The 144,179-nt window shown below is 39.5% G+C and overlaps 1 protein-coding gene across 1 annotated transcript; it reads left to right on the top strand.

Annotated features, from left to right (window-relative positions):
- The first annotated feature begins 1,052 nt into the window (after positions 1-1,052).
- LOC101117547 (glycerophosphodiester phosphodiesterase domain-containing protein 4-like) lies at positions 1,053-119,062 on the top strand. The gene is made up of 16 exons (XM_027960073.2): positions 1,053-1,238; positions 5,854-5,957; positions 13,040-13,133; positions 23,374-23,433; positions 28,110-28,208; positions 28,280-28,373; positions 29,645-29,722; positions 33,394-33,539; positions 33,920-34,002; positions 48,072-48,228; positions 66,783-67,004; positions 68,017-68,171; positions 97,310-97,457; positions 108,844-108,926; positions 109,681-109,733; positions 118,752-119,062. Exons 1-16 carry the CDS (start codon positions 1,053-1,055, stop codon positions 119,060-119,062), a joined length of 2,073 nt encoding a protein of 690 aa, XP_027815874.2.
- The last annotated feature ends 25,117 nt before the right edge of the window (positions 119,063-144,179 follow it).

Here is a 144,179-nt window from a genome sequence, read left to right on the forward strand (position 1 = left end):
GTCTATTCAAATAACTCGGCTTTTCGCATCAGGTGGCCAAAGTATTGGAGCTCCAGCTTCAGGATCAGTCCTTCCAGTGAATAGTTTAGGATTGGCTGGTTTGATCTCCTTTCAGTCAAGGGACTCTCAAGAGTCCTCTCCAGCACCACAGTTTGAAAGCATCAATTCTTCCTTGCTCAGCCTTCTTTATGATCCAGCTATCATAAAGTCATCTGTACATGACTACTGGAAAAACCATAGCGTTGGCTATCTGGACCTTTGTCAGCAAAGTGATGTCTCTGCTTTTTAATAGACTGTCTAGGTTGGTCATAGCTTTCTTTCCAAGGTGGAAGTGTGTTAATTTCATGGCTGCAGTCATTGTCCACGGTGATTTTGGAGCCCAAGAAAATAAAATCTGTCACCATTTCCACTTTTCACCCTTCTGTTTGCCATGAAGTGATGGGACTAGGTGCCATGATTTTAGTTTTCTGACTGTTGAGTTTTAAGCCAGCGTTTTCACTCTCCTCTTTCACCCTCATTTAGAGGCTCTTTAATTCCTCTTAACTTTCTGCCATTAGAATGGTATCATCTGCATATCTGAGGTTGTTGATATTTCTTCTGGCAATCTTGATTCCAGATTGCATTTCGTCCAGCCTGGCATTTCTCATGATGTACTCTGCACCTAAACTAAATAAACAGGGTGAAATATGCAGCCTTAATGTACTTTCAAGAGCATACTACTGTCTTAATAACACAGTCATATATATTATCTAGTTTGAACTTTTTCAGCACTATTAGTTAGCTAGGGTAGAGAACATGGTACCATTATAACAGTGAAAAAGCTAAACTTTGAATGGTGCAGTATCTGCAGTAAACACTCAACTAGTTAGTAGGAAAGATAGGATGAAGCTCTGCTCTTCTACATCAACTCCAGTTCATCTTCCTAGATTATGATCTTTTGAAAGATCTGTCCATTATTGATGGAATTTTCTGTAGAACAGTGGAGGTAGGAAACATGAAGAAGCTACTGGATTCTGACTATTTTATTTACCATTTCAGCAAAAGGGTGAACCATGGATGATGTTAACAGGACTGAGACTGGAAATGAAGAGACAGGAAGATGGAAAAACTTTAATTCTTGGATTAAATACTACTTCAACTATGAATGCTATATGACTTTCCTTAATGGCTGCTACAGTTGCGAATGGCAAGCCCAACAGAAGAAAAAAGCTAGACGTCCACTCTGCTGCTGCTCTTTGGTATATGAGTCGGGAGGGAGATGGACCACACTTTCTTAGATATGGGAAAGTGTGTATTCTCTCCTTGAGAGAAGTGCTATATAGTGTGCATGTCTCTGTGTGTGTATGTCTACAAACACAGTCATGCATCATGTTTAATGGATCAAAAATAAATTTATTTAGAAAGTGATCAGAATTAGATAGGGAAAGAATGGAGAATGGCAGAAGAAATGATATTGGAGGAGTCAAAGGGCTTAGTATATTTTAGGTGGAGTGGAGGATATGAATGTAGAAGTGATGGGAAGTGAATGTAGAGAGAGAATGGACAGATGTTGTGTGGTTTTAAGAATTTGACGTCTGCCATGTAGGAAATAGTCCCTAAATTAAGATCGGGGTAAAAAAGAATCCCTAAAGATTTTAAGCTTCTAATATTGCCCACGCTGTGTTTTGGAATGCTTTCATATGGAAGATGCAACAAAACGTACAAGAGTAATGCAGGGAGATGTCTTTGCCTTCAAGTAGAAAGCAACAGCAATATTCAAGGTAAAGCTGATGGTGTCCTGGATTAGCATCATAATGACAAAAGTGGAGAAGAACAAATTGATTGAACAGATATTTATTACTTAAGGATGATGTACTAAGTCATAAGAGAGCTATACAGAAGGACATAGAGTGAAAGAAGGGAGGCTTCCTGGGAAAGATGCCATTGGAAGAGGCAGTGTGGTATAATGGAAAAAATCCCTGAACCAGCACCTGAGACAATGTTTTAGTCCTTGTTCCATCTCTGCCCTTGAACTGCTTCTGTGCTATCTCTGAGCCCTTCTACAGATAGGGAATTAAACTACATAATTCTCAAAGTCCTTGGATAATTCTCAAAGCCCTATTTCTGCTCAGGAGAAGGAGTCTAGCATATAGCAAAAGAGCAAATTCCTTGTGTTATAGGGAAAGACTGCCTGGATTAAATTTATGGCTTCATCACCGACTATCTCCAAACTAGAGCTTAACAACAGTGGGACCTTGGGCCAGTTACCCAACATTCCAGGGATTGGTTCCTCACTTGAATAATAGAGATGGTAGCAACAGTAACCACCAATTGGGTTTGTTGTGAGGAGAGAAGCATTATGTGGAAACTTAAAACTGGGCTCAGCATACAATTAGCACTCAATAAATGTTAGCTATCATTTTGCTGTTCATAGAGTCACTGACTTGTGAAGTCATCTTCCACTTATAGGAATGATGGTGTAGGGGATTCTGGGTGGAGGAATTCAGGTGGTCAGAAGTCCAGAGATAGAGAAATATAGTGGTGTTTAGGGAAACATGAATTTCCGGTATTGAATTTATGAGCAGTTCAGTTCAGCCGCTCAGTCATGTCCGACTCTTTGCGACCCCATGAATCGCAGCACGCCAGGCCTCCCTGTCCATCACCAACTCCCAGAGTTCACTCAGACTCGCATCCATCGAGTCAGTGATGCCATCCAGTCATCTCATCCTTGGTCGTCCCCTTCTTCTCCTGCCCCCAATCCCTCCCAGCATCAGAGTCTTTTCCAATGAGTCAACTCTTCGCATGAGGTGGCCAAAGTACTGGAGTTTCAGCTTTAGCATCATTCCTTCCAAAGAAATCCCAGGGCTGATCTCCTTCAGAATGGACTGGTTGGATCTCCTTGCAGTCCAAGGGACTCTCAAGAGTCTTCTCCAACACCACAGTTCAAAAGCATCAATTGTTCAGCGCTCAGCCTTCTTCACAGTTTAACTCTCACATCCATACATGACTACTGGAAAAACCATAGCCTTGACTAGACAGATCTTAGTCGGCAAAGTAATGTCTCTGCTTTTGAATATACTATCTAGGTTGGTCATAAATTTTCCTTCCAAGGAGTAAGCGTCTTTTAATTTCATGGCTGCAGTCACCATCTGCAGTGATTTTGGAGCCCCCCAAAATAAAGTCTGACACTGTCTCCACTGTTTCTCCATCTTTTTCCCATGGAATGATGGGACCAGATGCCATGATCTTCATTTTCTGAATGTTGAGCTTTAAGCCAACTTTTTCACTCTCCTCTTTTACTTTCATCAAGAGGCTTTTAGCTCCTCTTCACTTTCTGCCATAAGGGTGGTGTCATCTGCATATCTGAGGTTATTGATATTTCTCCAGATAAGGTGATAAGTGGTAAGTGAGCAGGTCAGAAAGGAATGTTTTAATAAAATTTTGAGGCATCTTTATGTCAAGTTAAAATGTTTGAACTTTGTTCTGTAAACAGTGGGGAGCCTTTGAACATTTTTGAGCAAGTGTGGCAACAGTGAGAATCAAAATAAGGAAATCTGTTTATGCAACAAGAACAAGTTCATTGAATGTGCTCCACAGTGAGTAAGACAACTAAGGCTTCTGGCCTTCCTGTGGCTTGTATCGTAGTGGAATGAGTTAGGTAATAAACAGTAATGAAGAAAGATGGTTTCATATAGTGATAAGAGCTTTGAAGATAATACATAGGAAAATGGGAGCATGGTTAGAGAAAACTGCTTGGAAGCAATGTCATGTGAACAATCTCTTAAATGTAAAAATCAAATCAGCCTTGTATACACGTGGGGGCAGAAGTATTCCAGTCAGGGGAACCAGGAAGTGCAAAACTCTTAGGAATTAAAGAGCCTCCTGATGAAGGTGAAAGAGGAGAGTGAAAAAGCTGGCTTAAAACTCAACATTCAGAAAATAAAGATTATGGCATGTTGTCCTATCACTTCATGACAAATAGATGGGGGAAAAATGGAAACAGTAATGGATTTTATTTTCTTGGGCTCCAAAATTACTGCAGACAGTGACAGCAACCTTGAAATTAAAAGGCACCTGCTCCTTGGAAAAAAAGCTATTACAAACCTACACAGTGTATTAAAAAAGTGGAGACATCTCTTTGCCAACAAAGGTCTGTATAGTCAAAACTGTTTTTCCAGTAGTCATGTATGGATGTGAGAATTGGACCATAAAGATGGTTGGGCACCAAAGAATTGATACTTTTGATCTGTGGTACTGGAGAAGACTCTTGAGAGTCCCTTGGACAGCAGGGAAATCAAACCAGTCAATCCTAAAGGAAATCAACCCTGAATATTCATTAGAAGGACTTATGCTGATGCTCCAATACTTGGTCACCTGATGCAAAGACCCAAGTCAATGCAAAAGACCCTGGTGGAGGGAAAGATTGAGGGCAGGAGGAGAGGGAACAACAAAGGATGAGATGGTTGGATGGTATCATCAACTTGATGGACCTGAGTTTGCACAAACTCCAGGAGATAGTGAAGCTCAGGGAAGCCTGGTGTAGTGAAGGACAGGGAAGCCTGGTGTACTGCAGTCCAAGAAGTCACAAAGTAGGACATGACTGAGCAACTGAACAACAAAGGAACAGATCTGATCATGTTCTAGAAACATAAAGAAGACCAGTATGTCTGGAGTTCAATAATGGAGTTAGTATGTAGAATGGGATGAGGTCAGGGATGGGCAAGACTTGATCATGTAAGACCTCTGGGCCATGGCAGGCAGTTGGGATGATATTCTTGTACAGCAGGCTTTTCTGGGAGGGTTGTAAGCAGGGGAGTGACTGTGTGATACACATTTTTAAAAGTCCACACATGATTTGTGTAGAGGGTGAGTATAATCCGAGTCAAAACCTGTTCTCTTCATATTCCTACTCCAGAAGTGGTGGTTTAGTGCCTTGTTACCTACAATATCTCACCATTTTGAAGAACTCTGTTTTCCATTTTGTTTCCTTATTCTTAGTGCTCACAGTAACTGTATAATTTGTACAGGGTGGGGATTATTCTATACATTTTTAATAGTTTGGATGCAGTGTCCCAACAAGGCAAAATTTCTCATTCTTGTGATACAGTCATTGTCCTGGGACGAGTTTGACAGTGTATTGTTCTAGTTTGTGATACAATTTTCAGTGCAGGGGTTGTCTTCAAGGTTCAGTGTGTACATATTTGCAGAAAGATCATTTCCATATTGGTTTTGAGCTGACAGATCCAGGCTGTTTCCCTGCTTGGTTGTGTGACCTTGAGTCATTTAACCTAAACTCTCTGAGTTTTAACTCTTTATTCTACAAAATGAGATTAACAATACCTAACTCATATAACTCGTATATGAGAATTAAAATAAATGTAAGTAATTTGTGAAGTCCCTAGCATTATAGCTACTGGGGAAAAAAAAAAAAAGATTTATTCCCTAATCTAGCGCTCTTCTCCCCAAAATGTGGATAGATAAGTGACTATTCATTAGTGAACTGATGAATAATGAATGAATGAATTACTCAGTGAATGAACATACATTTGTTACATGGAGAGGTAGATGAATTCAACAGATGATTGTTGAGAGTCCATGATTGGCAATACATAGAAGTGTAGCGAAAGTTCCTTTTCCTCAAAGAAGAAACTGTGACATCAGATATAAACATATGCAACCAACTCTAGTTCAGGATAATGTTATAAATAAAGTTTTGTAAAATTCCATAGGGTTAAAAGAATACAGTGGTCTCTCCAGTCAGGGGAGGGTAATGCTACATTGTAACTATTGAGGCCTCTGAGGAGTATAAACAAATGTTGCGGAAGTACCATAAATAAATGGAGTTAAATGAGATTTCCTTCTGTCTCTTCCCAGAGAGAGCGATTATTTTACCCATGGCTGATTATGTCATTTTGCTTGTCTGTGCTTTTATTTTTCACATGGATAGAAACTTCAAATGAATTCAATGGCTTTGACTGGTGAGTTTTACTTTTTGTATTTTCATTTGTGTAAGGGCTCTTTGGTATAATTACCACATGGATCTTACTTCAGCCTGAAAAGATCTGGTTACATAAGAGGGAGGGTGGACAAAGTTGGATTTTCTGCATCTGGTGTATGGGAGGCCTGACTCTGGGGAAGCGTAAGCATGCTCAGCACCCTCAGCTACTATACTTCCCTTCCACCTGTGCTCACTGTCACTCTTAGACCAAATCTGGCTCAGGGGGAAGCTTTTTCTGTGCTTCCAGTGCCCCCAGTCCTTTTATTCAGATGACTCCCTGATACCTTTTTCCTCAACTTCTTGATCTGGGTTACTGATGCCTACACTAGTTGGTCTTCATGATCTCTGTGCATGAACCCTGATATCTGTCTCACCTCCAGCCTCTTACTCTTTCTCTGTCCTTACGGGGCTTCCTGAAACTCTAAAGACAGGTGTGATGTGTGATCTGAGCACCCTTCTGGCCAAACTCCAAGACAACTCTCAGTTCTTCCAGCTTCTCTAGCCTTGATTGTTATGTATCTTACCCATTATTTAGTGTTTGATGGAGAAATGGGTCTGTTTAAGTATGAGGCTTTTTAAAAATGTAATTTATTGTTTTTGTTCAGTTGCTAAGTCATGTCTGATTCTTTGTGACCCCGTGGACTGCAGCATGCCTGGATTCCCTGTCCTTCACTATATCTCAGAATTTGCTCAAACTCATGTCCACTGAGTCAGTGATACCATCCAACCATCTCATCCCCTGTCACCCAATTCTCCTCCTACCCTCAACCTTTCCCAGCATCAGAGTCTTTTCCAATGAGTTGGCTCTTCGCATCAGGTCGCCAAAGTATTGGAGCTTCAACATAAATCCTTCCAATGAATATTCAGGGTTGATTTCCTTTAGGATATCTGGTTTGAACTCCTTGTTTTCCAGGGGACTCTCAAGATTCTTCTCCAATACCACAGTTCAAAAGCATCGATTCTTCGGTGCTCAGCCTTCTTTATTGTCCAACTCTCATATCCATACATGACTACTGGTAAACCCCTAACTTTGACTATATGGACCTTTGTCAGTGAAGTGATGTCTTTTCTTTTTAATATACTGTCATGTAATTCTTCCAAGAAGCTAGCATCTTTTAATTTCATGGCTGCAGTCACCATCCGCATTGATTTTGGAACCCAAGAAAATGAAATCTGACACTAATTTCCACATTTTTCCCATCTATTTGCCAAGAAGTGATAAGACCAGATGCCATGATCTTCACTTTTTGAACGTTGAGTTTTAAGCCAGCTTTTTCACTTTCCTCTTTTGCCCTCATCAAGAGACTCTTTAGTTCCTCTTCACATTTTGCCATTAAAGTGGTGTCATCTGCATATCTGAGGTTGTTGATATTTTTCCCAGCAATCTTGATTCTTGGGTCTGATTAGGGCTGTTTTGTTGCTGTTGTTGTTTTGGGCATTTCTTTTGGTTAGTCTTGTTAAAGGTTTGTCATTTTGCTTATCTTTTTGAAGAACTAAATTTTAGTTTTGTTGATTCTGTCATTGTTTTCCAGTTCTTTATTTCACTTATTTACCAAGTAAATTGGCCCTTGAATGGAGCAAAGGCATTGACAAAAGATGAAAGTATGCTACCAATCTTACTCCTAGTTTTCTCCTACAAGAACTTTTAATAATTTACCAGATTTTTTGTCATTGGGGAAGAAGAAATACTTTTATGGGATTCCTGGACACTGACTGTGAACTTTCTGAAATGTAAAACTGGAGATGTAAAATGCTGCTATGATTCCTTAGTAAGAGTAGGAACTTTTGAGTATTAGGTAGTCAATAAAATTCTGGTTCAGACTCATATCTTCATTGGGCATAGTGGGTCCCTAGACCACCCTGTGGTTATTTCTCTAGTTCTGGAATGCATACTCCAATAAACATACTCAAAATCATTCATAATCCCCACATCAATACTCCATCATCAAATAGGAGATGTAAATATAAGAGAAGCTCCCCCTGATCCTAAAGCCACAGTAGGTTTCATAGGCAGTTCCATGGCTGCCATGGCAAATTACCACAAATTGAGTGACACCAAAGAATACCATTTCTTATCTCACAGTTTTGTTGGTCAGAAGTGAGGTATGACCTGGGTACTCAAGGTGCTTCGCTGGCCTGTGCTTTTAACTGGGGCTCTGAGTGAGACTCACTTCCAGGTTTATTTAAGTTGTTGGCAGAATCCAGTTTCTTCTGGTTGCTGAAATGAAGTGTTCATTCATTAGTGATTGTCAGATGGGAGTTGTTCCCAGCTTCTAGCTTGTGACCTTCTCTATCTTCAAATCTAACAGTGGTGTTTCAACTCCTTCTCATGCTTCAAATTTCTCTGATTTCTCATTTCTCATGTCTCTGAGTTCCTTTTCTGCCTTCTTTACTTATTTTAAGAGCTCATGTGACTACACTGGATTCAATCTGATAATCCAGAATAATCTTCCTACTTTAAAGGCAGCTGAATAGTAACCTTAATTGAAAATGTTCCTCTTATAGTCTAACATAACATCATCACTAGTGACACCAGAGGACAAAGATATATATTTCTCAGACCCTGATGCAGGGAAAGATTGAAGGCAGAAGAAGAGCGTGACAAGAGGATGAGATGGTTGGATGGCATCACCAACTCAATGGACATGAACCTGGGCAAACTCCAGAGGATAGTGAAGGATAGAGAGGCCTGGCATGTTGCAGTCCGTGGGGTCACAAGAATTGGATTTGACTTAAAGACTGAACAACAACATACATATATATGTGTGTGTATATACACACATATATATGTATTTAAATGATATATATATGAATAAAATATATGTTTATAATATATATGATATGTAAGGAAATATATATATATATATGAATTTTTGCTTTACCCATTTCTCTGTCATTGAAAATAAGATGTGTGACTAGTAGTTAATCGTATATCAGTTCAGTCACTCAGTCATGTCTGACTCTTTGCGACCCCATGAATCGCAGCATGCCAGGCCTCCCTGTCTATCACCAACTCCCAGAGTTCACTCAGACTCACGTCCATCGAGTCAGTGATGCCATCCAGCCATCTCATCCTCTGTCATCCCCTTCTCCTCCTGCCCTCAATCCCTCCCAGCATCAAAGTCTTTTCCAATGGGTCAACTCTTCACATGAGGTGGCCACAGTACTGGAGTTTCAGCTTTAGCATCATTACCTCCAAAGAAATCCCAGGGTTGATCTCCTTCAGAATGCACTGGTTGGATCTCCTTGCAGTCCAAGGGACTCTCAAGAGTCTTCTCCAACACCATAGTTCAAAAGCATCAATTCTTCAGCACTCAGCCTTCTTCACAGTCCAACTCTCACATCCATATGTGACTACTGGAAAAACCATAGCTTTGACTAGAAGGAACTTAGTCAGCAAAGTAATGTCTCTGCTTTTGAATATGGTATCTAGGTTGGTCATAACTTTCCTTCCAAGGAGTAAGTGTCTTTTAATTTCATGGCTGCAGTCACCATCTGCAGTGATTTTGGAGCCCCCCAAAATAAAGTCTGACACTGTTTCCACTGTTTCCCCATCTATTTCCCATGGAGTGATGGGACCGGATGCCATGATCTTCATTTTCTGAATGTTGAGCTTTAGGCCAACTTTTTCACTCTCCTCTTACACTTTCATCAAGAGGCTTTTTAGTTCATCTTCACTTTCTGCCATAAGGGTGGTGTCTTCTGCATATCTGAGGTTATTGATATTTCTCCCGGCAATCTTGATTCCAGCTTGTGTTTCTTCCAGTCCAGCATTTCTCATAATGTACTCTGCATATAAGTTAAATAAGCAGGATGACAATATACAGCCTTGATGTACTCCTTTTCCTATTTGGAACCAGTCTGTTGTTAAATGTCCAGTTCGAACTGTTGCTTCCTGGCCTGTATACAGATTTCTCAAGAGGCAGGTCAGGTGGTCTGGTATTCCCATCTCTTTCAGAATTTTCCACAGTTTATTGTGATCCACACAGTCAAAGGCTTTGGCATAGTCAATAAAGCAGAAAGAGATGTTTTCTGGAACTCTCTTGCTTTTTCCATGATCCAGTGGATGTTGGCAATTTGATCTGTGGTTCCTGTGCCTTTTCTAAAACCAGCTTGAACATCAGGAAGTTCACGGTTCATGTATTGCTGAAGCCTGGCTTGGAGAATTTTGAGCATTACTTTACTAGCGTGCTAGTACTTAAATTAGAGGCATAAACATCATCCAGTGATCAATTGTCAGAACAGATGTAACAACCTTCTCTAGCATTTTCTGTAATAGCATACGGTGTAATCCCAACAATGAATACTTCTCTGAATCATCCCAGACCAAGCCAATATTTTTAATCATTTTGAAAATTCTTAGGCTTCATCTTTCATTTTTCTTTTTAAACTAGTTTTAAAGTATCTGCTTATTTATTTTTGGCTTCACTGAGTCTTTGTTGATGCATGTGGGCTTTTTTCTAGTTGTGATGAGCAGGGGCTACTCTAGTTTCAGTGCACGGACTTCTCATTGTGGTGGCTTCTCTTACTGTGGAACATAGACTCTAGGATGTGTAGGCTTTAGTAGTTGCAGCATGTGGGCTCAGTATTGTGGCTCACGGGCTTAGCTGCCCCATAGCCTGTGGGATCTTCCCGGATAAAGGGTTGAACCCATGTCTTCTGCATTGACAGGTGGATCTTTACCACTGAGCCACCAGCAAAGCCTTCATCCCATTTTCTACTGCCTCTCCTTTTGAAACTTTAGTTTCATGTGTGTTAGGCATTTTCTCTTCCTCCCATAAGTGTCATATTCTTTCTTCTGTACTTTTCATGTTTTTTTGTGTCTCTGTTTCCTTCTTGATATTTGTCTCCTGACTTGGTTTTTTGCTAAACTAATTATTTTGGCTGTGTTTTGCCTGCTATTAAATTTGTCCACTGCATTCTTAATTTTTGTTGCTGTATTTTCCTTTGTAGAATTCTTAATTGGTTCTCTTTTTAATAGGTCTCTGTGCTTTGTCACTCAGTCCAACTCTTTGTAACCCTATGAACTCTAGCCCACCAGGCTCCCTCTGTCCATGGGATCCTCCAGGCAAGAATATTGGAGTGGGTTACCATGCCCTCCCCCAGGGGATCTTCTCAACCCAGGGATCGAACCCAAGTCTCCCACATTGCAGCTCTCCCACAATTTTTCCTTTGCCAGCAGTACCCAGCAGGTAGATGGGACCTTCACCTGTTTGGTGTGAGAATTTGGAAATGACCTAATATTAAATATTTAGTGGAAACAGTGTCAGACTTTATTTTGGGGGGCTCCAAAATCACTGTAGATGGTGATTGCAGCCATGAAATTAAAAGACGCTTACTCCTTGGAAGGAAAGTTATGACCAACCTAGACAGCATATTCAAAAGCAGAGACATTACTTTGCTGACTAAGTTCCTTCTAGTCAAGGCTATGGTTTTTCCTGTGGTCATGTATGGATGTGAGAGTTGGACTATGAAGAAGGCTGAGCACCGAAGAACTGATGCTTTTGAACTGTGGTGTTGGAGAAGACTCTTGAGAGTCACTTGGACTGCAAGGAGATCCAACCAGTGCATTCTGAAGGAGATCAGCCCTGGGATTTCTTTGGAAGGAATGATGCTAAAGCTGAAACTCCAGTACTTTGGCCACCTCATGCAAAGAGTTGACTCATTGGAAAAGACTCTGATGCTGGGAGGGATTGGGGGCAGGAGGAGAAGGGGACGACCGAGGATAAGATGGCTGGATGGCATCACTGACTCGATGGATATGAGTCTGAGTGAACTCCAGGCGATGGTGATGAACAGGGAGGCCTGGCGTGCTGCGATTCATGGGGTTGCAAAGAGTTGGACACGACTGAGTGACTGAACTAAACTGAACTGAAAATAGATAAGAAGGCCATTATGTTGATGAGGGCAGAAAATAATGTGGCTAGAGAAATTATTAGAAAAGAGAGAGGTACCATTGAAGGCAAAACCAAAATTTTCTTTCTCATTTGGAATATAAAGTCAATATTGCTGCTATAAAAGTCATGTAGCTAATTCTTTGGCTGTCTTTAGACTGCTTTATGTCTATCCTATATGTTCTTATCCCCTGCATTTCATTTTTTGATCATTACTCTGCTTGCATATGGATATGAGTCCTTTATCTCTCTGAAGATCTTGAATATATTTTTTATTGTTCTTTTCTGATTGTTATCTTATATTTTTGTGCAAGTTATTGTATTAGTTGGCATTATTAGGTTAATTTGTTAACATCACTTACACATTTTCTGATTCCTGGCTGTGAGATCATGTTTTACAGGATACTCTTCTCAGTGTCTTGATCTGGGTTTAGCCTTGCTAGGTTGACTGCTTGTCTAATTTTTTCTTTTGGCATGTCTTCTCACCCCTGACCTAAGAGAATTTTTTCTTATATTTAATGTGGTAATATGTTCAATAATCTGTATTTTATATTATTAAAACATAATTTCTCTAGGTATCATAAGGAGAGGAAATAATTTCTGTTATCTTGAAATGAAGAGTCTAAATTCTATGACATATAGTATTTAGAGTAATTGTAACATTGTTTAACTTAAATCAGTTTGTTAGCAGTTTTAAGTTATAACCTACTTTAGTAACAAGGAGGACTACAAATCTCTTACACAAGATATATACGTTAATATAGTGGCTTGCTATTGTGTAAGAGAACATATTTATAAGGACAAGGAATCTGCCAAATAGGCATGTATTAGCTATATGAAGGCAGTGAACTTATGGATGACTTTTTCTCTTTTGATATTCCATAATTCCTGTATTTTATTGTTTTTTTAAAGAGTGTATAGTTTTTGAGTCTTTATTCTAAATAACTTTAAAAAGCATACCAGTTGTACAGAATCCTATTAATGTACCTGATTGTAGAGCAAAATTAAAACTTCTCAACTAAATACCTGTAAAGGGTAACTGTTCCCAAATTGCTCCTCTTCTTATTCCCCTGTTTTCTTATGCCTCATCTAGTCCAATAATATCCCCTATCCTTGACAGAGATACTACTAACTTCTTTATTTTAGAAATTGAAACACATTTTTGCAGGGTTGTTTTCCTAGGTACAGGAGTCTGGTTCTTTTGGTCCATTGTCTTGCTGAGTTTCCTTGGGATCCTGGCTGCCTACACAACACTCCTACTGGTGAGTAATGTTTCCCATTTCTCCCACTCCCTTCCTGAGTAGTCTCATGAGGTGCTCTGTCTGTCATATGGTTCCCAATTGGTGCTGGGAGCCCTCAGATCACTCTTCACAGAGTCTGGGTCTTCATCAGCCACTTAAATATTAGGCAGGAGGGATAGAGGGGTAAAAAGGCTCATGCTGTTAGATGGTGTGTCTTTTCACTTTGATCCTTTGAAAGGGTGGCAGAACATCCTTTTTTTCTTTCTGTGTTTCATGGCTTATTTTCTGATTCATTTAGTGTTGTCATTTTAGATACCTGCATCTTCGCATGGCAATACACTTATTCATTGAACTGCTCATTTCATAGCCCATCTCTTGGGGATCAGTCTTTCTCGATCTTACAAATTATCTAGTGAGTTAAACCTGTTTTGCTCTGCAAATGCTAATCCCCTAATCCAGGTGCAAATTACATTTTAGCAAATGTATTTAGGTAATAGAGACCCTGCCTGTTTCCTGACATAGTAGTGTTTTGTAGTGTGGAAAATTCACACCAAACAGAGTAGTGTCATGTAGTGTGAGAAACGTAGGCCAGGCAGCAGAGGAGTCTTCAGAACTGGAAAGCTTATGGGAGACTTTTAGGTAACTAGCATTTTTCTGTGCCCACTTACACATAGGACATGTATATCTTTCTCTGGTTTCATAATTTCTTGTCTCCATAGATTTCCTCTCTGATACTAAAGAACACAACTCCCACAAGAGTTTACATTTGGATTAATTTTTCTTTCAGCAAAATATATTATATGAGTGATAAGTACTTAGGTTACAGAGATCAAAAGCATTTGATTTCTGTTTTCATACAGGGCACTTCAGAGGTAAGTATGAAAAATAAAGTTACAGTTGTCCTTAATAAAATGAGTGTAGAATCTAATAGGGAACTAGACCATAGACAAAAGTAAGGAACAAAGAGCATTATAATTGTCATTCACTTCAGTTCAGTTCAGTCACTCAGTTGTGTCCGACTCATTGCAAGCCCGTAAATCACAACATGCCAGGCCTCCCTGTCTGTCACCAACTCCCGGAGTTCACTCAAACTCATGCCCATCGAGTCAGTGATGTCATCCAGCCATCTCATTCTCTGTCGTCCCCTTTGCCTCCTGCCTCCAATCCCTCTCAGCATTAGGGTCTTTTCCAATGAGTCAACTCTTCTCATGAGGTGGCCAAAGTACTGGAGTTTGAGCTTCAGCATCAGTCCTTCCAATGAATACCCAGGACTGATCTCCTTTAGGATGCGCTGGTTGGATCTCCTTGCAGTCCAAGGGACTCTCAAGAGTCTTCTCCAACACCACAGTTCAAAAGCACCAATTCTTCGGTGCTCAGCTTTCTTCACAGTCCAACACTCAGATCCATACATGACCACTGGAAAAACCATAGCCTTGATTAGATGGAACTTTGTTGGCAAAGTAGTATCTAGCTTTTCAATATGCTATCTAGGTTGGTCATAACCTTCCTTCCAAGGAGTAAGTGTCTTTTAATTTCATGGCTGCACAAGGGAAAAACAACAAATAACACACAAGGGGATTCCCATAAGGATAACAGCTGATCTTTCAATAGAAACTCTTCAGGCCAGGAGGGAATGGCAAGACATACTTAAAGTGATGAAAGACAATAACCTACAGCCCAGATTACTGTACCCAGCAAGGATCTCATTCAAATACGAAGGAGAAATCAAAAGCTTTACAGACAAGCAAAAGCTGAGAGAATTCAGCACCACCAAACCAGCTCTCCAACAAATTCTAAAGGATATTCTCTAGACAGGAAACATGAAAAGGGTGTATAAACCCGAACCCAAAACAATAAAGTAAATGGTAACGGGATCATACTTATCAATAATTACCTTAAACGTAAATGGGTTGAACGCCCCGACCAAAAGGCAAAGAGTGGCCGAATGGATACAAAAACAAGACCCCTCTATATGCTGCTTACAAGAGACCCACCTCAAAACAAGGGACACATACAGACTGAAAGTGAAGGGCTGGAAAAAGATATACCATGCAAATAGAGACCAAAAGAAAGCAGGAGTGGCAATACTCATATCCAATAAAATAGACTTTAAAACAAAGGCTGTGAAAAGAGACAAAGAAGGCCACTACATAATGATCAAAGAATCAATCCAAGAAGAAGATATAACAATTATAAATATATATGCACCCAACATAGGAGCACCGCAGTATGTAAGACAAATGCTAACAAGTATGAAAGGGGAAATCAACAATAACACAATAATACTGGGAGACTTTAATACCCCACTCACACCTATGGACAGATCAACTAAACAGAAAATTAGCAAAGAAACGCAAACTTTAAATGATACATTAGATCAGTTAGACCTAATTGATATCTATAGGACATTTCACCCCAAAACAATGAATTTCACCTTTTTTCCAAGTGCTCATGGAACCTTCTCCAGGATAGATCACATCCTGGGCCATAAATCTAAACTTGATAAATTCAAAAAAATCGAAATCATTCCAAGCATCTTTTCTGACCATAATGCATTAAGATTAGATCTCAATTACAGGAGAAAAACTATTAAAAATTCCAACATATGGAGGTTGAACAACATACTTCTGAATAACCAACAAATCACAGAAGAAATCAAAAAAGAAATCAAAATATGCATAGAAACGAATGAAAATGAAAACACAACAACCCAACACCTGTGGGACACTATAAAAGCAGTGCTAAGAGGAAAGTTCATAGCAATACAGGCATACCTCAAGAAACAAGAAAAAAGTCAAATAAATAACCTAACTCTGCAACTAAAGCAACTAGAAAAGGAAGAGTTGGAGAACCCCAGAGTTAGTAGAAGGAAAGAAATCTTAAAAATCAGGGCAGAAATAAATGCAAAAGAAACAAAAGAGACCATAGCAAAAATCAACAAAGCCAAAAGCTGGTTCTTTGAAAGGATCAATAAAATTGACAAACCATTAGCCAGACTCATCAAGAAGCAAAGAGAGAAAAATCAAATCAATAAAATTAGAAATGAAAATGGAGAGATCACAACAGACAACACAGAAATACAAAGGATCATAAGAGACTACTATCAGCAGTTGTATGCCAATAAAATGGACAACGTGGAAGAAATGGACAAATTCTTAGAAAAGTACAATTTTCCAAAACTGAACCAGGAAGAAATAGAAAATCTTAACAGACCCATCACAAGCACGGAAATTGAAACGGTAATCAGAAATCTTCCAGCAAACAAAAGCCCAGGTCCAGATGGCTTCACAGCTGAATTCTCCCAAAAATTTCGAGAAGAGCTAACACCTATCCTCCTCAAACTCTTCCAGAAAATTGCAGAGGAAGGTCAACTTCCAAACTCATTCTATGAGGCCACCATCACCCTAATACCAAAACCTGACAAAGATGTCACAAAAAAAGAAAACTACAGGCCAATATCACTGATGAACATAGATGCAAAAATCCTCAACAAAATTCTAGCAATCAGAATCCAACAACACATTAAAAAGATCATACACCATGACCAAGTGGGCTTTATCCCAGGGATGCAAGGATTCTTCAATATCCGCAAATCAATCAATGTAATTCACCACATTAACAAACTGAAAAATAAAAACCATGTGATTATCTCATTAGATGCAGAGAAGGCCTTTGACAAAATTCAACATCCATTTATGATAAAAACTCTCCAGAAAGCAGGAATAGAAGGAACATACCTCAACATAATAAAAGCTATATATGATAAACCCACAGCAAACATTATCCTCAATGGTGAAAAATTGAAAGCATTTCCCCTAAAGTCAGGAACAAGACAAGGGTGTCCACTTTCACCGCTACTATTCAACATAGTTCTGGAAGTTTTGGCCACAGCAATCAGAGCAGAAAAAGAAATAAAAGGAATCCAAATTGGAAAAGAAGAAGTCAAACTCTCACTGTTTGCAGATGACATGATCCTCTACATGGAAAACCCTAAAGACTCCACCAGAAAATTACTAGAGCTCATCAATGAATATAGTAAAGTTGCAGGATAGAAAATCAACACACAGAAATCCCTTGCATTCCTATACACGAATAATGAGAAAGTATAAAAAGAAATTAAGGAAACAATTCCATTCACCATTGCAACGAAAAGAATAAAATACTTAGGAATATATCTACCTAAAGAAACTAAAGACCTATATATAGAAAACTATAAAACACTGATGAAAGAAATCAAAGAGGACACTAATAGATGGAGAAATATACCGTGTTCATGGATCGGAAGAATCAATATAGTGAAAATGAGTATACTACCCAAAGCAATTTACAAATTCAATGCAATCTCTGTCAAGCTACCAGCCACATTTTTCACAGAACTAGAACAAATAATTTCAAGATTTGTATGGAAATACAAAAAACCTCGAATAGCCAAAGCAATCTTGAGAAAGAAGAATGGAACTGGAGGAATCAACTTGCCTGACTTCAGGCTCTACTACAAAGCCACAGTCATCAAGACAGTATGGTACTGGCACAAAGACAGACACATAGATCAATGGAACAAAATAGAAAGCCCAGAGATAAATCCACACACATATGGACACCTTATCTTTGGCAAAGGAGGCAAGAATATACAATGGAGAAAAGACAATCTCTTTAACAAGTGGTGCTGGGAAAACTGGTCAACCACTTGTAAAAGAATGAAACTAGATCACTTTCTAACACCGTACACAAAAATAAACTCAAAATGGATTAAAGATCTAAATGTAAGATCAGAAACTATAAAACTCCTAGAGGAGAACATAGGCAAAACACTCTCAGACATAAATCACAGCAGGATCCTCTATGATCCACCTCCCAGAATTCTGGAAATCAAAGCAAAAATAAACAAATGGGATCTAATTAAAATTAAAAGCTTCTGCACAACAAAGGAAAATATAAGCAAGGTGAAAAGACAGCCTTCTGAATGGGAGAAAATAATAGCAAATGAAGCAACTGACAAACAACTAATCTCAAAAGTATACAAGCAACTTATGCAGCTCAATTCCAGAAAAATAAACGACCCAATCAAAAAATGGGCCATAGAACTAAATAGACATTTCTCCAAAGAAGACATATGGCTGGCTAACAAACACATGAAAAGATGCTCAACATCACTCATTATCAGAGAAATGCAAATCAAAACCACAATGAGGTACCACTTCACACCAGTCAGAATGGCTGAGATCCAAAAATCTGCAAGCAATAAATGCTGGAGAGGGTGTGGAGAAAAGGGAACCCTCCTACACTGTTGGTGGGAATGCAAACTAGTACAGCCACTATGGAGAACAGTGTGGAGATTCCTTAAAAAATTGCAAATAGAACTACCTTATGACCCAGCAATCCCACCGCTGGGCATACACACCGAGGAAACCAGAATTGAAAGAGACACATGTACCCCAATGTTCATTGCAGCACTGTTTATAATAGCCAGGACATGGAAACAACCTAGATGTCCATCAGCAGATGAATGGATAAGAAAGCTGTGGTACATATACACAATGGAGTATTACTCAGCTATTAAAAAGAATTCATTTGAATCAGTTCTGATGAGATGGATGAAACTGGAGCCGATTATACAGAGTGAAGTAAGCCAGAAAGAAAAACACCAATACAGTATACTAACACATATATATGGAATTTAGGAAGATGGCAATGACAACCCTGTATGCAAGACAGGAAAAAAGACACAGATGTGTATAACGGACTTTTGGACTCAGAGGGAGAGGGAGAGGGTGGGATGATTTGGGAGAATGGGAATTCTAACGTGTATACTATCATGTAAGAATTGAATTGCCAGTCTATGTCTGACGTAGGGTGCAGCATGCTTGGGGCTGGTTCATGGGGATTACCCAGAGAGATGTTGTGGGGAGGGAGGTGGGAGGGGAGGGGTCATGTTTGGGAACGCATGTAAGAATTAAAGATTTTAAAATTTAAAAAATAAAAAAAAATAAAAATAAAAAAATAATAATTTCATGGCTGCAGTCACCATCTACAGTGATTTTGGAGCCCCAAAAAATAAAGTCTGACACTGTTTCCACTGTTTCTCCATCTATCTGCCATGAAGTGATGGGACTGGATGCCATGATCTTCGTTTTCTGAATGTTGAGCTTTATGCCAACTTTTTCACTCTCCTCTTTCACTTTCATCAAGAGTCTTTTAGTTCCTCTTCACTTTCTGCCATAAGGGTGGTGTCATCTGCATATCTCAGGTTATTGATATTTCTCCCAGCAATCTTGATTCCAGCTTGTGCTTCTTCCAGCCCAGCGTTTCTCATGATATACCTGCATATAAGTTAAATAAGCAGGATGATAATATAGAGCCTTGAGGCACTCCTTTTCCTATTTGGAGCCAGTCTGTTGTTCCATGTCCAGTTCTAACTGTTGCTTCCTGACCTGCATACAGATTTCTCAAGAGGCAGGTCAGGTCAGGTGGTCTGGTATTCCCATCTCTTTCAGAATTTTCCACAGTTTATTGTGATCCACACAGTCAAAGGCTTTGGAATTAGAGGGTCCTAAATAAAGTTCTACCTGGGTACTGAGAAGGAAGCGTTAACTTCCAGCCAGGAAGATTAAGTGAGGCTTCCTGGAAGAGGTGGCACAGGAGGAGGATCTTGAAGGGATGTTAGATTTAGACATGTTTATGAGGATGGAGGAAAAAAAGTTCCAGAACATGGGGGTATCATGACAAAGTCAGGAAGACAGACATACATACAGTTTGACTTGATAAGATGGAAGAATCAGTGATGGTGGTGGTTTAGTCGCTAGGTTGTGTTTGACTCTTGTAACCCCATGGACTGTAGCCTGCCAGGCTCCTTTGTCCAAGGGATTCTCCAGGCAAGAATACTGGAGTAGGTTGCCATTTCCTTCTCCAGAAGAATCAGTACTGTTAACATATAAGGTATAATGAAGAATAATGTGAAATATGGATAAAATGATAGGATTTTCAAAGATTTTGGAAGGCCTAAAAATAGGCCAAGACATTTAGCATAAATCAGATTTCTAGTTAAGATAATCATTCTCGAAGTCATTGTATGGAAACTGTATGTAGACAGAGATTAGTAAGAAACTTTTTAATGAGGAAGATGTGGATGAATGATGTGCTTGGGTCCACCAAACTGTACTTCACTCATACACAGTAAACAAAATGGTATAGGATATGGCTATCTTCAGTTCAGTTCAGTTCAGTTCAGTCGCTCAGTCATGTCCGACTCTTTGTGACCCCATGAATCGCAGCACGCCAGGCCTCCCTGTCCATCACCAACTCCCGGAGTTCATTCAGACTCACGTCCATTGAGTCAGTGATACCATCCAGTCATCTCATCCTCTGTCATCCCCTTCTCCTCCTGCCCCCAATCCCTCCCAGCATCAGAGTCTTTTCCAATGAGTCAACTCTTCGCATGAGGTGGCCAAAGTACTGGAGTTTCAGCTTTAGCATCATTCCTTCCAAAGAAATCCCGGGGCTGATCTTCAGAATGGACTGGTTGGACCTCCTTTCAGTCCAAGGGACTCTCAAGAGTCTTCTCCAACATCACAGTTCAAAAGCATCAATTCTTCAGCTTTCAGCCTTCTTCACAGTCCAACTTTCACATCCATACATGACTACTGGAAAAACCATAGCCTTGACTAGACGGACCTTAGTCGGCAAAGTAATGTCTCTGCTTTCCATATGCTATCTAGGTTGGTCATAACTTTCCTTCCAAGGAGTAAGCGTCTTTTAATTTCATGGCTGCAATCACCATCTGCAGTGATTTTGGATCCCCCCAAAATAAAGTCTGACACTGTTTCCACTGTTTCCCCATCTATTTCCCATGGAGTGATGGGACAAGATGCCATGATCTTCGTTTTCTGAATGTTGAGCTTTAAGCTAACTTTTTCACTCTCCTCTTTTACTTTCATCAAGAGGCTTTTTAGTTCTTCTTCACTTTCTGCCATAAGGATGGTGTCATCTGCATATCTGAGGTTATTGATATTTCTCCAGGCAATCTTGATTCCAGCTTGTGTTTCTTCCAGTCCAGCATTTCTCATGATGTACTCTGCATATAAGTTAAATAAGCAGGGGACAATATACAGCCTTGATGTACTCCTTTTCCTATTTGGAACCAGTCTGTTGTTCCATGTCCAGTTCTAACTCTTGCTTCCTGACCTGCATACAGATTTCTCAAGAGGCAGGTCAGGTCAGGTGGTCTGGTATTCCCATCTCTTTCAGAATTTTCCACAGTTTATTGTGATCCACATAGTCAAAGGCTTTGGCATAGTCAATAAAGCAGAAAGAGATGTTTTTCTGGAACTCTCTTGCTTTTTCCATGATCCAGCGGATGTTGGCAATTTGATCTGTGGTTCCTGTGCGTTTTCTAAAACCAGCTTGCACATCAGGAAGTTCATGGTTCACATATTGCTGAAGCCTGGCTTGGAGAATTTTGAGCATTACTTTACTAGCATGTGCTGCTGCTGCTGCTAAGTCATTTCAGTCGTGTCCGACTCTGTGCGACCCCATAGGTGGCAGCTCACCAGGCCTCCCCCATCCCTGGGATTCTCCAGGCAAGAACACTGGAGTGGGTTGCCATTTCCTTCTCCAACGCATGAAAGTGAAAAGTGAAAATGACGTCGCTCAGTTGTGTCCAACTCCTAGCGGCCCCACGGACTGCAGCCCACCAGGCTCCTCTGCCCGTGGGATTTTCCAGGCAAGAGTACTGGAGTGGGTTGCCATTGCCTTCTCCGTACTAGCATGTGAGATGAGTGCAATTGTGCGGTAGTTTGCGCATTCTTTGGCATTGCCTTTCTTTGGAATTGGAACGAAAACTGACCTTTTCCAGTCCTGTGGCCACTGCTGAGTTTTCCAAATTTGCTGGCATATTGAGTGCAGCATTTTCACAGCATGGATATCTTAGTATATGGTATATTCTACGATGGACTTGTGGTGTCTAGTAAGCTATGTATTTTAACAAGCTTCTACTCTGTCTTACCTCTTTTTGGATATAGTGGCAGCAACAGAAGAGACCAGGTTTCTATTTCTTTATCTTTCAGTTATTTGTAACCTTAGCCAAGCCTCATAACTCTTCTAATTCTCAGTTTCTTTTCTTTCAACTGAGAGTGATAATGATATTTAATAAAGTGGTATTTTATAGGGCCTAAAAGTGAAAGTGTTAGTTGTTTAGTCACATCCAACTCTTTGCAACCCCATGGATTGTAGCCCTCCAGGCACCTCTGTCCATTGGGATTCTCCAGGCAAGAATACTGGAGTGTATTGCCTTGCCTTCCTCCAGGGCCTCTTCCCAATCTAGGGATTGAACCCAGGTCTCCCACATTGCAGGCAGGTTCTTTACTGTCTGAGCTGCTAGGGAAGCCCAAGGTCTTGTCTGGGACCTGAACTCAGGACCTCTTGTGCTGGAGGCAAGAACCATATTCGATAGACCAACCAGCTTGCCTGTATTGTACATTGGTAAAGTACAAAATAATACAAAATAATATGGATAAAATAATATCCATAACATTGCTTTGATAAAAAGGTGAGTGCCTTATGCACTCAAACTCTCTTTAATATCCTTAGCATCTAAAGACTCCAGTTTTCAGTCTCCATCTGCACACTGACTTCATGATTGCGTAGACTTAGATTCAAATCTAATTAAGATTTATTGACTAATACCAATGTTAACAATAGTGTTAACAATTGTAACAATGGCACTGGTTCCTCAAAGAAGAGCGCTTTTTTTTTTTTAAACATTTCAGTATTATTATTATTTTACTGTTGGCACATTTATAGGAGAAACTTGATTAGATGAGAAGAGGAGGCAAAATTTAAAGAAATTCAATGAGACTATCAAAGAGCTGGCCCCTCACTCTTATTACTAGTTCTGCATAATACTAGGAATAAGCTCCATCACACGGAAAAGAAGTTGGTAGGAACTCTGGAAGAATATCAGGGTGGTGATTGTTACAAATTTGCAGAGAAGATAATAAACTCTCTCTGGGTTGCTGGTGAAAGTTTCAAGTAGGAGGTCACATGGAGCACTATTTGAAGGGTTGGTGGCATGGAAAGAAGAGCTTTGTAGGCAGAGGAATAGTGTGACAAACCCTTGATGCTGAAAAGGGCAGGTGTAGCGAGAAGTGAATGTAATGCTGGACTGAAAGGAATGTTGAGTTGACAACAGTGTTTTGGGTAGCATCTTGGTGATTTCATTTCAAATTATTCTCCTCCTTTCTTTTTTTTTTTTTTTTGGTTTCAGGTACTTGGATTTTTGTTGTGTTGGGAAAAACAGCAACTGTACCTGCACTGGTACCATAAGGTAGGACATCCGAAACTTCAAATAGGAGACCCGAGACCAGGACTGAATGTGCCTCTTTGGCACTAAGTATTTAATACAGAGCTTCCCTTTCTTTGTCTCCCTTAGCAAAAAAGAAATCTGCTTATACTATTTCAACTGAAATGATTCAGTTCCTAACAGGTGGAACTGGCTTACTGACCATGATGAACCCAAACTTTATTTTTTCTCACTACTCTGTGTTAAACTTACTATGTGTGTTTGTTATTCCCATCCCCATAAAATCTTGAGCAAGCTCCACTAATTTCCCAGTCCTTCATAGTTACAAGGGCATTCCATTTCAATTACTAAATATTTCAGTTCATTGTAATGAATTCCAACTTTATGAGACATTTCCTTTACCCTATTTCACATGACCCAGGCCTGGAAACCAACAGTGGTGAAGAGAACATGACCTTTTACCTTTCTTACAGAGTAAGGGTCAGGGGAAGGAGAGATAGGGTAAAGAACACAGTCCCACAGGGAGGGTTTGGTTCCATTAGGACCAATAAATTGCAATTTTTGGCTCTTTACCGCATGGATTTTTCCATGTGTGTTTTCAGAGACCCTTCTGTTGAGATCTTGACTGCAACTCTTGGTGGATTCAATGCCTGTCTTCCTGTACCCTCTAAAATTTCTCTGCTGGTGTCCTTTTTATTCTCCCTGAGTTTGGAGCCCTTTAAAAATACACAAGAAAGTACAATGGATCTGTTTTTGTTCTGAGGAGACAGACATTACTGACCCAGCATCTGAAGACATGCAACTCTTTTCCATCATTGCCTCCCTTGTCTTGTTTTGCTATGGGCTTGAACATCTCCAGCATAGCCTCTTGGTATTTATACTTTTTCAGGCATGGTTTTCCTTGTATTTCCTCAAATCCAGAAACATGTCAAACTCCTTGAGTGGTTCCCTTAAATTTCCTTAAGAGGAAAATTTCCCTCAAAAGGGAAGTATGAATTGAAAGTATACATTTAAGAGTTAAAAGAATGGAAATTGAAGTAATAAGATCATGCAGGGAAAGAGGAAATTGAAGCATGAACATATAGGTGTTACTGAGATTCCCATAGGTTTTGGAGTTTGGATACCATGAGCAATTTGTCACTACAAAGGGTCCCTGCGGGTTAAACCATTCTGATTACTATTCCAGAAACCATGCTTACCTTGCCTCTGGCAGTGAGCGCTGCTACTTGGCCTCTGCCACAGCAGAATCTCATCATTGCCTTTGATCTCAGGAAGCCAGTTTCTGTGTCAGCATCTCTCACCTTTATCCAGGCATAAAGCATGGCCACTATGGTGCTTTTCAAGGATGCTGACACTCTCCTCACCAATGTGTTTCTCAGTGTCCTCTGAGACTGCCTATAGGGCACAATATGGAGTGGGTTAGCTGACCATAGGTGATAGCATTTCAACAACATTTTCTCTTTAAAATTATTCTCAGTTTGTTTTAATCCACACAGTCAAAGGCTGTGGCATAGTCAGTGAAGTGGAAGAGATGGGAATACTAGATCACCTTATCTGCCCCCTGAGAAACCTGAATGCAGAGCAAGAAGCAACAGTTATAACTGGAAGTGAAACAACAGACTGGTTCAAAATTGGGAAAGGAGTACATCAAGACTGTATATTGTCACCTTGCTTATTTAACTTATATGCAGAGTATATCATGCAAAATGCTGGGCTGGATGAATCAAGCTGAAATCAAGATTGCTGGGAGAAATATCAACAACCTCAGATATGCAGATGATACCACTTCAATGATAAAAAGTGAAGAACTAAAGAGCTTCTTGATGAAGGCGAAAGAGGAGAGTGAAAAACTTGGCTTAAAACTCAACATTCAAAAAATGAAGAACATGGCTTCTGGTCCCATCACTTCATGGCAAATAGATAGGGAAACAGGGGAAAGAGGCAGATTTTATTTTCCTGGGCTCCAAAATCACTGTAGATGGTAACTGCAGCCACAAATTGAAGTATGGCAAAACCAATACCATATTGTAAAGTAATTAACCTCCAATTAAAATAAATAAACTTATATTAAAAAAAAAAGCTAGCTCCTTAGAAGGAAGGCTGTGACAAACCTAGACAGCATGTTAAAAAGCAGAGGCATCACTTTGCCGACTAAGGTCCATATAGTCAAAGCTATGGTTTTTCCAGTAGTCATATATGGATGTGAGAGTTAGACCATAAACAAGGCTGATCTCTGAAGAATTGATGCCTTTGAATCGTGGTGTTGGAGAAGACTCTTAGGAGTCTCTTGGATAGCACGGAGATCAAACCAGTCAATCCCAAGAAATCAACCCTGATTTAAATATTTTTGTTATGAGGCATTTGGTCTGCTAACAGTTTTTTTTTTGTTTGTTTGTTTTTTTTTTCAGATTTTCACATCTATTTTTGTCTTTGTATAGAAGACATTGGACTATAGGTTTTGTTTCCTGTAATTGTCTTGTTCAGTTTGAGTATCAGTGTTTTTGTTATCTTCAAAAAACAAGTTAGAGAGAATTCCCTCTTTATTCTCAGGAAGAGTTGGTTAAAATTGAAATATTTCTTCCTTTGTTGTTGTTCAGTTGCAACCGCATGGACTGCCACACACCAGGCTTCCCTGTCTTTTACTATCTCCCAGAGTTTGCTCAAACTCATCTTGATTGAGCCTATTATGCCATCCGACAATCTCATCCTCTGTGGCCAAATTCTCCTTCTGTCTTCAGTCTTTCCCAGTATCAGAGTATTTTCCAATGAGTTGACTCTTTGCATCAGGTGACCAAAGTATCAGAGCTTCAGCTTCAGCATCAGTCCTTCCAAAGAATATTCAGGGTTGATTTCCTTGAGGATTGACTGGTTTGATTATCTTGCTGTTCAAAGGACTCCCAGGAGTTCTTTCCAGCACTACAGTTGAAAAGCATCAGTACTTGGTGCTCAGCCTTCTTTATGGTCCAACTCTCATATCCATATATGACTACTGGAAAAACCATAGCTTTAGCTAGATGGACCTTTGTCAACAAAGTGATGCCTCTGCTTTTTATAGGTTTGTCATAGCTTTCCTTACAAGGAGCAAGTGTCTTTTAATTTCGTGGCTGCAGTCACCATCTGCAGTAATTTTGGAGCCCAGGAAAATAAAGTCTGTCACTATTTCCTTCCTCCCCCACCCCATCAATTTGACATGAAGTGATGGGACCAGATGCCAAGAGGTTAGTTTTTTGAATGCTGAGTTTTAAGCCTACTTTTTCAATCTCCTCTTTCACTCTTGTCAAGAGGCTCTATAATTTGTCTTGTTTTATTTTTTTTCTATTAGAGTTGTGTCATCTGCATATCTGAGGTTGTTGATATTTCTCCCTGTAACCTTGACTCCAGCTTGAGCTTCATCAAGCCTGGCATTTTGCACGATGTACTCTGCATATAAGTTAAATAAACAGGGTGACAATATACAGTGTTGACGTACTCCTTTCCCAGTTTGGAACCAGTCTGTTCCATGTCCAGTTCTAACTGCTGCTTCTTGACCTGCATACAGGTTTCTCAGGAAACAGGTAAGGTGGTCTGGTATTCCCATCTCTTTAAAAATTTTCCACAGTTTTCTGTGATCCACACAGTCAAAAGCTTTAGCATAGTCAATGAAGCAGATGTTTTTCTGGAATTCCCTTGCTTTTTCTATGATCCAAGAGATGTTGGCAATTTGATCTCTGTTTCCTCTGCCTTTTCTAAATCCAGCTTATACATCTGGAAGTTCTTGGGTCACATATTGTTGAAGCCTAGCTAAAAGGATTTTGAGCTTTACCTTGCTAGCATGTGAAATGAGTGCAGTTGAGTGGTAGTTTGAATATTCGTTTGCATTGCCCTTTTTTGAGATTGGAATGAAAACTGACTTTTTCCAGTCCTGTGCCACTGCTGTGTTTTCCAAATTTGCTGGCATGTTAAGTGTAGCACTTTAACAGCATCATCTTTCAGGACTGGAAATAACTCAGCTGGAATTTTGAAAATTAACCATTTAAGGCAGCAAGACCTGAAATTATTTTGTGAGGTTTGATCATGGATTCAATTGCTTTCATAGGTACAGAAGTCTCTAGAGGGCACCACAGATGTAGGAAAACTACATTTGAAGGAGAACAAGTTAAAATTGTGTCTTCTTGGTTTCAGTGTAATAGTAGATTTTTAAAATCTGTCCAACAGATATTTGCTGAATGATTACTGTGTGTCAGGCAGTGAGACACTGCCTCTTAAAGGCAGTGAGAATATGATCTTACCCAAATATTGTCCTTGACCTCATAAGCTTATAGTCTATTTGGGAAAAAACATATGTTGAAAAGGCAATTACAAATACTGTTGACTTGTGATTATACTGAGTCACTTAAAGTGATATTGAATATTTAAAATGGCCATTGTTGAAATTTGGTGAGATATGCCAAACAGTATTGAAGACCCAGCTGAGGTGGAAATAATTAATTAGTAAAAACATCAGACCATATAGCTGTATAATTTTTTTCCAGCCATGCTACATAACTTAGACTTGGCAGCAATAAGATTAAATCCAATAGTACTGGGGGTCTGAGGGGTGGTTAGATTAGGAGATGAGGAATATGGTCACTGAAATTGTGAGAACAAATACACATTTCTCAAGCACAGTTATGATCAAAGCCTACTGCATGGAAGTCAGAACACTCTTTTTGTTTCCCCAGATCCTGGTTCTGATAATGATTCCATTTTTCTTATTTTTGTTATGGATTTTGTTAACTTTCTGGAAAGACAGGTGGCTCACCATCGGGCTGTCACTTCAGGTAAGCACCATACTTAGTTGTAGTCCTGTCTGTCCAGATGTGTTCAGGCTGACTTTTCAATTTCCTCACAGGTCTTTTCTCCCTACATACACCTGAGCAGCATATCTGTGATGGTTTTGCTTTCATGGCCTGTGGCCTTCTACTTGATCCATTTGGAAGGAGAAGGTATGTCCTGTGGGTGGAGCCTTCCCTGATTCTTCCAGCTCTGGCTTTAACTTCTGTACTTTACTCAGCAGAACAAGCAAAGCACCACTGTATCTTTTTGAAACTCATTTATCTTGTTACTCAAGCATGCTCCTTGTGATCAAACTCACAACCGTACATGGTCTGTCATAACATCCTGTCATAGCATTTCCCAGGCTAAGCAGTCCATCTTCTAAAGAGACATTCTCCTTTTAGAAAAATAAGTATTTTCTCTCATTAACTTTCAGGGAATAGATTGGAGTAGTTTTAGGGAGGGTAGATAGCATTTTATTTTTATTTGGCTAGTGATGTTACACGTCATAGTTCTTTAAGTTTGTATTCAGATATTACTATTTTCTTTGTGTGTGTGTGTGTTGCTATATTTTGTTTATTTTTTCTCTTCTGTATAACATTCTATTGATGGTATCAGCACTGAGACTTTTTTAAAAAATTTAATTTTATTTATTTTTAATTGGAGGCTAATTGTGCAAGACAGCAAAAGAGACACAGATGTATAGAACAGTCTTTTGGACTCTGTGGGAGATGAAGAGGGTGGATGATTTGGGAGAATGGCATTGAAACATGTATAATATCATATAAGAAATGAATCACCAGTCCAGGTTCAATGCAGGATACAGGATGCTTGGGGCTGGTGCACTGGGATGACCCAGAGGGATGGTATGGGGAGGGAGGTGGGAGGGGGGTTCAGGATTGGGAACATGTGTACACCCGTGGTGGATTCATGTTGATGTATGGCAAAACCAATACCATATTGTAAAGTAATTAGCCTCCAGATATTACTATTTTCAACTCAAAAAACAGCTGCAGATATTCCCTGGATACATCTTAGTCCTTCAAAGCAGTCCATGGTGAGTCTGTCACGTTTGAGGACTTCCACAGAAGCAGAAATCTGCCTCTGCCACTACTTTCCTCTTCATTCTTTGTCCTAATATCATGGAAGCAAATAAGAATCAGAGCTGTACGTGAAGCTGTTTTGAGAATGGAGTTAACTCTCAGCATCCTTACTGAGAAACCAGGAGAACCTGCTTCTGTCTATGTCTCTTTTTATTATTACTGGTTAAACAAGGAGTGCTTGCTTCCTGACGTGTCCAAGGACTCAGAAAGAGAAAAACAGGATTGCCATTATGTGTGTATGTGTATGTAAGCTGGTGAATTTTAGGAAATGTTTCTGGGGGCAGGAACTTAAATGGGACGATAATGAACTCTTTTCTTTTTTATTTCCTGACTTTTAGCTAGAATGAGACGTTACCAGATTACAAGTAATGAAAGAAGAAGAAATACATGCTGTAGTATGCTCACGAAATTGAGAGGTTAGAGCTGGAGAGCTAGATTTGAAAGTGACATGGATGGTAATTTTAAAATGTACAAATAGGTTAAATCCTCAAACGTATAAAATAGCAAATGTTGAGGTATTGCCAGTGATAGCAGGTATTGTGATTAGTCTGTGTGTTTGTGTATGTGTGTGTGCGTTTAAGAGAGGAGTGGGAGAGAGAGAGAAATACAACGATTTCAGTTCAGTTCAGTTCCGTCGCTTAGTTGTGTCCGACTCTTTGCGACCCCAAGAATCGCAGCATACCAGGCCTCCCTGTCCATCACTAACTCCTGGAGTTCACTCAAACTCACGTCCATCGAGTTGGTGATGCCATCCAGCCATCTCATCCTCTGTCATTCCCTTTTCCTCCTGCCCCCAATCCCTCCCAGCATCAGAGTCTTTTCCAGTGAGTCAAATCTTCACATGAGGTGGCCAAAGTATTGGAGTTTCAGCTTTAGCTTCATTCCTTCCAAAGAACATCCAGGGCTGATCTCCTTCAGAATGGACTGGTTGGATCTCCTTGCAGTCCAAGGGACTCTCAAGAGTCTTCTCCAACACCACAGTCCAAAAGCATCAATTTTTTGGCACTCAGCTTTCTTCACAGTCCAACTCTTACATCCACACATGACCACTGGAAAAACCATAGCCTTAACTAGATGGACCTTTGCTGGCAAAGTAATGTCTCTGCTTTTGAATATGCTATCCAGGTTGGTCATAACTTTTCTTCCAAGGAGTAAGTGTCTTTTAATTTCATGGCTGCAGTCACCATCTGCAGTGATTTTGGAGCCCCCCAAAATAAAGTCTGACACTGTTTCCACTGTTTCCCCATCTATTTCCCATGAAGTGATTGGACCGGATACCATGATCTTTGTTTTCTGAATGTTGAGCTTTAAGCCAACTTTTTCACTCTCCTCTTTCACTTTCATCATGTTCTGCCATAAGGGTGATGTCATCTGCATATCTGAGTTTGTTGATATTTCTCCTGGCAATCTTGATTCCAGCTTGTGCTTCTTCCAGCCCAGCATTTCTCATGATGTACTCTGCATAGAAGTTAAATAAGCAGGGTGACAATATACAGCTTTGACGTACTCCTTATCTTATTTGGAACCAGTCTGTTGTTCTATGTCCAGTTCTAACTGTTGCTTCCTGGCCTGCATACAAGTTTCTCAAGAGGCAGTTCAGGTGGTCTGGTATTGCCATCTCTTGGAGAATTTTCCACAGTTTACTGTGATCCACACAGTCAAAGGCTTTGCCATAGTCAATAAAAAAGAAATAGATGTTTTTCTGGAACTCTCTTGCTTTTCCCATGATCTAGGGATGTTGGCAATTTGATCTGTGGTTCCTGTGCCTTTTCTAAAACCAGCTTGAACATCTGGAAGTTCATGGTTCACGTATTGCTGAAGCCTGGCTTGGAGAATTTTGAGCATTATTTTACTAGCATGTGAGATGAGTGCAATTGTGAGGTAGTTTGAGCACTCTTTGGCATTGCCTTTCTTTGGGATTGGAAAGAAAACTGACTTTTCCAGTCCTGTGGCCACTGCTGAGTTTTCCAAATTTGCTGGCATATTGAGTGCAGCACTTTCACAGCATCATCTTTGGTCTATGATGAGTCAATAGTGTCATATCAATTGCATGAGGTAATATTAGTAGCAGAATAGCTCCATTTTTTGAAATGAAGAAAATGAATACCCAGAGAGGTTAAACAATAAGTCTGAGTCACACAATTAGAAAGTAGTAAAGTCTGCTTTGTATTTGGATTTCTTTCAACTAATATTCCTTCCACTATTTCTGTCTGCCCTCAATACCTGGGCATTTTAGGCTGATCTTTAAGGGCTTGAGAGCTTTTTCAGAACCAATCAAACTCCTCCTCCTTCTGAGAAGCTACTCCTTAACATTCCCTCTCCTTCCTGCCTCCTGTACAATTTATTCCATTGTTAATTTGTATTTGTAATTTTTTGTAGTTGTTCAGTTGCTAAGTCATGTCCGACTTTTTGTGACCTCATGGACTGTAGCATGCCAGGCCTCACTGTCCGTCACCATCTCCTGGAGTTCACCCAAGTTCATGTCCATTGAATTGGTAATGCCATCCAACTGTCTCATCCTTGGTCACCCCCATCTCCTCCTGTTCTCATTCTTTCCCAGTAATAAGATCTTTTCCAGTGAGTCAGCTCTTTGCATCAGGTGGCCAAAGTATTGGTGCTTCAGCATAAGTCCTTCCAATCAATATTCAGGGTTGATTTCCTTTAGGATTGATTGTTTTGATCTCCTTACTGTCCAAGGGACTCTCAGGAGTCTTCTTGAGCACCACAATTTGAAAACAAATTTTTCAGTGTTCAGCCTTCTTTATTGTCCAACTCTCACATCTTTACTTGACTACTGGAAAGACCATATTTTTGACTATACAGACTTTTGTCAGCAAAGTGATGTCTTTGCTTTTTAATATGCTGTCTAGGTTTGTTATAGCCTTCCTTCCAAGAAGCAAGTGTCTTCTAATTTCATGGCTGCAGTCAACATCCCCAGTGATTTTGGAGCCCAAGAAGAGAAAATCTGTCACAAGTTTCACTTTTTCCCATGAAGTGATGTGACTGGATGCCATGATCTTAGTTTTTTTAATCTTGAGTTTTAAGCTAGCTTTTTCACTCTTCTCTTTCACCCTCATCGAGAAACTGTTTAGTTTGTCTTCACTTTTTCCTATTAGAGTGGTATCATCTAAATATTTGAGATTGTTAATATTATTCCCAACAGTCTTGATTCCAGTTTGTAGCTCATCCAGCCTGGCATTTTGCATGATATACTCTGCATATAAGTTAAATAAACAAGGTGACAGTATATAGCTTTGTTGTACTCCTTTCCCAATTTGGAACCAGTCCATTGTTCAATGTATGTAACTGTTGCTGACAGGTTTCTTGGGAGATAGGTAAGATGGTCTGGTATTCCCATCTCTTTAAGAATTTTCAAGAGTTTGTTCTGATCCACACAGTCAAAGGCTTTCTTGTAGTCAATGAGGCAGCGGTGGTTGTTTTTCTGGAATTCCCTTGGTTTCTCTATGATCCAACGGATGTTGGCAATTTAATCTCTGGTTCCACTGCTTTTTCGAAACCCTGCTTGTTCATCTGGAAGTTCTTGATTCAAGAACTACTGAAACCTAGCTTGAAGGATTTTGAGCATAACCTTACTAGCATGGAAAGTGAGCATAATTGTCCAGTAGTTTGAATATCCTTTAGCACGATCCTTCTTTGGAATTTGGATGAAAACTTACATTTTCTAGTCCTGTGGCCATTGCTGGATTTTCTAAATTTGCTGGCATATTGAGTGCAACACTTAAACACCATCTATCTTTTAGTATTTTAATTAGCACAGATGGAATTCCATCACTTCCACTAGCTTTATTGGTAGTAATGGCTCCTGAGGCCCACGTGACTTCACACTCCAAGATGCATTTGCAATAATTTTAACTTAATAATCATGCTTGTATTTGGGTAGCCTTTTGCTTTCAAATAATTGAAATGTGGGGGACCTGAGAAAAATAGTAAATCTGTGAGCTCACAGAGTCAGTGAACCCATGGATTAGATATTTACTATAACTATTTTTTGGGGATACTTATTTGCTTGGGATGGTTCTCCATTCCTTTTTTCTTTTTCATCACTTTTTCATTCCAACTTTTTCAGCTCTACAAGTGGCCATTGGAGTGCCCTTTTTTCTTATCCTTTTATGTCTCTATGTGGTGCCATTTGGGACTTACTCTCCCTGCCTTCAGGAGAAGGAGAAATTGGCACCCAAGCCAACCTTCTTTGGACATAGAGGTGCACCCATGGTAAGTCAGAGCTTGATGGATGTGGGTGTGGATGGGTGTGGATGAGACAAGGGCACATCAGATTCTCAGAAACCCCTGGAGAAATAAAGAAGTTGGCTTGAGATGACAAGATGAGTAATTAATTATAGAGGTTGGACTTAATTCTTCTAATTCTCAGTCCATTTCTCTTTATTATGTCCAGTGGCATTGTCTCAGATGAGAAGAATTCCTAAACCAGATTTGTGAGAGGAGAATGTAGGCAGGTTCTTAGAACAAAGAGCCAAGAGAACCAAACTCTACTTCCTAAAGTCCTTTCATTACTGTTCCCCTTTCCTATGCTAAAATGGATATTGGCAGAAAAGACTATGAGATTAAAGGCCTGATGTCCTTTTCTTCCACAGCTGGGGCCTGAGAATACCATCATGTCCTTTGAGAAGGCTGTTGAATATGGGGCCCATGGACTGGAGAGTGATGTACGAATAAGGTAGGAAAAAAGGGACCAGGGTGGGAGGAGAAAAGACCAGTGGATGACTCCAGCCTGGCCCAAGCTGTAGAGAGGGCAAGCCCTGGGAGTTTCTCCCTTATTCACCCGGCACATCTGCACGTAACACTATATATGAATCACTTCTCCTTTACAAACCACATGTCTGCATCTCTACATTGTCAGTCACAGGCTTATGAATCACACACTCTATATAGTCTCCACACATAGCTCAAATTTGTCCTCCCTGCAAACATGCTTGGAGCTTACCTCTATGCCCTACCTTAGCAATCTATTTAGCTAACATTTCCTAGGCATCATCTGTATTCCTACTATATCCTTCTTCTGAGTGAGAGGCAGATGAGTGAGACAGAGTCGTGCCTAAGAGCTGTTTGCAGCCAGTGAAGGAGACATGGCATGTTTACAAATAAACACAGTATAGGACCATTTGTGGTGAGTGAGTGCCTTGCAGAGAAGAGTAAGGCAAATGCAATGGAACCTCAGTGGAGGAGGAAGAGGCCACCTCTTTTGTGAAAAATGATCTATGTGCTCAGAGCAGTGTTTGGGTTGAGCCTTGAAGGAAAAATACTATTTTTCCAAGCAGATATGGAGAGCGAGAATATTCTAGGCAGAGGTAGCAGCTTAGTTAAAGGCATCCAAAGGAGGAATAGCAAGTTTGTAGATCCGTGAGCTGGTCTGTATGGATGCCAAGAGTAGTCCACTTTGGGGACGTGAGGGGCCTATGTGAGGGGGAAGGTATGGCTACAAGGCTTACTGAGACTGGATCACAGAGATCCCTAAATGTGTACTGGGCAGCCATGGTAGGTTTTAGAGAGTAGATTAGCTTATTGTTTTAGAAGGACTTGTCTGAGAATGTGTGAGGGAGAATCATTCTGGATTTGGGCAGTAGGTTCTAGCAATGTCCAAGGGACAACAAAGGAAGAGTTGGATCATAGCAGGAATGAGGACAAAAAACACATGCTTTTCTGTAGAATGTATGTCCTTGGGCAACCGAAAATAGAGACGAACCGTCGGATGGTTATATTAGAGAATGTGGCATGTACTACTCCCTTTCCAGCCTTCTGTGAGGCAAACAGGAAAGAAATGAACATCCTATTTCACAGTGAAGAACTGTGGTTTGAACCTGAATTCAAAGAAGAGAAATGTATTCCTGAGGACATAAGGCTAGAATGTACATGATAAAGCCAGAATTTGAACTGGATTTCCTGACCCCAGACTAGGGTTCGTATCAATGGTGACAACTATTCCACGCAGAATATTTGAATCAGGATTGAAACTGAATGCTCTTTCAGAGCTTCCATTTCATTGTGCAAGTTCCTCATGGTCATGGCCTAATGTGGTCATGGTGCTGAGACAAGTGAGCTCCTGGCACATTGTCCTTTTCTCTTCTGTGACTTTAACTTCATTGTAGATGATCTTCCCAACTGCTCAGTTTCTCTGTTGACATCTTCATTTCCCATGACCACCATCCACATATCTCCACCACTCACATTGATGGCTACAGTCTATACTCATCATTAATAAATATTGCCTACCAGTCATAGTCTAGGCAGGACATGAATACCACAAAAGTATCTAGAACAGGTAAAATCATATTATATTTACTAAATAGTAAAAATGGCAAACTACTGAAAGTGGGACATAGGACTCTGGAGAGTGCGCAAATTACAACTACTACTGTGTATTCCACCATATTCTCTCCATTAATTACCAAAAAACATTAAAAATATAAGACACTGGACAAAATTCACAAAGCAGCTAACAGAAGACTCTGAATGGTGAAGAATAGAATGTGGACTGGCTTGGTTCATAAGACCAAAGCAGCTTCATAATAGGGAGCGAGTTTCCACATGCTAATTTCTGTTTCTCCTCATGTATCCTGACATGAGCTCTGAAGAGAGCTGACCTGGAAACACCTATAGCTGCAGACAGAAAAAAGCTCCACAGAAATCTGTTATATCTAGCCGAATAACTGGTAGAAGGGTCATCCAATATGATATAAATGTTTTGATCATACCAGTCCTACTCAGGGGAACACCACACAGAAACCACTCCCCACCCTGTCACAGCTTGCCACTGAGGCTCTGGAGACTGTGAGCAGATCCCTGTAACTACTTCTGTACTGATGTAAGTGGTGGTACCCATTTCCTTTCTTCTTCAGCTAGAGAGTGAGCAGAGAATTATTGAGAAAAGTTTTCCAGAAAAAATTATTTTTTAATTGTAAAATATTCTTAACATAAAATTTACCATTTAAACCATTTTTAGGGTACAGTTTAATGGCATTAAGTACCTCCACCTTCTTTTAAGCATCACCACATAGATCTCTAGCACTTTTCATCTTCTCAGACTAAAACTATTTGTTAGATGTTAATACTAACTCCACCCAAGCCTTTGCAACCATCATTCTTTTTTCTCTGTCTATGTGTTTGATTGTTCTGTGAAATCATGCAGTATTTATTATTTTGTGTTAAGCTCATTTCACATCAGCATGATGTCAGTATAGCTCATTTCACTTTAGCATGTCAAGACTCATCTATATTGTAGCATCTGTCAGAATTTCCTTCGTTTTAAAAGTTCTCTTAAAAAGCACATAACACAGTTTGCCATCATAACTCTTTTAAGTGTACAATTTAGTAGTATCAAATATATTCACATTGTTTGGAAACAAATCTATAGAACTTGTTCATCTTGCAAATCTGAAACTTCATACCTGTTAAATAACAATTCCACCTTTCCTTCTGCCCTCAGCCCATGCTTACCACAATTCTACTTTTTGCTCCTATGAATCTGACTACGTAAATAACATCCATAAGTGGAATCATACAGTATTTGTCTTTTCGTGACTATCTTGTTTGATTTAGCATAATGTCCTCAGATTTCATCTATGTTGTGGCATGTGACAGGATTTCCTTCCCTTTTTAGATTGAATAGATATCACATTTTGCTTCTTCATTTATCCTCTGATAGACATTTGGCTTGCTTCTGCCTCTTGGCTGTTTTGAAAAATGCTGCTATGAACATTAAGAGTACAAGTATATTTTCAAGAACTTGTTTTCAGTGCTTTTAAGTGTGTAGCCCAAAGTGGAATTACTGTATCACGTGGTAAATCTATGTTTAGTTTTCTGAGGAATTGCCATGCTAGAGAAAGGGAATTTAAAAACCTGTTCATAAAATCCTGGGCAGACCTTTGTATAACCTATGCATGAAACCACACAGGCGCAACACAGCAGAAGGTTTGAGAATCGATTGGAACACTATCTGTGTTGTAGACTGATTTCTGCAGAGCCTTTGAAAACTAAGTTGGCGTTAAAACTGTATCTTACAAATGTGGTCCAGGACATGTTTTCTGAACCTAGACATATTGAATCTCTGTTAAAATAGATTTTAATGAGATTTCTAATCTCCGAATACTCAAAATGCTCAGGATACAACCCAGAGTTTTCCATACCAAGATCTAGAAAAAACTCAGCTTCATTGAGAAAAGGTAATAAATATATGTGAACAGCAGGAGAAACAGATGTTGGAATTATTTCTAAGTATGTTAAAGCAGCTATCATAAAATGTCTCCAACAAACAATTATGAACACTTGTTAATTGAAAAAGTAGAAGGTGTTAGCAGAGAAAGAGAAGTAAAGAAGAATCAAGTGGAAATGAAAAATTCTTTAGACAAAAGATAATGATGTTGCAATGACAACCCACTCCAGTGTTCTTGGCTGGAGAATCCCAGGGACGGGGGAGCCTGATGGGCTGCCATCTATGGGGTTGCACAGAGTCAGACATGACTGAAGCGACTTAGCAGCGCATATCAAATCATGCTGTACACCTAAAAATAATACAATGCTATATGTCACTTATAGCTCAATAAAACAAGGGTAAGGAAAACAACTTGGAACATGAGGAATAAAAAAAAGCAAAGGAAAGGGTAAAAAATACATAGGTGGGAACTGCTCTGGTGGTCCAGTGGTTAAGGAGACACTTGCCACTGCAGGGGACACAGTTCGATCCCTGGTCTGGGAAGATCACAGAAACTGTGGATAACTAAGTCTGTGCATCACAACTGTTGAGCCTGCATGCTACAACTAATGAACTATACATGCCTAGAGCTTGTGCTCTGGAACAACAGAATCCACCACAATGAGAAGCATGCCCACCACAAAGAAAAGTAAGCCCACTCCTGAAACTAGAGAAAGCCGTGTGCAGCAACCGAGGCCCAGCCCAGCCAGAAATAATAAATGTATTTTAAAAAGATAAATATTAATAGGTGATTCTTCTATTCCAGAGTTTAAAAATTGTGTTCAGTGGTTAAAGACAAAAGTGATAATATTGTTTGATATATGGGTCTCAATCTATTTTTAGATATTTAAGACATGTATATCATAATGGAAGGAGATTGGGTAAAGGGACCTAAAAAGTATTCAGTTTTCTACACAATACTTGAAGTGGTAGATGGTTGACACTAATAGAATGTGATCTATGGGATATATTTGGAATCTTTGGGGCAACCACAAAATTATACAGAGATACACAGTTGACCCTTGAACAACAGGAGATTGAAGTGCCCTTCAGTTCATTTCATTCACTCAGTCATGTCCAACTCTTTGGAACCCATGGACTGCAGCACGCCAGGCTTCCCTGTTCATTACCAACTCCAGGAGCTTGCTCAAACTCATGTCAATCAAATCCATTTTATCCTCTGTTGTCCCCTTCTCCTCCTGCCTCCGGTCTTTCTCAGCATCAGGGTCTTTTCCAGTGAGTCAGTTCTTCCCATCAGGTGACCAAAGTATTGGAGTTTCAGCTTCAGCATCAGTCTTTCCAATGAATATTCAGGACTGAGTTCCTTTACGATTGACAGGTTTGATCTCCTTGCAGTCCAAGGAACTCTCAAGAGGCTTCCACAACACCACAGTTCAAAAGCATAGGTTCCTTGGTGGTCAACTTTCTTTATGGTCCAACTCTCACATTCATAGATGGCTAATGTAAAAACCATAGCTTTGACTAGATGGACCTTTTTCAGCAAAGTGATGTCTCTGCTTTTTAATATGCTGTCTAGGTTTGTCACAGCTTTTATTCCAAGGAGCAAGCATCTTTTAATTTCCTGGCTTCAGTCACATTCCACAGTGATTTTGAGCCCAAGAAAATAGTCTCTCACTGTTTCCATTGTTTCCCCATCAATTTGCCATGGAGTGATGGGACCAGATGCCAAGATCTTTGTTTTTTGAATGTTGAGTTTTAAGCCAACTCTTTCACTCTCCTCTTCCACTTTCATCAAGAGGCTCTTTAGTTCTTTGCTTTCTGCCATAGGGGTGGTGTCATATGCATATCTGAGATTATTGATATTTCTCCTGGCAATCTTGATTCCAGCTTGTGTTTCATCCAGCTTGGCATTTCACATGATATACTCTGCATATAAGTTAAATAATCAGGGTGATAATATATAGCCTTCACATAATCCTTCCTCAATTTGTAACCAGTTTGCTCTTCCATGTCTGGTTCTAACTTGCTTCTTGACTTGCTTACAGATTTCTCAGCAGGCAGGTACAAAATGAAGCAGGTCAAAAGCTAACAGAGCTTTGCCAAGAGAATGCACTGGTCATAGCAAACACCCTCTTCCAACAACACAAGAGACGACTCCCTACATGGACATCACCAGATTGTCAATATTGAAGTCAGATTGATTATATTCTTTGCAGCCAAAGATGGAGAAGCTCTATACAGTCAGCAAAAGCAAGACTTGGAGCTGACTGTAGCTCAGACCATGAATTCCTTATTGCAAAATTCAGACTTAAATTGAAGAAAGTAGGGAAAACCAGTAGACCATTCAGGGATGACCTGAATCAAACCACTCATGATTGTACAGTGGAATTGACAAATAGATTCAAGGGACTAGATCTGACAGAGTGCCTGAAGAACTATGGATGGAGGTTCATGACATTGCACAGGAGGAACTGATCAAGATCATCCCCAAGAAAAAGAAATGGAGAAAGGGAAAATGGTAGTCTGAGGAAGCCTTACAAATAGCTGTGAAAAGAAGAGAAGCTAAAGGCAAAGAAGAAAAGGAAAGATATACCCATTTAAATGCAGAGTTCCAAAGAATAGCAAGGAAAGATAAGAAAGCCTTCCTCAGTGATCGATGCAAAGAAATAGAGGAAACAACAGAATGGGAAAGATGAGAGACCTCTTCAAGAAAATTAGAGATACCAAGGGAAAATTTTATGCAAAGATGGGAACAATAAAGGACAGAAATGGTATGGACTTACCAGAAGCAAAAGTTATTAAGAAAAGGTGGCAAGAATATACAGAAGAACTATACAAAAAACATCTTCATGACCCGGATAACCATGATGGTATGGTCACTCGCCTAGAGCCAGACATCCTGGAATGCGAAGTCAAGTGGGCCTTAGGAAACATCACTATGAACAAAGCTAGTGAAGGTGATGGAATTCCAGTTGAGCTATTTCAACCTAAAAGATGATGCTGTTGAAGTGCTGCACTCAACATGCCGGCAAATTGGGAAAACTCAGCAGTGGCCATGGGAATGGTAAGGGTCAGTTTTCATTACAATCCCAAAGAAAGGCAATGACAAAGAATGTTCAAACTACTGCACAGTTGCACTCATCTCACATGCTAGCAAAGTAATGCTCAAAATTCTCCAAGCAAGGCTTCAACAGTACCTGAACCGAGAACTACCAGATTAACAAGCTGGATTTAGAAAAGTCAGAGGAACCAGAGATAAATTGCCAACATCCGTTGGTTCATTGAAAAAGCAAGGGAGTTCCAGAAAAACTACTTCTGCTTTATTGACTATGCTGAAGCCTTTGACTATGTGGATCATAACAAGCTGTAAAAAATACTTAAAGAGATGGAATACCAGGCCACCTTACCTGCCTCCTGAGAAATCTGTATGCAAGTCAAGAAGCAGCAGTTAGAACTGGACATGGAACAACTGACTGGTTCCAAATAGGTAAAGGAGTAAATCAAGGCTGTATATTGTCACCCCGCTCATTTAACTTATATGCAGAGTACATCATGCAAAATGCCAAGCTGGATGAGGCACAAGCTGGAATCAAGATTGCCAGGAAAGATAACAATAACCTCAGATACACAGATGACACCACCCTTATGGCAGAAAGCAAAGAAGAACTAAAGAGCTTCTTGATGAAAGTGAAAGAAGACAGTGAAAAAGTTGGCTTTAAACTCAACATTCGTATTTTGATTTTTTTTGGTTTCTTCTGTGATTTGTTTGTTATTCAGCAGCGTGTTGTTCAGCCTCCATATGTTGGAATTTTTAATAGTTTTTCTCCTGTAGTTTAGATCTAATATTACTGCGTTGTGGTCAGAAAAGATGCTTGGAATGATTTCAATTTTTTGAATTTAGCAAGGCTAGATTTATGGCCCAGGGTGTGATCTATCCTGGAGAAGGTTCCGTGTGTTCTTGAGAAAAAGGTGAAATTCATTGTTTTGGGGTGAAATGTCCTATAGATTTCAGAAACGAATGAAAATGAAAACACAATAATCCAAAACCTGTCAGTTCAGTTCAGTCCAGTTAGGTCGCTCAGTCGTGTCCAACTCTTTGCGACCCCATGAATCGCAGCACGCCAGGCCTCCCTGTCCACCATCAACTCCCAGAGTTCACTCAGACTCACGTCCATCGAGTCAGTGATGCCATCCAGCCACCTCATCATCTGTCGTTCCCTCTTCCTCCTGCCCCCAATCCCTCCCAGCATTAGAGTGTTTTCCAATGAGTCAACTCTCCACATCAGGTGGCCAAAGTACTGGAGTTTCAGCTTTAGCATCATTCCTTCCAAAGAAATCCCAGGGCTGATCTCCGTCAGAATGCACTGGTTGGATCTCCTTGCAGTCCAAGGGACTCTCAAGAGTCTTCTCCAACACCACAGTTCAAAAGCACCAATTCTTCGGCGCTCAGCCTTCTTCACAGTCCAACTCTCACATCCATACATGACCACAGGAAAAACCATAGCCTTGACTAGACGGACCTTAGTCGGCAAAGTAATGTCTCTGCTTTTGAATATGCTATCTAGGTTGGTCATAACTTTTCTTCCAAGGAGTAAGCGTCTTTTAATTTCATGGCTGCAAGCACCATCTGCAGTGATTTTGGAGGCCCCAAAAATCAAGTCTGACACTGTTTCCCCTGTTTCCCCATCTATTTCCCATGGAGTGATGGGACTTGGTGCCATGATCTTCGTTTTCTGAATGTTGAGCTTTAAGCCAGCTTTTTCACTCTCCTCTTTTACTTTCTACAAGAGGCTTTTTAGTTCTTCTTCACTTTCTGCCATAAGGGTGGTGTTATCTGCATATCTGAGGTTATTTATATTTCTGCCGGAAATCTGGATTCCAGCTTGTGTTTCTTCCAGTCCAGCGTTTCTCATGATGTACTCTGCATATAAGTTAAATAAGCAGGGTGACAATATACAGCCTTGACGTACTCCTTTTCCTATTTGGAACAGTGGGACACTATAAAAACAGTGCTAAGGGGAAGGATCCTAGCAATACAGGCATACCTCAAGAATCATGAAAAAATTCAAATAAATAACCTACCTCTACACCTAAAGCAACTAGAAAAGGAAGAAATCAAGTACCCGAGGGTTAGTAGAAGGAAAGAAACCTTAAAAATTAGGGCAGAAATAAATGCAAAAGAAACAAAAGAGACTATAGCAAAAATCAACAAAGCCAAAACTGGTTCTTTGAAAGGATAAATAAAATTGACAAACCATTAGCCAGACTCACTTAGAAACAAAGGGAGAAAAATCAAATCAATAAAATTATAAATGAAAATGGGAGATCATAACAGACAACACAGAAATACAAAGGATCATAAGAGACTACTATCAGCAATTATATGCCAATAAAATGGACAACATGGAAGAAATGGACAAATTTTTAGAAAAGTACAGCTTTCCAAAACTGAACCAGGAAGAAATAGAAAATCTTAACAAATCCATCACAAGCATGGAAATTAAAACCATAATCAGAAATCTTCCAGCAAACAAAAGCCCAGGTCCAGATGGCTTCACACCTGAATTCTACCAAAATTTAGAGAAGAGCTAACACCTATCCTCCTCAAACTCTTCGAGAAAATTGCAGAGGAAGGTAAACTTCCAAACTCATTCTATGAAGCCACCATCACCCTAATACCAAAGCCTGACAAAGATGCCACAAAAAAAAGAAAACTACAGGCTAATATCACTGATGAACATAGATGCAAAAATCCTTAACAAAATTCTAGCAATCAGAATCCAACAACACATTAAAAAGATCATACATCATGACCAAATGGGCTTTATCCCAGGGATGCGAGGATTCTTCAATATCTGCAAATCAATCAGTGCAATACACCACATTAACAAATTGAAAAATAAAAGCCATATGATTATCACAATAGATGCAGAGAAAGCCTTTGACAAAATTCAACATCCATTTATGATAAAAATTCTCCAGAATGCAGGAATAGAAGGAACATACCTCAACATAACAAAAGCTATATAAAATTCTCCAGACAGGCTTCAGCACTATGTGAACTGTGAACATCCTGATATTCAAGCTGGTTTTAGAAAAGGCACAGGAACCACAGATCAAATTGCCAACATCTGCTGGATCATGGAAAAAGCAAGAGAGTTCCAGAAAAACATCTATTTCTGATTTATTGACTATGCCAAAGCCTTTGACTGTGTGGATCACAATAAACTGGAAAATTCTGAGAGAGATGGGAATACCAGACCACCTGACCTGCCTCTTGAGAAACCTGTATGCAGGTCAGGAAGCAACAGTTCGAACTGGACATGGAACAACAGACTGGTTCCAAATAGGAAAAGGAGTACGTCAAGGCTGTATATTGTCACCCTGCTTATTTAACTTATATGCAGAGTACATCATGAGAAACGCTGGACTGGAAAAAACACAAGTTGAAATCAAGATTGCTGGAAGAAATATCAATAACCTCAGATATGCAGATGACACCACCGTTATGGCAGAAAGTGTAGAAGAACTAAAAAGCCTCTTGATGAAAGTAAAAGAGGAGAGTGAAAAAGCTGGCTTAAAGCTCAACATTCAGAAAACGAAGATCATGGCATCTGGTCCCATCACTCCATGGGAAATAGATGGGAAACAGTGGAAACAGTGTCAGACTTTATTTTTTTGGGCTCCAAAATCACTGCAGATGGTGCTTGCAGCCATGAAATTAAAAGACTCCTACTCCTTGGAAGAAAAGTTATGACCAATCTAGACAGCATATTGAAAAGCAGATATTACTTTGCTGACTAAGGTCTGTCTAGTCAAGGCTATGGTTTTTCCAGTGGTCATGTATGGATGTGAGAGTTGGACTATGAAGAAGGCTGAGCACCAAAGAACTGATGCTATTGAAATGTGGTGTTGGAGAAGACTCTTGAGAGTCCCTTGGACTGCAAGGAGATCCAATCAGTGCATTCTGAAGGAGATCAGCCCTGGGATTTCTTTGGAAGGAATGATGCTAAAGCTGAAACTCCAGTACTTTGGCCACCTGATGTGGAGAGTTGACTCATTGGAAAAGACTTTGATGCTGGGAGGGATTGGGGGCAGGAGGAGAAGGGGACGACAGAGGATGAGATGGCTGGATGGCATCACTGACTTGATGGACGCAAGTCTGAGTGAACTCTGGGAGTTGGTGATGGACAGGGAGGCCTGGCGTGCTGCGACCATGGGGTCACAAAGAGTCAGACACGACTGAGCGACTGAACTGAACTGAATGACAAACCCACAGCAAACATTATCCTCAATGGTGAAAAATTGAAAGCATTTCCCCTAAAGTCAGGAACAAGACAAGACTGCCCATTCTCACAACTACTATTCAACATAGTTTTGGAAGTTTTTGCCACAGCAATCAGAGCAGAAAAATAAATAAAAGGAATCCAAATTGGAAAAGAAGAAATAAAACTCTGTTTGCAGATGACATGATCCTCTACATAGAAAACCCTGAAGACTCCACCAGAACATTACTAGAACTAATTAATGAATATAGTAAAGTTGCAGGATATAAAATCAACACACAGAAATCTCTTGCACTCCTGTGCACTAATAGTGAGAAAACAGAAAGAGAAATTAAGGAAACAATTCCATTCATCATTGCAACAAAAGAATAAAATACTTAGGAATATATCTACCTAAAGAAACAAAAGACCTATATATAGAAAATTATAAAACACTGGTGAAAGTAATCAAAGAAGACACAAATAGATGGCGAAATATACTGTGTTCATGGATCGGAAGGATCAATATAGTGAAAATGAGTATACTACCCAAAGCAATCTATAGAATCAATGTAATCCCTATCAAGCTACCAGCGGTATTTTTCACAGCGCTAGAACAAATAATTTTACAATTTGTATGGAAATAGAAAAAAAAAAAAACTCGGATAGCCAAACCAATCTCGAGAAAGAAGAATGGAACTGGAGGAATCCACCTGCCTGACTTCAGGCTCTACTACAAAGCCACAGTCATCAAGACAGTATGGTACTGGCACAAAGACAGAAATATAGATCAATGGAACAAAATAGAAAGCCCAGAGATAAATCCACACATCTATGGACACCTTATCTTTGACAAAGGAGGCAAGAATATACAATGGAGAAAAGACAATCTCTTTAACAAGTGGTGCTGGGAAAATTAGTCAACCACCCATAAAAGAATGAAACTAGAACACTTTCTAACACCGCACACAAAAATAAACTCAAAATGGATTAAAGATCTAAACGTAAGACCAGAAACTACTAAACTCCTAGAGAAAGACATAGGCAAAACACTCTCTGACATAAACTACAGCAGGATCCTCTATGACCCACCTCCCAGAATATCGGAAATAAAAGGAAAAATAAACAAATGGGACCTAATTAAAATTAAAAGCTTCTGCACAACAAAGGAAACTATAAGCAAGGTGAAAAGACAGCCTTCAGAATGGGAGAAAATAATAGCAAATGAAGAAATGGACAAAGAATTAATCTCAAAAATATACAAGCAACTCCTGCAGCTCAATTCCAGAAAAATAAATGACCCAATCAAAAAGTGGGGAGAAGAACTAAACAGACATTTCTCCAAAGAAGACATACAGATGGCTAACAAACGTATGAAAAGATGCTCAACATCACTCATTCTCAGAGAAACGCAAATCAAAACCACAATGAGGTACCATTTCACACCAGTCAGAATGGCTGTGATCCAAAAGTCTACAAGCAATAAATGCTGGAGAGGGTGTGGAGAAAAGGGAACCCTCTTACACTGTTGGTGGGAATGCAAATTAGTACAGCCTCTATGGAGAACAGTGTGGAAATTCCTTAAACAACTGAAATAGACCTGCCATATGACCCAGCAATCCCACTGCTGGGCATACACACCGAGGAAACCAGAATTGAAAGAGACACATGTACCCCAATGTTCATCTAGCACTGTTTATAATAGCCAGGATGTGGAAGCAACCTAGATGTCCATCAGCAGACGAATGGATAAAAAGCTGTGGTATATATACACAATGGAGTGTTACTCAGCCATTAAAAAGAATACATTTGAATCAGTTCTAATGAAGTGGATGAAACTGGAGCCGATTATACAGAGTGAACTAAGCCAGAAAGAAAAACGCCAATACAGTATACTAACACATATATATGGAATTTAGAAAGATGGTAACGATAACCCTGTATGCAAGACAGCAAAAGAGAGATGTATAGAACAGTCTTTTGGACTCTGTGGGAGACGGCAAGGGTGGGATGGTTTGGGAGAATGGCATTGAAACATGTATATTATCATATGTGAAACAAATCGCCAGTCCAGGTTCGATGCATGATACAGGGTGCTCTGGGCTGGTGCACTGGGATGACCCAGAGGGATGGGATGGGGAGGGAGGTGGGAGGGGGTTTAGGATTGGTAACACACATACACCTGTGGCAGGTTCATGTCATGTACGGCAAAACCAATATAATATTGTAAAGTAATTAGCCATCAATTATAATAAATAAATTTGTATTAAAAAAGAAAAAAAAAACCCTCAGCATTCAGAAGACTAAGGTTATGGCATCCAGTTCCATCACTTCATGGCAAATAGATAGGGAAATAATGGAAACTGTGACTAACTTTAGTTTTGGAGGTTCCAAAATCACTGCAGATGGTGACTGCAGCCTTGAAATTAAAAAGATGCTTGCTCCTTGGAAGAAAAGCTATGACCATCTTAGAGAGCATATTAAAAAGCAGAGACATTAATTTGCCTACAAAGGTCTGTCTAGTCAAAGCTATGGTTTTTCCAGTAGTCATGTATGGATGTGAGAGTTGTACTATAAAGAAAGCTGAGTGCCAAAGTATTGATGTTTTTGAACTGTGGTGTTGGAGAAGACTCTTGAGAGTCCCTTGGACTGCAAGGAGATCCAACCAGTGTATCCTAAAGGAAATTGGTCCTAAATATTCATTGGAAGGACTGATGCTGAAGCTTAAACTCTAATACTTTGGTCACCTGAGGTGAAGAACTGACTCACTGGAAAAGACCCTGATCCTGGGAAAGATTGAAGGCAGGAGGAGAAGGGGCAACAGAGGATGAGATGGTTGGATGGCATCACCAACTGGATGGACATGCCTTTTAAGTTCATTCCAGGAGTTTGTGATATGCAGGGAGTCCTGTCATGCTGCAGTCCATGGGTTTGCAAAGAGTCGGATAGGACTGAGTGACTGAACTGAACTTGTTCGTATGGCCCCAGGGAGCACAGGGCCTTACCTCATCCCTACCCTACTTACTTACTCTCAAGCCATACCTTTTTCTTCATTCTAACAATCCCTGGATAGGGAAGCTACACTTTCACCTTAAATAATATGATATTTACAAAGCCCAAAAAGAGATCCCTAGGGCAGAAAAATACTGATATCATGTGAATTATTGGCACTTAGTCCTTTGTTGTGATATGGGAGGGAGTAAGGAACCTTAGTTAGACTTTTGACCTTGATGGGCTTTCTGAGAACTCTGTCTGCCAAGTTGACTGTATTCTGCCAATTCTCCCATTTTCCCTTTCTCCCCATGCCTACAGTTTTGATGGGGTGCCTTTTCTCATGCATGACTATGACTTGACAAGAACAACCAATATAAAGGAGGTCCTGCCAAATGCCTCCAGTAGACACCCTTCCTTGTTTCAATGGAGTTTCCTGACGACTCTGAATGCAGGCAAATGGTTTTCAGATGCATGGGTAAGATGCATTTCCCAGGTCAAAAAACTGAATCCTTTTATTACACATGGTCACACACTCTCCTAGAAATAAATACACTATGTACAGTATAATTTTGATGCCCTTGTGAGGTGGTACTACCTGAGAGAATTGGAGAAGGTCATGCAAAGTTATCATTTGATCTGAAAGAAGATTATTGCTGAGGGGAACCATGGGCAATAATGGTGGTTTGTCTCATATATTACAGTAGACTGGAGCAAGAAGGTATGTAGTGTGTGTGTGTGTCTTTATGAAAGAGGAAAGGAAAGGTGAAGGGAGGGAGAGAGAGACAAAAGTAGAGGTACAGAGGAGACTGGATATACACTGGGAAAATAATCAGAAAAAAGTTATGAGGAGAATATCAGTTCAGTTCAATTCAGTCACTCAGTCATGTCCGACTCTTTGTGACCCCATGAATCGCAGCAACCAGGCCTCGCTGTCCATCACCATCTCCCGGAATTCCACTCAAACCTACGTCCATTGAGTCAGTGATGCAATCCAGCCATCTCATCCTCTGTCATCCCCTTTTCCTCCTGCCCCCAATCCCTCCCAGCATCAGAGTCTTTTCCAATGAGTCAACTCTTTGCATGAGGTGGCCAAAGTACTGGAGTTTCAGCTTTAGCATCATTGTTTCCAAAGAACACCCAGGACTCATCTTTAGAATGCACTGGTTGGATCTCCTTGCAGTCCAAGGGACTCTCAAGAGTCTTCTCCAACACCACAGATCAAAAGCATCAATTCTTCAGCACTCAGCTTTCTTCACAGTCCAAATCTCACATCCATACATGACCACTGGAAAAACCATAGCCTTGACTAGACAGACCTTTGTTCTCAAAGTAATGTCTCTGCTTTCCATATGCTATCTAGGTTGGTCATAACTTTTCTTCCAAGGAGTAAGCGTCTTTTAATTTCATGGCTGTAATCACCATCTGCAGTGATTTTGGAGCCCAGAAAGATAAAGTCTGACACTGTTTCCACTGTATGCCCATCTATTTCCCATGAAGTTCTGGGACCAGATGCTATGGTCTTCATTTTCTGAATGTTGAGCTTTAAGCCAGCTTTTTCACTCTCCTCTTTCACTTTCATCAAGAGGCTTTTTAGTTCCTCTTCACTTTCTGCCATAAGGGTGGTGTCATCTGCATATCTGAGGTTATTGATATTTCTCCCGGCAATCTTGATTCGAACTTGTGCTTCTTCCAGCCCAGCATTCTTCATGATGTAGTCTGCATATAAGTTAAATAAGCAGGGTGACAATATACAGCCTTGACGTACTCCTTTTCCTATTTGGAACCAGTCTGTTGTTCCATGTCTAGTTCTAACTGTTGCTTCCTGGCCTGCATACAGGTTCCTCAAGAGGCAGGTCAGGTGGTCTGGTATTACCATCTCTTGAAGAATTTTCCACAGTTTATTGTGATCCACACAGTCAAAGGCTTTGGCATAGTCAATAAGGCTGAAATAGATTTTTTCTGAAACTCTGTTGCTTTTTCGATGATTCAGTGGATGTTGGCAATTTGATATCTTGTTCCTCTGCCTTTTCTAAAACCAGATTGAACATCTGGAAGTTCATGGTTCACGTATTGCTGAAGCCTGGCTTGGAGAATTTTGAGCATTACTTTACTAGCACGTGAGATGAGTGCAATTGTGTGGTAGTTTGAGCATTCTTTGGCATTGCCTTTCTTTGGGATTGGAATGAAAACTGACCTTTTCCAGTCCTGTGGCCACTGCTGAGTTTTCCAAATTTGTTGGCATATTGAGTACAGCACTGTCACAGCATCATCTTTCAGGATTTGAAATAGCTCAACTGGAATTCCATCACCTCCACTAGCTTTGTTCGTAGTGATGCTTTCTACGGCCCACTTAACTTCACATTCCAGGATGTCTGGCTCTTGGTGAGTGATTATACCATTGTGATTATCTTGGTCATGAAGATTTTTTTTTGTACAGTTCTTCCGTGTATTCTTGCCACCTCTTCTTAATATCTTCTGCTTCTGTTAGGTCCATACCATTTCTGTCCTTTATCGAGCCCATCTTTGCATGAAATATTCCCTTGGTATCTCTAATTTCCTTGAAGAGATCTCTAGTCTTTCCCATTCTGTTCTTTTCCTCTATTTCTTTGCATTGATCACTGAGGAAGGCTTTCTTATCTCTTCTTGCTATTCTTTGGAACTGTGCATTCAGATGCTTATATCTTTCCTTTTCTCCTTTGTTTTTCACTTCTCTTCTTTTCACAGCTATTTGTAAGGCCTCCCCAAACAGCCATTTTGCTTTTTTTGCATTTCTTTTCCATGGGGATGGTCTTGATCCCTGTCTCCTGTACAATGTCACAAACCTCATTCCATAGTTCATCAGGCACTCTATCTATCAGATCTAGGCTTAAATCTATTTATCACTTCTACTGTATAATCATAAGTGATTTGATTTAGGTCATTCCTGAATGGTCTAGTGGTTTTCCCCACTTTCTTCAATTTAAGTCTGAATTTGGCAATATGGATTTCATGATCTGAGCCACAGTCATCTCCCAGTCTTGTTTTTGCTGACTGTATAGAGCTTCTCCATCTTTGGCTGCAAAGAATATAATCAATCTGATTTTGGTGTTGACCATCTGGTGATGTCCATGTGTAGTCTTCTCTTGTGTTTTTGGCAGAGGGTGTTTGCTATGACCAGTACGTTCTCTTGGCAAAATTCTCTTAGCCTTTGCCCTGCTTCATTCTATATTCCAAGGCCAAATTTGCCTGTTACTCCAGGTGTTTCTTGACTTCCTACTTTTGCATTCCAGTCCTCTATAATGAAAAGGATATCTTTCTTGGGTATTTGTTCTAAAACGTCTTGTAAGTCTTCATAGAACCGTTCAACTTCAGCTTCTTCAACATTACTGGTTGGGGTATAGACTTGGATTACTGTGATACTGAATGGTTTACTTTGGAAATGAACAGAGATCATTCTGTCGTTTTTGAGATTGCATACAAGTACTGCATTGGATATGAGGAAAATATAGCAGTGTGTAAATAAGACCGTTTAGAGTTATCCTGAATATTTTAAAGTGGGTAAAAAAGTCACGCCTGTCATTTCAAGATAGTTTAAGAAAAAACAAGTGACATTTTCCAGGTTATCATATGTTTACAGGGAATCCATGCAACCTAGGTTTTACCAATCAGATATACTCATTTTGAGTCTTTGATTTTGACAACAAATATCTGAGGAAGACAGACAGCAGACATTCATATTGCTAGCACCTATGGAAACAGAGCTACAATACTTGAGGGTCAGCTGTGGTAATAGCTCTCTTATTACATAATTGTGTACTTAGGAAAGTAAACCTTCAGATAATTTTGTTTATTATCTAGGTGGAATGGATTTTTATTTATATTACATGTTAATCCTGAAGACTGACTTGATCCTTTTTCATGTTAAAAAAGGGACAAGTTAAGACTTAGGTAAAGAGAAATTATCCACCTCAAAGTCATTCTGTTAACAAGTATTACTATAAGGGACAGCTAAATGTTGGTTTATAATGAGTGTATCACCTCAGAATACTTATTCTCATATGAGTATATAGCCTACAAATGCTGTTTGCATGTGTGAAATAGTGGTATCCATCTGATATACTAGGTTTCTGTGTGTGTGTTTAGGCTCTGTATATAAATCTCATCATACATGAATGAATAGAACATACAGACTTGAGAGGCTTCTTTAGCATGTATAATGTACATAGGCTTAGTTTGCCATATAGGAAACTCTTCTCTTGTATCTCAGCTCGTAAAGAATCCACCCACAATGTGGGAGACCTGGGTTCAATCCCTGGGTTAGGAAGATTTCCTGGAGAAGGGAAAGGCTACCCCTGGAGAATTCCATGGTCTGTATAGACCATGGTTCACAAAGAGTCAGACATGACTGAGCGACTTTCACTAGTTTGCCATAGGTAATGTTTTAACAAACATGTATTCCAAATGAAAAGGCCGTTATTAATCTGATGTGTAATGTATGGTTTGTGAAAGTCTTATTGTAAGTGATGGAATTGGATATGTTGTTATAAAGTTTTGTTTATTTTATAGGATTAATAGTTTTATTTTAGCTTGTTTAGGTGGTAAGTTTACAGTGTTTAGTTTCTCAATTATTCTGGTTACTGAAGGTATCTGAAAGCTTGACTTCAAATATGATTATCTAGGAGGCTTTATTTTTAGGTTTCATAGTAGAGCTTTCTTTGATTCCATGTTGTGCAGGCAGGAAGTCAAGGTGGTGTTGGCACATGATTTAAAAGATTTGGATATTTGGATAATTTTTCGTAGTAAAGAAATTGGTTTTGTTTGTGAAGGTTTTTCTGGTTGTTCTTTATTGGTTGGGTATGGTTATGGATTGATGGTGGTGGTGAGTTGATTATTATTTGTCAGTATAATTACTATTCTTGAGATTACTTGTGAAAATTAAATACCTAATCTGATCTATAATGAAATAAAAATAGATACTGAAGTTCTGGGAGTTGTCCCTGGAAGCTCAGCTGAGTTCCTATTTTTTAGTAAAACCAACCTTTGTGTGGAATATTTTCATATCCTTTTGTGAAAGGATAAATCTCAAGATTACAGAGGAATTACTTGAGAAATTTATCTCATGCATAAAGATAATGAACTAGGTACAAGTTTTATTTAGCACATTAATATGGAAACAAACACGATGACGAAACCCAGTCAACAGAAAAGTGAGAAACCAACATGCAAAATTCTCAGTGCAACAAAGAAGTGCTAAGAATTGCATTGCTAAGTTGAATACAAACCTAGTGTATTATTTCAGTTAATATACTCTGTGACAATAAAACTTAATTTTAGAGTTGTCTTCTCTATGAAAACTCATTTGCATCTCTACTAGACAAAAATCCTGTCCTCTTTTATCAGTTTTCTAGAAGTCAACATCTAACTTTATATTGTAAATCAGTTCAGTTCAGTTCAGTCGCTCAGTCATGTCCGATTCTTCACAACCCCATGAACTGCAGCATGCCAGGCCTGCCTGTCCATCACCAACTCCCAGAGTTTACTCAAACTCATGTCCATTGAGTTGGTGATGCCATCCAACCATCTCATCCTCTGTCATCCCCTTCTCCTGCCTTCAATCTTTCCCAGCATCAGGGTCTTTTCCAGTGAGTCAGTTCTTTGCATCAGGTAGCCAAAGTATTGGACACAGAAATTCAAAGAAAGGCACATTCCCATAAGAATCAGATGATCTTTAGGTGTGCATGTTAAACAGTGTGCTACAATGATACTGGAGGGTTCAACGATGAACTTATGCTTCATTTCTGAGTTTTGAAAATTTAGGTTCCCTCTTGTGCTCATAAATAACCTCTGTAGATTATTTAGAGGAGGGTCTTATTGTGATTTTGTGTTATTTAACCTTATTAATTTGTATCCAGTGCAGTTTAAAGGATCAGTTAATACACATAAGGTTTATTGTTGTATAATCAGCAAATCTTGATTCAGATTGTGTTGAATAACTATTAAGCTTAATAAATGAGGTTCTGTCTAGAGCATGTATAGGGAGTCTAGAATTTCATTTTAAATAGTCCCTACTGTTCCAGACTCTTATTCTTACTACAACTTGAGAAGTTCACTTGAATCAGGTTTCACATATATACCTACAAATATGGGCAACTTTCTCTCTCCTGTTCCTGGTAATCAGTGATCTTTCTTCCTACTGTAATACTGGGATAGAGTACAACAAGGGACACCAAACTGTTTGCCTAGGAAAGCTGTAGGCTTTGATTCCAAATACCAATTATGCATGTGTCCTTAGTGGGGACTGGTAGCTTGTTCTTGCAGATTGAATGACATGTATTCTCAAATATGATCCTTCAGTTATGACCTTGATGACACAATCAATTTTTCCAATTGTGTCCAACTGGGAATTGCCAACTCCTGGTGTAAAGGAGTACATATTTTCAGCTTTTGCAAAAGACTGCATTGCCATGAAACATAGTGGCTCAGTAAAAACAAATTTTACCTGAATTCAGAGGTGTGGTGAGAACAAGTTGCTAAATAAAAGAATGTTTTGCACAAGTGTAACAGAAAAAAATGTCAAAGGAGAATGGGTTTTCTCATACACCCATGAGGAAGTAGACTGTTTAAAAGAGTACTAACAGGGAATCTCCACCTGGTGGTACAGTAGTTAGGACTCAGCACTTTCAGTGCTGAAGGCCTGGGTTAAGTCCCTAGTCAGGGAACGAACATCCCACAAGTCACATGATGTGGCCAAATAAGAAAGGAGTACCAACAATTTCCAAAAAGAAAAAATGAATATACATGATTAGATTGCCCTCATCAGTTTGTTCAATCTGGTGTAGGTAATGTCCTACTGTATCTAGGGTTATCAGTGTACTTCTGGGGAGTTATCTGCTCTTCTCTAAAATTTAATCTTGGAAATTCTGACTCAGTCCCCTGATCAGTTGGATTGGTATCTAATTGAGGTGTCAGTGTCAGCTGTCACTAGGAAAGCTGCTTCCATGAGTTTCTTCCTTGCATGTCAGGAGATAAGAGAGTATCTGCAAGGTCCCCTCAAACATGATTTTGAGGTTAACTTCTATTTCTGTTCTGTATCATGTAGGAAAAACCTTCAGATGAACATGGGAATAAAGCAGAAATCACATGATAATTAAAATTAATTTGATTATTATATGATACTAAATAGCAGTGTCAGAAAGGAGAATAAAATAGTCTACTAATAGGCTATAATGCATAACTGTTTTCAAAAGATTTGGTCTGTTTCTCTTTCCCTTAAGAGTAAGAACATGTTGTGACTTTTGTCTTGGTTCAATGGTTGAGACTTTATGCTTCCAATACAGGGGACACAGGTTCAGTCCCTGGTCAAGGAACTAAGATCCTGCATTCCACTCAGCACCCCCACCCACCCAAAAAGGAAGATCATATTATGGGCATTGAACAGCTCTCCTGGTACTTCCAATCCATTCTTTATTACATTAAAAAAATTTTCCATCTCTGAAATGTATTTCTATTGTCATTTTACCTGCACAGTATTAACTAGGAATTTAAAATTTTCCTTTTTAACAACTCCTCCTATATTGAGGGCTTAATGCACAATGTTGAGCTATATATGAAGCATGGACATTTCTACTTCTAGCCATGACTATTTGCATGTGCTGGTTGTATTCTCCTGCCTTAAACAACTAGAAAATTAAACCAAAGAGCTTAAGTAGTCATTCTCAGATACTGGGCAACAATCAGTGCAGAACTGTGATCCATGAGGGAAGGGAATACTAGGAGAGCCTTATAATTGCCCTCGTGTTTTGCCTGGATGTACTTTCCAGGTCTTATAGCAGGAGGACCCTAAGCAAAGGATAGCTGTCTTGTGGATTTGAGGAGAAAGAGATTGGATTTTTGGGAGATCAGAGTGTCTGGAATTTTGAGGGATGAAGTTCAAAAGTGAGAAAGCTTTCCAGAGAAAGGCTTCTAGAAATCTGCATGGGACTGGCTTGAGTCTGTTGTTAGTATCTATGAGACACAGAAGTAGGGTGAAGTTCTACAAGGCTGGTCAAAGTACTAATAGGGAGCTTTTATCTGAACCATTCTAAGAACATACGGTTATGAGAGCTGGACTGTAAAGAAGTCAGAACACCAAAGAATTGATGCCTTTGAACTGTGGTACTGGAGAAGACTCCAGCAAGGAGATCAAACCAGTCAGTCTTAAGGGAAATCTACCCTGAATATTCACTGGAATGACTGATGCTGAAGCTGAAGCTCCAGTATATTGGTCATCTGATGCAAATAGATGACTTACTGGAAAAGTCCCTGATGTTGGGAAAGATCGAGGGCAGAAGGAAAAGAGGGCATCAGAGGACGAGATGGCTGGATGGCGTCACTGATGCAATGAACATGAACTTGGGCAAACTCTGGGAGACAGTGAGGGATAGGGAGTTCTGACATGCCGCAGTCCATGAGGTTGCAAAGAGTCAGACACAACTAGGCAACTGAACGACAACAACATCAAGAGCTCACATCCATTGCCAACATTCATTGGATCATAGAAGAAGCTAGAGAATTCCAGGAAAGCATCTAATTCTGTTTCATTAACTATGCTAAAGCTTTTGTGTGGAATAAAACAAACTGTGGAAAATTATTAAAGAGATGGGATTATCAGACCACTTTACCTGCCTCCTGAGAAACCTGTATGCAGGTCAAGAAGCAATCGTTAGAATCAGCCATGGAACAACGGGTTGGTTCCAAATTGGGAAGAGAGCACATCAAGGCTGTATATTGTCACCCTGCTTATTTAACTTACGTGCAGAATCATGTGAAATGCCAGGCTGGGTGAACATGAGCTGGAATCAAGGTTGCAGGGAGAAGCATCAATAACCTCAGATAGCAGATGATACCACCCTTTGGCAGAAAGTGAAGAGGAGCTAAAAAGCCTCTTGATGAAAGTAAAAGAGGAGAGTGAAAAAGCTGGCTTAAAGCTCAACATTCAGAAAATGAAGATCATGGCATCCGGTCCCATCACTTCATGGCAAACAGATGGGAAAACAGTGGAAAGAGTGCAAGCATCTTTTAATTTCATGGCTGCAGTCACAGTCCACAGTGATTTTGGAGCCCAAGAAAATAAAGCCAGGCATGCTGCAGTCTATGGGGTCACAAAGAGTTGGACACGACTGAGTGACTGAACAAGAGCTCACTTGTGTCTGGAAGATACTCAAGTTCTAACTAGCCGTATTAGAAGATAGACTTTTTTGGACATATGGGAACTTCAGCAAAAACCCCAGAAAGGTCACACCATAATAACAAGCCTAAACCAGCTCTAAATTAAAGGCTATTTTAGACCCACTTAGAAAAAATCCAATTGATTTGTTCATAATATAACCCCCCCCCCCCCCCCCCCCCCCAAAAAAAAAGCACTTCCCTTGTAGCTCAGTTGGTAAAGAATCTGCCTACACTGCAGGAGACCCGTGTTCAATCTCTGGGTTGGGAAGATCCCCAGTAGAAGGAAATAGCAATCCACTCCAGCATTCTTGCCTGGAGGATCCCATGGACAAAGGAACCTGGCAGGATACAGTTCATGGGGTCCCAAGAGTCAGATACAACTTAGAGACTAAATCACCACCACCAAGCAAACAAACAAACAAACAAACTAGGAGAGACAACAATACTCAGACGTCTAACAGTGTAACAATTACAGTGTACAAGATCCAGTAATAAAGTTACTGTGCCTACAAAGAAGGTTGAAAATGTGGCTTAAAGCCAGGGAAAAACTATACATAAAGATCCGGGGTGGGGGGCGGGGGAAAGAGTTGATAGAATTAAGAGAAAGGGAGTTTTCAAAAGCTATTCAAAGTATATCAAGGATTTAAAGAAAAATAACATAATGAGAGAGATGTAAGATATAAAAATAACTGAATAGAATTTCTAGAACTGAAATTTCTATGCCATCTGAAATTCTTCAGTATTTGTTGATAGTTTGTGTATTTTGAGTAATGGCTCTATATCACCAAGGTGGTTGAATGAATGGATATAGAGTTGTTTATAAGATTTTTTATTATCCTTGTAATGACTTTGGGATCAATGGTTATATTCCATTTTTTCATTCCTGATTTTCATAGTTTGTAATTGTTTCTCCTCCCCTGCCCTAGAGATTTATGCATTGTATTGATCTAATTACAGATACAGTATGTGATTTTGTTGATTTCTGCTCAGATCTTTATGTTTTCTTTCTTTTGTTTGTTTTGGGTTTGATTTTAGGTTTTATGTAGCTTGCAAAAGGGTCAATTTTAGGTTACTTTAGTTATTTTTTCTTTCCATTCAGTTCAGTTCAGTTCAGTCACTCAGTCATGTCCGACTCTTTGCGACCCCATGAATCACAGCACGCCAGGCCTCCCTGTCCATCACCAACTCCCGGAGTTCACTCAAACTCATGTCCATCGAGTTGGTGATGCCATCCGGCCATCTCATCCTCTGTCGTCCCCTCTTCCTCCTGCCCCCAATCCCTCCTAGTATCAGAGTCCTTTCCAATGAGTCAACTCTTCACATGAGGTGGCCAAAGTACTGGAGTTTCAGCTTTAGCATCATTCCCTCCAAAGAAATCCCAGGGCTGATCTCCTTCAGAATGGACTGGTTGGATCTCCTTGCAGTCCAAGGGACTCTCAAGAGTCTTCTCCAACACCACATTTCAAAAGCATCAATTCTTTGGCACTCAGCTTTCTTCACAGTCCAGCTCTCACATCCATACATGACTACTGGAAAAACCATAGCCTTGACTAGACGGACCTTAGTCGGCAAAGTAATGTCTCTGCTTTTCAATATGCTATCAAGGTTGGTCATAACTTTTCTTCCAAGGAGTAAGCGTCTTTTAATTTCACGGCTGCAATCACCATCTGCAGTGATTTTGGAGCCCCAAAAGATAAAGTCTGACACTGTTTCCACATCTATTTCCCACGAAGTGATGGGACCGGATGCCATGATCTTCATTTTCTAAATGTTGAGCTTTAAGCCAACTTTTTCACTCTCCGCTTTCACTTTCATCAAGAGGCTTTTAGTTCCTCTTCACTTTCTGCCATAAGGATGGTGTCATCTGCATTTCTGAGGTTATTGATATTTCTCCCGGCAATCTTGATTCCAGCTTGTGCTTCTTCCAGCCCAGCATTTCTCATGATGTACTCTGCATAGAAGTTAAATAAGCAGGGTGACAATATACAGCCTTGATGTACTCCTTTTCCTATTTGGAACCCATCTGTTGTTCAATGTCCAGTTCTAACTGTTGCTTCCTGACCTGCATATAGGTTTCTCAAGAGGCAGGTCAGGTGGTCTGGTATTCCCATCTCTTGAAGAATTTTCCACAGTTTATTGTGATCCGCACAGTCAAAGGCTTTGGCATAGTCAATAAAGCAAGCATTTAGTACTATACATTTACCTCTAATACCACCTTAACTGTATCATAGATTTTGATGTGTTGTATTTTAATTTTTATTTATTTTGAAATATTTAAAATTTCCCTTTAAATTTCTTTCTTGTTATTGTTTAGTTGCTAAGTCCTGTCTGACTCTTTGGGATCCATGGACAGTAACCCACCAGCCTCCTCTGTCCATGGAATTTCCCAGGCAAGAATACTGAAGTGAATTGCCATTTCCTTCTCCAGTTGTCTTCCCAACCCAGGGACTGAATTTACATCTCCTGCATTGGCAGGTGAATCCTTTACTTCTGAAACACGAGGGAAGCCTGACCCATGGTTTATTTAGAAATTTTCTTTCCAAATTTCCAGATGGTTTCAGATTTTCTAGTTATCTCACTATTGATTTCTAATTTAATGCTGTTCTGGTCTGATTACATTCATTGTATGTTTTAATATTTATTGAAGTTCATTTATTTTATGGTTCAGAATATGACCTGAACTGAACTGAAGCAATACCATAAGTTTATCTTTCTCTCTCTGACTTACTTCCCTCAGTATGGCAGTCTCTGGTCTGTCTATGTTGCTGCACCTGGCATTATTTTGTTCTGTTTTATAGCTGAGTAGTAGTCCATTGTATGTATGTACCACATCTTTATCCATTCCTGTTGGTGGACATTTAGGTTGCTTCTGTGTGCTGAATATTGTACACAGTGCTGCAGTGAACACTGGGGTGAATGTGTCCTTTCAGGCCATATTTTCCCCTATGTATGCCCAGGAGTTGAATTGCTGGATCAATGGTAGCTCTATTTTCATTTTTTAAGGAATCTCCATTCTGTTATCCACAGTGGCTGTACCAGTTTACATTTCATCCAACAGTCTAGGAGGGTGCCCTTTTCTCTACATGCTCTCCAGCATTTTTTGTTTTGTGCATTTTCTGATGATGGCCATTCTGACCAGTGTGAAGTGATACCTCATTTAAGTTTTGGTTTGCATTTCTCCATTAATTAGTGACGTGAGCATCATTTCATGTGCTTTTTAACAATCCATATGTCTTTGGAGAGATGTCTGTTTAGATCTGCCACCCATTTTCTAATTGGGCTGTTTGTTCTTTGGCTATGGAACTGCATGAGCTGTTTGTATATTTTGGAGATAAATACTGTGTCGGTTGCTTCATTTGTAAATATTTTTACAAATATTAAAGGGTCTTCTTTTCATTTTGTTTGTGCTTTTGTTTTCTGTGCAAAACATTTAAGTTTAATTAGGTCCCTTTTGTTTATTTCTGTGTTTACTTTCATTATTCTAGGAGGTGGATCAGAAAAGATCTTGCTGGGACTTCTCTGGCAGTCCAGGGGTTAAGACTGTACAAGCCATTTACTTGCCCTTGTGGCTCAGCTGGTAAAGAATCTGCCTGCAATGTGGGAGACCTGGGTTTGATCCCTGGGTTGGGAAGATCCCTGGAGATGGGAAAGGCTACCCTCCAGTATTCTGGCCTGGGGAATCCCATGGACTGTGTAGGGGTCACAAAGAGTTGAACAGGACTGAGTGACTCTCACTTCACTTCTTCACTTCATGTTTAATAATACATGTAAATTTCTTGTTAATGATATCTTTGGAGCTGGCATAAATCATCTTGCTTTTTAAAGGTGCACTTTTGGGAGCCTTTCACATCATTAAAAACTTTGGTGACTTCATCATTCACTGTTACTCTAGAAGCCATAGTGCCTGCCACTGAGGCTGTGGTGGAGGCTCCCAGAAATCATCTTAATTTTCTTTAGTTGGTTCGTTTTTGATAACTTTTCATGGTTCATAATCTCTCATTACGTTATGTCTCTTCCTTAGCCAATATCGGCCCAAAAGTTGGTTTGGGTTCTTCCATAAGATGTTGCGCAAAACCTGAATGAAGTTTTTGCCCAACCTTGTATCATGGCCTAGATCAGGCGCTGACAAACTGCAGCCTACTGTCTAAATTCAGCCCAGTGGCTGTTCTGTGTGGCCTGAGAGCTGTGTATGGTCTTTGAATTTTTAAATCACTGGAGAAAATCAGAAGAATAATGTTTCATGATGTGTACAGCTCACATAAAACTCAAGTTTTTAGTGTCAGTCAATAAATTTGTATTGAAACACAGCCATGCTTATTCACTTATGAATTGTCTATGGCTGTTTCTGCACTGTAATAGTTCAGTAGTTGAGACAGAGATGTGTCTCATACAAAGGAAAAAAAAATATTTGACACTTGTCTCTTGACACATAAGTTTGCTGAACCCTGGATAAGGAACTGTTTATGTTTTATAGAGCTAAATTTCTCCTTAGAAGATTTGTGAATAGAATTATAAATTCAGTCTTAGAATTTCAATGTGGATTACCGCATAGACTTAAGAACTTTGTTTAAGACTTAATAAACGGTAGGATGACCCTTCAGTAAAAACTGAAACATAACTTTCTGGCCAATTGTTGATTTTGGTCTGATCAGGGCAGTCAGTGTTGATGATCTTCATAAGCTAGGATAAGGACACAAAGAAAGTAAATATAGAACCAGAGAGAGTACATTTGGATATAACTGGTTAATAGCTCACAGATACTGAATGAATTTATATCCTCCCAACTGTCTGAGGTTGGGAATTTTTTTGAAAAATAAATGATATGAGGAGGGAGGTGGGAGGGAGGTTCAGGATTGGGAACTCATGTACACCCGTGGTGGATTCATGTCAATGTATGGCAAAACCAATACAGTATTGTAAAGTAAAATTAAAAAAAAATAAATAAAAAAGAAAAATAAATGAAATAGATATATTGGTTGGACTAATATGAGGTATAATCAATCCTTGTTATGTTAAGTCTGCCATTACAGTTGGGTTAGATCTTCCTTAAATTCAGCACTAGGAAGATTTTAGGCAAAAGTTATCAACACAGATAATGTGAACTCTTACAGGTTTGATTCTAATTATTCCTGCTCTTTTCCCCTCAGGAATTCTGCTGCCATGACCATTTATTTACTTTTTGAATCAATATACTAGTGTCCATACTGATAGTCAAATAATATTCAGTAGAATTTTCTGCAACTCCTGATACTAATTTTTCTGTGGTCCTTTTATTCTGGCTATTCTTTTGCAAAGAAGATTCCTAGCATAAAAATTTTAGGAAAGGGCTGAGGAGAACAAAGAGGTGTTAAGACAGTGGTCTCAAAGTAAAAGTTATAGGTTGGTTCATGGAAAAGGACTTAATATTGTTAAAAATTCCCACCATTTGAGTGGTTTTAAGCACTAAGCAATCTGATTTTTTACCATAGTGGGATGAATAGTAAAGGTAGTGGCACTTGTTTCAATAAAAAGTGATATTGCTATTTATATTTTTGGCTAGTTCTCAGGATTACTTGTTGAGTGGTAGTGTTTCCTTCTAAATGGAGTCATTGAGAAGATTTTGCATAATTGTCCTTTTTTTTAAAAAAATGAAGTATAATTTACTTAGAATATTATATTAGCTTCAGATGGACAACACAGTGATTTGATATTTTTATGCTTTACAAAATGATCACAGTACGTCTGTTTACCCTCTCACCATAAAAATTATTACAGTATTATTGACTATATTCCCAATGCTTTATAACCTCCTTATTATTGTTTATCTTATAACTGGAAATTTGTCCCTCTGAATCTCACCTGTTTTATTCATCCTCCCTTCCCTCTGGCAACTACTAGTTTATCCTCTATATCTGTGATGCTGTTTGATTTTGTTATGTTTGCATGCTTTGGTTTTTAGATTCCATATAAAATTGAAACTTCAAGCATGTAGAATAGCTTGAGAAGGACAGGTGTTAACTCTTTTCTAAAAATTAGATATAATCCACCTGTTAAACTGGCTGGCTGGAGCTGGAGTATTGTTGTCGGGAATTTTAGGTTATCAGTTTCGTTACTAGTAATTGTTTTGTTCATGCTTTCTATTTCTTCCACATTCAGTCTTGAGAGATTGTACCTTGCTAAGAATTTATCTATTTCTTATAGGTTGTCAATTTTATTGGCATATTTTTATTTGCAGTTATTTCTTACAATCCTTTGTATTTCTGTGGTGTCAGTTGTAGCTCCTCTTTCATTTCTTATTTTATTTGGGCCCTTCATCACTTTTCCTGACTATTCTGGCTAAAGTTTTATGAATTTTGTTTATCTTTTCAAAGAACCAGCCTTTAGGCTCATTGATCTATTCTTTAGTTGTTTTAGTCTCCATTTTGTATATTTCTGCTTTGATCTTCGTTATATCTTTTATTGATGAACACTGGATTTTATTTTTTCACTTTGTACTTTCCTTTAGGTGCATATTTTCAGATTTTCTTTTTTTACCTGAGGTAGACTTATAACACTATAGACGTCCCTCTTAGAATTGTCTTTTCTGCATCCAGTAGATTTTTGGATCTCAGGGTTTCCATTTGTCTCCAGCTATTTTTAAAATTTTGTCTTTCTGATCTGTTGGTCACTCATTGACTGTTCAATAGCATATTGTTTAGCATCCATGTGTTTGTGTTTTAAAATTAATTTTTATCAGAGTATAGTTGCTTTACCCTATTGTGTTTCTACTGTATAGCAAAGTGAATCAGCTATACATATACATATATCCCCTCTTGTTTGTATTTCCTTCCCATTTGTCACCATAGAGCACTGAATGGGGTTCCCTTAGCTATACAGTAGGTTCTCCTTAGGTATATATTTTATACATAGTACCAATAGTGTGTATATGTCAATCCCAACTTCCCAATTCATCCCACACATCGCCCTTTTCCCCTTGGTGTTGACACATTTGTTCTCCACATCTGTATCTCTATTTCTGTTTTGCAAATAAAATAATTATACCATTTTTATATTCCACATATATGCTAATGTTCATATATGATATTTGCTTTTTTCTTTCTGACTGACTTTACTCTCTGTGACCATCTAGATACATCCACATCTCTACAAATGACCCAATTTTGTTCCTTTTTACAGCTGAGTAATATTCCATTGTATATATGTATCCTATCTTCTTTATCCATTCTTCTGTTGAGTGACAGTAGAGGACCCTTGGACTGGAGAGTCTTATGTGGGGCCTAGACCCCATAATTCTGGGGAGAATATTCTGCAGTTGTGATTATCCTTCCTTTTGTGGATTGCCTCCCTGACATATGGGTCTTAACTGTATAACGTCTCTAGATTCCTTTTTTATATCTGTAATTGTGGAGATGTTCTCTACTAGTTTTTTTTTAAAAAAATTAATTTATTTTGGCTGTGCTGGATCTTCATTGTTGTGTTCTGGCTTTCTCTAGTTGCAGTGAGTGGGAGCCACTTTACATGGTAGTATACATGCTTCCCCTTGCCGTGGCTTCTTTTGTTGCTCAGCACAGGCTCTAGGTGCACAAGCTTCTGTAGTTGCAGCACTCAGGCTTCAGTAGTTGTGGCACAGGGTCTCCTTAGCTGTGGCTTGCGGGCCCTACAGCATGGGCTCCACTAGTTGTGACACACAGTCTTAGTTGCCCCACGGCATGTGGAACCTTCTGGACTAGGGATTGAACCCATGTCTCCTGCATTGGCAGGTGGATTTCTATCCCCTGTACCACCACAAGTCTTTAGCTTCTTCTCATAGATACTTGTTCTGCCAGTGGTTGTAGTTCTGGTGTGTCAATGGGAAAAGGACAGTGGAGGGTTTTTCTGTGCTGCCATACTGGCCACGACTCTAATTGTCCTGTTTCTTAACAAATTAATAAGCTGGATCATCTAGCAGCCCATCTACTTGTAATTTCTCTAAGCACAGACATAGAGAACTGAGAACCATTTAATACTGTTTTTTACTTGAGAAACAAGGTGTTTTGTGGAGAATTTGTCTTTATTTCTAGCGTGTTACTTACTAGAGCCTTTTTCAAATGTTCAGTCATAGGCTAGAGATAGTCTAAATTGGCTTTGTCCCATTCCAGTATATTTTTCTGAGTATTTTAAGGTGAGACCTGATTTATATAAACTATTAGATTACCCATATTACTACTCAAAACTACTGGAATCTAGTTTTAAACCCTCCTGTTAATCTTGATAGTTTTTGCTATTTCAATTTTTTTTGTTGTTGTTGTTCAAGTTGTCCTTAAGGGAAAGGCTTCATGAATATCCTTGTATAATGGATTTCCTATTCCCTTTGCCATTTGGGGGCATTTTAGAAATTAAGCACAAATGAGTTATTTAAATCTGTTTTTGATCTTTCCCGTCCAGTTTTTTCCACTGTTTTCCCCACAGGAAGGTCTTGCAGTTAAGTGAATCATTTAGTCTAGAACTGGTAGAGTCTAAGGAAATCTTGAGTTATGAAGCAAATTCCTATGTTTATGAGGATTAAGAAAAGACTTAATTATTTACTCAGCTCAGATCTCGATCATGGTTTAATTCAATACTGATGATCTTCCTTGTTGGCATTATGAAATATGATTCTTTCTTTCTTGAGAAAAAAGTGAGAAAGGGCGGCTTTCTTAGGGTGTTATGGGAATGAGAAGAAATACAGAGGGTAGAATAAAATGAAGATTAAGTTGTGTTGAGACAAAGGAAGAATACTTTAGTCTTGAGAAAATGTGAGGTAGCTACTGCTTCCTTCTGAAAGATATCCATCTGTCACCAACTTTACCAACAAGTGATCTAAAATTGGCAAATAATGGTAAAAGTAGCCATCTACTAAGTTTAATATAGACCATGTATATATATATATACGGACTGAGGTGTAAGATAAAATGCTGTGTCTTAAAAAAGCTGACAGTTCCTGCTGTGATAAAGTTACACTGAGTAGAAGTAGAAAAGTGAGGGGACTGTTGTGAATTGTGCAGTATTCTGTGTACCAGACATTCTCCTAGAACCAGAAAATATTTTACAGTATTTAATCATCAAAATAATCAAGAGAAATACATAGATTATTCCTCCCCTTTCCCATTTTGTAGTTTGAACAATAAAGACTTTGAGAATATAAATGATTTTACCAAGGTTACAAAGCAAGAAGCATATGAAGCCAAGATTTGAATTTGGTTTAAGACATATATAAATAAGTAAGTATAGAGAACAGAATTAAAGAGGCATAAAATTAGTCATTGGAGTTTAATGCCATCAAAGCCTCTTTAGTTCAGAAATTTTGCAGGACGTCTTCATGAGGAGGTAGCATTTGAACTAAGCTGTGCAAGTAGAGGAAAGGTTTTTAACAGGTGAATGTGGCAAGGGAGGCAGATGTATGATAGAGGTGGGTTTGAATCCAATTCAATCTGAAGCTAAAGCGTATTTCTTCTTCTTCTTTTTTTTTTTTTTTCATTGCCCATAACTGGAACAGTGAGAGGGAATGTGGGAAACCACTGAAACTAAAAATGAATTGTATTACCTTGAGTTTTAAAAAAGTTTGAAAAGGGAGCTGTAGAAAAGAATAGGAAGAACCTTTAGTGCAAATAAAACAGGTTCTATGATATAGATTAAATCATTGCAAATACCATCACTTCCAATGGAAATTACATCTAATTTCTCTTCTTGGCAACTCTTATCTCAGGACCAGTATTTCAGAAGTCCTGGTGGGTTGAATGGTAATGGATCAACACGGAGGTAGGGCTGGGTGTGGGGCTAAATGCAGGAGAATTGGAAAATGCTTTTGATAGGAGCCAATGTTTTCTCTGATATACTTATTTTTAGATCAAACCATTTTTTCGTATGAAACCCTTATCAGAAGCTGATAAGGAAAGAGCAAGAAATCAGAAGATTGCTAAACTAACTGATTTATTGGCAATTGCACAGAAGGAAAAAAAATTGGTGATATTTGATCTTGAATCTCCTCCTTCAAAACATCCTTCCAGATTATCATATATCCACCTTGTAGTAAGAGTGATCCTTGACTCTAAGATTGAGCAACATCTGGTATGTCTATCTCAGTATTTATGATAGAGGTTGGGAGGTGGCTTCTCCCAAGAGCATAGCACTTGAGCCTGACCTACCTTGTAGATCTTTCCTGGGATCCTTAAATAATTCTGCTCTCTATAGAAATGGGAGTTGGTTGCTTATACAGCTACATGTGGCAATCTAAGAATGACCCAGTTCAATTTACATCATTGGGGAAAACATTGAGGCTGTTTGCTGTTCCAAACCAAATGAAATGTCACCAGGGTGTTAAAAGGGAATGTGTATGATTGCTACACAATGTGACCTTCACCATCACCAACATACATCTATTAGAAAGGGCCTGGGCATGGAACACTAAGGCTTTGAGGATTTGGTTTTCATTAGTAATATAGAAAGGACATCTGGTTCTTATTTGAGCAGAGATTTGTTCATCATGTTTCTGAGAATTTGCTGCATTTTGGCAGCTAATCATTCCAAATGTCTTAAAATTTCAAAATATGGAAAAATGCTATGAGTAAAACAAGTTTGTATCTCTGCAAATAGAACTATTTCTACAGATGAGTCATAGTAGCATCCCCTGTTAGCAGGATATGACTCTGCTCAAAGATGATTTTTAGCATCATCAGCCAGAGGAGATGTTTATAAGTCTGACTTTTTATCCACACCTACCAACTCCTCATCCACTTTGGCTAGTATGATATCACCATGGACCCTTGGTCCCATGATGTTAACTGGGAAAACTCAGCTCCAGAACAACCTTGGTGAAAGCCTCATTATAGGAGTTCATTAAATGCTGTATGGCAGAAACCAACACAACAATCTAAAGCAATTATCTTCCAATTTAAAGTAAATTGTAAAAAAGTTCATTAGACAATGTTAAGTCAGGTTGACTCTTTCACCAAAGGCTGGAATCTCTCTGCTCCCTGTAAAATGTACCCATGCTGGAATGGGTCTCCTCCCATTCTACATGGGGCTGTTTGTGTCTAGACTGCTGATTATCCACTGAAAGATGTTCTATTTCTCCTTATAGATTGCTTGGTTACCAGGTTCTGAGAGAGAGTATATCAAGAGCAAAGCTCCTGGTTTTCAGCACGTGGGCACATTTTATACCCTTGAGGAACTTGCGGAGGAAAATATCACTAGAATAAATGTTGACTACAAGAGATTGTACTACAATGGATTGAGGTAACTGATCATACCTCTTTTGGTATGTATTGCCTTACTTGCACAAAATCTTCATCCCAGCCAAGGTACTTAGGTTCCTCCTCAGGATATCTGTGTGTGGTTATCTGTTTGGAATTCCCTATTTTCCTCCTCCTGCCCCTCCCATCCTCTGCCAACAAACATTTATCAATTATAGGCTCTCTTCCTGGGACAGTCTTCAGCCCCTTATCCTTGTGCTCCAATCTCTTATCACTGTTGCTCTTTTTCTTTTTATATAATGTTATATCAGTGGAAGTCAGAGCTCAAAAGTTGATGATTTCCTCTGCCATTGCCAGATAGATTACAGTACCTTATAAATGGCTTTTTGATGCAGATATCTAGATCTCATAGAAATAACCCAGGCATAATTAAATCATTATTTCAAAAACCATAAAATTGGCAGACAAATGGATAAGAAAGCTGTGGTGCATATACACAGTGAAATATTACTCAACTATTAAAAAGTGCATTTGAATCAGTTCTAATAAGGTGGATGAAACTGGAGCTTATTATACAGAGTGAAGTAAGTCAGAAAGAAAGACACCAATACAGTATATTTTCGCATGCATATGTAATTTAGAAAGATGGTAATGATGACCCTATATGTGAGACAGCAAGAGAGACACAGATGTAAAGAACAGACTTTTGGACTCTGTAGAAGGCAAGGGTGGGATGATTTGAGAGAATAGCATTGAAACATGTATATTATCATATGTGAAACAGATTGCCAGTCCACGTTCAATGCATGAGACAGGGTTGGTGCACTGGGATGACCCTGAGGGATGGGATGGGGAGGGAGGTGAAAGGGGATTCAGAATAAGGAACACATGTTCACCCTTGGTAGATTCATGTCAATGTATGGCAAAAACCACTACAATATTATAATTAGCCTCCAATTAAAAGAAATAAATTTAAAAAAATAAAAGGGAAAAAAAAACAACTTAAAACACCCTAGTATGAGAATAAAGTAAAATCATTTATATACCACATTTATAAATATATAATTAGGGACAGATTTTCTGAATTAAAAGCACCTGGAAATGAAATGGTAACTTTTTCAAATTCAACTGTTATTAGTCATTGCTCATGTTAATCCCTATACCCTTTCTATTCAATTTTAAAATAATTTTTCAGATAATTCTAAATGCTCCCAAGACACAGCTTCCTTGGAGATACAGATGTAGATGTACATAGGCATCAGTTAAGAGATGTAGATATCACCATAGCTGTAGTTATAGATGTATATCCAAAATCTCTTGGGGTTATTAGGAGTTCCCATAGATACCTTTTTGTATTTAAAGCCATGAACTTGGCTGCTGGATGCACTTGTTTTACTTTTCCTGGCTCTTTGACCATAGGGGAATTGATCAAAAATATGTCATTTTTTTTTCTTTCAACATTAGAAAATTATATATGTATATGTATTTCTGTCTCCTTTTACTTATTTTCATATAGGAAATGTTTCTAGTTAAATTTTTTCTCATAATTATTATTTAGATTACTAGTAGTTGAAATTAATTATAATAGCTTCCATTTATTGAGATTTTAGTATGTGTCAAGTGGTTGGTAGACCACAGACTCATTTTCAAATCCTGGCCTACCCATCAGACAAGTGATGACCACACTGATGACTTGGACAAGTTTCAGCAAAGCGTTATCCCCATAACAAAATTTTTATAATCAAGTAGGGTATTTTCTAGAGTTTCTCTCTGAAGGATCTCACCCCTTATTCCTGTCTTGACTAATTAGTTTATTCCTGTGAATGGTTCTGAGAAGCAGCGTGTCCTTGGAGAAGTTTCTCTTTTTGTTTAGCTGTGGTTGAAGGTGGGTTGGACCAATAGGAGACACTACTAACTTTGGAGAGTGTTCAGTTCTGTGTTGATCAGGACTCTTCCTCCACATTGTAGGATATTTAGCAGCCAGTGATGCATCATTGTGACAATCTCAAATGCCCTAGATATTTCCACACGTCATCTGAGAAAATGATTATTGCTCTCATTGAGAACCATAGGCTAGATGAATGTGTCCAGATGCATGTTCAACTTCAGCCCAGGATTTTGTGATTATTTAAGGAGATGCAAATGCTGTCCCAACACTCAGGCATATCTTCACTCTTAGGAACTGGTAAGCAGGGCTGTCCACGTGGCACGCCAGTCAGGCAGTCAAAAATGGTGTACCCTCAGCACAAAGACATATCACAAAAATGGCACCAAAAAACTCAGGTTTCCATATGTGACTTCTTACATAGCCAGCAAAATGATAGAGTATTAATCCAATTTGAGAACCCACTTAGTTTGAAAATAAAAGCCATATCTCATTTGAACTAACCTGTATCTCACTATTGAAAGATTTTGAGACCTGCAACTTGTTTGTTGCTGCTGTAGGGCAAGCTTGCCAACCTCAAGGCTAGGTACTTGAAATCAGCAGCCATAAGCAGTAGAAATACTGAAACTGACTAGTGCTCTTTCTGATGATTCAGTGACTTATTTCACCATCTAAACTTTACATGGTTTAATATGACACTTTGGAAGTTACTTGTTTTGAAAAATTGTCTATAATGAATCTTGTTATTGAACATCAAAAAAGAAAAGCAGTTTAATTTAGCTCAGCAAATATTTCCCAAATAGTAATATGTATATAGACCAACTAGTTTTAGTGAAAAGTCAACACAAGCAAGATATGATTCTTTTTGTAAGGAAATCCATATAGTCTAGTAGAGGAGTATAAGGGTTTTTTAAATATAACTATACTACAGGCTAGATCATGATTATTCATGAGCCAGACTTTATTCCAAGCACTTCTCAAGAAACACTGAATTTTAAGAAATTCAGCAGTTGTACCTTGTTAGTCATATACTGTTTAAATCAGAATATTTATTCCAATTACATTTCCAATGCAGTCTCTGTGTTCATTTTGAGCAGACCACTAATGCACTAGACCACTAGTATTCATTTTGATCAGACCACTAATGCAAGACATTGTGACCTTGCCATTTTGACTGAGAATGCTTTATTTATTTATTTATTTTTTAATTTTTATTTTTACTTTATTTTGCTTTACAATACTGTATTGGTTTTGCCATACATTGACATGAATCAGCCACGGGTGTACATGAGTTCCCAACGTGTTTTAACAGGAACAGGAACTAAAAAGCCTCTTGATGAAAGTGAAAGTGGAGACTGAAAAAGTTGGCTTAAAGCTCAACATTCAGAAAACGAAGATCATGGCATCTGGTCCCATCACTTCATGGCAGATAGATGGGGAAACAGTGAAAACAGTGTCAGACTTTATTTTTGGGGGCTCCCAAATCACTGCAGATGGTGACTGCAGCCATGAAATTAAAAGATGCTTACTCCTTGAAAGAAAAGTTATGACCAACCTAGACAGCATATTCAAAAGCAGGGACATTACTTTGCTGACTAAGGTCTGTCTAGTCAAGGCTATGGTTTTTCCTGTGGTCGTGTATGGATGTGAGAGTTGGACTGTGAAGAAGGCTGAGCGCCAAAGAATTGATGCTTTTGAACTGTGGTGTAGGAGAAGACTCTTGAGAGTCCCTTGGACTGCAAGGAGATCCAACCAGTGCATTCTGAAGGAGATCAGCCCTGGGATTTCTTTTGGAAGGAATGATGCTAAAGCTGAAACTCCAGTACTTTGGCCACCTCATGCGAAGAGTTGACTCATTGTAAAAGACTCTGATGCTGGGAGGGATTGGGGGCAGGAGGAGAAGGGGATGACAGAGGATGAGATGGCTGGATGGCATCACTGACTCAATGGATGCGAGTCTGAGTGAACTCTGGGAGTTGGTGATGGACAGGGAGGCCTGGCGTGCTGTGATTCATGGGATCACAAAGAGTCGGACACAACTGAGCGACTGAACTGAACTGAACCAAAACTATATGCATACAAAGATATCCTCTGATTTGTTTCTGATGTGGGGATTTTAAATGTTTTTACAAATTTTAATTTTGAGATGAAAATTCCCATAAAATTAACCAATTTAAAGTAACAATTCAGGAGAATTTAGTACATTCAGAATGTTGTTCAGCTGTCACCTCTAGGTCCAGTACATTTTAGTATTAGTGTTAGACATTTTTATTTATAGAGGTTTATGAATTGTACTAACCATTTCAAAAAACCAAATTTTAGCTTCATTAGCTATATTCTGTTGCAAATTTTCTTTCCTATTTCATTGACTGCTGTTATTTTTATTTTCTTTTTTATATTTCCTTTAGGTTTACTTTGCTCTTCTTTTATTAGTTTCTTTAGGTGGAAAATTAGGCACGTTTGAGTCTAAATTTTCTCTTCTAGCATAAACGTTTAAAGCTATAAATTACCATACCAGCATTACTTACATTCCACAACATCCAATTTAAAATATTTAAAAATTGTTTTATTTCCCACTTGACTCATAGATTACTTAGAAATGAATTGCTAACCTTTTAAAGATGTATTACTGCATCGATCCTTAGTGTTATTTGCTTTTGACTTAAATTCATTGTGTGTGTGTGTGTGTGTGTGTGTGTGTTACTCATGCAGTTGTGTCCGACTCTTTGTGACCCATGGACTATAGCCCTCCAGGCTCCTCTGTCCATGGGATTTTCCAGGCAGGAATACTGGAGTGGGTTGCCATTTCCTTCTCCAAATTCACTGTGACCAGAGAACAAGTCTCTATGACTTCAATACTTTAAATGTATTTAAACTGGTCTCCTTGCCTACTAAATCATTTGTCTTGATGAATTTCCCATGTCCACCTAAAAATTATGAGCTCTCTTCATTTCTTGGATGTGGTATTCTGTAAATATTTGTCAGTTTAGTTCGGTTGACAGTCTTTTTAAACATTTATACAGTATTTTCCCCTTCTTTTTCTAATGCTTTTGTTTGTTGCATATCAAACTCCCACACAGCATAGAACTTACCTACTCTGAAGCTTCATTATTAATTTCAAAGGTACAGCAGTCAATCAAGAGGTTTAGAGAAAGCCAGGAAAGGTCAGTCATTGATTTCAGCTTTGCAGGCTTTTTCTTTTACTGGATTCATACTCTATGGCCTACAGTAATAGATAAGAGCTCCAAGTGAGTTTTTGCAGAGCTGTTTCACTTAGAGGGGAGCATTTACATTACAGAACATCTGCATTTAATGTTCCCAAAGAGATATATAGTTTATGTGACCTTCTCCAGGGAACCATGCCTCATAAATCCACATTCTATAATTACTTACAAAATATATAATAAACATTCAACTAGGAAATTCTTTTTAAAAAATATTCTATGCATGAGGCCTCTCTTCACAGTAAATATTATTCTCTTTAGAATAGAAGTAGCTTTCATATTTACAAGATTAGAACATTGTCACCTGCCTTCTTACTTCTGTGAGCAGTCTGCCACACCAGAGAAATTAAGGTCTCCAAATGCCTCATCTGTCAATTATGGAGACAGAGGTATTGATATCTCCCACTCTGGTTGCTGATTTGTGTTATTTCTCACTTTAGCTCTGTTTATTGTTATTGTTATTATGGTGGTTGTTTGGCTTCTTATATTTTAAACACTTAAAAAATACATTTACATTTAGAATTGTTGGATCTTCTTGGTGAATTCACCCTTTCATTATGAAATATCCATGGTCTCTGGTTATAATTCGTGTCTAAAGATTGCTTTTATTAATATTGCTACATTTTCTTATAGTTAGTGTTTGTGGTTTTTTTTGTCCTTTGTCTTTCAACTGCTTTGCATATTTATGTTTAAAGTGCATCTTTTATAAACAGAATATTGGTTCTTGCTTTTATATTTATGAGGACAATGTCTATTTTTTAATGAGAATCATTGGTCCATTAGTATTTAGTGTACCTGATATACTTGGGTTTACATTATAATTAGGACCATTTTTTCCTATGTATCCTCTCTAATCTTGGTGAGTTGTTTTGGTTGTTCTTTCCTATGTTTTAATTTTTTAGTTAATTTCTAATTCTTTAGTGTTCTTTTCTGTCTCTTCTATAGGCTTTTACATTTTTGAATTATTTTTTAGTGGTTGCTCTAGGGATTATAATTATTATTATAATCTGTAAATTAATATTATTCTATAATATAAAATACAAAATATTAAAGCCTTAAGACAACACAGTTCTATTTACTACCTTCTGCCCTTTGTGCTTTTCTTGTTATAATACTTTTGGGTTTTTTTTTTCACTCTCATAAATAAACCGTTATTGTCTTTTGCTTACATTTTTTACCAACTATCTTTCACTTCTGTGCTTCACTCACTTGTACTGTCATGTGGTCTCTTCATTTCTCCTAATTCAGCATTTTTTTCTATTTTTTATTTTTATTTTTTTTTAATTTTTATTTTTACTTTATTTTACTTTACAGTACTGTATTGGTTTTACCATACATTGACATGAATCAACCACGGGTGTACATGTGTTCCCAAACATGAACCCCCCTCCCACCTCCCTCCCCATAACATCTCCCTGGGTCATCCCCGTGCACCAGCCCCAAGCATGCTGTATCCTGCATCGGGCATAGACTGGCGATTCATTTCCTACATGATAGTATACATATTTCAATGCCATTCTCCCAAATCATCCCACCCTCTCCCTCTCCCTCTGAGTCCAAAAGTCTGCTCTACACATCTGTGTCTCCTTTGCTGTCTTGCATACAGGGTCATCATTGCCATCTTTCTAAATTCCATATATATGTGTTAGTATACTGTATTGGTGTTTTTCTTTCTGGCTTACTTCACTCTGTATAATCAGCTCTAGTTTCATCCATCTCATCAGAACTGATTCAAATGTATTCTTTTTAATGGCTGAGTAATACTCCATTGTGTATATGTACCACAGCTTTCTTATCCATTCATCTGCTGATGGACATCTAGGTTGTTTCCATGTCCTGGCTATTATAAACAGTGCTGCGATGAACATTGGGGGTACATGTGTCTCTTTCAATTCTGGTTTCCTCGGTGTGTATGCCCAGAAGTGGGATTGCTGGGTCATAAGGCAGTTCTATTTCCAATTTTTAAGGAATCTCCACACTGTTCTCCATAGTGGCTGTACTAGTTTGCATTCCCACCAACAGTGTAGGAGGGTTCCCTTTTCTCCACACCCTCTCCAGCATTTATTGCTTGCAGACTTTTGGATTGCAGACATTCTGACTGGTGTGAAGTTATAATACTTTTCATATAAAACCCAAAGTTGTTGTTGCTTAGTCACGCAGTCATGTCCGACTCTTTGTGACCCCATGGACTGCAACATGCTAGGCTTCCCTGTCCTTCACCATTTCCTGGTGCTTGCTCAAACTCATGTTCGCTGAGTTGGTGATGCCATCCAACCATCTTGTCCTATGTTGTCCCCTTCTCCTCCTGCCTTCAATCTTTCCCAGCATCAGGGTCTTTTATAATGAATCAGCTCTTCTTATCAGGTGGCCAAAGTGCTGGAGTATCAGCTTCAGCATCAATCTTTCCAATGAATATTCAGGATTGATTTCCTTTAGGACTGACTGGTTTGATCTCCTTGCAGTCCAAGGGACCCTCAAGAGTCTTCTCCAACACTACCAGTTCAAAAGCATCAATTCTTTGGTGCTCCAGGCTTTTGTATGGTCCAACTCTCACATCCATATGTGACTGCTAGAAAAACCAAACCCAGAGTACATTTGTAGTGTATTTTGAAAAATAGTCTATAGTATTTTTTAAACTTTTTATTTTGAAATGATTGCATGTTAACATGTAGGAAATAATACAAATGATGATGTGATGATGTGTTACTCCATTGGTAAAACTTGTAATGGTATGATACCAAAACCAAGCTATTGATATTGATAAAACCCACCTATCTTACTCAAATTTCCCAAGTTTTACTTACATTCATTTTATGTATGTTTTGTATATATAGTTCGGTGCAGTTTTATCATATATATGTTTGTGGTTCTTAACAGCACAACCAAGATAGACTGGTTTAATCACCAGAAGTATTACTTTTTTTTTTTCCTAGCACAATCAATTTTAATTAGCATTGCTCATTATGAGAAATGATAAAGTATCAGTCATTATAACTGCAAGTGTTGACAATTATTCAAAGTCATTAACATCTCAAGACCTAAGATAATACAGACTTACTGAATTTTAAAGATGTGGAGGTAAGGTAGGGAAAAGTTTTCTAGGAATACCTTCAGTTTTGCATAGGCTCAGTAAACATACCCCATGAATGATCATTTCCAGTATTTTGGAGAGGTGAAGAAAGATTCTTAAGATACCACTAGCCTGGCCTCCTTATTAGCCGCAGTGCTACAGGAAGTTGCTTCTAAACATGTAAATGTCCGTGTTTCACTCAAACACCCTGAGGATTCCCCCACTGCTTATAGGAAAGAGTTCAATCTCCTTAGCCTTGGATTCAAAGCTCTTAGTTTCCAGCTCCAGTTTTTCTTTTCTTTCTTTTTTTTTTTTTAAACAAATGTGTGTGTGTTTTAATTTATTTATTTTAATTGGAGGCTAATTACTTTACAATATTGTAGTGGTTTTTGCCATACATTGACATGAATCAGCCATGGGTGAACATGTGTTCCCCATCCTGAACCCCCCTCCCATCTCCCTCCCCATCCCATCCCTCAGGGTCATCCCAGTGCACCAGCGCTGAGCACTCTGTCTCATGCTTCAAACCTCGACTGGAATCACCAGAAGTATTACTTTTGTTGCCCTTTGATAACTACACTCCCTTTCCTTCCATCTGCATCTACTCACCTCAAACCCTAACCCCTCTCAATGACTAATCTCTTCTGCACTTCTATAATCCTGTCATTTTAAGAAAGTTATATAGAAGAATCACAGAGTATGCAACTTGTTGTGATTGGCCTTTTTTCCACTCAGTATAATTCCCTTTGACATTTAGCCATATTTTTGTATGCATCTACAGTTTTTTCAGTTTCATTGATGGATAGTGTTCCATTGTATGAATGTACTAATATTTGTAAAATTATCCATCAACTGAAAGATATCTGATTGTTTGTATTATAGATAAATGTTATGAACATTTGAGTATAGATTTTCATGAGAACATGATTTTTTAACTAAGAGTCTATAATTCACTCAGACTCCCCATTCTTTAAAAAGTGTCTTCATTGTGTTAAAATGTATATAAAACTTACTTTTGCAATGATTTTTAATATAAAATACTGTGGTTTTAATGTACATTCACTGTGTTATACAACAATCACCATCATCTACCTACCTAACACTTTTCATCTTGTAAACTCAAATTCTCATTAAACAATGAACCTTCATCAATCCCTCATCAGAGTGTTTCTGTTTGTGATTTTGATTCATGTAAGTAGAATCACATATTTAAGACTAACTTATTTCACTTAGGGTGAAGTTCTCAAGGTCCATCTATGTTGAATTCATTCATTACAGAATTTCATTTCTTTTTAAGGCTGAATAATAGTCTATTGTGTGTATGTACCACAGTTTTCTTATCCATTCATTAGCTGATGGAAATTGGGTTGCTTGAACATCTTAGCTCTTGTGAATGAGGCAGCTTGGAACATGGGTATGAATAGCCCTTCAAGACCCCGCTTTCAATTCTTTTGGGTATTTACCAGAAAGTAGAATTGCTGGATTGTATGCATTCTTTTTTTATTTTTTTGAATAAATACCATACTGTTTTCCACAGTGGCTGTAAAAACAGGACACAAATGTTCCAAGTTTTCCATGTTAACACATCCTTATTGATTTCTGTTGTTTTTTTTTTTAAATTTAAATTTTATTTATTTTTTTTACTTTACAATACTGTATTGGTTTTGCCATACATTGACATGAATCCACCACAGGTGTACATGAGTTCCCAACCCTGAACCCCCCTCCCACCACCCTCCCCATATCATCTCTCTGGGTCATCCCCATGCACTAGCCCCAAGCATCCTGTATCCTGTATCGAACCTAGACTAGCGATTCGTTTCTTACATGATAGTATACATGTTTCAATGCCATTCTCCCAAATCACCCCACCCTCTCCCTCTCCCACAGAGTCCAAAAGTCTGTTTTACATCTGTGTCTCTTTTGCTGTCTCACATATAGGGTTATCATTACCATCTTTTTAAATTCCATATATATGTGTTAGTATACTGTATTGGTGTTTTTCTTTCTGGCTTACTTCACTCTGTATAATTGGCTCCAGTTTCATCCACCTCATTAGAACTGATTCAAATGTATTCTTTTTAATGGCTGAGTAATACTCCATAGTGTATATGTACCACAACTTTCTTATCCATTTGTCTGCTGATGGACATCTAGGTTGCTTCCATGTCCTGGCTATTATAAACAGTGCTGCAATGAACACTGGGGTGCGCAAATGAAGCAACTGACAAACAACTAATCTCAAAAATATACAAACAACTTATGCAGCTCAATTCCAGAAAAATAAATGACTCAATCAAAAAATGGGCCAAAGAACTAAATAGACATTTCTCCAAAGAAGACATACGGATGGCTAACAAACACATGAAAAGATACTCAACATCACTCATTATCAGAGAAATGCAAATCAAGACCACAATGAGGTACCATTTCACACCAGTCAGAATGGCTGCGATCCAAAAATCTGCAAGCAATAAATGCTGGAGAGGGTGTGGAGAAAAGGGAACCCTGTTACACTGTTGGTGGGAATGCAAACTAGTACAGCCACTATGGAGAACAGTGTGGAGATTCCTTAAAAAACTACAAATAGAACTGCCTTATGATGCATCAATCCCACTGCTAGGCATACACATGGAGGAAATCAGAACTGATTTCTGTTTTTTTGATGTAGCCATCCTAATGGCTTGGTATTTGTTATTCTTGGAATGTTTGGTGAAATTCACCAGTGTAGTCATTGGGTCCAGGAATTTTCTTTGGAGAGTTTTGGTTAATGATTCAATTTCTTTACCGATTGTAGGTCTATTTGCGTTTTCTTATTCATTACTGATTTCTTTTCTGATTCAGTCTTGGTAGGTTTTATGTTTCTAGGAATTTGTCCATTTCACTGAGTCTATCTAGTTTGTTGAGATATGATTCCTTATAGTACCCTCTTATAATCCTCATATTTCTGTTAAATTGGTGGTAATTTTCCCACTTTAATTTCTGACTTCAGTAATTTGAGTCTTTTCTCTTTTTCATGTTTGTATATCATGTTAAAAGCTTATCAATTTTGTTGATATATTCGGAGAATTACCTTAGGTTTCATTGATTTTTCTCTGTTGGTTTTCTGTTCTTCATTTTGTTTATTTCTGTTTGACCTTTATTATTTTCTTCCTTTTGCTTTTTCCATTTTCTTAAGTTTTAAAGGTAGGTTGTTGATTTGAAATCTTTCTTTTTTTTTTTTAATGTTTGCATTTAGATATACATTTCCCCCCATGCTTTACTTTTGCTACTTCCCATGGATTTTGTTTTTCTTTTCATCACATATCCAAATATTTTATAGTTTGCCTAGTGGTTACATTTTTTTGATCCACTGGTTGCTTGAAAGTGTATTAAGTTCCACAAATATGTAAATTTTCATTTTTGTTTTGTTATTGACTTCTAACTTTGTCCTGTTACCTATCTTTTTAAGTCTATTGAGATTTTGTGGCCAAACATCTAGTCTGTCCTGAAAATGTCCCATGTGTACTTGAGAAGTTTGTGCATCCTATTGTTGGGTGGAGCATTTTGCATATGTCTGCATATGTACAGTTAGTTTCTTGTATTGATTGAGTCCTCTGTTTCCCTATTTATCTTCTGTCTGGTTGTTCTGTCTGTTAATAAGAGTGGGGTATTAAAATCTCCAACTATTATAATATAGTTTCAATTCTGTCAGTGTTTGCTATATAAATTTTGCTTGTCTGTATTATGTGCATAAATGTTTATAATTATTATGTTTTCTTGCTGTATTAAAACTTTTATTAATGTTCAAAAAATACAAAAAAAGAAAAATGGTAAATCTATACAATGTAATATTACTCAGCCATAAAAAGGTACAAAACTGGGTTGCTTGTAGAAATGTGGATGGTCCTAGAGTCTGTCATACAGAGTGAAATGAGTCAGAAGGAGAAAAATAAATATCACATATTAATGCATATATATGGAATCCAGAAAAAGGGCAGAGATGAACCTGTTTGCAAGGCAGGAATAGAGAACAGACATGTGGACACTAAAGGGGGGAAAGGTGGAAATGCGAGGGTGGGATGAACTGGAAAGTTAGGATTGACATATATGTACTACCATGGAAAAAATAGCTAGTGGGAACCTGCTGCATAGAACAGCGAGCTCAGGTGTATGCTCAGTGATGACCTAGATGGGTGGGTGTGTGGGGTAAGAGGAAGGTCTAAGAGAGAGGCAATATATTTATGCCAATCGTTGATTCACTTTGTTGTACAGCAGATCTAAAATTGAGTCTCTTGTAAACACCATGAAATGTGGTTTTATGCATTCTGCCAATCTCTGTTTGATTGGAGAGTTTAATCCATTTCCATTTAAAGTAATACTGATAAGGGGGGCTGTTGTCATGTTACTTCTATCATGTCTGTAAATATTTGTTATTTTGTTTCTGTCATCTGTTTTAATTTGTTATTTCTATATACTTTATAATATTTTACCCTTTATTTCCTGCCTTACTGTTTTCTTTTGTGTTTAGTTATTTTTGTGGTGGAACTTTAAATCCTTTTCTCATTTCCTTTTTTATATAAGAAAATGAAGTTGCTCAGTCGTGTCTGACTTTTTGCGACCCCATGGACTGTAGCCTACCAGGTTCCTCCATCCATGGGATTTTCCAGGCAAGAGTACTGGAGTGGGTTGCCATTTTCTTCTCCAGGGGAACTTCCCAACCCAGGGATCAAACCCGGGTCTCCAGCATTGTAGGCAGACACTTTACCCTCTGAGCCACCAGGGAAGCCCTCAGTTTTTTTAAATATATTATATACCTAATTTCCCTATGGTTACCATGGGAATTGCACTTACCATGTAACATTATGACACTGTGATTGAATTTATACCAGCTTAAATTCGATGATATGCAATAGCTCTTCTCCTTCACAGGACCAGTCCTACCCCTTTTGCTTGTTGATGTCAGAAAACTTCATCTTTTTTCATTGTTTGCCCTAAATATAAAATAATAATACTTCCATATGTAGTCATTTCTCAAATGATATTGAAAACAACATGTGGAGTGATAACCAGAGTTACAAAAATACTAGCTTTTAGACTAATGATTGTGTTTTTTTTTCCCTTTAAGTGTTTCAGTCTTAAATTATGTGAAAAATAAAGACATATTTAAGTCATTGTGTTTACAGACTATTTTTACAGTAATGCTAGATATTTTTTATACTTTTGAAAAAATTTTAAAAATATAAATTTATTTATTTTAATTGGAGGTTAATTACTTTACAATATTGTATTGGCATGGCAAAACCAATGCTAGATTTTAAATTTTCCCACGTATTTACTTTTTTATTTTATTTTTTGTATCAAAATATTTTTTTATTTTATGATCTTTTGTAAAATTTGTATTATAGTTAATTCACGGTATTATGTTCATTACTTTTACTGAAATCCTTTACTATCTCATGACTTTATTTTACCTTGGAGGACTCCCTTGAATTTTTCTTACAGGGTCAGTCTAGTAGCCATGAATTCCCTCAGCTTTCATTTGAGAATGTCTTAATTTCCACCTCTTATTGGGTCCAAGCTCATACTTCTCGCTCCACAACAAGCCAGTAAATTGAGACAGTTTGTTGGGGCAAGTATTAACAACTTTGTTCAGAAAACTGGCAGACTGAGAAGATGTCTAGTATGTCACAGCAACATCTCACCAACTTAGAACTTAGTCTTCGTTTATACTGCAAGTGGAGGGGTTGTGGTTGGTTGGTGCAAATTTCTTGGTTTATGAATCCTCTGTTCTTGCAGGTGTCCATGTAGTTCAGACCATGATTTCCTTGGGGGTGGGGTTAAAGGGCTCTGTCTCTTTTTTGGAGGGGGCATTTCATGAATATATAGGCTTAAAGAATATAGTCTTTAAGAATATAGTCTTAAAGCATGTTCTGGTAGGATTCTGATCTCAAGCTGTTCTGGCAAAAAAGTTATTTGAGGATTTCATATACAAAGGAAATCTCAAAGGGATTGGTTACTCTGGCATATATAAGAAGCTGTGTTTCAGGATGAGGTCCCTTAGGTGGCATTCTGGAGTTTGTAAGAAGGAATGATTTTGTACTTCTTTAGAGACTTTTGTGACTGAGATGGATCGAGATATTTTCTGTGCCACCCCGGTGTTTACCATAAAGTATGTTGCACCCTTATCTATCAGAAAGTCAATCAGATCATTCCCCACTGTTAGTTTTACCTTGGGCTCCTGTGGGGAAATTGTAATTGGGTGCCTCAAATCCAAGAGAGAATCTGAGCCTCTTCATTCATCATCATCTATTTCTGTCATATGAAAGGTTCCTATATTTCTTTGTTTTGTTTTTAGCGTTTTACCCCAGGGCAATAATTTTTTCCACTGTCCTTCCTCCTTACAGTAAGTGTATTGTTCCTTCCTCAGGGGTGGCTTACCTCTATTCAAGTTACTTGTCTTCTGGGAATCAAATGCTTCTGCTAGAAAAGTGGCATTCTGTTTCCATCTTCTTATTTCTGTTATTGTTTCCTGTTGTTGAGTACTTTAAAAGAAGCATCTACCAACTGAGAAGGGTTCATTCCAAATGCATCATCTCATGTCTGCAGTTTTCTCATATTTACATTTCTAGCACTTTTAGAGACCCCAGGATCTGCCGTGGGCTTGATAAATTCATTGAAAAAATTCAGAGGAGTCTTTATTTGGTTTTTACTGAGTTAAAAATAATTTATTAAAACCAGCCTGCTGGCTGTTTGCATTTAGGCCCTCACAGGATAATGGCATAGGGGAAATTGGCTTGAGCAGGGAGTGGTCCAAACTTGGTGTCCTTACAGGTCTAAGATGGCAATATCAGACTAGGACTCTGTGCTCCAGGACCTAATTCAGGACTTTCTAATTGATCCCTATAAGATGTGGGGGCCAGTTTGAACATTTCCTGAGCCCCAGCATTGGGAACTGACTCTAGCTTTGTAGGAAAGTAATGAAATAATAAGACATAGGTATATTCACATAGCAGCTAGAGTGGCTGGCACAGATGGCTCAGGCAGAAGGGTGAAGGTTTTAAACAACATATCCTCACTCTAGTTCCCTTTCTTCTTTAATTTTCCCTGATGTAATACCACAAATATTTGCACATAGGGCATTTCATCATTCTTCCCCACAGTCCTTACAGAATAGCTCTAATTGCAGAGTTGTATAGTCTTTTTGAGTGTTTTACTATAAATAAAAAATAGCAATTGATCTTCTCTTAACCATTTTGCCTTGGCATAAATCTATCAGCTGAATTCTGGGCTGAGGCTTTCAGTTTTAAGAACAAAGTGGGAATTTTCTCTTTTCCCTGGGAATGTCCCACTCTCAGACACAGACAAGTTTTATTTTGTGTGTGTGTGTGTGTGTGTGTGTGTGTGTGTGTGTTCCTTTCTTCCATTTGACATCAGTAAGAGTTTTAAATATCACTGACTGATTTGACTGTAAATGAAGAAATGGTTCCAAAACAAAGTGAGACAAAAGCTCAAAGACAAACAGAATTCTAAATAAACCCTTAAGTTTGGTCTTGGGGTTTTACATATACCAGTGACACAGGCTGGAGAAATAAAAGGCAATCCACTCCAGCATTCTTGCCTGGAGAATTCCATGGCCACTGGAGCCTGGTGGGTTACAGTTCATGGTGTCGCAGAGTCAGGTATAACTGAGTGACTTTCACTTTCAATGACACAGGAGACCACAGATGATGCAATTAACACAGCAAAGGTGGCAGTACATGGTACACAGAGTCTCAAGATAACCAGATAAATCCCACTGGAGTTCCAGACAGGTACTGTGACCACACATTGTTACAATAGAATATTCTCTTTTTCTTAGTCATGGGTTTGTAGCTGTAATCAGACTACCCCCCCAGAGGACTTTCTTTAGCAATAGTGGTTTTAAAGACAGAAATATAAGACAAACAAACAAATGGCACACACAGATGCTTTCATTCAAAGAAACAGATAAACCAGTTCAAAAATTGGATAAAAATCAGCAACTGTTTCCTCTCTCCAACAGGGTACCCTACTCAAATTAAAAAAATTGACTTATTCCTGAGAAGAAAAGCCCCAAACAGAGAGGAGAAATTTTTTTTGGTTTATACACATTAATAACTTACCTGTTGACTTCCAGATACCAAGTGCTTATTCCAACTGCCAAGTGCTGGGATAGCTGGAGCCACTTTGGGGGAATTTTGTAGGGAAGATCTTCAGCATAAGTGGTCCCACCAGTTGCTAGGGCCTTATCCAATAATTTCTAAGTTCGGATAGCTGGCCATGAGCAACAGGGATCCTCTCTAAATTCACCAAAATTTGTTACCTAAATCCAAGCTCATACTGCTTGCTACATGACAGATGCTCTGTCAAGGAGTAGCAATTTTATCGGGAAAGCTAGTAGACTGAGAATATGGTGAATGAGTGTCCCAAAGCACCATCTTATCCAAGCTAGAATTTGGGCTTTTTATGTTCTAAAAGGAGAGAAAATGTGGTTGGTTGTTGGAATTTCTTGGTATCCTTTGTTGTTGTACCTGTCCATGTAGGTCACATCACAATGTTCCTGAAGACCTCCAACAAGATAAGTGCTATTCTGTGTTATACAATCTCCATGTAAATCGAAAAGTGTTATCCTTTAATAAGTCATAGCCTTGAGAATGAACTGTGCTATATATATCAGGCCATAGGCAGCATTCTTGTCTTGTCACCAGAGCAATAGAGTATGCAATTTAACTTGCATATTAGAATAAACAGATCTAATATGGAGTCAGATTTGTTTTTTCCTATAACACCCCTTATTTTTAAAAGACAGGCTTTGCTGGATATAAGTATCTTGGTTGACTGGTTTTTCTTTTAACACTTAGACTATGCGGATCCACTACCTTCTGTCTTCCAAAATTTCTGATGAAAAATCTGCTCAGGATGTTATTGAGGATCCTTGCATGTAACAAGATGCTTTCAAGAGTCTTTTCTTTGCCTTTGGCTTTTGAAAGTTTGATTATAATATGTCATAGGGTGGATCTCTTTGAGTTCATCTTGGTGTACCCTAGATACAGCTAGATTCAAATGTTTCATCAGAGCACAGATCTCCAATAATTGGAGGATGGTGACCTTTTGGCCCATCTTGGCTTCCATAGGCTGTGTGCAAGCTGCTCCAGGAACATGGGCACAGCTGCCTGTGATTGGCTGAGAATGCAGAGTGGATAATTGATACTGTGCTAATTACTGAAATTGACCAAAGTTAAGTGTAACTTATAAAATTTCCCCGGAAGTTGCAAGACTTCAATAAACCCCATAGAGCCAAAGCAGTTACATTTGGTAGATTTTGCCAGTGTAATTATTGTTTAGATGGGGACAGGTTCCTGGTGCTTCTTTTTCTGCCATCTTCCCAGAATTGCTTGCTGTGAATATAAGTTGTTACCTCTGTCGGATAAATGCCCAAGAATGCAATTTCTGGGGTATGATAGTTTGGCAAGTTTTATAAGGAACTTTATAAGTTTTATATAGTTTATGAGGAACTGCCAAACAATTTCAGAGGGCCTATACCATTTTATGTTCCCACCAGCAATGTATGATGATCCAGAGGTTCTCCTTCCTAGCTAGTTTAGGGCACTGTGATTTATTTATTTATTTATTTATTTATTTTTTTAATTTTAAAATCTTTAATTCTTACATGTGTTCCCAAACATGAACCCCCCTCCCACCTCCCTCCCCATAACATCTCTGTGGGTCATCCCCATGCACCAGCCCCAAGCATGCTGTATCCTGTGTCAGACATAGACTGGCGATTCAATTCTTACATGATAGTATACATGTTAGAATGCCATTCTCCCAAATCATCCCACCCTCTCCCTCTCCCTCTGAGTCCAAAAGTCCGTTATATACAGCTGTGTCTTTTTTCCTGTCTTGCATACAGGGTAGTCATTGCCATCTTTCTAAATTCCATATATATGTGCTAGTATACTGTATTGGTGTTTTTCTTTCTGGCTTACTTCACTCTGTATAATCGGCTCCAGTTTCATCCATCTCATCAGAACTGATTCAAATGAATTCTTTTTAATGGCTGAGTAATACTCCATTGTGTATATGTACCACAGCTTTCTTATCCATTCATCTGCTGATGGACATCTAGGTTGTTTCCATGTCCTGGCTATTATAAACAGTGCTGTGATGAACATTGGGGTACATGTGTCTCTTTCAATTCTGGTTTCCTCGGTGTGTATGCCCAGCTGTGGGATTGCTGGGTCATAAGGTAGTTCTATTTGCAATTTTTTAAGGAATCTCCACACTGTTCTCCATAGTGGCTGTACTAGTTTACATTCCCACCAACAGTGTAGGAGGGTTCCCTTTTCTCCACACCCTCTCCAGCATTTATTGCTTGCAGATTTTTGGATCGCAGCCATTCTGACTGGTGTGAAGTGGTACCTCATTGTGGTTTTGATTTGCATTTCTCTAATAATGAGTGATGTTGAGCATCTTTTCATGTGTTTGTTAGCCATCCGTATGTCTTCTTTGGAGAAATGTCTATTTAGTTCTTTGGCCCATTTTTTGATTGGGTCATTTATTTTTCTGGAATTGAGCTGCATAAGTTGTTTGTATATTTTTGAGATTAGTTGTTTGTCAGTTGCTTCATATTTTCTCCCATTCAGAAGGCTGTCTTTTCACCTTGCTTATATTTTCCTTTGTTGTGCAGAAGCTTTTAATTTTAATTAGATCCCATTTGTTTATTTTTGCTTTTATTTCCAGAATTCTGGGAGGTGGATCATAGAGGATCCTGCTGTGATTTATGTCGGAGAGTGTTTTGCCTATGTTCTCCTCTAGGAGTTTTATAGTTTCTGATCATACATTTAGATCTTTAATCCATGTTGAGTTTATTTTTGTGTGTGGTGTTAGAAAGTGATCTAGTTTCATTCTTTTACAAGTGGTTGACCAGTTTTCCCAGCACCACTTGTTAAAGAGATTGTCTTTACTCCATTGTATATTCTTGCCTCCTTTGTCAAAGATAAGGTGTCCATATGTGTCTGGATTTATCTCTGGGCTTTCTCTTTTGTTCCATTGATCTATATGTCTGTCTTTGTGCCAGTACCATACTGTCTTGATGACTGTGGCTTTGTAGTAGAGCCTGAAGTCAGGCAAGTTGATTTCTCCAGTTCCATTCTTCTTTCTCAAGATTGCTTTGGCTATTCGAGGTTTTTTGTATTTCCATACAAATCTTGGAATTATTTGTTCTAGTTCTGTGAAAAATATGGCTGGTAGCTTGATAGGGATTGCATTGAATTTGTAAATTGCTTTGGGTAGTATACTCATTTTCACTATATTGATTCTTCCGATCCATGAACATGGTATATTTCTCCATCTATTAGTGTCCTCTTTGATTTCTTTCATCAGTGTTTTATAGTTTTCTATATATAGGTCTTTAGTTTCTTTAGGTAGATATATTCCTAAGTATTTTATTCTTTTCATTGCAATGGTGAATGGAATTGTTTCCTTAATTTCTTTTTCTACTTTCTCGTTATTCGTGTATAGGAATGCAAGGGATTTCTGTGTGTTGATTTTCTATCCTGCAACTTTACTATATTCATTGATGAGCTCTAGTAATTTTCTGGTGGAGTCTTTAGGGTTTTCCATGTAGAGGATCATGTCATCTGCAAACAGTGAGAGTTTGACTTCTTCTTTTCCAATTTGGATTCCATTTATTTCCTTTTCTGCTCTGATTGCTGTGGCCAAAACTTCCAGAACTATGTTGAATAGTAGCAGTGAAAGCGGACACCCTTGTCTTGTTCCTGACTTTAGGGGAAATGCTTTCAATTTTTCACCATTGAGGATAATGTTTGCTGTGGGTTTGTCATAGATAGCTTTTATTATGTTGAGGTATGTTCCTTCTATTCCTGCTTTCTGGAGGGTTTTTATCATAAATGGATGTTGAATTTTGTCAAAGGCCTTCTCTGCATCTATTGAGATAATCATATGGTTTTTATTTTTCAATTTGTTAATGTGGTGAATTACATTGATTGATTTGCGGATATTGAAGAATCCTTGCATCCCTGGGATAAAGCCCACTTGGTCATGGTGTATGATCTTTTTAATATGTTGTTGGATTCTGATTGCTAGAATTTTGTTGAGGATTTTTGCATCTATGTTCATCAGTGATATTGGCCTGTAGTTTTCTTTTTTTGTGACATCTTTGTCAGGTTTTGGTATTAGGGTGATGGTGGCCTCATAGAATGAGTTTGGAAGTTGACCTTCCTCTGCAATTTTCTGGAAGAGTTTGAGGAGGATAGGTGTTAGCTCTTCTCGAAATTTTTGGGAGAATTCAGCTGTGAAGCCGTCTGGACCTGGGCTTTTGTTTGCTGGAAGATTTCTGATTACCGTTTCAATTTCCGTGCTTGTGATGGGTCTGTTAAGATTTTCTATTTCTTCCTGGTTCAGTTTTGGAAAATTGTACTTTTCTAAGAATTTGTCCATTTCTTCCACGTTGTCCATTTTATTGGCATACAACTGCTGATAGTAGTCTCTTATGATCCTTTGTATTTCTGTGTTGTCTGTTGTGATCTCTCCAGTTTCATTTCTAATTTTATTGATTTGATTTTTCTCTCTTTGCTTCTTGATGAGTCTGGCTAATGGTTTGTCAATTTTATTTATCCTTTCAAAGAACCAGCTTTTGGCTTTGTTGATTTTTGCTATGGTCTCTTTTGTTTCTTTTGCATTTATTTCTGCCCTAATTTTTAAGATTTCTTTCCTTCTACTAACTCTGGGGTTCTCCAACTCTTCCTTTTCTAGTTGCTTTAGTTGCAGAGTTAGGTTGTTTATTTGACTTTTTTCTTGTTTCTTGAGGTATGCCTGTATTGCTATGAACTTTCCTCTTAGCACTGCTTTTATAGTGTCCCACAGGTTTTGGGTTGTTGTGTTTTCATTTTCATTCGTTTCTATGCATATTTTGATTTCTTTTTTGATTTCTTCTGTGATTTGTTGGTTATTCAGAAGTGTGTTGTTCAACCTCCATATGTTGGAATTTTTAATAGTTTTTCTCCTGTAATTGAGATCTAATCTTAATGCATTATGGTCAGAAAAGACGCTTGGAATGATTTTGATTTTTTTGAATTCATCAAGTTTAGATTTATGGCCCAGGATGTGATCTATCCTGGAGAAGGTTCCATGAGCACTTGAAAAAAAGGTGAAATTCATTGTTTTGGGGTGAAATGTTCTATAGATATCAATTAGGTCTAACTGATCTAATGTATCATTTAAAGTTTGTGTTTCTTTGTTAATTTTCTGTTTAGTTGATCTGTCCATAGGTGTGAGTGGGGTATTAAAGTCTCCCAGTATTATTGTGTTATTGTTGATTTCCCCTTTCATACTTGTTGGCATTTGTCTTACATACTGCGGTGCTCCTATGTTGGGTGCATATATATTTATAATTGTTATATCTTCTTCTTGGATTGATCCTTTGATCATTATGTAGTGGCCTTCTTTGTCTCTTTTCACAGCCTTTGTTTTAAAGTCTATTTTATCGGATATGAGTATTGCCACTCCTGCTTTCTTTTGGTCTCTATTTGCGTGGTATATCTTTTTCCAGCCCTTCACTTTCAGTCTGTGTGTGTCCCTTGTTTTAAGGTGGGTCTCTTGTAAGCAGCATATAGAGGAGTCTTGTTTTTGTATCCATTCGGTCACTCTTTGCCTGTTGGTCGGGGCGTTCAACCCATTTACGTTTAAGGTAATTATTGATAAGTATGATCCCGTTACCATTTACTTTATTGTTTTGGGTTCGGGTTTATACACCCTTTTCATGTTTCCTGTCTAGAGGATATCCTTTAGAATTTGTTGGAGAGCTTGTTTGGTGGTGCTGAATTCTCTCAGCTTTTGCTTGTCTGTAAAGCTTTTGATTTCTCCTTCGTATTTGAATGAGATCCTTGCTGGGTACAGTAATCTGGGATGTAGGTTATTGTCTTTCATCACTTTAAGTATGTCTTGCCATTCCCTCCTGGCCTGAAGAGTTTCTATTGAAAGATCAGCTGTTATCCTTATGGGAATCCCCTTGTGTGTTATTTGTTGTTTTTCCCTTGCTGCTTTCAATATTTGTTCTTTGTGTTTGATCTTTGTTAATTTGATTAATATGTGTCTTGGGGTGTTTCGCCTTGGGTTTATCCTATTTGGAACTCTCTGTGTTTCTTGGACTTGGGTGATTATTTCCTTCCCCGTTTTAGGGAAGTTTTCAACTATTATCTCCTCAAGGATTTTCTCATGATCTTTCTTTCTGTCTTCTTCTTCTGGGACTCCTATAATTCGAATGTTGAAGCGTTTCATATTATCCTGGAGGTCTCTGAGATTGTCCTCATTTCTTTTAATTTGTTTTTCTTGTTTCCTCTCTGATTCATTCATTTCTACCATTCTATCTTCTATTTCACTAATCCTATCTTCTGCCTCCGTTATTCTACTATTTGTTGCCTCCAGAGTGTTTCTGATCTAATTTATTGTGTTATTCATTATATTTTGACTCTTTTTTATTTCTTCTAGGTCCTTGTTAAACCTTTCTTGCATCTTCTCAATCCTTGTCTCTAGGCTATTTATCTGTGATTCCATTTTGATTTCAAGATTTTGGATCATTTTCACTATCAATATTCGGAATTCCTTCTCCGGTAGATTCCCTACTTCTTCCTCTTTTGTTTGGTTTGGTGGGAAACTCTCCTGTTCCTTTACCTGCTGAGTATTCCTCTGTCTCTTCATCTTGGTTATATTGCTGCGTTTGGGGTGGCCTTTTATATTCTGGTAATTTGTGGAGTTCTCTTTCTTATGGAGCTTCCTCACTGTGGGTGGGGTTCTATCAGTGGCTTGTCAAGGTTTCCTGGTTAGGGAGGCTTGTGTTGGAGTTTTGGTGGGTGGAGCTGGGTTTCTTCTCTCTGGAGTGCAGTGGAGTGACCAGTAATGGGTTATGAGACATCAAAGGTTTTCGAATAATTTTGAGCTGCCTGTATATTGAAGCTCAGGGGAGTGTTCCTGTGTTGCTGGAGAATTTGAGTGGTATGTCTTGTTTTGGAACCTGTTGGCCCTTGGGTGGAGCTTGGTTTCAGTGTAGATATGAAGGCATTTGATGAGCTCTTATTGGTTAATGTTCCCTGAATTCAAGAGTTCTCTAATGTTTTCAGACTTTGGATTTAAGCCTCCTGCTTCTGGTTTTCAGTTTTATTTTTACAGTAGCCTCTAGACTTCTCCATCTATACAGCACCGATGATAAAACATCTAGGTTAAAGATGAAAAGTTTCTCCACATTGAGGGACACCCAGAGAGGTTCACTGAGTTACAAGGAGAGGAGAAGATGGAGGGGGTAGTTAGAGGTAACTGGAATGAGATGCTGTGAGATCAAAAGAGGAGAGAGCAAGCTAGCCAGTAGTCACTTCCTTATATGCGCTCTATAGTCTGGACTTCTCAGAGGTATTTACGGAGTTATATGGGGAAGAGAAGAGGGAGGAAGTAGACAGAGGTGACCAGGAGGATAAGAGAGAGGAATGAGAAGGAGAGAGTCAAATCCTGCCAGTAACCAGTTCCTTAGGTGTTCTCCACCGTCTGGAACACACAGCGATTCACAGAGTTGGATAGAGAAGAGATGGGGGAGAAAAGAGACAGAGGCCACCTGGTGGAGAAAAAGGAGAGTCCAAAGGAGGAGAGAGTGGTCAAGCCAGTAATCTCACTCTCAGGTAAACTTGGGTAGTGAAGTTTGGGTTTTTAAATGTACAAAATTGACAATAAAACCTAAGAGCAAAGATTAAAAATCTAGAGTAGAGGTTGGATTTTCAAAAATACAATATTAAAGAAAAGAAGCAGAAGGAAAAAGGAAGAAAGAAAAAAATAACAAGATTTATTTAAAAAACAACAACAAAAAAACAACAAAAACAAAAACAAAAAACAAAAAAACAAAAACAAAAAACCACCAACAACCATCCAAAGACTATATACGGTGTTTGCCTTAAAAAAAAAAGTCTTTTTTAAAAAAAAATAGTAATAGTAGGTTATAGAAATAAAAATTAGAGGAGAAATAGAAGACTTGACAATTAAAAAAAAAGTTAGAAAACAAAACAAAACAAAAAAAAAGGAATGATTTTAAAAATAGTAAAAATATATCTAGCCCTTCTCTGATGTTGTGGGCCATGTGGGATCACTTCCAAGGTGGTTCCCTCTGTTTAACTTGTTCTGTTTGATGGTTTTTTAGGCTCACTAGTTCAGTCGCGCTGTGGGGAGGGGCGATGCTGCAAGCAAATAGCACGGTCGTGTGCACACAGTGTCTCAGCCCCGCTTGACCTGTCCCTTCTCGCGGCGCACAAACCGCTCTGGCTCTAAGATGCTCAGCCGGGAACCATCTGGGGCCGGCCCTAGGCTGCGTGCACTTCCCTGGTCCAAGCAGCTCAGGTTTGGCGCTCAGGCAGCCCTCAGAGGCACAGATTCGGCTGGGACTGCGCTTTGTGCCTTTCCCAGGTCCAAGTAGCTCAGGAGTTTGGCGAGCGCGATTGCCGCAGCTTGTCACCTTTTCTGCCGCTGCTGCTCAGCTTTCTGGGTGGACCGCTGGCGCCCCCCGTGAGGCAGATTGTGACAGTCCAGCACCCCCAGAAGTCTTAGCAAAGAAGCCTGCTTACAGTTAGGTAAATAAAGTCTCTCCGGGTCTGCAATTGCCCCTTTCCAGTCCTTACGGCTCTGGCTGCCTGTCCCCGGAGGGGGATGGTCTGCAGCCGGCTTTTCCGTTCCGTCCTTTGTTCTGTGCTCGGTCCTGGCGGTGTCTTATGTTCAAGCTTTTCATGCGGTAGCTATCCCACAGTCTGGTTTGCTAGCCCAAGTTAGATCGTTCTGGTTGTGTGTGGGGCAACCTGCCCGATTCTTACAAAGCACTGCAGCCTGCGCCTCCCGCGCGTCCCTGCCCTGCCCCCACTTCCCAGTGGCGGATGCAGGCGTCTGTGCTGCTTTTCCGCTGGGGGAGTTACTGGTGGGCTTGTAATCTCTTGGTTTTAATTATTTCTTTATTTTTCCTTCCTGTTATGTTGCCCTCTGTGTTTCCGAGGCTCGCCACAGACTCGGCAGGGAGAGTGTTTCCTGGTGTTTGGAAACCTCTCTTCTTAAATTTCCCTTCCCGGGATGGGCTTCCCTTCCCGGGATGGAGCTCCCTCCCCACCTCCTTTGTCTCCTTTTTCATCTTTTATATTTTTTCCTACCTGTTTTTGAAGACAATGGTCTGCTTTTCTGGTTGCCTGATGTCCTCTGCCAGCCTACAGAAGTTGTTTTGTGAAGTTTGCTCGGCGTTGAAATGTTCTTTTGAGGAATTTGTGAGGGAGAAAGTGGTCTTCCCGTCCTATTCCTCCGCCATCTTTACAGTTCTCCCTGTGATTTATTTTTAAATGTAGTCATTCTGTTATGTGTGTAGTGATATCTCATTGTGGTTTTAATTTTCATTCCCTGGTGAGTAATGATATTAAACATCTTCTCATGTGCTAAGTTTCCATGGTCTATCCTCTTCAGTCAAATGTCTTATCATACCATTTTTAACTGAACTGCATGATTTTTTATTGTTAAATATTGAGAGTTCTTTGTGTGAGTATAGTTTTTTGTTGGATATTTGATTTGTAAATATTTTGTCCCAGTCTGTTTCAGGAGTGTACCATCTCCTTAACAGAGTCTTCCACAAAGCAAAAGTTTTAACATTTTGATTATTTTCTCTTTTATGAGTCATGTTTTTAATGTCAAGTCTAAGAGCTCTTTGTCTAACCCTTAGATCTCAAAGATTTCTGGCTTTTTTTCCCAAAAGTTTTATGGTTTTACATCATGTACTTAACTCTGTGGTCCATGTTTAGTCAATTTTTATATGAATTATGTGGTGTGGGTCAAAGTTTTCTGTTTCTTTTTTGCCTTTGCCTATACAATTGATCTAGTACCATTTGTTGAAAAAAAAAAAACTTTTTCTTTCATTGATTTAATTTTTCACCTTTAACAATTATCATTTTGATGTGTTTGTGTGGGTCTGTCTATGGCTTTTAAATTGTTGTTCAGTTGCTCAGTTGTGTCCAACTCGTTGTGATTTTAAATTATGTTCCACTAATCTCTGTTTCTTTTCTAAGACCACAGTATTTTGATTACTGTATCAGTTCAGTTCAGTTCATTTCAGTCACTCAGTTGTGTCTGGCTCTTTGTGACCCCATGAATCACAGCACGCCAGGCCTCCTTGTCCATCACCAACCCCCGGAGTTCAATCAGACTCACATCCATCGAGTCACTGATGCCATCCAGCCATCTCATCCTCGGTCGTCCCTTTCTCCTCCTGCCTCCAGTCCCTCCCAGCATCAGAGTCTCTTCCAATGAGTCAACTCTTCACATGAGGTGGTCAAAGTACTGGAGTTTCAGCTTTAACATCATTCCCTCCAAAGAAATCCCAGGACTGATCTCCTCTAGGATGGACTGGTTGGATCTCCTTGCAGTCCAAGGGACTCTGAAGAGTCTTCTCCAACACCACAGTTCAAAAGCATCAATTCTTTGGCGCTCAGCTTTCTTCACAGTCCAACTCTCACATCCATACATGACCACTGGAAAAACCATAGCCTTGACTAGATGGACCTTTGTTGGCAAAGTAATGTCTCTGCTTTTGAATATGCTATCTAGGTTGGTCATAACTTTCCTTCCAAGTAGTAAGCATTTTTTAATTTCATGGCTGCAGTCACCATCTGCAGTGATTTTGGAGCCCCCCCCTCCCCAAATAAAGTCTGACACTGTTTCCCCTGTTTCCCCATCTATTTTCCATGAAGTGATGGGACCGGATGCCATGATCTTCGTTTTCTGAATGTTGAGGTTTAAGCCAACTTTATTGGATAGAGTGATTCTTTCTCACTTTATTCTTTTTTAGTATCATTTTAGTTAATTTTGGGCTGTGCCTTACTATATACATTTCAGAATCAGCTGGGCTAATTGTCCGAAAATCCTTTCTGGTATTTTCATAGGAATTGCATTAAGCTTGTGGATCACTGTGAGAACTGACATCCATATGTCTCTTCACTTTTTAAATCGTCTTTGATGACTTTCGTCAGTTCTTTGTAGTTTATGGCTTACAGGTTTTGTTAAGTTGGTACCTAAGTATTTACTTTTCTTTGGAGTAATTGTTTATGGTATTATTTCAATTTCTATATAGAAATGGAATGGTTTTGTGTATTGGTTTCAAAAAGTTTTGAAAAGTAGGTTTTTATTCAGTTCAGTTCAGTTCAGTTGCTCAGTCGTGTCCGACTCTTTGTGACCCCATGAATCATAGCACACCAGGCCTCCCTGTCCATCACCAACTCCTGGAGTTCACTCAGACTCGCATCCATCACGTTAGTGATGCCATCCAGCCATCTCATCCTCGGTCATCCACTTCTTCTCCTGCCCCCAATCCCTCCCAGCATCAGAGTATTTTCCAGTGAGTCAACTCTTCGCATGAGGTGGCCAAAGTACTGGAGTTTCAACTTTAGCAACATTCCTTCCAAAGAAATCCCAGGGCTGATCTCCTTCAGAATGGACTGGTTGGATCTCCTTGCAGTCCAAGGGACTCTCAAGAGTCTTCTCCAACACCACAGTTCTAAAACATCAATTCTTTGGTGCTCATCCTTCACAGTCCAACTCTCACATCCATACATGACTACTGGAAAAACCATAGCCTTGACTAGATGGACCTTAGATGGCAAAGTTACTATTTCCTTATTTCTATTAAAAAGAATAGGTGATATGTAGAATTGTCTTAGAGATAATTCCAACATACTAGGTAACTAATTGCAAGCACTCCTGCAAATGTAGTAGTATGATTTTTTATCTTACAATTTATACACTGAGCCTAAGAACCATCCAAGCTAGTGTATGACAAAACTGCACTCACACCCAGGCTTCTACAGAGCTGTTTCCAATATACTGTGCCATCTCAGGATTAAAACAAAAATTTTTGAAGGGATTTATATGGTACATTTTGTGAGAAGTTTTCTCTGAAGATGACAACTTGATTAGAGTTACTAGATGTTCTTCTACTTATTTTCTTTCCATATCTATAGATACTGTGTGCATATCTACTGACATTTAGTGCACAGGGAAATTTGGGTTCCATTTCTCCTACTCAGTTGTTTTGAAAATTCTTTAAAAAATTTGAAATGTAAATATTTACCAGATAGGTATTCATTTATTTATTCCTTCAGTTAACTCTTTATGAAGCAGGTACTGAACATATGGAAATGCAGAATCTCTGCTTTAATATGCTTACACTCAAGTAAAGAAGACTGATAGGAAAGCAGGTAGAGTAGAGAGTGGTAAGTTCTCCGAAGGAAGTAAATATATTTGCTTCATAGTAGTATGTGGAGCTCACTCATACCAGCTTATTGGAGCCAAAGAAGTTTGCAAACCTGTTTCAACAGTGGTGGTTGAAATTGGGCTAAGGCTTCCCAGCTGGTACCAGTGGTAAAAATCCAGCCTACCAGTGCAGGAGACATAAGAGGTGCGGGTTCAGTCCCTAGGTTGGGAAGATCCCTTGGAGGAGGGCATGGAAACTCCATTATTCTTGCCTGGAGAATCCCATGGACAGAGGAGCCTAGTGGGCTCCAGTTCATAGGGTCACAAAGAGTCGGACACAAGTGAAGTGACAGCGCATGCACTCATACGTAGGAATATTTATACCATGGAAATTGGCTAATTCTAGTAGGGCTTTCCTTCCTCCCATTTTTTCCTCCATCTTTGCTTCACTCTGTACCCCACTTCCTTCCTTCCTTCCTCTTTTCTTCCTGTCTTTCTTTTCCCCTTAGGACATGCATACTACTGTTGGTTGAGGAGGAAAGGTAGTAAATGCAGTTCTGTGTCTCACTGTAACATGAGCTCATTCTACGTGTCATGTCATAAGTCATCCCATGCCCAACTAATTCTGGTGATTTAAGCTACAGTCTTTCACAAATATTGTGGCTGTTTACCTTTTAGATGATAAAAATAAGATTAAATCTAAATCTCCTGTGGGTTCCTTTTCTTCCCAGAGAATATAAAGCAGCTAACATCAGCATCAACTTATACATTGTCAATGAACCTTGGCTCTTCTCATTGGTCTGGTGCCACAGTATTCAGTCCGTGACCACAGACAACATTGAAGTCCTGAATGGGATGACTCACCCTTACTACTTCATGGTGAGCTGGTTGTTCAGATTATTCTTCCTAGACTGATACAGTAGGAGTCTCTGTCCCCCACCTTACCCCTACATTGCCCACTGTGCAGTCCCCAGAGTAGCTACTTAAGAGCAGAAACAATATGTGACATTGGAGATATGGCAGTTTTCCTTCTCTCACCCAGATCCTTCTGTTATTCTCAGGGAGAAATTGCTGTTGGTATAAATAATTGGCTGTTTATTGAATCCCCACAATGTGCCTTTCTTGGATACTGTAATTCAACCCTCTGAGCTAGCCACTAGGAGTAACACATGGGAATCTGAAGTTTGAAGCTTCACATGATGCAGGATTCATAATGTCTGACTCCAGTGTGTTGATACTACATCCCCACCTATAGGCAGAGCAACAGTGACAGTGGCATGAGGTGTGGGAATTCAAGTGAACTTGAATTCCAAAGTGAGAACTGTGGGTCCTGACCAAAATGCTTTTGAGAAGGAGTGTGAGTGCCCCTCACCTAGCTTGATTTCCCCTTCTGTCCTGCTTCTGCTTATGATCAGAGGCATGGGGACACAAACACCTGAGTTACACTTCCAGCTGAATCCCATCACTTATTATCTATGAAGGGAACCCCAGCTAACGAATTAACTGCTACAGAGCCCATTTTTCTTATCAGTGTGTAGATAGGATGACTGCATCAGACACAATAGGCAACAATGGAAAACAGCTTAATTTCTCTTTTCTGACTTTCTAAACTGCTCTGTGAGCTAGGCTTTTCCTTACCCTGAATGAGATTTCTCTCAGATCCCATAGTTTTTCTAGTCATTCTTATATAATCTTTCAACATACTGTTTAGTCACCAAAAAGCCTCAATTCAGGATCAAAATGTGTAGTTCAGAATAATAACTCAAACTCTAAATTGCCTTGAAAATTAAAGCTTTAGGCAGAGAAACCTAAATGAAAAGACTGAATATTTTTGGTTGCCTTCTCCATACTTCCAGCCTTACTGGCCCCCTTATTTTTCTGACTTGTTCAGGGTCAGGAGCAGATGCAAGGTAGTTAGGGAAAAGGGCAGTCTTGTAGGGCTGGTATTTCATTGAGGCCCTCTGGTAGCAGTGTAAAATTGCCTACCCGTTCTTATTTGGTGGCTTAGGGAGGTTTCTACAGATGATCCTCAAGGAAACCTAGGATGGCAGGTCCCTTGGCACAAATGAAGCCTCTTCACTTGTCTTTCCCCATATTATCCCTCTTCTTGTATGTACTGTATACTTTTCTAATGTTTTTGATTTTAAAATTGCAGTGAAAACTTGTTCATTATATAAAATTCAGTTATTACAAAAATGTAAATTAGAAAGCAGTGCACCCTTCATAATCCTATCCCCTAAATCAGTAATGGCTCAAAACTGTCCCTTCAGATATATTAAATAAAACTTTTTACTTCAATACTTGGATTGATAATATTTAAATTTATAATAAATTCATGTGTTTCAAAATCAAAGAGTGTAAAAGGATGTAAGTAAATAACTTATTTCTAAAAGAAGGACGTTTAAAGGACTGAAGGTAACTTTGGTCAAGGAGGTGGGACCAGCATCTCAAAGGCTTTCCTAAGGAGCCCATACTCTGGGTCAGAATATGCAGATTCAGATCTTGGCTCTACTACTTATTGTGTTAACTCTCGGAAATGTTATCTAACCTGCTGGGCCTCAGATTGTTTATTTGTAAATTGGAGATAAAACTAGTACAATAGAAGCAGTTTTATCCAATACACATGGGTCTGCTTAATGGTCTGTTTGTTGAAAAAGTTAGAACAGGGCATCATGAAATAAATTATATATAGTCTATTACCACTTTATTATGTTTAAAAAGCACACCTAATATTTAGTGGCTTAAAAGTAACAAATATTTGTCTGTCACATTCCATATGATGGCTGAGTTGTTTCTCCAGCCTGAGACAGTTTGACTGGACTAGGTGGTCTAGGATGTCCTCATCCACATGTCTAGGTTCTTATCTGGGATGACTGGTTTCTTCATTTGGTCACTCATCCTCAAAGAGGCCAGCTTGTGCATGTTCACCTGGTGGCACTGGATTTCCAGCAGCAAGAGAGGTCAAGCACCAGTGCACATGCTTTCTTAAGGATCTCCCAGTGTGATGTTTGTAAATGTACCATTGGCCAAAGAAAATCACATGGTTAAGTTCAGATTCAAGGTGGGTCAGGGGGAAAAACAGACTTTACCTCTTAATGGCAAGTGACAGTGCAGTCACATTTCATATAGGCCTGCATTTTGAATTAAATAATGTGGCCATTTTTATAAACAATCTACCACAAAAACAAACTCAGAATGGATTAAAGATGTAAGACCATATACTTTAAAACTCTTAAAGGAAAGCATACAACACTCTACCCTGTGGGGCTGTCATCCAGATTCATTGGAGAAATCAAAAGCTTAATAGAAAAGCAAAAGCTAAGAGAATTCAGCACCAGCAGACCAGCATTGCAACAAGTACTAAAGGAACTTCTTAAAGCAGAAATGAAAAAGCCACAAATAGAGACAGAAGAAATTACGAATGGAGAGACTCACCAGTAAAGGCAAACATACAGTATAGATAGGAAATCATCTGTGCACCAAAATATGACATAAAAACCATCAATTGAGAGGAGAGCACAAATGGAGGATATTGGAAATGTGTGTGAAATTAAAAGACCTTAAAACAATCTTGTTTATATATAGACTGCTATGTCAAAATCCCATGGTTACCACAAGCCAAAAATCACAGTACATACACACACACAAAAGAGAAAAAGAATCCAAACACAACACTAAAATTAGTCATTAAATCACAGGAGAAAAAAAGAAGTAAAAAGACTGTAAAAACAAACCCGAAACTATTAAGAAAATTGTAATAGGAAAATACATATCCATAATCACCTTAAATGTAAATGGATTAAATACTCCTATCAAAAGACACACACTGGCTGAATGGATATGTATGATGTTTATATGAAACCCACTTCAGACCTAGGGATATATATAAACTGAAAGTGAAGGGATGAAAAAGATATTCCATGTAAATGAAAATCAAAAGAAAATTGGAGTAGCAATACTCATATCAAACAAAATAGACTTTATAAAATAGACTGTTACAAGGGACAAAGAAGGACACTACATAACAATCAAAGGAACAGCCCAAGAAGAAGGTATAACAATTTTAAATATATATGCACCCAAATGTAAGCACCTTAATACATAAGGCAAACGATAACAACCATAAAGTGAGAAACTGACAGGAACACAATAATAGTGGGGGACTTTAACATTTCACTTACACCAATGGGCTGAGCTTCCTGACAGAAAAATTGATAAGGAAACACAAGCCTTAAATTATACATTAGACCAGATATTAACTAATATCTATAGATCATTCCATCCCAATGTAACACAATACACATTGTCCTTAAGTGCACATGGAACATTCTCCAGGATTGACCATATGCTGGGCCACAAAGTGAGTCTTGGTAAATTTAAGAATATTGAAGTTATATCAAGTATCTTTTCTGATCACAATACTATGATACTAGAAATCAACTACAAGGGAAAAAATGTAAAAAACCAAAAACACGTGGAGGCTAAACAATATGTTACTAAACAACCAATAGATCACTGAAGAAGTGAAAGAAGTGAAAAGATACCTAGAGACAAATGAAAATGAAAATACAATGATCCAAAACCTATGTGACATGGCAAAGGCAGTTCTAAGAGGCAAGTTCATAGCAATACAAACTTATCTCAGGAAACAAGAAAACTGACAAATAAATTAACATTACATCTAAAGCAAGTAGAGAAAGAGGAATAAAGAAAACCCAGAGTTGGCAGAAGGAAAGAAACAGTTAAGACCAGAGCAGAAATAAGTGATAAAGACACGAAGAAAACGATAGGAGCAATCAATGAAAAATAAAAGCTGTTTTTCTTTTTAAAAGATAAAAATTGATAAACCTTTACCCAGATTCATCAAGCAAAAGGGGACGGGGCACAATCAATAAAATTAGAAATCAAAAAGTAGAAGTTACAACTAACACCAAAGAAATACAAAGGATCATAAGAGACTAACACAGGCAACTGCATGCCAATAAATAGGACAACCTGAAAGAAATGGACAGATTCTTAGCAAGATATGATCTCTCAAGACTGAACCAAGAAGAAATAGAAAATATCAACATACCAATCACAAAGAAAGGCAATGCCAAAGAATGCTCAAACTACCACACAATTGCACTCATCTCACGTGCTAGTAAAGTAATGCTCAAAATTCTCCAAGTCAGGCTTCAGCAATATGTGAACCGTGAACATCCAGATGTTCAAGCTGGTTTTAGAAAAGGCAGAGGAACCAGAGATCAAATTGCCAACATCCACTGGAACATGGGAAAAGCAAGAGAGTTCCAGAAAAACATCTATTTCTGCTTTATTGACTATGCCAAAGCCCTTGACTGTGTGGATCACAATAAACTGTGGAAAATTCCGACCTGACCTGCCTCGAGAAATCTGTATGCAGGTCAGGAAGCAACAGTTAGAACTGGATATGGAACAACAGACTGGTTCCAAATAGAAAAAGGAGTATGTCAAGGCTATATATTGTCACCCTGCTTATTTAACTTCTATGCAGAGTACAATATGAGAAACAGTGGGCTGGAAAAAGCACAAGCTGGAATCAAGATTGCTGGGAGAAATATCAATAATCTCAGATATGCAGATGACACCACCCTTATGGCAGAAAGTGAAGAGGAACTAAAAAGCCTCTTGATGAAATTAAAAGAGGAGAGTGAAAAAGTTGGCTTAAAGCTCAACATTCAGAAAATGAAGATCATGGCCTCTGGTCCCATCACTTTATGGGAAATAGATGGGAAACAGTGGAAACAGTGTCCAACTTTATTTTTTGGGGCTCCAAAATCAATGCAGATGGTGATTGCAGCCATGAAATTAAAAGACGCTTACTCCTTGGAAGGAAAGTTATGACCAACCTAGATAGCATATTCAAAAGCAGAGACATTACTTTGCCAACAAAGATCTGTCTAGTCAGTTCAGTTCAGTTCAGTTCAGTCTCTCAGTCGTGTCCAACTCTTTGTGACCCCATGAATCGCAGCACGCCAGGTCTCCCTGTCCATCACCAACTCCTGGAGTTCACTCAGACTCACATCCATCGAGTCCGTGATGCCATCCAGCCATCTCATCCTCTATCGTCCCCTTCTCCTCCTGCCCCCAATCCCTCCCAGCATCAGAGTCTTTTCCAATGAGTCAGCTCTTCGCATGAGGTGGCCAAAGTACTGGAGTTTCAGCATAGCATCATTCCTTCCAAAGAAATCTCAGGGCGGATCTCCTTCAGAATGGACTGGTTGGATCTCCTTGCAGTCCAAGGGACTCTCAAGAGTCTTCTCCAACACCACATTTCAAAAGCATCTATTCTTCGGCGCTCAGCCTTCTTCACGGTCCAACTCTCACATCCATACATGACTGCTGGGAAAAGCATAGCCTTGACTAGATGGACCTTAGTCGGCAAAGTAATGTCTCTGCTTTTGAATATACTATCTAGGTTGCTCATAACTTTTCTTCCAAGGAGTAAGCATCTTTTAATTTCATGGCTGCAATCACCATCTGCAGTGATTTTGGAGCCCCCAAAATAACGTCTGACACTGTTTCCACTGTTTCCCCATCTATTTCCCGTGAAGTGATGGGACGAGAGGCCATGATCTTTGTTTTCTGAATGTTGAGCTTTAAGCCAACTTTTTCACTCTCCTCTTTAAATTTCATCAAGAGGCTTTCTAGTTCCTCTTCACTTTCTGCCATAAGGGTGGTGTCATCTGCATATCTGAGATTATTGATATTTCTCCCAGCAATCTTGACTCCAGCTTGTGTTTCTTCCAGTCCAGCGTTTCTCATGATGTACTCTGCATAGAAGTTAAATAAGCAGGGTGACAATATATAGCCTTGACGTACTCCTTTTCCTTTTGGAATAAGTCTGTTGTTCCATGTCCAGTTCTAACTGTTGCTTCCTGACCTGCATACAGATTTCTCAAGAGGCAGGTCAGGTCAGAATTTTCCACAGTTTATTGTGATCCACACAGTCAAAGGCTTTGACATAGTCAATAAAGCAGAAATAGATGTTTTTCTGGAACTCTCTTGCTTTTCCATGATCCAGCGGATGTTGGCAATTTGATCTCTGGTTTCTCCGCCTTCTCTAAAACCAGCTTGAACATCTGGGAGTTTACGGTTCATGTATTTCTGAAGCCTGGCTTGGAGAATTTTGAGCATTACTTTACTAGCACGTGAGATGAGTGCAATTGTGTGGTAGTTTGAGCATTCTTTGGCATTGCCGTTTTTTGGGATTGGAATAAAACTGACCTTTTCCAGTCCTGTGGCCACTGCTGAGTTTGCCAAATTTGCTGGCATATTGAGTGCAACACTTTCACAGCATCATCTTTCAGGATTTGAAATAGCTCAACTGGAATGCTATCACCTCCACTAGCTTTGTTCGTAGTGATGCTTTCTAAGGCCCACTTGATTTCACATTCCAGGATGTCTGGCTCTAGATGAGTGATCAGACCATCATGATTATCCAGGTCATGAAGATCTTTTTTGTATAGTTCCTCTGTGTATTCTTGCCACCTCTTCTTAATATCTTCTGCTTCTGCTAAGTCCATACCATTTCTGTCCTTTATCGAGCCCATCTTTGCATGAAATGTTCCCTTGGTATCTCTAATTTTCTTGAAGAGATCTCTAGTCTTTCCCATTCTGTTCTTTTCCTCTATTTCTTTGCATTGATTGCTAAAGAAGGCTTTCTTATCTCTTCTTGCTATTCTTTGGAACTCTGCATTCAGATGCTTATATCTTTCCTTTTCTCCTTTGCTTTTCGCTTCCCTTCTTTTCACAGGTATTTTAAAGGCCTCCCCTGTCAGCCATTTTGCTTTTTTGCATTTCTTTTCCATGGGGATGGTCTTGATCCCTGTCTCCTGTACAATGTCATGAACCTCCATCCATAGTTCATCAGGCACTCTATCTATCAGATCTAGGCCCTTAAATCTATTTCTCACTTCCACTGTATAATCATAAGGGATTTGATTTAGTTCATACCTGAATGGTCTAGCAGTTTTCCCTCCTTTCTTCAATTTAAGTCTGAATTCGGTAATAAGGGGTTCATGATCTGAGCCACAGTCAGCTCCTGGTCTTGTTTTTGTTGACTGTATAGAGCTTCTCCATCTTTGGCTGCAAAAAATATAATCAATCTGATTTTGGTGTTGACCATCTGGTGATGTCCATGTGTAGAGTCTTGTCTTGTGTCGTTGGAAGAGGTTGTTTGCTATGACCAGTGAATTTTCTTGGCAAAACTCCGTTAGTCTTTGCCCTGCTTCATTCCATATTCCATGGCCAAATTTGCCTGTTACTCCAGGTGTTTCTTGACTTCCTACTTTTGCATTCCAGTCCCCTATAATTAAAAGGACATCTTTTTTGGGTGTTAGTTCTAAAAGGTCTAGTAGTTCTTCATAGAAGCTTTCAACTTCAGCTTCTTCAGTGTTACTGGTGGGGGCATAGACTTGGATTACCATGATATTGAATGGTTTTCCTTGGAAATGAACAGAGATCACTCTGTCATTTTTGAGATTGCATCCAAGTACTGCATTTCGGACTCTTTTGTTGACTATGTTGGCTACTCCATTTCTTCTGAGGGTGGTTTTTCCAGTGGTCATGTATGGATGTGAAAATGGACTGTGAAGAAAGCTGAGTGCCAAAGCATTGATGCTTTTGAACTGTGGTATTGGAGAAGACTCTTGAGAGTCCCTTGGACTCTCTGCAAGGAGATCAGCCCTGGGTTTTCTTTGGAAGGAATGATACTAAAGCTGAAACTGCAGTACTTTGGCCACCCCATGCGAAGAGTTGACTTATTGGGAAAGACTCTGATGCTGGGAGGGGTTGGGGGCAGGAGGAAAAGGGGCCGACAGAGGATGAGATGGCTGGATAGCATCACCGACTTGATGGACGTGGGTCTGAGTGAACTCCGGGAGTTGGTGATGGACAGGGAGGCCTGGCATGCTGCAATTCGTGGGGTCGCAAAGAGTCAGACACGACTGAGCAACTGAACCGAACCAATCACAAGCACTGAAACTGAAACTGTGATTAAGTTCTCCTAACAGGCAAATTCTACTAAACATTTAGAGAAGATTTACCACATGTTCTGAAACTATTCCAAAAAAAAAATTGGCAGAGGAATGAAAACTCCCCAACTCATTCTATGAGGCCACCATCACCCTGATACTAAAACAAAAGATATCACAAAAAAAAGAAAATTACAGGCCAGTATCACTGATGAACATAGACACAAAAATCCTCAACACAATACTAGCAAACTGAATCCAACAACACATTAAAAGATCATACACCATTATTCAGTGGCGTTTATCCCAGGGATTCAGGAATTTATCAATACCTACAAATCAATCAGTGTAATATACCACATCAACAAATTGAAAAATAAAAACCATATGATAATCTCAATAGATGCAGAAAATCTTTTGACAAAATTCAGCACCTATTTATGATAAAAACTTTCCAGAAAATGGACATAGAAAGAACATACTTCAACAAAATAAAGGCAGTATTTGACAAACCTACAAATAACATCATAAATCAACAGTGAAAAACTGAAAACATTTCCTTTAAGGTTAGGAACAAGATGAGGGTGTCCATTCTCACCACTTTTATTCAGCCTAGTTTTTGGAAATCCTACCTATGAGATGGCTGGATGGCATCACTGACTCGATGAACGTGAGTCTGAGTGAACTCTGGGAGTTGGTGATGGACAGGGAGGCTTGGCGTGCTGCGATTCACGGGGTCACAAAGAGTCGGACACAACTGAGCGACTGAACTGAACTGCACCGATGGCAATCATAAAAGAAAAAGAAAAAGGGAATCCAGACTTGAAGAACTTAAACTGTTACTGTTTGTAAATGACATGATATTATACATAGAAAATCCTAAAGATGCTCCCAGAAAACCGCTAGAGCTCATCAATGAATCTGGTAAAGTTGCAGGTTACAAAATTAATATACAGAAGTCTCTTGCATTCCTATACACTAACAGCAAAAGGTCCAAAAGAGAAATTCAAGGAACAATTCCATTTACCATTACATCAAAATAATAGAATACCTAGGAATAAATCTACCTAAGGAGACAAAAAACCTGTACTCCAAAAACTGTACAATGTAGATGAGAAAATCAAAGAAGACACAAATGGATAGAAAGATATGCCACATTCATGGATTGAAAGAATCTGTATCGCTGGAACAGCTATACTACCTAAGGCAGTTTACAGATTCAGTGCAATTCCTATCAAATTATCAATGACATTTTTCACAGAACTAGAACAGAAAATCTTAAAATTTTTATGGATACACAAAGTATCTTGAATAGCCAAGCAATATTGAGAAAGAAGAATGGATCTGGAAGGATCAGGATCCCTGACTTTGGTCTATATTAAAAAGCTACCGTCATCAAAACAGTATGATAGTGGCACAAGGATAGAGTTATAGATAAATGGGACAGGATAGAAAGCCCAGAAATAAATCCATGCACCTGTGGCCAATTAACTGATGACAAAGGAGGTAAGACTATACAATGGAGATAAGACAATTTCTTCAATATATGAGGCTTGGAAAACTGTACACCGTCATGTTAAAAAAAATGACTCTAGATCATTCACCTTTTGACATAGCCTCAAAGTCTTTCTTTTGAGAGGATTCAGCTGACTGAATTTTGTATTCTGTCACTTGTATGTGCTTCCCAGTGCACCAACTGTGACTTCTAAGTTTAGTTTCCTTGATGTACAAGAACTTCAGTTCATTTGGAGAATGAGGAATCTGCAGATTTTTATAATCCTCCCACCCCTCAGTTGCAGTTTATTTTTTAAAAACTTCTTCTGTCATCATTGAGTTTTTCAAAGCATTGACTTTTTTTTTTTTGAAAATGTACTTTTAAAACTCTGATCATGCAGATTTCATATAACATTAATTAAATTCCTTCCCAGGTGGTTCAGTGGTAAAGAATCTGCCTGCCAATGCAGAAGACACAAGTTGGATCCCTGGATTGGGAAGATTTCTTGGAGAAGGAAATGGCAACTCCAGTTCCAGTACTGGAAAAGGCAACTCCAGTATTGTTGCCTGGGAAATCCCAAGGACGGAGGAGCCTGGGGGGCTGCAGCGCATGGGGTTGCAAAAGAGTCAGACATGACGTAGCGACTAAAACAACAACAATAATTACACTGTACATTTATAACAAGTACAGGTGTTCTAAGTCATATAGATTGTAAGAACAACTGATTCTTAGTGACTGTACAGCTGATCTGGTGGGCGGCCTGCAGCAGGCCAAGGCATCAGTCAGTCAGTTGCCCACTGGGGATTAGGAGCCTTGGCTTAGTAGAAGTTGGTTAAGAGATTTTATTATGCCTGCCTAGTAGATCTGTTGTGAGAATTAGCTGTGAAAATATACCTCACATGCATAGAATACTACCTTAGCTCCTGTAAATGCTCATTAATATTAATTGTTGTTCTCATCATTAACTTGATCATTCATATTGTTGTTGTTGTTCTTGTTATAATTAGTAATCAGACCAAGCAAAGACCTTGAATTAGGATGGAAATGACATACGAAAGATAAAAATGCCAGACCTAGTACCATCAAGTAGTACTGGAGGTGGAAAAATGAAGATAGAAATGGAGGGTCAAGCCAGGGAATTAAAAAATTTATTCAGTATTAGATAATGGAGCTGTGAAATGGGTGATGTAGGCAAGAAGCCTAGAGAAGTGGACATGTTAGTTAAGAACGATAATTTCAACATTTTTATTTGAAGCATGATTAAGAAGAATGATTCCTAAATGCTGGTTCACAGACTGGTTGCTTGTTTCTAGGAAGCTTGTTAAAGATGCAGAAATTCTGATTCCTGAGTTGCTAATGAGGCCCAGGAAGCTGTTTTACGAAAGGCTGCAGCTCAGGTAGATTTGGATGCACGGCCAGGTTTGGGAAGCTGTGCCGATAGCACACTGGAAGCCAGGAACTTGGGCTGTAGTCCTGGGTCCAGAGAAGACTTGCTCTGTGACATCTCTGCGACTCCCTCAGACCTCTGTCGAGGGTCCAGGGAAATGAGGTGTGTGACATGTTTTAGCCCTTGCAGAGCCCTCGGCACATGTAAAGTGGGGATTACATGTTAGGTTAGCAGCAGGTATTCCCTGTGTTTGACTTCAATCCCAGCAATCAAGGTTCCTCCTCCTGCTCTGCCCCCTCTCCATTCCTGCTCAAGTAAGGGACTTGATCCACACAATCGACAATCTTCTCCAACTGTAAATGCCTAAAACTGTGTTTTGTCTTGCAGACACCAAATTTCTACCTGTTCTTGTGGATTTTCATGGATATTCTTTCTGCAGTTTTCATTGTTTCCATATTTCATTTTCATTGGTAAGTATGCATTTGTAATTTTGTATAATTTTTTCCCAAAATAAGATATAAATGATTTTGTACTTTGTGAAATTTGTGAAAAAACTTACACTCTTCCCACAATCCCACATGACAAATCCTCAGGGAGACAAGATTTTAAAGGTTTTATCTTCCAAACTTCGTGCAGCTCCACACACCCCTTCTACCTCCTCGATGTGAGACCATATTCTAAGGATAAGGACTCTCACTAAAGCTTAATCAAAGTTTTTTTTTTTTTTTTAAACTACATATCCCTTGTGGATCAGTAGGGAGAGGACAAGAGCTGAAGGTTGTTCAGAACAAGTGTCCCATCTTCTACAGAATGGGACACAGCAGGGTGCTGTGTAAAGAGCAAGCTCACACTCCAGGAAGCCAGGGTTTTAGTCCTGTTTTTTCCTGTAGTTGCTGGGTGACCCTGGGAAAATCATTGCCCCTTTTCAGATCATAGTCTTTTTATGACATTTGAGAATTCTTGAGGGGAAAAATGCATCAAGATCATAAGGTTCAGATGGGAGAGGGAACATCTGGTCAAAGAATTTTAGCTAGAAGAAACCATGGTCTTTAGATCTCATCATGCCCATTGTTTCCTCATTTCAGTTGTCCTTTAAAGGAGGAAATTTCATACCCTCTGCCCAAGGTACCATTTGACTGGTAATATTCTTTTCTGGCCACTGCCTGCGTTATTGTTGCTTTGGAAGAGGTCTGTGAGGCTCATGGACTCTCTGCTTCCTTCTAGGTGGAGAGAGAGCCAGAGTGAAAAAATTCTCCAAGGTATCACCAGTTACACAGGTAAAGTCAGAGGCCTAGCCCCCTCTCATCTCTTCATCCCTCCCCATTGCCTCCATGAGGCAGGGCTTGCCTTTAATATTTCTGACAAGAATTGAAGGAGTCTAAAGTTACAGGATGGGAACCACTGAGAAGCTGGGCAAAAACAGGCTATGCACAGACTCTGTGAGGCTCTTGACATCAGAATACATTGTGGACTTTATCCTCTAAGCAGTGAGACTCCTTGGAAGACTTTGAACATGATTGTATATTTGCTTGCTTTGTCATATCACACAGCTATAGAATACCGACTTTGTGCCAGGCAGTGTGAGACTGAAGTACCTGAAAGCTTTGTATATGGCGGGTGTCTCAAGAACAGAAGCTCTGGTCCACAGAGAGCAGTGAGGAAGTAGGAAAAGGTATAGCAGCAGTTGACATCTTTGGTTCAGCCATCTAGTTCTAGGACAGAGAAGCTGACATGCTCCTCAGGGCTGAATGTGCTTTATGTGGCTTCAGTTGTGATGTATGTTGGAAGGTGGAAGGAGGAAATTGCCAAGATCCTGGAATGCTGGACTAGAGTCTAGACTCTGCATATAAACATCAGGAAATGGCAAGTGAGTTTCAGACAAGGGAGCCTATGCTTAGACACTTGTGTAAAGGGATAGAATAGCAAAATAACTTATTAATCAGCAGAATAACTCAGGACTAAGTGGGATAGGTCCAGTAAGGGAAGGGAAGCTAGAGTTTATTATTCAGAAGGTTGTGGGGATAATCACACAGTGAGTTACTGGCTTGGGAAGCCAGCGCAATGTTAAAGGGAAAGCCAGTTAGGAGGCAGAAGACGGTGCAGCACATGATGCAGCTTCCTCCCATTGCTCTTGGAGTCTTTAAGTAAAGTTGATACAGTCAAAACTGATGAATTAATTTCTTGTGAACAGTTGTGAAGATGATGAGATACTTTGTATCAGCCATCAGTCTTCAACACATACATTACTTAGACTTTCAGGAATGTATCCACAGTTCAGTTCAGTTGCTCAGTCATGTCTGACTCTGCGACCTCATGAACTGCAGCGTGCCAGGCCTCCCTATCCATCACCAACTCCCAGAGTCCACCCAAATCCATGTCCATCTAGTTGGTGATGCCATCCAGCTATCTCATCCTCTGTCATCCCCTTCTCCTCCTGCCCTCAATCTTTCCCAGCATCAGGGACTATGAAAAAATGAGAAATTTGAAGAGTGATGGTCTTTTGTATTGTAAAACTGAAGGTTTAAATCAAGTCACCCAAATTTATTGAGATATAGACTAATCTCCAGTGACTCTGAGTTTTATGGATTTTAAGGTTACTCTGCGGGCTGTTAAGGAGACTGAAGGCTGTGTTCCAGCTGCCTTATGATATTCAGAAGTTATATCAGTAAACTAGGGTTTCCAAAACAAAATACCATAGACTGGATGCCTTAAACAACAGAAGTTGATTTTTCTCACATTTCTGGAGGCTGGAGGTGCAGGATCAATGTGTCAGCAGGTTTGATTTCTTCTGAAGCCTCTCTAATTGACTTGCTGATAGACTCTTTGTTGCTGTGTCATCACACAGCCCTTCCTCTGTGCACACACCAACCCCCAATGTCCTCTGTGTCTCCAGGTTTTCTCTCTGATCAGACTGGATCAGGACTCACCATAACGGCCTCATTTTAATCATGCCTTTAAAGGCTTTATCTCCTAAATTAGTCCTATATTGAAGTTCTGTGGTTAGGGCTTCAACATATGAGTTTGTGTGGCACACAGTTCAGCCCATAATAGTAATCTAATTAAGAAATAAAAACAATATGGAATTGGTGTGGAAAGCATGAATGGGATAAGTTCTGAAGGAAAGTTCAAAAGAACCATTTAAATTTGAATGAAGAACGGTGGGTATCATGCCTTAGAAAATAAATTAACTTGACAACAACTTCCCACCATATTTAAATGAGAATAAGAAAATAAGGTTTATTATCTACTAAGATAGATAATAAACTAAGAATCTTTCAAGTTTTTAATTTTAGTTGCTTATTTACAGAAACCAATTTTGCCTGATCTAAATAAATGTATAGAAAGACCATTTGAGTACCTAAAAGAGACAACTAGAAGGCAAGGGATGAAGTTTAGTATCAGGGAATGAATAAGGATGACTGGAAAGAAGCCAAAACCACAACCTAGAGCCATCAGTTCAGTTCAATTGCTCAATTGTGTCTGACACTTTGTGACCCCATGGACTGCAGCACGCCAGGCTTCCCTGTCCATCACCAACTCCCAAAGCTTGCTCAAACTCAGGTCCATTGAGTCGGTGATGCCATCCAACCATCTCATCGTCTGTCATCCCCTTCTCCTCCTGCCCTCAATCTTTCCCAGCATCCAGATCTTTTCCAGTGAGTCAGTTCTTCACATCAGGTGGCCAACATATTGAAGTTTCAGCTTCAGCATCAGTCCTTCCAATGACAGCCTGGAGCCATGGAGAGTGGGAAGAGCGGCCTTGCACACTAAGCCTAATGTCGCATCTTGCACCATGACTACCTTTCAGATTGACATGTACTGCTGCACCTGCTGCTGCTACATTTAGGACACCCCCCCCCCCCCCACACACACACACACCCACACACACACACACACCTTTAGGATATATTTTTCAGCCCTTCAAAGAAGTTGATCCTTTACCTTTTGTCTTGTATAGTTTCTTATGAAAAGTCATTCAAAAAAGAAATCTTCCATTATTTTAATCATTGTTCCTCTACTTATAATATTTTATCTTGTCTCATACAGTTTCTTATGAAAAGTCATCCAAAAAAGAAATCTTCCTTTATTTTAATCATTGTTCCCTTCTTGTAATATGTCCTTTTTAAGGTTGTTTCTTTTATTACTTTTTTCAGTAATTTGATTATGATTTACCTTAATGTATATTAGTGTGTCTACCTGCTTAGGGTTTGCTGAACTTCTTAGATCAGTAAGAGTATACATTTTCAGCCTGTATTTTTCAAATATCTTTCTGCTATTACCTTCTTCTTGGGTTTCCAATTACATAGATATTAGATGGTTTCATATTATCTCATAAGTTAACAAGACTGTTTATTTTTAGCCTATTAATTTCTATGCTTCATTTTGGATATATTCTATTAAAGTTTGGGTTGTTTTTGATTGCTGTGTAACATATTACCTCAAATCTATCAGTGTAAAGCAACACAATTTATCATCTCCCAGTCTGTGGGCCAGGGGTCCAGGCATGGGTTTTCTAGGTCTGCTGCATATTTCACCAGGCTTTCATGAAGATCTTGGCGTGGGTTCCAGTCTCATCTGAGACTTAAGAGGCCTCTTCCAAGCTCATTGATTGTTGGCAGAATTTAGTTCCTTACAGTTGCAAGAACTGAAGTCAGTCGTATTTTCTTAATCACTCTTGACTGAGCTTTTCTCTGAGATCTAGATATTCCATTCAGGTCTTAGTCATAAGGCTTTCTCTCATTGTAGCATCTTACTTCTTCACACCCAGTATAAGAATATCTCTTGTAGCAGATGGATTCAGGAGAAAGAGAACAAAGGGAAACAATAATACACAAAATAAATAGAAAACAAATTGAAATATGGTAGTCATAAATTCAACCATTAAGTTCAGTTAACATAAATGTACCAAATACTCAAAGTAGTAGTAGAGATTGTAATATTGGATAGACCCAACCATATGTAGTTCACAAAAGAAATGCTTGAAATATAAAAACACATATTAATAGTGAAAGGACAGAAAATTAAAATAAAGTCAGAAGGGAGAAAAATGAAAAAAGATAGGATGGAAAATAATATGCCATACAAACAGCAAGCATGAAAATAATATCTGAAAGATAAACTTTAAAACATGAAGCCTTACTTGAAACAAAGATTTCTTAAGAAAGAAAGGTCAGTATATCAAGAAGGCCCAAAACTATATAGTTAGTAACAGAGCTTCAAAACACATTAAACAAAAATGGGAAAAAAATAGAAAATCATAGTTAAAGATTTTGACATCCCTCTCTTAGTACCTGAAAGAACAACTAAATTCATCAAAAAGTAATATCAGAAAGGATATAGAAGTCTGAACACTTCCAGCCAACCTGACCTAGTTGACATAAAATATTATATTCAGCAACTGCAGAATGTACAATATTTTGAAATGTAAATGGCGTAGTTGCAAAATAGACCATGGCAAGCCATAAAGCAGATCTGGAAGATAGAGCTGATTTGCCCAACACACAGATGCAAGCACACTGAATTATGTAAAATAAGAAGACAGAGGAATATGTTCCAATCAAAAGAACAAGGCAAAACCCCAGAAAAAGAACTAAATGAAACAGAGATGAGCAATCTACCTGATAGAGTTAAAAATAATGATCATAAACATATGCTTATTGAGCTTTGGAGAAAAATGGATGGACATAGCGCAAACTTCAACATAAAGTACAAGAAAGTACCAAACAGAAGTAATAACTGAACCAAAAAATACATTAGAAGGGCTCAGCAGCAGAACAGATGAGGTAGTAGAATGAATCGGGGAGCTGGAAGACAAAACAATGGAACTCACCCAGACAGAGCAGCAGAATGAAAAAAGGAACTTTAAAAAGGAAAGATACATTATGGGACTGTTGTGACAGCATCCAGTGTAATAACATTCACATTATAGTGCTCTCAGAAGGAAAAGAGAAAGAGAAAATGCCCCCAAAATTGACTGAAGAAACTGGCTGAAAATGTCCCTAATCTAGGGGGAAAAAAAAGACATCCAGATCTAGAAAGCCCACAGAGTTCCAAATAAGATGATCTCAAAAAGACACATACCAAGACACTTAAAGTTAAAATTAAAGTTAAAATGGTAAATTTAAGGATAAAGACAGAATCCTAAAAGGAGAACACAAAAACCAACTTGTAATCAAGGCAAACAGCATAAGGTCATCAGCAGATTTTTTAGTAGAAACTTTACAAGCCAGATAGGAAAGGTGTGATATATTAAAAGTGTTGAAAGGAAAAAACTTCCAAACAAGGACACTCTACCCAGCAAGGTTACCATTCAGAATTGAAGGAGATATCAAGAGTTTCCCAGATAAACAAAAGCTAGAAGAGTTCATCACTACTAGACCAATTCTACAAGAAATATTAAAGGGAGTTCTTTAAGTTGGAAGCATACAAAAGTAAAAATATCACTGGAATGTGTTCATGTATAATAAAGGTAGTGGAGGAATGACATATAGCAAATATAAAGATTAAAAAACAAAAGGAGTAAAAATTACTAAAATTGCAATAATTAGTAAAGGATGCCTAAAATAAGAAGATATAAAATGTGTCATCAATCAGTATATTTCAAAAGACTGAAATCATACCGTATTTGAGTACTAAAGTAGTTAAATTAGAAACAATCATAAAAGTATCTAGATAATTTCATAATTATTAGAAACTGATATATTTCTAAACTTTTTATTGATCAAGAGATTAATCACAAGGGAAATTGGAAGCTATTTTAAAGTGTAATGCTTATACAACAGCAAAACTTGTATGGTACAACTTAAGCCATAATTTAGAGGGAAATTAGTAACTTTAACTTTTGGAAGGAAGCCTGGCTTAATAGTAATTAAGAGTCTACTGTCGCAGTCTAGAAAATGGAGTTACTTTTTTGCCAAGTAAAAGAAATGAAATGATAAAGATAGCATAAACAATAAAATAGAAATGATACAAACTATAGAGAAAAATTAAAAAGTGAAAAGTTCTTAGAAAAGATTAATAAAATTGATAAATGCTTAGTAAGGGGAAAGAGGAAGAGACAGACTCATTGCCAGTATAATGAATGATTAATGAGAAATTATCTCGCCATATCCTAGACACAAAAAGGAAAATCATGGAACATTTTTAAGCCAATAAATTTAAATGAGGTAAAAAAATTCCTTCAAATGATTCAATTTTCCAGAACTGAAAAAAGAAATAGAAATTTTAATAACCTATCAGAATCTTTCAGAATCAAATTCATGTGTCAAAAACCTCACAACAAAGGAAAGTTCAGGCCCGATAAGCTTCACTGGTTAAGTGAATATTTAAGAAATAATACCAATTTTGTACTCACCAAAAAACACAAGTGAATTTCTTAGCTGATTTTTTGTGGTCAGCAATAATCTCATATAAACAGTATCTGACAAAGACAGTGCAACATCTGAATGTATCAATATCATTCACCAACTTAGCCATAAAACAATATATTAGCAGATTGAATCCATCAGTATAAAAAAAGGATAAAACATCTGGAGCAAGTGAGATTTATTGCAGTGGTACAAGTTGAATATATTATTTGCAGGTTAACCAATCTATCATCTATTCAAAATAGACTAGAAATAAAGTATATTTGACAAAAATCCACATCTATTTATGATCAAGATCGGAGTAGCCTAGTTATTGAATGAAACTTCCTCAATCTGATGAAAGATACTTAAGAATAAAACCTCAGCCAGTATGATTGTTAATGGTGAAACAGGATTTTCTGTCTACGATCAGTAATAAGGCGAGGCTGTCTGCTCTCACTACTTTTACTTGGCATTGTACTGAAGATCCTAGCTAGTTTCAGTTAGTTCAGTCACTCAGTCGTGTCTGACTATTTGTGACCCCATTGACTACAGCATGCCAGGCTTCCCTGTCCATCACCAACTCCTGGAGCTTGCTCAAACTCATGTCCATTTAGTAAGATAACCAGTTTAGTATATATAAATTATATACTAAATATATATATAAAGATAAATAACAGGCATAAATTGAGAAATAAAACTCCTAATTTGCAGATATGATTATATACTGTAAAAAATTCAAAGGACTCAAAAAACAAACCTACTACAACTGGTGACTTAAGCAATAGCTCAGGAATGTTGTTGTTCAGGCTCTAAGTCATGTCTGACTCTTTGCAGCCCTGTGGATTGCAGCATGCCAGGCTTCCCTGTCCTTCACTATCTCCCAAAGTTTGCTCAAACTCATGTCCATTGAGTCAGTGATGCCATTCAGCCATCTCATCCTCTGTCATCCCCTTTTCCTCTTGCCCTCAGTCTTTCCCAGCATCAGAGTCTTTTCCAATGTGTTGGCTCTTCGCATCAGGTAGCCACAATTTTGGAGCTTCAGCTTCAGCATCAGTCCTCCCAATGAATCAGCTCAGTTCAATTCAGTTCAGTCACTCAGTCATATCTGACTCTTTGCAACCCCATAGACTGCAGCACGCCAGGCTTCCCTGTCTATCACCAACTCCTGGAGCTTGTTCAAACTCATGTCCATCGAGTCAGTGATGCCAGCCAACCATCTCATCCTCTGTCGTCTCCTTCTCCTCCTGCCTTGAATCTTTCCCAGCATCAGGGTCTTTTCCAGTGCATCAGTTCTCTGCATCAGGTAGCCAAATTATTGGAGCTTCAGTTTCAGCATCAGTCCTTCCAATGAGTATTCAGGACTGATTTCTTTTAGCATTGACGAGTTTGATCTCCTGGGAGTCCAAGGGACTCTCAATAGTCTTCTCCAATATCACAGTTCAAAAGCATCAATTCTTCAGCACACAGCTTTCTTTATAGTCCAACTCTCACATCCATACATGAGTACTGGAAAAACCATGAATATTCAGAATTAATTTTCATCAGGATTGAATTTGGTTTGATCTTGCTGCCCAAAGGACTCTCTATAGAACCTTCTCCAGCACCACAACTTGAAAGCATCAAATCTTTGGCACTCAGCCCTTTATGGTCCCACTCTCATATCTATATATGACTACTGGAAAAACCAAGCTTTGACTATATGGATCTTTGTCAACAAAGCGATGTCCTGCTTTTTAATATGCTGTCTAGACTTTTTTCTCAAGGAAGCAAGCATCTTTTAATTTCATGGCTGCAGTCACTATCCACAGTGATTTTTGAGAAAATAAGAAAAATAAGAAAATAAAACCTGTCACTGTATCCACTTTTTCCCCATGTGTTTGCCTTGAAGTGATGGGACCAGATGCCATTAGTTTTTTTAATGTTGATACAAGGTCAATATAGAAAAATCAACTGTATGTTGATATATTATCAGTGAATACTTTAAAAATTGAAATAGCATCATCTACAACAGTATAAAAACATTAATAGGAATTTTAGGAAAATACTGTAAGCCCTTGCAAAGAAGATAGATGATTGGACACTGAAAACTACAAAAGTTTAGTGAGAAAAAGAAGACCTAGATAAATGGAGCAACATAACACATTCACAAATTTGAAAACCTAATATCATAGATATTGGATGTCATGGAATTGAAGTACAAATTCAATTCAGGTGTATTAAAAATCCCCTTCAGCCTGTGAAGCTAAAATTAAGCTCGTATGTGCAACTGTTTCTTCAAGAGTGAAATTATACACAGGGGAAAAATAACTGGATTCTCTTCTTCGGATTCTTACTCTCTTCTGTGTCCACGGTTCCTCCTTATATTGTAAATTCTTAAATAATTTTAAGATATTTTCTTCATTTTATACATGATCCAGTTTTTGTCTTTGATGAGAGTCTATTTCCTAGCTGCATTATAAGAAAAAGTCTCCATCATCTATTTTTTCTATTATTCAGTTAGAAAATTAACTGAAACTATTTTCTAAGCAATTACTGTGTGATAGACACTCCTGAGCACTATACATGGGGTGGCAAGGAAGGCAAAGTCTCTATTCTTAAAAAGCTCCCATTCCAATAGAGGATGTATTCAGTTTTTTATTTACACTGCTTCAGAGTCAGTGGTTGGGAAATACATGAACCTTAAACAAATGTTGATTTCACCCTTCTGAGTGCTCCTGTGGTGAGTTAGAACCTCACCCAATAGACTCTTAAACTTAAGCACCTTATTGTACAGATGTAGCGAAGTCTGCCCAAAGGCTGGGTAGGGAGAAAACTAAGGGGAAAGATTCTAAAATGGTAAGTGAGGAGCTGACATTTTAAAGATGACTAGGATTTTACCAAGTTACTGGCAAAGATTGGAGAATCGACTTTGGAGGAATCTATGTTGTTTTCTTTTCTATCCCACAGAAGCTTCAAGTGCAAGCCTCCAAAATGAAGTATTAGAAATTATGGGTACCCCTGCACCTTTTCCAGAGAGGGAAAGGGAAACTGCAAGTTCTAAAGCTGTTATACCAGAGGTTGTCAATGAAACCACTGCACCAACCATGCATCCCACAAATGACGTTGGACAACCAGTGCCCACTGAGCCAGCCTTTGAACCCATCCAAGCACCCATTTCGGAAGCCAACAGAGAGGCCACCCTCCAAACTGTATTGCCTATCCTGGAGGCAAATGAACCAGCGGTTCCCTCTGTAGAGAAGCCTCCTCCTGAAACATAACCTGAAAAGCCTCCCACCATTGACTCCTCCCAGTAATCCTCTTTCATGTTTTCCACCACACCCAGCATGTCCTTCTCCCCTTTTTGGGCTGTCTTCAAAGAATAATTAGCCACAATTTGCCTCCTTCTCTTTTTTCTCCCTCTCTGTGCCCAGGGTGACCTGATGGTAAAGAGAGATATCAGGAAAGGGGTGTGGAGGAGCCAGGGAGGCTCTCAGGAAAACCACTCTGGTCTCGCCTTTCCTCTCCAGGGGATGAGCAGAGGGGAAAGAGTGTGGTCCTGGAGTTGGAGCTGGTTGTTCTCCAGGAGTCAGAGGATCTGTCTCACCCTAACCCTGCATAATATTCCCCGCTAAAGGAGTGGCTGTGGTGAACATCAGCCTATAAATAAAGGCAGCCTCTTAGGAACTGAGAAGGAAATTGATACAATCTTTGGGGCCCTCCTCAGGCTGACAAAGTCAAGGGAGGAGTGCCAGTGTGATGCCGTCCAGTCAGAGAAGGAGAGGTGGCATGGATATGAGCGTCGTACAGTGTGCGTGGGGTGCTTCCTCGTAGCTTGTCACTGGCTGATTCCCCAGTGGGGTGATGGGCATAATCCCATGTGCACCCAATGGCTTTTGACCTTGAAGCTGGCTTTTGACTTGAGCTGAGAACCCTGTGTTGGAAGCAGGAAGTTGTGTTCCACTGTGTGACCATCACCTACTCACACTCCTTGTCCAGGGCTCATGTTCCCATGTATATGGTGATGGGCAGGGGCAGACACCACAGCACTTTCCCTGGACTGACTGTGGAGTCCTGTAAACATTGGTGGGGCAGGGCTGCCTCAGATGGCCTCATTGTCATCCCAGAAAGCAGGGCCATGTGGTTTGGGGACTTTGTTTCAGCAACAGCCCTTCCCCGTCCCATGCAGGCATCTGGAGACCCTGTGGAGTGGTTTTTCACCTACATGCAGGTGACCCCAGATGCTTGTACATTTGAGGACAAGTGAGCTAGGCTGGCTGTGCTGAAATATCAGGGGCCTTGAGGACAGATCCCTAACATGCCAGAGGCAAGAGGATTCTCCCTTGTCATCTCTCCAGGCACTCAGCCTAGCCACAGTCCAGAGGGAGGCCCCACCCTCATGTCACACCTTCTCTGTCTGAAGACCCCACCCCAGAACTGCCCAGAACTGAAGTTGCTCAGTCATGTGCGACTCTTCGCAATCCCATGGAGTGTAGCTTACCAGACTCTTCCGTCCATGGAATGTTCTAGGCAAGAGTACTGGAGTTGCTTCCCATTTCCATCTCCAGTTCAGTCACTAAGTCGTGTCCGACTCTTTGTGACCCCATGAACCACAGCACACCAGGCCTCTCTGTCCATCACCAACTCCTGGAGTCCACCGAAACCAATGTCCATTGAGTCTGTGATGCCATCCAACTATCTCATCCTCTGTCATCCCCTTCTCCTCCTGCCCTCAATCTTTCCCAGAATCAGGGTCTTTTCCAATGAGTCAGCTCTTCGCATCAGGTGGCCAAAGTATTGGAGTTTCAGCTTCAACATCAGTCCTTCCAATGAACACCTTTAGGATGGACTGAGCTCCTTTAGGATGGACTGGTTGGATCTCCTTGCAGACCAAGGGACTCTCAAGAGTCTTCCCCAACACCACAGTTCAGAAGCATCAGTTCTTAAGCACTCAGCTTTCTTTATAGTCCAGCTCTCACATCCATACATGACTGCTGGAAAAACCATACCCTTGACTAGACAGACCTTTGTTGGCAAAGTAATGTCTCTGCTTTTTAATATGCTGTCTAGGTTGGTCATAACTTTCCTTTCAAGGAGTAAGCATCTTTTAATTTCATGGCTGCAATCACCATCTGCAGTGATTTTGGAACCCATAAAAATAAAATCAGCCACTGTTCCCCTATCTATTTGTCATGAAGTGATGGGACCAGATGCCATATCTTCGTTTTCTAAATGTTGAGCTTTAAGCCAACTTTTTCACTCTCTCCTTCCACCTTCATCAAGAGGCTCTTTAGTTCTTCTTCACTTTCTGCCATAAAGGTAGTGTCATCAGCATATCTGAAGTTATCGATATCCTCATATTCTGGCAATCTTGATTCCAGCTTGTGCTTCTTCCAGCCAAGCATTTCTCATGATTTACTCTGCATATAAGTTAAATAAGCAGGGTAACAATATACAGCCTTGACGTACTCCTTTTCCTATTTGGAACCAGTCTGTTGTTCCATGTCCAGTTCTAACTATCGCTTCCTGACCTGCACACAAGTTTCTCAAACGGCAGGTCAGGTGGTCTGGTATTCCCATCTCTTTCAGAATTTTCCATAGTTTATTGTGATCCACACAGTCAAGGCTTTGATACAGTCAATAAATCAGAAATAGATGTTTTTCTGGAGTTCTCTTGATTTTTCGATGATCCAGCGGATGTTGGCAATTTGATCTGTGGTTCCTGTGCCTTTTCTAAAACCAGCTTGAACATCTGGAAGTTCACGGTTCACGTATTGCTGAAGCCTGGCTTGGAGAATTTTGAGCATCACTTTACTAGTGTGTGAGATGAGTGCAATTGTGCAGTAGTTTGGGGATCTTCCAAATTGCCTGTTCGCTCCTGGTCAAAAAGTAATATTTTACAGGCACCCACTGGACATAAGGATTTAATCCAAGGCAGCCTGGTTCCTGGGGTTCTTGGTGGCTTTTTGATTGACCAAGGAGACATTTCTGGCAGGATGTAAGGGCCATTCTGGATCCACTGGCCTAGGTAAGGCACAGAAGCTGGTTCCCCTCTGGATCTCCAGCCAACCATACATAGGTCTCCACCTCCCAGGCTGACATCCAGCATTGCCCTGCCCATCCTGCCTTGGTCCCAACCCATCCCTTTAAGCACCTTTCAAGCATATTGTGGGCTTAGGCACGCCAATCCCAAATCCCAGACTAGCTTGATCCTGTATCCACAGACCACAGAGAGAGTTATACTAGTCACTCCCCAACAGGGCCTTGTCCTGGTGCCACACACTGCTTCCCCTCCCTTCCCCCTCAAAAGAGACCTGGGGGCAGAAGATAAAGCACATGTTATATGCCTGAGGTCATCAGGGGAGATCTGAACAGGGGTCATCACTCACACTGTAATATATAAAAGCAGTCTATCTCCCTACCCTAGCTGAGGCTCCAGGACTTTGGTCAATTAAGCCAGTCCCTTAGGTTTCAGGATGATCTTGGTTTGATTGTTCCCAGCATGGAGAACTAGGTTGTCCTCTTGGTTACATTTCCAGGCCATGTACACAAAGTGAAAGGAGGTCACATGGTAGGACTAGACTGAGTTACAAATGACATCCGAGGAGCCCAGTCTCTTACAATGGCAAGGTCACAGCGAGCCAGGAGTAGAACCAACCAGGTGCTTCAGGGTGAATGGAGGGAGTTCTGCTTCCTGGCAAGGCCACCTCACTGGAAGAAGGGTCAGAAGCCCTGGTGATACTGTCATGGTGGCCAGCCAGCCCAGCCTCCCTGCCTGGGTATTTAGGGTCTTACCCCGGCTGTGGAGGTTGCTAATGGTCCTGAGCCAGCTGCTGCCTAGAGAGCAGGCACGGGGCCAGGGCTGCCTTCCCACTGTTCCCTCACCACTCCTGGGGCCCCACTGTTTGCTCATGGCTGTGACCATCTGGCTAATATACGGAGTCGGGAGGTCATCCATATTGTAGCCTGGAAAACATCAGCAAGAAGATAAACAGAGTACCGAGAAGGACACGGCCATCCACTCAGACCCAGAACACAGACAGCTCCCAGGAAACTGCAGTGGACAGAAGCCTGGACAAAGACAAATCCTGCCCCGCCCCTGGGCTCAGCCTCCCCAGCCAGACAGCTGAAGGTATGGATTCATCCATCCAGACATCTAGGGTTCTAAGTTATTGTGACCCCACTTCAAGGTGCTAATTTGTGGGTCCCTCAAATTCTGGATGCCTATTTCCGGGAGTGATTGTAAAGGCTGTACCAGCTGAGCTCAGTCCAGGAGACCTCATTGCTAATGTCTCTGCTGTTGACCTCAGTGGCCAGGAAGGTCAGCCCATGTAGCCAAGGGGAAGATGGTAGTCATTTTCTCTTCACCAACAGCCCCAGTTGTGCCCTCCTGTGTCAATAGTAGGCCTCTGCCTCCTGGCCCCCTTTGTAGGAATTGCTCAGGCTCTCACATCTGAGCATCAGTTACCCCAGCACAGCCTGCTACCCTGACCAGTGTTGGCAGTGAGCAATCTGGAAGGAGGAAGTGGATGGTAGTGTCTGATGATGCTGAAAGACCAAGAACTAAAGAGTTAATTTGATTTAGTAGCAAGGGCTTTATTAGTAACTCAGAGAGTAGTTTGGATGGAGAGATGAGAGGTAAGGAATGAGACAAAGCAAATATGGACAGCCTCTCAAGATGTGTGGCCAGGAGGGTGGATGATGTGAGGATGATTGTGCCTGCAAGGTCTTTCAGGATTTGAGTCTGAGATCCTTTGTTAGAAGTACAGACAGAGAAGTCCACTCCACTTTCTTTTCCCTGTCACTACTCACCTTGATTCTGGGATTGATGAAGTTGATACACTTGTTAATTACAATTAAGAGATTAAGATGGCAGAGTGGGAGAGTGCTCATGTGTTGGAGATTATGAGTGAAATGACACCAAACAAGACACACACACAAAAGACAGACACTCTGGCCAGAGGAAAAATAATAACTGCGCAAGCAAGCAGGCTTGCGGTTTACTTTTATATAGCCCCCCGGGCAGAGTTCCAGACAGTATGACCAAGCCTTTTCAGTATAGCGCATGTGCATAAATGTTATCGTACAGCAAAAGGGAGTGAAATTCCAGCCTACTGCAGAGTCTGTCCAGAGCCCTTATCACAAGAAGGGAATGCTCCCTCGTATGCAAGGGACCATTAATCTCAAGGCTGTGTCCGTCTCCTTGGCAGAACATCTTGTTTGCAAGCAGCACATCTCCACTTTCCCTATTATGGCTGCATTAACCCTTCACTCATGAAAACAAAGTTACAAATATGTATGGAGCAGCAATTCTCTCCAAGTTCACTGGAGGACAAGCCAAACACTTGTTCTACAGCTAAGTCTATAAAGAAAGATACAATCAGGAAGCGACCAGGTCAAGAACCACCTCTTTAGCAGGAGACACAGAAGAGGAGTGCAATAGCATAGGCTCAGGGGTCCTCCTCGCGGAACAAGGGGGTCAAGCCATGAAATAGGCACCTCAGCCCTGGGCTCAGACACTGAGATGCTGAGTCTCCTTAGCTGTTTTGAAAAGCAGTGGGTCTTACCACAGGGTTGTAACAAACTGAGACTCTGCTCTTGAAGAATGCATTCACAGTCTTGCTTACTCCTGATTATAGCATGGTGCCAGTGGACGGAACCTCTGGGACTCTGGTTGGCTTGATAGGACTACTCCAGAGTTCACCCCAGCTTGCACCAGGCTCCTGCTTCCGACTCTCTTGCTCCACATTAAGTTGGAGGCTGTCACTACCAGTGGAACAACACATGTTTAGAGGGGACAGATGGACCCTGTCCTGCCTCTGATTAGGGCAGAAACAGCCATTATCACCTCATGCATCCCTGCCCACACTCTCAGAAATGAGCGTGGCTGGCTCCAGGGTGGCGGAGAAGGTGATGGCACCCCATTCCGGTACTCTTGCCTGGAAAATCCCATGGACCGAAGAGCCTGGTGGGCAGCAGTGCATGGGGTCACTGGGAGTCGGACACGACTGAGTGACTTCACTTCCACTTTTCACTTTCATGCATTGGAGAAGGAAATGGCAACCCACTCCAGTGTTCTTGCCTGGAGAGTCCCAGGGACAGGGGAGCCTAGTGGGCTGCTGTCTCTGGGGTCGCACAGAGTTGGACATGACTGAAGCAACTTAGCAGCAGCAGCAGCAGCAGCTCCAGCGTGGTGGAGAAAGCGATGGCACCCCACTCCAGTACTCTTGCCTGGAAAATCCCATGGACGGAGGAGCCTGGTAGGCTGCAGTCAATGGGGTCACAAAGAGTCAGACATGACTGAAGCAACTTAGCAGCAGGAGCAGCAGCAGCTCCAGCGTGGTGGAGAAAGCGATGGCACCCCACTCCAGTACTCTTGCCTGGAAAATCCCAGGGACGGGAGAGCCTGGTGGGCTGCTGTCTATGGGGTTGCAGAGAGTCAGACATGACTGAAGCGACTTAGCAGCAGCAGCAGCTCCAGGGTTGAGGCCATCATAACTGAGCAAGTGTCTCTGTGTATACTGGAAGGGGCCAGGACCAGCTCAGCTAGCCAACTCCTCTGGCCCTTAATCAACTTCTAACCAACTTCTAACCAAGCAAGTTATACACCAGGCAAATGGTGAGTGAAACTAATACAGTAGTGCAGTCCCAGGCCCTGGACATATACCAGACCAATGCCTGGACTTCTGCAATATCTGGACAAACCAGGCTCCCTCAGGGCTCCTGTTCTAGCCATGTGTCGCCTGATAGGGTGATGATGGTCAGTCAGCATACGAGAAGGCCAAGTTTGCAACTGGCTCTGGATCTAGCCCCTCCAGCTCCAGTCCTATCTCCAACCAAGGTGGTTGCTGCCAAGCATACCCTGGGGGAAGACACAGCCCATGCTTATTTCAGATCCGGCTCTTCCACTGATACTACTGGGTACACACAGACTACATGGGACACTCCGACACAAGGACATGTCTTCAAAACTGGGATAGGTAACTATTTCACCTAATTTCACAGACACAAAGTTTTGGAATATGTTTCAAATTAAAGAACGACAAAAAACTGGACAAATCTAATTGAACAGAATACCCATTAAAGACTTGAGTGATAAGAATGCTAACTGAACCAGGAAAAAAACAGATGAACACAGTAAGAATTTTAACAAAGAACCAGAAAATTTAAAGGTCTAGTAAGAGCTGAAAAATACAATAGCAAAAAATACAATAGAAGGAATTAACTGTAGATTAGGTGATACTGAAGAACACAAGCAATCTAGAAGATAGTAATGAAAATTACCTAATCAGAAGAGTAAAAAGAAAAACATTTTTTAAAATGACAGTAGCTTTAAGGGACTTGTGAGATATCAAGCAAACTAATATTCAGAGAGTTCTGATTGAGATGGCAGAGGAGTGGGACGTGTAGCTCATGTTGTCATAAGTACATCACAAATACATTTATGTGTGGAACGATTCTCACAGAACATCTGCTGAGTGCTGGCAGAAGACCTGAGACTTCCCAACAGGCAAGTCTGGGTAGGACCAAAGAAAAATGAAAGAAAGGAAGTGGGATGGGCCCTGGGGCCCTGGGAGGGAGCTGTGAAAGAGGAAAAGTTCTTGCACCCTGGGAAGTCCCTTCAGTGGCAGAGACACCAGCCAGGACAAGATGGGGAGCTTTGGAGTCTCGGAGGAGAACACAGCAAGTGGATTACAGAGGGCAAAGCGGAGGGAGACCTGCACAGATGGGCAGGGCTACTGTCTGGGACTCCAAATCCTAAGATGCTCCTCCACAGGGCTGGATGGGGGCTGACTGCTGAGGCTTGGACTCCAGAGGTCAGACCTGGGGGGACAGCTGGGGTTGGCTGCAGGGAAACCACCTAGGGAGCTAGGGTGTGATGTACCATAAACAAGGAAGTATAGGAAGAAGCCTGGGCCCACCAGGGAGGCCAGCCAGCATTGCTGGGAGGTGCATGAGGAGAGGGGTGGAGGCACACCAGGACCTTCTTTCTCCAGACTTGTACTCTCATCCCACAGGGCATTGCCTAAATGAGCCCTAGGGATGGGCATGAGTTGCCACTGCCACCTCAGACTGCAGAAGTGGGTGCAGACTAAACCACTGCTCCTGAGGGTCCCACAACTGTGCCAACCCCTGCCACAACCTCCTCAGGAGGGCACATAGGCTGCATAACTGTATATCCTCTTTCAAGGGAATAATGACCAGCACACACTAAGGAAAGAGATGGCACGCATCCAAACCAAAACAGTCCCTGTGCTAAAAAATGTTAAATCCACACAAACTAACCAGGGAAAGTTCTGCGAATAAATAGCTGTGCAAGACTATGTAGTAGATAATTGTTTCTCCTAATTCAAAGAGTAAGAGGAATATACACAAAATGAAGAATCAGAGGAACCTCTTCCAGTTAAAAGACAATGTAAACTACCCTGATGGAATAAAAAATGGAACAGACCTCTTCAGTATAATACTGGGATAGATAGCCAAAAAGTTCGTTCAGGTTTTGTGTAACATAGTTCAAAAAGTATGTAATGAAAATACTCAAGGAATTAAAAAAAAGGCTATCAACAGAAATTCAGATTAATGTAAAAAGGAACTAGAAACCATGAGGAGGAACCAAGAAAAATTAGAAAATTCATTTGCTGAGATGAAAGCTGAACTAAAGGCAAAAAATAGCAGAATGAATAATGCAGAAAGAATTAGTGATCTGAAAGATATAATGAAATTACCCAGTTAAAACAGAAATACAAATGAAAAAAGATGAAAACAATATTAAGAGACTTGGGGTATAATATAATGTGTGCCATCTATGCATATCAGGGATTCCAGAAGGAGAAGAAATGGATAAGGGGATTGAAAATGTATTTGAAGAAATTGTGGCTGAAAACTTCCCAAACTTAAAGAAAGAAACATATATGATGATTCAGGAAGCACAGAAAGCTCCAAACAAGATGAACCCAAACAAACGTACAGCAGGACATATTATAATAAAAATGACAAAAATTAAAGAAAAAGGATTCTAAAGGCAGCAAGACAAGAGCAAAGAGTAAATTACAAGGGAACTCCCATAAGGCTATCAGCTGATTTCTCTACAGAAACAATGCAAGCCAGAAGGGAGTGGCAATATATATTTGAAGTCTTGAATGGGAAAAGCCTGCAGGCTGAAATACTCTACACAGCAAGATTATCATTTAGGAGAATAAAGTTTTTTTCAGACAAGCAAAAACCTGTCCTAACAGAAATATTGAAAGGTAATCTTTAAACAGAAAAGAAGAAGATATAATAAGGAGGAAATCAATTTGACAGTAATTTAATTAAATTAGGCAGTATACACATCAAACAAAACTATAAAGCAAAGACATAAGGAATAGCAAAAGCATAAACATGAAAATGTGAAAGAGGACATCAAAATCATGAAATGTGGGGAAAGAGTAAGAAAATGTAGATTTTTTTTTTTAGAATGTATTTTAGCCTCTATGTCATTCTAAATCAAGAAGATACAGGAAGGGTTAACATATTTGAAAAACACAGCAAGCACAAATTGAAAACATACAGAATACTCACAAAAACAAAAAGCATAAAATAAAACTAAATCATGAAACCATAAAAAGAAAAATAAAGGAACAAAGAAGAAACAACTAGAAAGGAAAGTTTAATATGTCAACAAATACATATTGGTCAATAATTACCTTAAAAGTCAATGGACTGAATGCTCCAGTCAAAAGACATAGAGTGGAAGACTGGATTAAAAAAAAAAAAAGTGCCTACAATATTCTGCCTGTACAGAGACCCAGCTCAGGGCAAAGGACACACATAGATTGAAAGTGAGGGTATGGAGAAAGGTATTTCATGCAAATAGAAATGACAAGCTAATGGGAGGTACAATACTCACATTAGACAAAATAGACACTGATAAGTAGAAAATGATATGAAGAAATGGAAAGATACTCCTTGTTCTTGGATTGGAAGAATCAAATTGTTGAAAATGACTATACTTGTCCAAAGTAATCAACAGACTCAGTGCAATGCCAATGGCATCTTTCAGAGAACAAAAAATTTTACAGTTTGTATGGAAACACAAAATACCCTGACTAGCCAAAGCAATCTTGAGAAAGAAAAATGGAACCAGGGGAATCAGGCTTCCTGGATTCAGACTATACTAAAAAGCTATAGTCATCAAAACAGTATGGTACGGGCACAGAAATATAGGCCAACTGAACTGAATAAAAAGCCCAGAGATAGGGACCTATGGTCCCCTAATCTATGACAGTGGAGACAAGAATATACAGTGAAGAAAAGACAAGCTCTTTAGTAAGCGGTACTGGGAAAACTGGACAGCTACATGTGGAAAAATGAAATCAGAACACTCTCTAGCACCATACACTAAAATAAATTCAAAATGGATTGACTTGAATGTAAGGCCAGATACTATAAAACTCTTAGAGGAAAACATAGAACAATTTTTGATATAAATCACAGCAAGACCTGCCGGGGTCCAGCCTGGGTGGATCCAGGGTAATTTGAAGTGGAGATGGAGTTGGCATCTAGAGGAAAATTGTTTAATTAAAGATATGGAGAGAGATTAGAAAAGAATAGTGTCATAGGAAAATTAGTGGAGAAAAGATGCTGAATAACTTGGTTTACGTGGAAAACCAATAAAACTCTGAGACAAGCAGTCTGCACCACCTAGTTAGGCCACAGGCATCTTCCTGGCCTCCCTAAGAAGTGGAGACACAAAGTGCCTCCCCGTTCTGATCTTAGAAGCCCCGGCAAAATTAGTAGGCCTGGCGAGGCTCTGCCCCCAAGGTGGGAATTCAGGCAGAAAAGAAGAGAGCGAGAAAAGACGACATGAGGGAAATCAGTCTTTCCTGGAACTGGTCCATTTCTTTATTTTCTAGGTCCACTTTTATACTTTTAGTTGTACATAGAGATAAATGTAAGAAACAGTCACGCAGGGTCAGCTGCTCCAACCTTTATCTAAAGACAGTGTTCTTTGCATATCTTTGCTCTTACAAGGGTCTTACATTTGTTTACAATATCTTCTGGTCTGGAGACTGATTAACATTTTATGGGCCCATCTTTCTTTCTATTGATAAAGGTTAGTCAATCAGAAAACTTGTTTTCCCTTAAGATCTACTTTGTCTTAAGATAGTGATAAAGTTACATTCTTACATAGCAAGGACATAATAATTTATAACAAAAACAGAGTACAGTAATTTATAACAAAGAGAAAATTCATTAACTCAAAAGTCTAGTATTTCTAACATCAAAACTACTATACTTCTTTTCCTACATTCCAATTACATTGATTAACATACTCCCAGGTGCCTGAGGATATGGAGGCCTGGCAGCAATCATTAACTCAGCAATGAAATCCTTCACCAACATGATTTGTATCTTTAGAAAAGGCCTATGCTAACTAAGACTTTCAAAATACTCCAAACTCTCTGTGCTTTATGGTTGAGAGGTTGTAAACAATCATGTGCGTAGTAGCAGGAGTGTGGATAATCCTGTCACACAAGCTAGTCTGCCAGCAGAGAGGTTTGACCTGAGACACTCCTTTTATATGCAGGAGACTATTAACTGGAGCTCTAAGTTAATTTTCCAGAGAAAGGTGGTTGGGGATAGCCTCTGTTAATGTCAGAAGAGTGTAGTATAACAGACAGATTTTGGTTTCAGGGGGTAGATGCCTGAGCAGATCTAAGGGAGTTCTTGATTTGCCTTGCCTGCATGACCTTGTCATGGGTGGGGTCGGGGAGTCCCCTTAGTCCTGACCTGCCTTTGCTCATCAGGGCTCTTCTTCATGACCTTTGGCATGGGTGGGATCTCCTGTGCTGGTTCCCGGCAAAGACCTTTTCTGACCCACTCTCTAGTCTAGAATAATAAAAAATAAATGGGACCTTAGTAAACTTAAACATTTTTGCACATCAAAGGAAATCATAAATAAATGGAAAGAAAACCCTCAGAATGGGAGAAAATAATTTCAAACAATGCCAGTGATAAGGGATTAATGCCCCAAATATAGAAGCTGTTCCTGAAGCTCAATATGAAAACAAACAACCAATCCAAAAATGAGTGGAAGACCTAAATAGACATTTCTCCAATGAAGACATACAGGTAAGATAGACAACAAACATATGAAAAGATCAACATCACTAATTATTTGAGAAATGCAAATCAAAACCACAATGAGGTATCACCTCACACTGGTCAGAATGGCCAGCATCAAAAAACTACAAAAAAAAAAAAAAAATGCTGGAGATACTGTGGACAAAAGGGAATCCTCTTGCACTGTTTGGTGGGATAGCAAATTGATACAGCCTCTATGGATAACAGTATGGAAGTTCCTTGAAAAACTAAAAGTAGAACTATCATATGACCCTGGGGCTTCCCTGGTGGCTCAGACACTAAAGAACCTGCCTTTACTGTAGGAGACTTGGCTGTATCCCTGGATCAGGAAAATCCCCTGGAGGAAGGAATGGCTATCCACTCCAGTATTTTTTCCTGGAGAATTCCATGGACAGAAGAGCCTGGCAGGCTACAGTTGATGGGGTTGCAAAGAGTTGGACATGACTGAGCGACTAACACACACACAGCATATGATCCAGCAATCCCAATCTTGGGTTTATACCCAGAGAAAACCATAATTCCATAAGATACATGCACTCCAATGTTCACTGCAACCCTATTCACAATAGCCAGGACAAGGAAGCAACCTAATTGTCCATCAGCATAAAAATGGATAAAAAAGATGTGGTACATATATGCAATGGAATCTTAGCCTAAAAAGGAATGAAATTGTGCCATTTGCAGAGATTGTGGTTGGACCCAGAGACTGTCATACAGAGTGAAGTAAGTCAGAAAGAGAAAAACAAACACCATGTAATGCTGCTTATATATGAAACCCAGAAAAATGATACAGATGAACTTATTTGCAAAGCAGAAATAGAGACACAAGTGTAGAGAACAAAGATGGATACCAAAGGGGAAAGGGAGAGAGTGGGTTGAACTGGGAGATTGGGATTGACATATATACAGTACCATGCATAAAACAGCTAACTATTGAGAACCTACTATATATCAGAGGGAACTCTACTCAGTGCTCTATGGTGAACTAGTTCAGCTCAGTCAGTTCAGTTGCTCAGTCGTGTCCGACTCTTTGTAACCCCATGGACTGCAGCACATCAGGCCTCCCTGTCCATCACCAACTCCTGGAGTTTACTCAAACTCAAGTCCATTGAGTCAGTGATGCCATCCAACCATGTCATCTTCTGTTGTCCCGTTCTCCTCCTCCTTCAATCTTTCCCAGCATCAGGGTCTTTTCCAATGAGTCAGCTCTTCACATCAGGTGGCCAAAGTGTTGGAGTTTCAGCTTCAACATCAGTCCTTCCAATGAACACTCAGGACTGATCTCCTTTAGGATGGACTGGTTGGATCTCCTTGCAGTCCAAGGGGCTCTCAAGAGTCTTCTACAACACCACAGTTCAAAAGCATCAATCCTTCAGCACTCAGCTTTCTTTATAGTCCAACTCTCACATCCATACATGTGAAGAGGTGGTGACCTAACTGGGAAGGAAATCCCAAAAAGGGGATAGGGACTTCCGTTGTGGTCCAGTGGCTAGGACTCTGTGCTCCCAATGAAGGGGGTCTGGGAACTAGATACCAAATGTTGCAAGTGAGGGTTGACATGCCGCAGCTAAGGATTTCACGTGCCACAACTAAAAGATCCGATACAGTGAAATATTTAAAAACAAAACAAAAAGGAGGGGATATATGTATTCGTGTATCTGATTCACTTTACAACAGACATTAGCAGAACATTGTAAAGCAACAATAATAATTAATTTAAAACAAACAACACAAAAATCTACTATGTATATACCGGGAAGATAAAGCCCTAAAATAGACAATTTCTAGAATAGTGCTGTGGGAACAGAGGAGAGGGTGAAAAACTGCCCAAACTAGAGATCGGGGCCAACTTCACAGATGGAGGACTTTTAAGCTGAGTCCTGACAAAGACAAATAAAAGGATTTGTGCTGTGAGGTGGGAAGGGAATGGAAAAGGAAAGGCAAGATCTACAGGCAAAGGGGAAAACTTGAGACAAAGTGAGGAGGCATGAAAGAGCCCATTCATTATGTTTGGTGATTTATCACTGGTTCAGTATATTGAGTGTAGCAAAAGCTATGGGATATGAAGAAAGAGATATGAGCAGAGCAGAACTTCCCCAATTTCTTTATTTTTAAATAGAGTTTATTTTTTAGAGTAGTTTTAGGTTCACAGTAAAATTAAGTAAAAAGTACACAGATTTTCTATAAACCTCCCACCCCCACATATGCACAACCTTCCCTACAACCAACATCCTGTATTTGATGGTGTGTTAGTTATAATTTATGGGCCTACATAACACATCATATTGAGTTTAGGTCCATATTTTACATTAGGGTTTACACTTGATGTCGTACATTCTGTGGGTTTGGACATATGTACATTGACAAGTATCCAGCATTATAGTATCATACAGAATAGTTTTCACTGCCCTAAAATTTCTCTGTTCTCTACTAATTCATCCTTCCTTCCCCTCAACCCATGAAACCCACTGATCTTTATGCTGTCTCCATAGTTTTGGCTTTTCCAGAATGTCACATAGTTGAAATCATAGAGTATGTAGATTTTTCAAATTGGTTTCTTTCATCTAATAATATGTAGTTTTCTCATTTTTTTAAATAGTTCGTTAGCTCCTTTCTTTTTAGTGCTGAATAATATTTCATTTTCCAGATGTACCTGAGTTTATTCATTCATCTACTGAAGGACATCTTGGTTGATTTCAAGTTTTGGCAATTGTGAATAAGACTGCTATACTATCTGTGTTCAATTTTTTTGTGAACATATTTTCAGCTTATTTGGGTAAATACTAAGGAGCATGATTGCAGTATTATATTATAAAAACGTTTAATTTTGTAAGACACTTCCAATCTGTCTTCCAAAGGGACTGTATGATTTTGCACTCCCATCATCAATGAATGAAAGACCTTGTTGCTCTATCCTCATCAGCCTTTGGTGTTGTCAGTTTTGGATGTTGGCTGTTCTAATATGTGAAGTGATATTTCACTCCTGTTATAATTTGCAATTCTCTGATGACATATGATGTTGAGCATCTTTTCCAATTGTGTATCTTTTAGGTAAGGTGTCTATTCAGGGCTTTTCTCATTTTGTTAACCAGGTTGTTTGTTTTCTTCTTTCTGAGATTTAATAGTTCTTTGTGCATTTTGGATAATAGTTCTTTCTCAGATACAGTCTTCCCTCAGTATCCATGCGGGATTGTTTCCAGGACCCCTGCAGGTACCAAAATCCATGGGTATTGAAGTTTCTTATATAAAAGGGTACGGAGTTTGCATATACTTATACACATCCTCCCATATCATCTCTAGATTACTTATCATTTGATTACTTATCATACAATACCTAATACAATGTAAATACTATATTAATAGTTGTAACTATATTGTAAATGCTATGTAAATAGTTTCCCTTGTGGCAAACTCAAGTTTTGGTATTTGGAACTTTCTGGAATTTGGGGGAAATACTTTTGATATGCAGTTGGTTGAGTCCACCAGTGAGGAACTCATGGATACTGAGGGATGACGATCAGTAAATATTTTCTCCTTATCTCTGGTTTCTCTTCACATTCTCTTGATCTTCAAATTTTACATGCAAATATTAAAGTTACATGGATCACTTGGGATCTAATTAAAATTCAGATTCATATGCAGTAGGTCTAGGGTGGAGCTTGGGATTCCACATTTGCAGCAGTCTCTCAAGTGATGGTGATGCTGGCCTAAAAAACAAGGCTACAGATCACTCAGGCCACTGTTGGAAGGGATGAAAATGCAGGTGACTAGTTCCTGTTAAAATGCTTCTGGCCACAGAGAACAACGTGTGAAATAGGATGGTGGCAGTGGCGATGGAGAAAAGTGGATAATTTGATCACTCTCTAGAAGGTGAAATCATTAATAACTTGGGGACTGCATTGGGAGAGAGGTGAGAGAACACCATCATGGGTGGCCGCTGTCCAGAGGAGGCAGGGCGACAGAATACAAAGGCCTTGGGGCTGGGAGACTGAAGACCTCAATCCTGGCCCCAGATCTGCTGCTCACTGGCTCGGTAACCTTGGGCAGGCTACTTAACTTCTTGGGACCCTTTCGTCTCTCAAACGGGCACCATCATCACGGCTGTGCTGTCTCCCAGGTGTTTTGAGGTGCTAATGAACTAACTCACGTGAGAGTGCTTTGCCAACACTAGGGCAGGACACACATGAAAGTGATTATTGTAATTATTATGAAATGTAAATCTATTATAAAGTGCTATGGGGTTTATTTGTTACTTACCCTTTCGAGTTAGGTCCTAACGTGGGTCCTCCAGCACAGTGAGCCAATGGAACGAGACTGAGTTTTGTTTTGAAGTCAAGGAAAGTTTTATCCTTTGAAAAAGAACAGAGGGGTGTGAGCCTGTGCGCTAGAGCCCCAACTCTCCTTTAAAGGCTGTGGCTGGGGCTGCTAGTGGTCTCCTCTGCAGGGAGAGGGAAGGAGTTCTCCCAGGCGGAGCACAGAGAACTGCTCAGCACACACAGCACTGCTCAGGCTCGAGAGTTGGGCTCAGCCCTTCTGCACATGGCCCGCAGCCGCCATCTTGAACGCAGTGTCTGCCTGAGCTTCTACCCCCAGCCTGCAGAGCTACAGTGTTGGGAGCATCCATTTCCCACTAGGAACTCTGGTCTCAAGAGCCCAGTGCAGGGCCCCCAGTACTGGTACCCTGAGAGCAACTGAAGCTAGACTAATCAACACAAAGAAGAAATAAGGGTAATAATTTATTTTATCACCAGAGACTATGTTTATTTCCTGGGAGTTGTTAATGGGCTTTGCTGATAACATACTGACACTTTCTTTGGCCCTGGGACTATTCAGTCTGGTAGTAAGGCTCAGACTCGTCAACCTGTAAAGACAATAGAACAAGTGCTACAGAATAAATAGATCATATAAAGCAACCCAGTTCTTCTGGGCACTGGGGCCTAAAGTGTGAATTTGGGGGCCTTATTTTAGCTAATGGGCTTCAGCCTATGCTTTTAATATGAACTCCAAGGAGAGGCCCAGACAAGCCCGACGTTCAGCCCCTGTCTGAGACCAGCCCAGGTACCGGTCAGTGAATTCTTTTAGAGGTGAATTTGGGGCTTCCATTCTTTAATGCTGAGCCTTGCTGGTGTATGATCCTGAGTATTTCTAGGTGGGAAACTGTCTAGCTTGTCATGGAGCCCAGGATTTTGTGCCATGATTGTGATAGCATGGAGAATTACTTTTCTTGCAAGAAGAAACTGGTTTTCCTGGGAGATCGGTAATGGGAAGGACCAGAGACTCAGGGCTCCTCACCTTTCCTCACTTAGTTATCTTAAAGAAGGGACAATGTGGTCTTGACTCTGGGATATTCTGGCCTTCAAGGTGTTTCTAGTTTGCCTAGATGTCAAGTTTGATGCTTGACAGGGTACCTGTACGGGGGCCCTGCACCAGGCTCTTCAGACCAGAGTTCCTAGTGGGAAATGGATGTTCCAACACTGCAGCTCCTCAGGCTGGGAGTAGGTTATACTTGTCAGGAAGGGTCAAGCCCAAGTAAATTATTAAAAAGAAGTAGCTATGTTTCCTTACCTATAAGATGGGGGTTATTAATATCTGTTTTGTAGCATTTCATGAGTACTTGGTGAAATAATGCAAACAGAATTCTTAGCACATGCCTGTCTACCATAAATGGTAGATTTGCAGTTACCCTCTGAAACCAGTACTGCCAGGTGATATGTAGGGAGTTGTCTGTGAGTTTATTTAGATCACATGGCCCTGTTCTCTACCTCCTCCCTAGGAGATTAAAGGAGGAGGAACCCTGGCTGGATGTTTTTTTTTTTTTAAATCTACAGATTTTTAAATCTTGGCTCTGTAGGTCCCCATCTTGGAAGAAAGATCATCAGGCTGAGCCTACTGCTGCTGCTAAGTTGCTTCAGTCATGTCTGACTCTGTGAAACCCCATAGACAGCAGCCTACCAGGCTCCCCCATCCCTGGGATTCTTCAGGCAAGAACACTGGAGTGGGTTGCCATTTCTTTCTCCAGTGCATGAAAGTGAAAAGTGAAAGTGAAGTTGTTCAGTTGTGTCCGACTCTTAGTGACCCCATGGACTGCAACCTACCAGGCTCCTCTGTCCATGGGATTTTCCAGGCAAAAGTACTGGAGTAGGGTGCCAGTGCCTTCTCCGAGCAGGCTGAGCCTAGGAAGGTAAATATTTAAGCCTATTTAGCTGGGTTGCATTTGTAGACGGCTGCTGAGGTCTAGCTAATTGCAAGAACCTGAAACTCAATTGGAAGAGGGTTATATTAGTTTGCTAGAAATATTGCAACAAATTACCACAAAGTAGGGGCTTTAAACAACAGAAATTTATTGTTTCAATTCTGGAGTCTGGAAGTCCAAGATGAAGGTGTTTTTAGGGTTGGTTCCTTCTGAGAGCTGTAAGGAAAAATCTGTTCCATGCCTCTCCCCTCACTTCTGGGGATTTGCTGACAGTGTTTGGCATCTCTTGTCTTGAAGAACTATCACTCTGATTTCTGAATTTGAGACTGGAGGGGAAAGGGACAGGATTCAAGTGCTAGATAATGAAGAAGGGATTCAGCTGTTGGGATGGGATAAAGACTTGCTGGAACCAGCTGCAACTGATGTTGCTTTGAAAATAGTCCAGTTATTGACCTTTAGCTCCTTATTTGTTGTTGTCTAGCTCCTATTTCGGGTCTGACATTTTGGCCACCCAATGGACTATAGCCCACCATGCTCCTGTGTCCATGGGGTTTCCCCAGGCATGTACTGGAGTGGGTTGCCATATCTTGCTTCAGGGGCTCTTTTGGACCCAGGGATCAACCCCCATCTCCTGCATTGGCAGACAGATTATCTACCACTGAGCCACCAGGGGAGCCCCTACCTTGATTAATTATTTACAAGTGACCACACCGTTACTTACACTTTCTTTGTAATACAAAAAATCACTCCTCATTACCCCCATGACAGTTTGGAGATGGGCCATAAAAGGCAAAAAGTGGGCAGTTGCCTAGTTCCTTGGAAATCCCCAGCCTAGCCTGAAATATCAAGAATATTCCCCCTATAGTAATACCCTGGAGCGTCTCTCACTTTCTGAGACATTCTGCCTATAGAATGTGTATCTCTATAAATAACTCATTTTCTCCTTCCTCTGACTCACTCTCAAATTCTTGCCAGTGGGAAGCCAAGAACCCTCGCTTGGCAGTCCATGCTAAAGACTCCTGCAGGTCCCAGAACATGACATTCTGTCTCCTGCAATACCTTTACTGCATATGGTGTTCTTGTGAGCATCTGTTTCCAAAAAAAAATTTTTAACAAGGACATCAGACTTACTGGATTAAGGCAACCCTCTCTACTCCAGTATGACCTAATCATAACTTAAATTAGTTATTATCTGCAAAGGCCTTATTGCCAAATAAGATCACATTCTGAGGTACTGGGAGTTAGGACATAGAAATCTGGCAGGAATACAATTCAACCACTAGCAAGGGTAATTCAGCACTACAACTCCTTAAATATCGACATTTTTCCTGTTAGGTCTTCAGGACCTTAGTGAACATCCACTTCATGCAAGACCCTTGATGGCAGAGAAATGATAGCAAGTCTTTGGAGTTAATGATCCTTTGTGTTTCTAGCCTAGGGAAGCAGTATAGCACAGGCATTTAGAGCTCAGGCGCTGAGCCAGACTGCCTGGGTTTGGGTCTGGCTTCTGCCAGTTACTAATATGTGAGTGTGAGCAAGTCACTTAATCTCTGTGCTTCATTTTCTTTATCTGCAAAATAAGGATGATAGTGCCTAACTGATAGTGTTGCTGTGAGGCTAGAGCAAGTTACACATGTTTCATATTATTAAAACAACTTCAAAATCTAAAATGCTCCAAATCAGAGAACCTTAAAATGGCCTGTAATCAGGGATCAAAATGGTGGGATGCACAATATAGAAGCTCAATATAGAATGTAGGATGTTTGAGGCTAGTATGGCCTTTATAGACTGTGTACTTCGCTGTTGTTTTACAAATGAGGAAATCAGGGTTCAGAAAAAGGAACTTGCCCTGGATCAACTGACTCATTTGTGGAGAACCAAGACTATTAACTCTGATAAATGTTCTTTCTTTTCCTCCCTTATTTAACATCAGTGAAAAATTAAGCCTTTAACCATACACTGAGCATCTACTCCAATCTAGGTCCAACATCAGGCTCTTTAAATACACATGTGAAGTACAGTCCTTGGCTTATATAGGAGCTTACAGCTCAACAAAGAGCTAATTAAATATAAAAACATAGAAGGAAGTAGTTTGGTTTTTGTTAACTTTTCCCCTGTTTCTCTTGCAGCAAATAAAGAGAAAGCAAGTTTATAGTAAGTTCTGGCTATTCACTGTTAAATTCAATCCTTTTCCAGACTTCCTGATGCCTCATCTTTGCCTAAGACCCTCATTGCTATCTTTTTATATTCTTGAGAGGGACAGATTCTTCCTCTCCAGAATTATACTGGAGAAGTCTCTGAATCTCCATTCCATAAATAGACCTTGGTTAAGTGGCACTTTGGCAGTAGACTTTGTGTTGAGCATTGTGACCCAGAGATAGATCAGACAAGGTTCATGCTTTTAAGGAAGAATAGCCTGTTGGAGAAACATCTCAAGAAGTAACTGACACAGTGAGATATGTGTTAGAAGAAAGGACTGTGAGGAGCTCTGATAGCAGAGAGAGAAAGGAATGACTGAAGTCATCTTTAGCTGCTGTCGGTTATCAGAGTTAGTTCTGAATTTCCTTCATGGTCCCGGGACTGTGCCTTGCTGACAGCCTTGCCTGTCTCATTATTAGGAATGCTGGAGCAGTGAGCCCACTCACTTCAGACATTGAATATCGCTAAGTTGGAGCAGAAGAAAAACCCACAGGCTGTTCCGGATGTAATGGAATTTTATAACTTGAGGAAGACCTCCAACAGCCAGAAGTACATGAGATTTACATGTATGGAGATTGTGTCCAGGGAAGTATAGGAGAAAAAAGTGTTCAACAGGGTGAAAAAGCTCCACAGGTGTGTAGGTATGGGAGAAGGAAGAAAGAATTGGAGAGTGGAAATGGTACTGTCAGCGAAGATGGAATTTTGGAATTTGAGAGCCAGAATGATGGGTTTTACATCAAAGGGAGTCTTTACTCTGAAACTGCAAGTATTTTCTTGGCCATGAAATGCAACTTGTGGGATCCTAGTTCTCTGACCAGGGATTGAATCAGTGGGGATTGCCAGTGAAAGTGGGGAGTCTTAAAAACTGGATTGCCAGGGAATCCCCTGAAACTGCAGATTTTTTAAAGGTAGTGCAGGCTTCCCTGGTGGCTCAGACGGTAAAGCATTTCCCTGCAATGTGGGAGACCCGGGTTCGATTCCTGGCTTGGGAAGATCCCCTGGAGAAGGAAATGGCAATCCACTCCAGCCCTCTTGCCTGGAAAATCCCATGGATGGAGAAGCCTGATAGGCTACAGTTCATGGGGTCACAAAGAGTTGGACATGACTGAGCGACTTCACTTTCACTATATATATATATATATATGTATATATAAAACACAGACCTTCTAGAAGATGTAGATTCTGACACTCACTAGGTTCTAACAGTCATTTCATTCTTTGAAGCTCAAAATGGGTATAATAATTCCTATCTCCAAGGTTTATAATGCAGATAAATGAGCTCCCTAATGTAGAAGTTCTTTATAGGTTGTAAAACAGCACCTTGGAAATGTAGCCATCATTATCATCTTTGTTTTCAATATCAGTAAACTATGTGATAACACATTTAATGTGTATCTTTTACACATTAGGGAGGCAAGTCCAGTTTCTTCTTCAAGGAACTGATTTTTATCAGTCAAATGAAAAACAGGCAAGTAATAGTAAATGGTCTTTAGGTTTACTCTTTGTATACATATATACATAAAGGACCATGTTTTTCAGAATGTTTTTAATCGCAAAATTGTGATTAGAATTCAGGTCAGGTCTCCTGGTTCCTGAGTACGTTTTACCTAAAGGTTCACGAGTACCTTTACAGTTTACCACTTGCTTCTAGTAACTGTATTTGGAGAACCTCCTTCCATAGCAGAGAGATTTTCCTTTTCTTAGGCAATTCATAAGAAAGCCTGCATTTCGAGAAACTTGACGTTTATACAGCATCTTAGAAGTTAGGGCAAGAAGTATCCTTAGTATACACCAGTTCCCCTTTCTTTTGCAGACATTAGAGCCTTTCTAATGTGGCTGAATGTGTGGTCTCTTAACTGCTGGTCTTAATTCTGAGTCCAGTGCTCTTTCACTGTATCTCTTTCAAACGGAAGTATTGTTGGGGAAGGTGAGAACCACAATGAGCTAGCTAATTTTGAAGGATGCTTTTCCCAGCAAGTATCTGACTTGTAGCAAAGGGCTCAGATATTGAGGATGACAGACCACGGCCTTGCTGCATGGTGATGCCCAGCAAAGGGTCATGCATGTCCCTAGCATATTTCCTTCCTGACATCTGGCCTGCTGGGCCTGTCCCACTTCTTTCACTGGAGGCCTGGATCATTCCAAGGAGGCACTGGGATTGAGAGATGCTGGGTAGGCAAGTTTTCTAGTCAGGAGATCAGGGCTTGTGTTGTATAGTTTGTCATGGAAACATCAGATTAGAAGCTGGCTTTGAAAGCCTTAGCAGCAAAGTCTTTGGAAGAATCTGTTTTTATGAAGAAGAATTCTTCTTTTGAAAAATCTGTTTTTATGTGTATGGATGTGTACAAATGACATTTATGTATATGGAAGCATAGCTCTTTGGATTTGCATATGTTTGAAATTAAAGTCCACTTCAGTATTTATGACTGAATATGGGTATAGATATACAGATGCAGGTTGCTCTGTGTGTTCCTCTGTGCATGCATAAATGAATAACGAGTGGATATGTATATATACATACCCATACAGCTAATTTCCTGTGTATAAATTGTGCGAACTAGTATATATGTGTTTGTGCTTGCATGTGCATGCATGCACACATGTGAGGGAGTTTTAATTTTCTAGAAGCTGAAGATCAGGGCTAACTGTCCCCTCTTCTCATACTACTAATTATGATGAAACTACTTCAATTTGTATATGCTTACACATGAATTATCTCACCTGACTCTCATGATTGTCTTGAGAGATTGGTAGGGAAAGGACTATTATCCCCATTTTTCAGACTCAGACAAATTAATTAGGCTCTGGGAAAGTAAGTGACTTATTCAGAGTGTCTCAACTGCTGTGTGACGGAAGTGTGTTCTCACTTTGGGCCCTTAAATCCTTTGCAACCCAAGGACAATCCTCCTTGCCAGTTTTTCATCGTTTCCTATTTTTAAGCGCTTTGTTTTCCATACCAATCAGTAGCTAATGTGATAAGCAAAATGTAGACTGGATAAACAACCCAAGGTTCTGGGTTAAAATCTAGATTTAGGCTACTGATTTGTGTAAACTTGTACTGGTCTTTTCCCTCTGAAACTGAGTTTCTTTATTTGTAAAATGAAAGGATTGAAAGTATGCTCAGTTCTATATTCTGTGCTACAGGATATGATTTTTTCATATAGAAATTGTTGTTGTTTAGTTGCTAAATCCTGTCTTGACTCTTTGTGACCCCAAGGACTACAGTATCCCAACAGAGATTGTAAATCACATTTTACAAAAAATAAATAGAAGTGAAATATTTAATACCAAAATATCCAGTTTATAAGGTGAAGGCATAGTACTGCACTTTGCTGTGCTTAAGGTAGTACACTTTTGGGAAAGAAGAGTATGAATCAGTACTGAATTGGTTTCTTTAAGGTACAGATGGTCTTCAAGGTTTAAGAACACGTATCACAGTTACATGCATTCCATGATTTGTCACAGAACCAAAGAAACTGTCCTTTGTACTTTCTTATATGATGGAATTGGGATCTCAGACATTCTTTTGGCTTGATTCTTGATGATGAATATGTTGAATTTTGTCCTCCTTAATTCCATTGGTGGTAAACTGGTGAAGTCAGTTTCTTCTTGGACCTTTCAGAATAAGAGAACAAAACCAAACACAATATTTGGTCTCTAAACTTATTTTCTTGCTATGTTCTTCTTTGGATCTATGTTTTGTATTTCATTAAGTCTAAGATACTATTCATTGTAAGATGTACCATTATTTTATACGTCACTAAAGAAAAAAAAGTTGCCAGTTAAACCATGAAATGGTGTTAATTGCAAGACAAATCTCTGTTTTGGAGTTGTTAATGTTAAATAAAAAATCCATATCTGTAAACTAATGCAATATGGTAATTATCTGATTAAGGGAGCTTGGAACTCTTAGCAATAAGAGTTCCTGCCTTTGATTATACTTGAGATGATTAAAGCACTCTTTTCCTAATTCTTAGGGTTTATCACTCTGTGGGAAGTAGACATGGAATGTAGAAGGGTCCTTTTTAAAAACTGGTCTTAATTTGTTATGAAGGCTCAGCACCATGCCAACCATGATTATTTTTTCTTTCGCTTATAATGCAGGAAACCTCTTTGGTCATCGAGGCTTGATGATGATATAGTTGATGATACAGATACAATTCCAGCATAGTTTTTTAGAAGTACACCAGGGTTGAACTCTTAACTCCTACCAATCTGTGTGTTAAGCAGTTACTAGGAAAATTATTTAACTTCTCTGAATGTCAAGTTGCCAGTCTGTAAAAGTAGACATAATGATAATACTCAGAGCTGTACTGGGGATTAAAGGAGGTAATGTATATAATGTGCTTAGCATGGTGTTGGTCCTATGGTACCAATAACACTATTATTATTATTCTCTGTGCTTGGCAAGTGGTTCACTGAATAGGCTTCCTTAGGTCTCAAGAAAGGATTAACTGTAATAGTTTAATGACTAAGTCCCTTGTCTTTTTTCCTTTGGAGATAAATTAGCAGAGGATTATAATCCTAACACTTTGGTAAGCCTTTGTTTCCTCTATTCTGATATGGGCAGGTATGATTTTTAGGGATCAGGTCAGTGTCACAGATGCAGAGTCTGGGCTGGGAAACACTTAGTCTTGCTCACTTTTCCACTCTGGGACTCAGAGTAAAGGACTTGGACTTAATAAACAGTAGATTAATGCTGTTTTAATGCCAGTTTTAATTTAATGCTCTAGAAATCATAACCATGAAACCAGAACTGGCTGCTAGATTGTTTTTCATTTGTAGATATGAACCTTATGAAAACCAATTTGCCTTTCTTAGCTTCAGCTTTTTCATCAATTAAATGAGCATAAAATAGTCTGCCATTCTTGGACATGTCT

Source organism: Ovis aries, chromosome 21, assembly GCF_016772045.2.
Source record: "Ovis aries strain OAR_USU_Benz2616 breed Rambouillet chromosome 21, ARS-UI_Ramb_v3.0, whole genome shotgun sequence".
Lineage (NCBI taxonomy): Eukaryota > Metazoa > Chordata > Mammalia > Artiodactyla > Bovidae > Ovis > Ovis aries.

Bases quoted from the DNA above. Each gene is read 5' to 3' on its own strand.
- LOC101117547 (XM_027960073.2), top strand. From the start codon at position 1,053: ATGGATGATGTTAACAGGACTGAGACTGGAAATGAAGAGACAGGAAGA. The intron at 29,723-33,393 runs GTTAGAGCTGGA...CAACTTTTTCAG, and splicing joins TATGCTCACGAAATTGAGAG to CTCTACAAGTGGCCATTGGA. The intron at 97,458-108,843 runs GTGAGCTGGTTG...TTTGTCTTGCAG, and splicing joins CTCACCCTTACTACTTCATG to ACACCAAATTTCTACCTGTT.